This window comes from Ovis aries, chromosome 2, assembly GCF_016772045.2.
Source record: "Ovis aries strain OAR_USU_Benz2616 breed Rambouillet chromosome 2, ARS-UI_Ramb_v3.0, whole genome shotgun sequence".
NCBI lineage: Eukaryota > Metazoa > Chordata > Mammalia > Artiodactyla > Bovidae > Ovis > Ovis aries.
In genome coordinates this window covers 229,691,815-229,835,993 of record NC_056055.1, presented here as the reverse complement: position 1 = coordinate 229,835,993, position 144,179 = coordinate 229,691,815, and the positions used below count along the sequence as shown (strand labels likewise).

Sequence of the window (144,179 nt, the reverse complement as noted above, 5' to 3'; positions counted from 1 at the left end):
CAGGAATTTGCAAATTAAGTGCAAATATCAGATTGAAAAATGAAAAGATTTGCTGAGCTCGACTGAGCTACAGAAAATATTCTCTTTCTTACATTGTGACTCATCACTTTCTTCTCAGTACTTGATCCACCTGAGAAACTCATGCTTGTAGCAAAGGAATGAGGAAACTCATGCAAAAACAATGATGCTGACCACCCCATCTAGGGACAACAGCCTCTGCCACTCTCTGGCTCTTGTCCAAACTGGACCACATGCGATGGAGAAAACATACACTGAAAAGGTCACATGGAACAAGAAGCCACACAGTTCAGTGCAATGAACCTGTTCTGTGTGTTTGTAAGAATGGTCTTCCTACCTCTGATGGAAACACCTACAAGGCCAGGCATCACACTTAGCCTTGGATTATAATTATTTATGTGTACATTCACCCCCGCAAACATTCCAAGGCAGAGTCTGCTCCATCTTTGAACTGGCATCATCTCTTTAGACCTATCTTTATACCTAGGAGCCTTTCCATGAACATTTGTCAACAGAAAGCAAACTCTTCTGAAATATTCAAATCCTTCTAAATACTGTCAAGGTTTGAATTATAAAATATCACTTGCATTTCAACTTGCGTCTTCAAAGTGAATGATGATTATCGAGGATTAACTAAGGTCTAGTTTCCTCTAGGAATGAGAGGGTAGATCTTACCCATATAATGATTTTTCAAGAGGAAAAGACTTCCAACAGTCTGGCAAAGGGACACAGATTAGATGACTGCTCAAAGTCCCAATAGGCTTAAGAGTCTAAGGAATGGAAATAAATACACAAAAGCATAAATTATATCTTAAGCTATTAAGATCTGATATAAATTAGAAAGAAACCCTAAGTCTTAACAATAAACCCCAAATGAGGGTAAATTATTTGGTTGGTCAAAAAGTTTGTTTGTGTTTTTCGTACAATCTTACTTTTTGGGCAACCCAATAACATAAACAGAAAAGCAAGCAGCAGTTACTTCAAAAGAACCAGTGGGGCGTAAGGCTGGTGCAAGAGAACTAACAAAACATAAATACCACATCCACCAATGCCAACTCATTTAGCACAACCTGATGGTACTGATTTTTGTAGTTGTTTGGTTTGTTTTAGTCATTAAGTCATGACCCACTCCTTGCAACTCCATGGACTATAGCCAGCCAGGCTCCTCTGTCCATGGGATTTCCCAGGCAAGAATACTGGAGTGGGCTGCCATTTCCTTCTCCAAGGGATTTATTCCCAACCCAGGGATCGAACCTGTGGCCCTGCAGTGGCAGCCATATTCTTTACCACTGAGCCACCAGGGGACGCTAAACTAATAATAGCAAAATTCTAACTATACACTGCTGCCTGAATTTATATGAGGAAAAAAATGAAAGGGCCTACACTGCAGAGGTGGAACTCTGCCCTCCAAACAAAGAGTAAATGGCCCCAGTGGATGGAAATCTTAATCTATGTAGTCATCCATATTTTGGTAGTAGATGTATTTATGAAAACTTTGTTTAAACTGGTTCTTTGTGAATAGTACAGGACTTTTAATAAACTAGGGAAACATCCATCTGTAAACAAAACTGTTACCTCAAAACTGAATTCAAATTGTGAACAAAGCCACACTTTCAAGTATGTTTGTTCTGCTTGTGTTGAAGCTGGAGTTCAAAGACAGTGGAGACAGAAATACTGTTCTCATGGCCCTTCCTGGCTCCACTGTCTCTGCCCCTCCACCAAGAGACTTTTAAGAGATTGAGATCTTCTAGGAGGTGAAATATGATTAAACCAAAACAAAAGCAAAGAGAAACTTCTACATGATAAATTGAATTATTTTATTAGGAAATTTAGAAAACAGTTGTTGATAAACAGGAATACATGATCGAAAAGGTACAGAGATAAAAGCACATAACTGAGAACTAAATGTGCACCTAAAGGATTTTGGGAATTGTGATCCTATTTGACGGAGCTCAGTGGTGTCGACTCTTCTTTAGGAGTCAGGTTGTACTTGGGCTTTTATTTTGGATGTTTGCTAATTGATTGGGAACTTTTCAGAGAGAGAAACTGAAAATACGCAAAGCAGAAGAGATAGGAATCCAAATCCAGGAGCAAAGTTGCAGCCCAGAAAGGTAAATCCTAGAATCCCAGGGGACGCCAGGTAGGGCAGGTGAACAGGCGAGACAGACATCCAGAACAGATACTGAGCTGGTCACCTAGTGGTAGCATTGCTTCTGGCAGCTGCACTTCTGCTGGCAGCAGCATTTCTGCTGGCAACAGCCCTTCCCACCCCCGCAGCCACACGAGTGGCAGCTGCAGGTGCGGCGGTGGCAGCAGACCACGGGGACGCTGCAGCAGCCCCCACAGCAGCCGCAGCAGCAGGGACAGCAGCTGCTGCAACAGCCGACCCGGTAGCATCTGCAGCTGTTGCAGCTGTTGCAGCTGCCACAGCCACCACCGCAGCCACCGCAGCCACCGCCGCAGCCACCACTGCAGCCACCACAACTTCCACAACCACAGCAGCCCATGGTGTCGGTAGAGGGGACTCTGAGTAGAGGGGAGAGGTGAGGAGGGGGACTCAGGAGGTAAAGAAGGTCTGATGCCTGCCTCCACCAAGGGCCCCTTAAATACCATCTCTGGGGAGAGAAGTGACCTAAGCCTCGAGGTCACTTCCCTGTTGTTGATGCAGATACCCACAGTGGAATCTCCCATGGCCTTGTGCACTTCCTTAGTGGATCCTTCTCACTTAAAAAACTTGCTAAATTTAGCTTTCGCTTATCTTTTTAAAGCCATCTTTAAAAATAGAACAGGAAACAACTATTAACCCCATTTTCTCTTTCAGATCAGTTCAGTTCAGTTCAGTCGCTCAGTTGTGTCCGACTCTTTGCGAGCCCATGAATCGCAGCACGCCAGGCCTCCCTGTCCATCACCAACTCCCGGGGTTCACTCAGACTCGCGTCCCTCGAGTCAGTGATGCCATCCAGCCATCTCATCCTCTGTCGTCCCCTTCTCCTGCCCCCAATCCCGGAGTTGTAAAGGTCTGAACGGACCAGAATTCTCTTGGCTGCTTTTACATCTCTCAGCCCTGTCAGCCCAGGACAGAGATTGTTCATTCCCGATTACCAGGTTGGGAAAACATTGTTTTAGGGGAACATTTTGAACTTGAAAGGGAAATGGGATCCCCGGTCACATTATTTCATCCTGGGACGATTCTTCATCCTCTAACGCAGATTAGGACTCTGATTCAGAAGAGAATGGTCCTGTGTTATCAGGGGTTACTCCAGGGCATGCTTTCAGTTGTGTCAGATGATAGAAGCACATCCTAAGAACATTCCCAAGTCACCTGCCAAATTTAAGGACACTTCTGCTATCATCAGCCTGTTCAAAGAGGACAAGCAGCAACAGAGACGCAGACACAGAACAGACTTGCGGACGGAGCGGGAGAGGGTTGGACAGGTTGAGAGAGTAGCATTGAAACATATGCTTTACCATGTTTGGAACAGATAGCCAGTGGGAATTTGCTGCATGGTGCAGGGGTCTCAACCCAGTACTCTGTGACAGGCTGGAGGGCAGGGAGGTTCAAAATGGAGGGGACATGCTTCAGCCTATTCCCTGGCGGCTCAGATGGTAAAGAATCTGCTGGCAATGTGGGAGACCTGGGTTTAATCCCTGGGTTGGGAAGATCCCTGGAGATGGCATGGCAACCCACTTCAGTATTCTTGCCTGGAGAATCCCATGGACAGAGGAGCCTGGTCCATGGCAAAGAGCCAGACACGACTGACTGAGTAACACACATGGCTGATACATGTTGATGCATGACAGAAGCTAATACAACAATCCTTCAATTTAATTTAATTTAATCCTTCAATTAAAAATAAATAAATAAATGAAAGAAGGACAAATCCAAAAGCAGATTTCTGACATCTCTGTGCTGCTGGGGTGGTCAGAGACCATCCACGTGGAATCCTTACTTGAAATCATTGCTTTCACATGGCTGTCACTGCACAGACCACTCTTTCCTGTTAGAGGCAGTCACTGGGGTCTGCAGATCAGGTTCTATTAGCCATTCTCAGCAGATTAAAACACTCCTATGGGTCACCCTCAGAGAACTCTGCAGTCACGAAGGAAAATACTTTTTGCAGCAAATGAAACTTGAACCCATGGGCTCTTCAGCTGCCTTCACATACACCTAGAAGACTAAGAAGTTTCCTTATCCAGTGGCTGTACCTTTCTGACTCCAAAGAACATGTAGCTACTTCTGTAGCGTTGGGGTTCAATCAGTTACTTGTGTATTGGTATCAGAGTTTACTACAAGATGGCAGAATAGATGGACGCGTGCTCATTTCCTCCTGTGAAAATTCCAAAATTACAACTCACCTGCCACAGGGGCAGAGGCTCTGGGTGCAGAAGACCTGGGTATGGCATAAGCCCTCTTGGAGGAGGTCGCCATTAACCCCACCACAGAGCTGCCAGAACTCACACAGGACTGGGGAAACAGACTCTTGGAGGGCACAAACAAAACCTTGTGTGTACCAGGACCCAGGAGAAAGGAGCAGTGACCCCGCAAGAGACTGACCCAGACTTGCCCCTGAGTGCCCAGGAGCCTCTGGCGGAGGCGGGGGCCAGCGGCGGCCTGCTGCAGGGTTGGCGGCACTGAGTGCAGCACTCTGTGCACAGGACCTTCCGGAGGAGGTCGCCAGTATCTTCATTACCTCCAGCATAGTTTGGCCTCAGGTCAAACAGCTGGGAGGGAACACAGCCCCGCCCATCAACAAAAAAGTTGGATTGAAGATTTACCGAGCATGGCCCTGCCCCACCACTGCTGACCGTACCTCTGCAGGAGACACTCAAACACAGTTCCAACTCAGTCTCTGTGGGGTCTCTGGGTCCTAGCGCCCACAAGGTTTGTTTGAGCCATCTAAGCATCTCTGCCAGATATGGGGTTTGATTCTAAAGGTGATTTCGCCCCTCCTACCATCTTGCTGGGGTTTCTCCTTTCCCCTTGGATATGAGGTATCTTTTTTTGGTGGGATCCAACATTCTCCTGTTGATGGTTGTTCAGCTGCAAGATGTAATTTTGGAGTTCTCACAAGAGGAGATGAGTACTCTACCATCTTGTAGTAAACTCTGATACTACAAGACCCAGACGCAGACTACAAGAACAAGACCTAGTTTCCCCCTCAGTCTCTCCTATCAGAAAGCTTCCATAAGCCTCTCATCCTTATCCATCAGAGGGCAGACAGAATGAAAACTGCAATAACAGAAAACTAACCAAACTGATCACAGGGACCACAGCCTTGTCTAACTCAATAAAACTATGAGCCATGCCATGTAGGTCCACCCAAAATGGACGGGTCATGGTGGAGAGTTCTGATGAAACATGGTCCACTGGAGAAGGGAATGGCAAACCACTTCAGTATTCTTGCCATGAATAGTACGAAAGGCAAAAAGATAGGACACTGGAAGATGAACTCCCCAGGACACTAGGTGCCCAATATGCATACGCTACTGGAGATGGGTAGAGAAATAACTCCAGAAAGAATAAAGAGACAGAGCCAAAGCAAAAACAACACCCAGCTGTGGATGTAACTGGTGATGAAAGTAAAGTCCAAAGCTGTAAAGAGCAATACTGCATAGGAAACTGGAATGTTAGGTCCACGAATCCAGGTGAATTGGAAGTGGTCAAACATGAGATGGCAAGAGTGAACATCAACGTTTTAGGAACCAGTGAACTAAAATGGACTGGAATGGGTGAATTTAACTCAGATGACCATTATATCTACTACTGTGGGCAGGAATCGCTTAGAAGAAAAACAGTAGCCATCAGAGTCAACAAAAAAGTCTGAAGTGCAGTACTTGGATGCAGTCTCAAAAATGACAGAATGATCTCTGTTCATTTCCAAGGCAAACCATTCACTATCGCGGTAATCCAAGCCTATGTCCCAACCAGTAACGCTGAAGAAGCTGAAACTGAACGGTTCTATGAAGACTGATAAGACCTAGAACTAACACCCAAAAAAGATGCCCTTTTCATTATAGGGGACTGGAATGCAAAAGTAGGAAGTTGAGAGATACCTGGAGTAACAGGCAAATTTGGCCTTGGAATACAAAATGAAGCAGGGCAAAGGCTAACAGAGTTTTGCCAAGAGAATACACTGGTCATAGCAAACATCCTCTTCCAACAACACAAGGGAAGACTTTACACATGGACATCACCAGATGGTCAGTATCGAAATCAGATATTATATTCTTGGCAGCAAAAAAGGAGACGTTCTATACAGTCAGCAAAAACAAGACTGGGAGCTGACTGTGGCTCAGATCATGAACTCCTTCTTGCCAAATTCAGACTTAAATTAAAGAAAGTAGAGAAAACCACTAGACCATTCAGGTATGACCTAAATCAAATCCCTTATGATTATACAGTGGAAGTGAGAAATAGATTCAAGGGGTTAGACCTGATAGAGTGCCTGAAGAACTATGGACAGACATTCATGACATTCTACAGGAAGAAGTGATCAAGACCATCCCCAAGAAAAAGAAAGGCAAAAAGGCAAAACAGTTTTCTGAGGAGGCCTTACAAATAACTGAGAAAAGAAGAGAAGCTAAAGGCAAAGGAGAAAAGGAAAGATATACCCATTTGAATGCAGAGTTCCAAAGAATAGCAAGGAGAGATAAGAAAGCCTTCCTCAGTAATCAGTGCAAAGAAATAGAGGAAAACAATAGAATAGGAAAGAATAGAGATTTCTTCAAGAAAATTAGAGATACCAAGGGAACATTTCATTCAAAGATGGGCACAATAAAGGACAGAAATGGTATGGACCTAACAGAGGCAGAAGATATTAAGAAGAGGTGGCAAGAATACACAGAATAACTATACAAAAAAGAACTCCATGACCCAGATAACCAAGATGGTATGATCACTCACCTAGAGCCAGACATCCTGAAATGTGACGTCAAGTGGGCCTTCAGAAGCATCACTACAAACAAAGCTAGTGGAGGTGATGGAATTCCAGTTGAGCTATTTCAAATCCTAAAAGATGATGCTGTGAAGGTGCTGCACTCAATATGCCAGCAAATTTGGGACACTCTTCAGTGGCCACAGGACTGGAAAAGGTGTTTTCATTCCAATCCTAGAGAAAGGCAAAGCCAAAGAATTGCTCAAATTACTGCACAATTGCACTCATCTCACACACTAGTAAAGTAATTCTCAAAATTCTCCAAGCCAGGCTTCAGTAATACGTGAACCGTGAACTTCCAGATGTTCAAGGTGGTTTTAGAAAAGGCAGAGGAACCAGAGATCAAATTGCCAACATCCGCTGGGTCATGGAAAAAGCAAGAGAGTTCCAGAAAAACATCTATTTCTGCTTTATTGACTATACCAAAGTCTTTGACTGTGTGGATCATAATAAATTGTGAAAAATTCTGAAAGAGATGGGAATACCAAACCAACTGACCTGCCTCCTGAGAAATCTTTATGCACATCAAGAAGCAACAGTTAGAACTGGACATGGAACAAACTGGTTCCAAATTGGGAAAGGAGTACGTCAAGGCTGTATATTGTCACCCTGTTTATTTAACTTATATCCAGAGTATATCATGAGAAATGCCAGGCTGGATGAAGCACAAGCTGAAATCAAGATTGTCAGGAGAAATCGGGAGAAATATCAATAACCTTGGATATGCAGATGACACCACCCTTATGGCAGAAAGTGAAGAAGAACTAAAGAGCCTCTTGATGAAAGTGAAAGAGGAGAGTGAAAAAGTTGGCTTAAAGCTCAACATTCAGAAAACTAAGATCATGACATCTAGTCCCATCACTTCATGGCGAATAGATGGGGAAACCATGGAAACAGTGACAGACTTTATTTTTGGCGGGCTCCAAAATCACTGCAGATGTTGACTGCAGCCATGAAATTAAAAGACACTTGCTTCTTGAAAGAAAAGCTATGACCAACCTAAACAGCGTATTAAAAAGCGAAGACATTACTTTGCCAACAAAGGTCCACCTAGTCAAAGTTATGGTTTTTCCAGTAGTCATGCATGGATGTGAGAGTTGGACTATAAAGAAAGCTGAGAGCCAAAGAACTGATGCTTTTGAAGGTTGGTGTTAGAGAAGACTCTTGAGTCGTTGGACTGCAAGGAGATCAAACCAGTCCATGCTAAAGGACATCAGTCCTGAATATTCATTTGAAGGACTGATGCTGAATCTGAAACTCCAATACTTTGGCCACCTGATGTGAATAACTCACTAATTGGAAAACACCCTGATGCCAGGAAAGATTGATGGCAGGAAATGTAATAATTTCCTATGAATGTTTGGTAGGTTTTCTTTCCTGTAACAGAGTAAAGACAGAACTGTAAAATTACTTAAAGAACTATACCAGAAAACACAGGATAAACAAGCATTTCTTTCATGCCTTCAGCTAGTATACAGTTCTTTCCAACTCTCTAATCTTCAGGATTGTTTATTTTTATTAAAAGGGCACATGAACTGCTGCTTTAATGCATCTTAATACTTTCCCATTGTATAAACTGAGAGGAGGGCAATGTAATCAGCTTAATAAATAATTGTTGAGTTACTTCTCATCCAAGGAAGTGGCTCTGCATGGCACTATGAGAACTTGTGGTGGTGGTTTAGTCTGAAAGTCATGTCCAACTCTTGCAACCCTATGGACTGTAGCCCACCAGTCTCCTCTGTCCATGAGATTCTCCAGGCAAGGACACCAGAGTGGGTTGCCATTTTCTTCTTTGAGGGATCTTCCCAACCTAGGGATCAAACTCAGGTCTCCTGCATTGCAGGCAGACTTTTTCCCAACTGAGCCACCAGGAAAGCCCATGAAAACATAACAAGATGAATCCACAAGCTCTTTGTCTTGTACAAAATGCATATAAAGAAATCTCAGTGCAATGGGACAACAACTAGAATAACCTTGTAAATAGGCATCTTAGAGGCATGGAGTTTGTTGGTTGTAAGTGTGTGAGAGAGGAGAACTGGGGCGACTAGGACTGTCACGTGAAAGGCCTGCTATGTCAGAGCTGCGGTAAAGACTGGAGACGGGAAAGTGTGAGCGGTGGTCAGGCAGCAGCTGCTGTAGGTCTATGGGTGGGACCTGCAGGACAGGACTTGGGAGAGGCCCAGAAGGCTAAGAACAGTGAGAACAGAATCTGGAGACAAAGGTACAGTCAAAAGGGAGACATCCTTGGGTATCACATTGAAGACTCATTGGAAGGGTGGAAGTCGGTGAGAATGTTACCAAGGCTGTTGCCCCTCCCCTGAATGGAAATGAGCTGTTCTTATCTGGGTTTCAGGCTCAATGATAAAAGCAGGAAGCTCAAAAAGAAAAAAACAAGAACTGGCTTGAACTAAGCTCAAGATGGTGGAAGACTGGACTTCCAGTGAACCTTGGGACTCATTAAACGCTCCCAGTGACTTCTTAGGTGGTTCAGTGGAAGAGAATTTGCCTGCCAATGCAGAAGACACAGGAGGTGCGGGTTCAGTCCCTGGGTCTGGATAATTCCCTCGAGGAGGAAATGGCAACCTATGCCAGTATTCTTGCCAGGACAATCCCATGGACAGAGGAGCCTAGTGGGCTACAGTCCATGGGGTCACAAAGAGTTGGACACAACTGAGCACCTGAACACACACACGCACACTCACTGTAATGCATTAACAAACTAAATGGCACACCTACTAGTGCCCTGACAGTTGGCAGTTTCCATGGCAACAGTGGGAAAACCCCACCCAAGAACTGAAAAGTAGTTTCGCCTCAGTTCTGGGTCCCAATCACACCCCTGTTCTTGGATAAGTCATGAATATTCCTCCCTCTCTTTACTCAATTCCCTCCCTTTTACCTCAACCTTCCTATTTATACAGTGCCTGTGCCTGGATGGAGTTGAGAAGTCAATATGTGTACTGTGTCCCCACTTTTCCATTCTTTGGCCATTGAATAAATTTTCCCATCTCAGCTTCAGTTTCACTGTCAGCTATGCAAATCTGAGCAGAAAAAGAACCTCTCCAACTAAAACAAGGGATCCCAGCCTGGCTCAGGACCCCGGCACAGGCCCAGGCAACCAATTTAATAACAGAAAACGTGATTCATGTTTCAAGAAAATGACTAACAGCAAAACCAGGACTTGGGAAGATGAAACTGAACATGGGAGTGAGTTAAAGGATGTTTGCAACAGTCCGGGCCAGACAGAGTGTGGCGTCCAGAGGGCAGAAGCTGGGGAAGTGAGGGAAGGAAAGAGTGGTAAATTGGGGATGGAACGTTTCCCAGGGGAGCATCATCACAGGAGAGAAAACAGGGTCACAGTAAGAGTTGCAAACAGCGTTTTACTAGACCTGCTATTAGTCACTTAGTAGGTGGCCAATAAACACGTGTTGAACGTGTTGATCAATTGGTTGATGAATTAAATGAATCCACCTTTATACTCCATGAGTGTCTTCTCACCCTCTTCAAAGTCCTCCTGCTTCAACAACCGTTAATCCAGGTGTCCATGTGCTCGGGAGCATAACACACTCAGCTGTCCTGTGGACTGGCTCTTTCCTTTGCTTCATTTTCTACCCTGCACAGTCTCCCAGGCCAGCAGTGATACAACTCTGAGGCCTTTCAGCAGGAAACACCATGAAAGTATGGAGTGGATGTGACCTCCTGCAGGTACCAGACAAAGGTCCTAAACTGGAGCCTGCCAGTGTCACCAGCTACCAGGCTGTGTTGTATGTGCTGCCACGGCAACATTCCCGGCCACATCTGTGGCATGTCACCCTGCCCTGATGTCACTCTGCCACCATGGAAAGAATGTCCTGCCCCCACTTTTTGCCACATTTTGGTATGTGGTCCCAAAATGCGGACTCCCCGTGACTCACAGGGAATTGTTCTCACTGCCCTTTCTCTGCATCGTCAGGTTCAAGTCCATAGCGGGATACCACTGTTATAGTTCCACGACTTGGACTATTCAAAAGATCTCCAGTAACTAGGGCATTGTCATTAAATCAAGCTTCATTGTTGTTTAGTCACTAAGCGGTGTCCGACTCTCTGCAACCCCATGGACTACAGCACACCAGGCTCCTCTGTCCTTTACTATCTCCCAGAGTTTTCTTAAATTCATGTCCATTGAGTCAGTGATGCCATCCAACCATCTCACCCTCCACTGCTTACTTCTCCTTTTGCCTTCAGTCTTTCCCAGCCTCGGGGTCTTTTCTAATGAGTTGGATCTTCACATCAGGTGGCCAAAGTATTAAAGCTTCAGCTTCAGCATCAATCCTTTATGAATATTCAGGACTGATTTCCTTTAGGGTTGACTGGTTTGATCTCCTTGCAGTCCAAGGGACTCTCAAGAATCTTCTCTAGCATCACAATTCAAAAACATTAGTTTTCCAGCACTCAGCCTTCTTCATGGTCCAACTCTCACATCTGTACGTGACTATTGACTGGAAAAACCATTGCTTTGACTAGATGGACCTTTGTCGACAAAGTGATATCTCTGCTTTTTAATACGCTGTCTGGTTGTTATAGCTTTCAAGCTTCACTGTCTGACTCCTTTCCTTTAAAATAACTTTATTTGCTTTTCTGACACAGTGGGGGAGGGGATGGTGGGATGAATTGGGAGATTAGGATTGATATATACACACTACCCTGTGTAACATAGCTAGCTAGTGGAAGCTGCTAAAAGCACAGGAAGCCCAGCTCAGTGCTCTGTGATGCCTGGCGGGTGTGATGGGGGTGGAGATGGGGGAGAGGCTGAAGAGGGAGGGGATATGTGTATATGTATAATTGATTCACATTGTTGTACAGCAGAACTGATACAACACTATAAACCAATTATATTCCAATTAAAAAAATAAAATAACTCTACTTGCTTTTGTTTTTGTTTAAACACTCCTCAGTCTTCATCTCAAGGGGCCCCTGGCAATCTCCCTTCACCATTTCCCTAAACCTCACCAGACACATCAGCACCTCCAGACCAGTGAAGCTGAAGTTCAAGCTGGACAGTCACTGGTGTCAGTGACATCATGGAAGTAGAACTGATAAAAATCTGTGGTTATTCAAGAGACTTTCCATTTTGTGCATATAAAGAGGGTATGCACACTGTCCTAGAGGAAAGAGCAGAAGCTGAGGGATGTGGCAAAAAGGTGTGTCAGGGACACTTCACAGAGTCAAAGAGGTGATGGAAGGAGTACACATTGAGAAAAGGCAGATAGAGGCTAGAGAAATAAGGACCCAGAGTACACCAAGGTCACCCATGGATCCTGGACCATCATTTTTAATCCTAACAACACCTTGCATTGCAAAAGAATGCAGGAGTCCCTATAATTACCTGAAGACTAAATTAGACTTCCAAACAGATGCCATATAATGGATTCTTTGCTTTTCTTCAATTTTTTAAACCAAACTCAGAAAAAATAACCTTGGGCAATAATCAAAACACATTCAATTCACCTACATACAGAGCCATCAGCTTGGCCCCACTTTGTGGGGACAGACAACAATCCCAAACCCCATTCAGCCAACTTGTAAGACAAAGGTCATTGAAAACCACAGGGCTTTCAAATGTGGGACCCGTTAATCAGTAGCACAAATGCCTACATAAAGCATGGATCACAATATATAAACATACCAGTTAAAAATAACCAGGTGCTGCTGACCTAAATATAGGTAATTGTGTAGCACATCTATCAATTAACTTCCTGCTTATAATAAACATTTTAGGGACTTCCCTGGAGGTCGAGGGGCTAAGTCTCTGCCTTCCAATACAGGGGGCACAGTTTCTTTCAATCCCTGTTCAGAACACTGAGATCCCACATGCCTTGAAATGTGGCCAATAATAATAATAATAATAAACTTCAAAGTCTTTTTTTTTTTTTAAGAAAAAGATAAACACTTGAGCAAAAGCAAACCAAATCAACAAATATTTGTGGAACCTCTGTTATGTGCCAGGCTACATAGGTGATACATAGGAATGTGCTTCTAGTAATAAGCAATTCCAAACTACTTTTTGCAACTTTTTGCAACCCCATGGACTGAAGCAAGTCAGGCCTTCCTGTCCATCAACAATTCCTGGAGCTTACTCAAACTGATGTCCATTGAGTCAGTGATGCCATCCAACCATCTCATCCTCTGTTGTCCCCTTCTCCTCCTGCCCTATCTTTCCCAGCATCAGGGTCTTTTCAAGAGTCAGCTCTTCACATCAGGTGGCCAAGTATTGCAGTTTCAGCTTCAGTATCAGTCCTTCCAATGAATATTCAGGACTGATTTCCTTTAGGCTGGACTGGTTGGATCTCCTTGTAGTCCAAAGGACTCTCAAGAGTCTTCTCCAACAATCAATTCTTCTGTGCTCAGCTTTCTTTACAGTCCAGCTCTCACATCCATACATGACTACTGGAAAAACCATAGCTTTGACTAGACGGACCTTTGTTGGCAAAGTAATATCTCTGCCTTTTTAATATGCTGTCTAGGTTGGTCATAGCTTTTCTTCCAAAGAGCAAGCGTCATTTAATTTCATGGCTGCAGTCACCATCTGCAGTGATTTTGGACTCCCCCCAAAATAAAGTCTCTCACTGTTTCCATTGTTTCCCCATCTATTTACCAGGAAGTGATGGGACCAGATGCCATCATGTTAGTTTTCTGAATGCTGAGCTTTAAGCCAACTTTTTCACTCTCTTTTTTCACTTTCATCAAGAGGCTCTTCTTTAGTTCTTCTTTGCTTTCTGCCATAAGGGTGGTGTCACCTGCATATCCAAGGTTATTGATATTTCTCCTGGCAATTTTGACTTCAGCTTGGGCTTCATCCAGCCCGGCATTTCTCATGATGTACTCTGCATATAAGTTAAATAAGCAGGGTGACAATATACAGCCTTGACATACTACTTTCCCTATTTGGAACCAGTCTGTTGTTCCATATACAGTTCTAACTGTTGCTTCCTGACCTGCATACAGATTTCTCAAGAGGCAGGTCAGGTGGTCTGTATTCCCATCTCTTCAAGAATTTTCCAGTTTGTGGTAATCCACATAGTCAAAGCTTTGACATAGTTAATAAAGCAGAAATAGATGTTTTCCTCTTGCTTTTTTGATGATCCAATGGATGTTGGCAATTTGATCTCTGTTTCCTCTGCCTTTTCTAAAACCAGCTTGAACACCTGGAAGTTCATTGTTCATGAATTGTTGAAGCCTGGCTCGGAGAATTTTGAGCATTACTTTGCTATTATGTGAGATGAGTGCAATTGTGCAGTAGTTTGAACATTCTTTGGCATTGCCTTTCTTTGGGACTGGAATGAAAACTGACCTTTCCCAGTCCTGCGGCCGCTGCTGAGTTTTCCAAATTTGCTGGCCCAGTGAGTTTACTGTACAAAATCGACAGAAGCAGAGAAAGAATACACTGCTGTGGTAGGCAAGGCCAAGGACATCAGCTAGAGCAAGATCCTTGCAGAACCGATCTCAGCACTCAAGCTGGCCACCCTGGCCAGGAATTCCCAGGCTCTTCAGAAACCACTGGGCTCCGCAGGGTAGGGGGCTGTGTGAGTTCTGCCTTCCTTTGGGGCCCATCTTTCATCTCCTAGATTTTACAAAAGAAACCAAGACCCACCACCACCACCACCACCACCACCACCACCACCACCACCAGTTCCCACCCTGGAAAAGCCTTGGGCGAGTCTGAGCACCAAGAGACCCCAGGAAAAGAGTCATTAGGGGGCAGCATCAGAGTGGGCTGGGCTGATAAACACACATAATCGGCTGATAAACGGCTCTGCAAGCGGGAGCAGGAGACGCCACACCAGCGAAGGAACTGATGACACATATGACGAGTGAACAGTCTTCCTTGGGCATTGAGTCATTTTATTAGACAGTGTAAAACAGCAAGTGTACACACACAGCAGTGGAAAAGAACCCACACAGGCAGGAAACGCCAAAATGACCCAAATTTGGGCCTGAATGGGTTGAAAGATTAAACAACACAATCAAATATCCTAGGGTTTATTTGTAAATGAGGGTTCTCTGTAAACTTGGGCTTCGCCCAGCTATCTTGTCATCAGTTCTTTGCAGTATATTTGTTTCCTGCCGTGATGTGTGGTTTGTGAGCAAAGGAAGATCTCAGAAGAACAAGGCATGGAGCACAGGAAGGAGAAGAAAAGCTGGTGATGGAGACTTTAGGGGAAATAAATGGACCGAAGAGTGTGAAGTAGCCTCACCAGCAGGAGAGGGCGTGTCCTCCGCAGCTCCTGCGTGGAGCCGGGTGGTCACCTAGTGGCAGCATTGCTTCTGGCAGCAGCTTTTCTGCTGGCAACAACCCTTCCCACCGCCACAGCCACACGAGTGGCAGCTGCAGGTGCGGCGGTGGCAGCAGACCACGGGGACACTGCAGCAGCCCCCACAGCAGCCGCAGCAGCAGGGGCAGCAGCTGCTGCAGCAGCCCACCCGGTAGCATCTGCAGCTGTTGCAGCTGTTGCAGCTGTTGCAGCTGCCACAGCCACCACCACAGCCACCACCGCAGCCGCCACCGCAGCTGCTGCCACAGCCACCACCGCAGCCACCACAACTTCCACAACCACAGCAGCCCATGGTGTCAGTAGAGAGGACTCAGGAGAGGTGAGGAGGGAGACTCAGGAGGGCAGGGAGGTCAGATGTCACCTTCTGCCCGAGGGGACCCTTATATACCAGTCCTGGGACAGGAGAAGGCAGATACATGACCACTTCCTTGGAATTGTTTGTTTCCTTTTCTCTAGGAAAACCTCTTGCTCCTCCTGCTCATTTTCCTTCTAGACACCGTCTGTCTCATTAAGTCACATCTCTTCAGTTTAGTTAAATTTAACTTTGTTTCACCCAATGGGAGCATTTAGCAAAGGACCTGTCCCTGTTTTCAAATACAGCCAGTGTTAGCAAAGGTGAACTGGGAATACCTTCCTACTCACTAGCGTTTTCCTAAGTCACTAATATTTTCCCAGGGGAACCATGTATTTCCTGTCACCTCTCCAAAGAAAACTCCTAGGGGTCTTTTCAGCAGGAGAAAGAGAGTACAGAACCTTAAATAAAGAAGGTAACTTTCAACACGGCTGTTGCCATCATCAGTCTGAAAGCCATAGATTCACACATATATAAACTAGCGGATATGTCTGTTTCTCTAACCTGGGATAGAAGCTCTGATTGCAAAGGGTGAACACGCTCAGCAAATTATAAAAATCACCCTCTCTGCGGGGAAGCCCAGATCCATCTACAGGACCTCCTAACCCTCACATTTCTGTCTTGTAATTAATACTTCTTGCATGAGTCACATATGTAGGTCCAGTCTTAATCATTGAGCAGGTGACAAGACAACCATGAGATGAGAGTTCACAAGCCCTAGGAAACTCCTCTGTCCCCCAAAAGACCTCCTCCTCTGATGGCTGACTTCAGCAGTGTCAGCTCAGGACTCACATTAGATCCTTGGCTAGAGAAGGGCTATACTCAATGTTGAAATAAGAAAGTGAAAGTGTTAGTCGCTCAGTTCTGTCTGTCTCTTTGTGACCCTGTGGACTGTGGCCTGCCAGGCTCCTCTGTCCATGGGATTCTCCAGTCAAGAATACTGGAGTGGGTTGCCATTTCCTTCTCCATGGGATCTTCCTGACACCGGGATCCACCCTATGTCTCCTTCATTGCAGAATTTGCAGGCAGATTCTTTACGGTCTGAGACACCAGGGAAGATCCTATACTCTACACTGGATTTCCCAAAATGTGTCTGGTAGAACACTAGTTCCACAGGATGTTAAAACTTACAACAACACAAAAAAAGATTCAGTTATGTTTGAAAAGTAATCCTTTTAAATAAAGCTAACCAGAGTCAGGCGTGTAAACCAGCCGGAGCGGCGGCGGCGGCGGCGGCGGCGGCAGCAGCAGCGGCAGCGGCAGCACCGCCGTGGCGCCGGGAGCAGCGACCCGGAGGGAGCGTGAGGCGACGCTGGCTGCGGGCACCCGGTGACAGCGCGAGAGGTACTAGCTTTTACAAGTTTGCACCATGCGTGAGTATAAGCTAGTCGTTCTTGGCTCGGGAGGCGTTGGAAAATCTGCTCTGACTGTACAGTTTGTTCAAGGAATTTTTGTTGAAAAATATGATCCTACGATAGAAGATTCTTATAGGAAGCAAGTTGAAGTAGATGCACAGCAGTGTATGCTTGAAATCTTGGATACTGCAGGAACGGAACAATTCACAGCAATGAGGGATTTGTACATGAAAAATGGACAAGGCTTTGCATTAGTTTATTCCATCACAGCACAGTCCACATTTAATGATTTACAAGATCTGAGAGAACAGATTCTTCGAGTTAAAGACACGGATGATGTTCCAATGATTCTGGTTGGTAATAAGTGTGACTTGGAAGATGAAAGAGTTGTAGGAAAGGAACAAGGTCAAAATCTAGCACGACAGTGGAACAACTGTGCATTCTTAGAATCCTCTGCAAAATCAAAAATAAATGTTAATGAGATCTTTTATGACCTAGTGCGACAAATTAACAGAAAAACTCCAGTGCCTGGGAAGGCCCGCAAAAAGTCGTCATGTCAGCTGCTTTAATATACTAAATGCATTGTAGCTCTGAGCCAGGTCTGAAGAACTGTTGCCCAATTCAACAGTGCCAGCATTCCAACTTTGTTAAACCTACCAACATCTTAAATGGACTTTCTGTGGTGGTACCCTGTAAGAGGCGGATGAAACCTACTACATCAGTTTGCACATTCTAATCACTTTCCAGTATCACAGAGAGATTTTTACTTATATAATAGTCCTAGAGTATGCAGCTGGTAAAACCAGAGGCTACAATCCAGTATTACTGCTAAGAGACATTTTTCATCCACCAATGTTGTACATGTATGAAAATGGTGTACTGTATACTTTAACACACCCCATACTTTGTATTGGAGAGTACAATAATGTAAATCCTAAAAGCACCACTATTTTAGCATAATAAAAGAAAGTCCAAAGAGCTCCTATATAGACTACTCCAGATAACTTTGCTTCTTTGATACTTGTAGCTTATTGTAATTTTTTTTAAGAAATTCAAGGTCATTATCATTGTATTGTACAAATAAGCGCTTTGATTAACACAGCTATATAGTTTTTTTAATTTTTAAAAAACCTGTGGAGACAGTGATCTTGTCTTTAAAATATGATAGTCCTTTCGGTATAATGTCTTAGATTAAAGACGTTGCCTTTAATATCTGTTGGGAAGGAAATGTCCAGACTTTTCAAATCTTTTATTATATGTTTCCTTTTTTGTTTACATAGGGAACAATGTTTATAGTTGTGTGTACAGTGGGGGTCTACAACAAGAAGTGTATATTTTCAAACAATTTTTTAATGATTTAACAATTTTTGTAAATCATTTTCAGGCTTCTGCAGCTGTAGATTCTCACTGTGAATCCCCTGCTTGCTCATGCATAAGTGTATTTGCAATACCAAATATACAGGTTTAGTATTTTTGCCTGTTAGTGATTGTTTCCCATGTGTAACGTTTTGGTTGAGATGTTAAATGGTGGAAGAGTACTGTGGATGTGAATGTGGGAAGTAATTTTAATCATGTGTAATTGGTCACAAGGCCTAAGTTGCAGTAACTATTGCTGTTTTATTTAACAATGCCTTGTTGCTTTGTATGCATTAACGTTTGGGTGTAAAGATTGTGTGTCTATCCAACAGGGAGCCACAGTATTTAAATTGACCAACCTAATGTTACAACTACTTCTGAGGTGGCCAAATGTAAACTAAAAGCCTTAATTAAAGTGGTGCAATTTTGTATAACTTAGCATCAGTAGTTCAATAAATTTGGATTGCCATGCAAGGGCTTGCATTATAATTACTTGCCACTTGAATGTGTTTTGTGTAATGTTTAACAGTGCTAGTTAAATAAATATGGGTTTAACTTCTTTTAAAAATAAAAAAAATAAATAAATAAAGCTAACCTATGTTTTGACTGTAGATCTTCTCAGAGCTCCAATGGGTCCTGTGACTCTCAGCAGAGCAAACCTACTAGGCCACAGAGCCTTCTCTTAGCTAGAAAGCTCTGCTTTCCTTCATTCCTCAGGTGAGAGAGCTCCCAGGACAGGCCCAAGTTCAGATTCTTATGGTGAATTTAGAAAAACGCTGACCACAGGGAATGGAAAGGGTACAACAGCGGTTCTCAAACTTTTTGGTCTTGGGACCCATTATGCTCTTAAAAGTACTTATGACCTCAAAGAGCTCTTGTTGTATGACTGGTATCTATTGCTACTTACTATATTAGAAATTAATACTAAGACATTGTTAATAATTATGAATTCATTTTAAAATAACAATACAATCCCATTACTTGCTCACATAAAATAACACATTTTGGGGACAAAAACACTTTCCAAACAAAGAAAAGTATTTGTTGAGCACAGTGGCATTTGTTTTACATTTTGCTGATCTCTTTTATGTCTGGCTTAAAAGATGGCTTAGAGTTGGCTGGGGGTCACATCTACTTCTGTGTTGACTCCATCGTACTATGTTGTTCTTGTTGAAGCAAATAAAGAAAACTCAGTCTTACACAGACAGGCAGTTGAAAAGGAAGATAAGCCAAGGATCCTAGAATCACACTTTGAGGACTGCTAGAGCAAAGATTCAGAAACTTAGTTCCCTATGGAAACAACCTATGTAAAAATGTTCCCAACATTTCGCTTCATCAAGGATACATCTTTATGCCACTTTATGGAATTTTAATGCTTGTATATTAAAATAGTTACCACATGCTGCCATATTTTCTAACAGCATTTCTAATGGTACTTTCTAATGCATTTCCCACTCAATAATCCTGTGATTGTCTTTGTCTTTAAAATAAAGCTGAAACTCACCAGCAGAGCATTCAATGCCCTCAACAATCTGGTTTCAATTGACCCTTACAGCCTAATCCTCTGTCCAGAGTTCCAGGGGCACCCAAGACTATCAAAAAGAGAGGCTGAAAATTAATACCATTACTAACAGGCTTCCTTGGTAACTCAGTTGGTAAAGAATCTGCCTGCAATGCAGGAGACCCTGGTTCAATTCCTAGGTTGGGAAGACCCGCTGGAGAAGGGATAGGCTACCCACTCCAGTATTCTTGGGCTTCCCTTGTAGCTCAGCTGGTAAAGAATCCACCACAATGCGAGAAACCTGGGTTTGCTCCCTGGGTTGGGAAGATCCCCTGGAAAGGGAAAGGCTACCCACTCCAGTATTCTAGCCTGGAGAATTCCATGGAGTACATGGGGTCACAAAGAGTCAGACAAGACTAAGTGACTTTCATTCACTCACTCCCTGGAGTAATAGTTAATCTTCATGGTACAAGCACTAGGTACTGAGAACAGTACTAAGCACTTATAAATGTAACTGAGCAGGTTCTTAAGGCTTCCTGGAACAGACCCCCACCCCATGTCCTCCACCTGTCTCTTGTATATAGAAAGCTGTAGTCTCCCAGGCCTTCCGATGCAGGATACAGCATGCTTGGGGCTGATGCATGGGGATGACCCAGAGGGATGTTGTGGGGAGGGAGGTGGGAGGGGGTTCATGTTTGGGATCGCATGTACACCCGTGGTGGATTCATGTCAATGTATGGCAAAACCAATACAGTATTGTAAAGTAAAATAAAGTAAAAATAAAAAGTTAAAAAAAAAAGAGTTAATGGGTCAGGAGAACTGGTGACAATTTAAACAGCAGATCAGCCATATCACAGAGTCACAGAATCTTTAGTTCCTACCTGAAGGACGTACATAAGAGGGTCTGATGCACATACCTGAGTTCTGCAGACACTAAAACTACCACCAGAGGGAAAAGGCTAACTTCACGATGCCCAGACTGTAGCCATGACATAAGCTGCTCCATCTTGAGCAGTACAGAATCTGAGGCTTGCACAGTTCCAAGAACTGGCCTCAAGGAAACGGACACAGACCAACCTCGGAGTTAAAGATCAACTGCACTTAAAACAAGCAAGATGACGCTGACCATCACGTGAGTTTCAGGATGACTGTTGGCGCTGACCATGCTGTTCTGCATGTAGCCCCTCCCCAGACTCCCCTGAAACTTCCTGATTTTCTCTTTTCCCCCTAATGGGGAATTTGAAGATGGTTTGGAGAACACTAGTGTGCTAGTCGGACACGACTGAGTGACTGAACTGAGTGCAACATCTCTCCAGGGTTGCCTACTTCCTAAATAAAGCATCTCTCTTTTCCATCAACCCTTGCCTCTTGAACATTGAGTTTGGAGCAGAGCAGCCAAGCTTGAGTTTGATTCCAGCTGCAGCCAGTGACGGAAATGAAACAGAGACAAAAGCAATGAAGCAGGCAGGACTCAGGCAGTAACACACATGAAGGAATAGTGTCAACAGAGCAAAGACGGCGAAGGCAGGGCAACACTAGATCACGCCTGTGACGCAGACCTTTCTTCTCCCATGAAAGAAACACCCCAGCCACATGGTCACACCTTGAACTTTTATACTCCTGTACCTCCCTTGTGGCTGTGCTTTTAGCTGAAAATGCCTTCCTCCACCATCAAAATTCTACTCATATTTAAAGATGCCCACTAAGATGGCGGAGGAATAGGACGGGAAGACCACTTTCTCCCTCACAAATTCCTCAAAAGAACATTTCAACGCTGAGTAAACTCCACAAAACAACTTCTGTAGGCTGGCAGAGGACATCAGGCAACCAGAAAAGCAGACCATTGTCTTCAAAAAACAGTGAACCTCTCTGGGTGTCCCTCAATGTGGAGAAACTTTTCATCTTTAACCTAGATGTTTTATCATTAGTGCTGTATAGATGGAGAAGTCTAGAGGCTACTGTAAAAATAAAACTGAAAACCAGAAGCAGGAGGCTTAAGTCCAAAGCCTGAAAACATCAGAGAACTCCTGAATTCAGGGAACATTAAGCAATAGGAACTCATCAAATGCCTCCATACCTACACTGAAACCAAGCTCCACCCAAAGGGCCAACAAGTTCCAGAACAAGACATACCATGCAAATTCTCCAGCAACACAGGAACACACCCCTGAGCTTCAATATACAGGCAGCTCAAAGTTACTCCAAAACCTTTGATGCCTCATAACCCATTACTGGTCACTCCACTGCACTCCAGAGAGAAGAAACCCAGCTCCACCCACCAGAACTCCAACACAAGCCTCCCTAAACAGGAAACCTTGACAAGCCACGGATACAACCCCACCCAAAGTGAGGAAGCTCCATAATAAAGAGAACTCCACAAATTACCAGAATATAAAAGGCCACCCCAAACGCAGCAATATAACAAAGATGAAGAGACAGAGGAATACTCAGCAGGTAAAGGAACAGGAGAGTTGCCCACCAAACCAAACAAAAGAGGAAGAGGTAGGGAATCTACCTGACAAAGAATTCCGAATATTGATAGTGAAAATGATCCAAAATCTTGAAATCAAAATGGAATCACAGATAAATAGCCTAGAGACAAGGATTGAGAAGATGCAAGAAAGGTTTAACAAGGACCTAGAAGAAATAAAAAAGAGTCAATATATAATGAATAACGCAATAAATGAGATCAGAAACACTCTGGAGGCAACAAATAGTAGAATAATGGAGGCAGAAGATAGGATTAGTGAATAGGAGATAGAATGGTAGAAATAAATGAATCAGAGAGGAAAAAAGAAAAGCGAATTAAAAGAAATGAGGACAATCTCAGAGACCTCCAGGACAATATGAAATGCTCCAACATTCGAATTATAGGAGTCCCAGAAGAAGAAGACACAAAGAAAGACCATGAGAAAATCCTTGAGGAGATAATAGTTGAAAACTTCCCTAAGATGGGGAAGGAAATAATCACCCAAGTCCAAGAAACCCAGAGAGTTCCAAATAGGATAAACCCAAGGCAAAACACCCCAAGACACATATTAATCAAATTAACAAAGATCAAACACAAAGAACAAATATTAAAAGCAGCAAGGGAAAAACAACAAATAACACACAAGGGGATTCCCATAAGGATAACAGCTGATCTGTCAATAGAAACTCTTCAGGCCAGGAGGGAATGGCAAGACATACTTAAAGTGATGAAAGATAATAACCTACAGCCCAGATTACTGTACCCAGCAAGGATCTCATTCAAATATGAAGGAGAAATCAAAAGCTTTACAGACAAGCAAAAGCTGAGAGAATTCAGCACCACCAAACCAGCTCTCCAACAAATTCTAAAGGATATTCTCTAGACAGGAAACACAAAAGGGTGTATAAACCCGAACCCAAAACAATAAAGTAAATGGCAACGGGATCATACTTATCAATAAATACCTTAAACGTAAATGGGTTGAATGCCCCAACCAAAAGACAAAGACTGGCAGAATGGATACAAAAACAACACCCCTCTATATGCTGCTTACAAGAGACCCACCTCAAAACAAGGGACACATACAGACTGAAAGTGAAGGGCTGGAAAAAGATATACCACGCAAATAGAGATCAAAAGAAAGCAGGAGTGGCAATACTCATATCCGATAAAATAGACTTTAAAACAAAGGCTGTGAAAAGAGACAAAGAAGGCCACTACATAATGATCAAAGGAACAATCCAAGAAGAAGATATAACAATTATAAATATATATGCACCCAATATAGGAGCGCCACAATATGTAAGACAAATGCTAACAAGTATGAAAGGGGAAATTACCAATAACACAATAATAGTGGGAGACTTTAATACCCCACTCACACCTATGGACAGATCAACTAAACAGAAAATTAACAAAGAAACGCAAACTTTAAATGATACATTAGACCAGTTAGACCTAATTGATATCTATAGGACATTTCACCCCAAAACAATGAATTTCACCTTTTTCTCAAGTGCTCATGGAACCTTCTCCAGGATAGATCACATCCTGGGCCATAAATCTAAACTTGATAAATTCAAAAAATCGAAATCATTCCAAGCATCTTTTCTGACCATAATGCATTAAGATTAGATCTCAATTACAGGAGAAAAACTATTAAAAATTCCAACATATGGAGGTTGAACAACACACTTCTGAATAACCAACAAATCACAGAAGAAATCAAAAAAGAAATCAAAATATGCATAAAAACTAATGAAAATGAAAACACAACAACCCAAAACCTGTGGGACACTATAAAAGCAGTGCTAAGAGGAAAGTTCATAGCAATACAGGCATACCTCGAGAAACAAGAAAAAAGTCAAATAAGTAACCTAACTCTACACCTAAAGCAACTAGAAAAGGAAGAATTGGAGAACCCCAGAGTTAGTAGAAGGAAAGAAATCTTAAAAATTAGGGCAGAAATAAATGCAAAAGAAACAAAAGAGACCATAGCAAAAATCAACAAAGCCAAAAGCTGGTTCTTTGAAAGGATAAATAAAATTGACAAACCATCAGCCAGACTCATCAAGAAGCAAAGAGAGAAAAATCAAATCAATAAAATTAGAAATGAAAATGGAGAGATCACAACAGACAACACAGAAATACAAAGGATCATAAGAGACTACTATCAGCAGTTGTATGCCAATAAAATGGACAACATGGAAGAAATGGACAAATTCTTAGAAAAGTACAATTTTCCAAAACTGAACCAGGAAGAAATAGAAAATCTTAACAGACCCATCACAAGCACAGAAATTGAAACTGTAATCAGAAATCTCCCAGCAAACGAAAGCCCAGGTCCAGATGGCTTCACAGCTGAATTCTACCAAAAATTTCGAGAAGAGCTAACACCCATTCTAGTCAAACTCTTCCAGAAAATTGCAGAGGAAGGTAAACCTCCAAACTCATTCTATGAGGCCACCATCACCCTAATACCAAAACCTGACAAAGATACTACAAAAAAAGAAAACTACAGGCCAATATCACTGATGAACATAGATGCAAAAATCCTCAACAAAATTCTAGCAATCAGAATCCAACAACACATTAAAAAGATCATACACCATGACCAAGTGGGCTTTATCCCAGGGATGCAAGGATTCTTCAATATCCACAAATCAATCAATGTAATTCACCACATTAACAAATTGAAAATAAAAGCCATATGATTATCTCAATAGATGCAGAGAAGGCCTTTGACAAAATTCAATATCCATTTATGATAAAAACTCTCCAGAAAGCAGGACTAGAAGGAACATACCTCAACATAATCAAAGCTATATATGACAAACCCACAGCAAACATTATCCTCAATGGTGAAAAATTGAAAGCATTTCCCCTAAAGTCAGGAACAAGACAAGGGTGCCCACTTTCACCGCTACTATTCAACATAGTTCTGGAAGTTTTGGCCACAGCAATCAGAGCAGAAAAAGAAATAAAAGGAATCCAAATTGGAAAAGAAGAAGTAAAACTCTCACTGTTTGCAGATGACATGATCCTCTACATGGAAAACCCTAAAGACTCCACCAGAAAATTACTAGAGCTAATCAATGAATATAGTAAAGTTGCAGGATATAAAATCAACACACAGAAATCCCTTGCATTCCTATACACGAATAATGAGAAAGTAGAAAAAGAAATTAAGGAAACAATTCCATTCACCATTGCAACGAAAAGAATAAAATACTTAGGAATATATCTACCTAAAGAAACTAAAGACCTATATATAGAAAACTATAAAACACTGATGAAAGAAATCAAAGAGGACACTAATAGATGGAGAAATATACCATGTTCATGGATCGGAAGAATCAATATAGTGAAAATGAGTATACTACCCAAAGCAATTTACAAATTCAATGCAATCCCTATCAAGCTACCAGCCATATTTTTCACAGAACTAGAACAAATAATTTCAAGATTTGTATAGAAATACAAAAAACCTCGAATAGCCAAAGCAATCTTGAGAAAGAAGAATGGAACTGCAGGAATCAACTTGCCTGACTTCAGGCTCTACTACAAAGCCACAGTCATCAAGACAGTATGGTACTGGCACAATGACAGACATATAGATCAATGGAACAAAATAGAAAGCCCAGAGATAAATCCACACACATATGGACACCTTATCTTTGACAAAGGAGGCAAGAATATACAATGGAGTAAAGACAATCTCTTTAACAAGTGGTGCTGGGAAAACTGGTCAACCACTTGTAAAAGAATGAAACTAGATCACTTTCTAACACTGCACACAAAAATAAACTCAAAATGGATTAAAGATCTAAATGTAAGACCAGAAACTATAAAACTCCTAGAGGAGAACATAGGCAAAACACTCTCTGACATAAATCACAGCAGGATCCTCTATGATCCACCTCCCAGAATTCTGGAAATAAAAGCAAAAATGAACAAATGGGATCTAATTAAAATTAAAAGCTTCTGCACAACAAAGGAAAATATAAGCAAGGTGAAAAGACAGCCTTCTGAATGGGAGAAAATAATAGCAAATGAAGCAACTGACCAACAACTAATCTCAAAAATATACAAGCAACTTATGCAGCTCAATTCCAGAAAAATAAATGACCCAATCAAAAAATGGGCCAAAGAACTAAACAGACATTTCTCCAAAGAAGACATACAGATGGCTAACAAACACATGAAAAGATGCTCAACATCACTCATTATTAGAGAAATGCAAATCAAAACCACAATGAGGTACCACTTCACACCAGTCAGAATGTCTGCAATCCAAAAATCTGCAAGCAATAAATGCTGGAGAGGGTGTGGAGAAAAGGGAACCCTCCTACACTGTTGGTGGGAATGCAAACTAGTACAGCCACTATGGAGAACAGTGTGGAGATTCCTTAAAAAATTGCAAATAGAACTGCCTTATGACCCAGCAATCCCACTGCTGGGCATATACACCGAGGAAACCAGAATTGAAAGACACATGTACCCCAGTGTTCATCGCAGCACTGTTTATAATAGCCAGGACATGGAAACAACCTAGATGTCCATCAGCAGATGAATGGATAAGAAAGCTGTGGTACATATACACAATGGAGTATTACTCAGCCATTAAAAAGAATACATTTGAATCAGTTCTGATGAGATGGATGAAACTGGAGCCGATTATACAGAGTGAAGTAAGCCAGAAAGAAAAACACCAATACAGTATACTAACACATATAAATGGAATTTAGAAAGATGGCAATGATGACCCTGTATGCAAGACAACAAAAAAGACACAGATGTGTATAACGGATTTTTGGACTCAGAGGGAGAGGGAGAGAGTGGGATGATTTGGGAGAATGGCATTGAAACATGTATACTATCATGTAAGAATCAAATTGCCAGTCTATGTCCGACGCAGGATACAGCATGCTTGGGGCTGGTGCACAGTGATGACCCAGAGAGATGTTATGGGGAGGGGAGTGGGAGGGGGGTTCATGTTTGGGAATGCATGTACACCTGTGGTGGATTCAAGACAATGTATGGCAAAACCAATACAGTATTGTAAAGTAAAATAAAGTAAATAAATAAATAAAGATTCCCTTTTTGTCCCACCTGTTTTGGTTGTACCTCCATTATATTCCAATAAAGGAAGGGAAGAATGAGAGCAGGGAAAATAGGAGGAAATGCTGTTGCCACAGGAGATGAAGGAGAGACAGGAGTTAAGGCTATTAGTACCACTGTCACCATGAATGGCATTCTCAATACACACACACACAAGGTAACTATGCAAGGTGATGGATGTATTAATTAACTTAATTATGGTAATCATTCCATAATATATGCATATAGTAAATCATCACATCATATACCTTAACTATAAATGACAACTGATTTTTTAATTATACCTCAATAAAGCTAGAAAAAATATTTGTTCCAAGGAGATAGATATGTTAGGGAAAGATTTGAGTATAATGCAACTTTTACATTTATGTGAGATTCTGTGCCTGAAAAACACCAGGTAAATGCAAAAAGCTGCACTCAGCTAACACGTGTGCAAACACACACTTCAAACAACCACCAGCTACCTGTGTGTCCTATGGGTTAAGGGCATCACTCATCCACACCTACAAATACAACTTTCCCTCCCATTTAGGATACATCCTCTTGCACCACTTGACAACAACACAAGCTGCAACCTTTCTCAGGGCCATTTTCAAAAGCAAACTTTAGGTCTTTTTCAAGGTAAAGTATCATATTTATTGTGCTTTCCTCATGGCTCAGCAGTAAAGAATCTGCCTGCAATTCAGGAGATGTGGGCTTGATCCCTGAGTCGGGAAGATCCCCTGAAGAAGCAAATAGCAACCTACTCCAGTAGTCTTGCCTGGAGAATCCTATGGAAAGAGAAGCCTGGTGGGCTGCAATTCATGGGGTCACAAAAAGAGTCGGACATGACTTACTAAACAGACAAAAGACCTGTTTATTACAGGATTTATACTTTTTAAACATATAATGTGTACAACTGTGCACAATTTTTATTGTTTCAACTCTGAACAAGTCACTGATGAAGTTTTTGTGTGCTCTTCCCCAATCCCATAGCCCTGTGGTTTTTACTGCATGATCTTGTAGAGTGCCATGTTGTGTAAGAACACCTATGTTGTGTTATAGCTGAACTGTGAGTACCAAAAACCATCTCAACAGTGAGCACACCTAGCACCTAGATCTTGGATTCTAAATACCAATCTCCAATAAAAGAGACAGACTTTTTGGAGAAATGACTGATTTCAGATCTGAGGCTGGGAAGGGATGAAACAAACTTTGAACATCTTGTGCCGGACCCTAAGTCAGTGCTCAAAAACTAGCAGAGATATTTTTAAAAGCTACAAGGGCCAGCTTGCAGATATGGCCAGATATGCAGATGACACCACCCTTATGGGAGAAAGTGAAGAAGAACTAAAGAGCCTCTTGATGAAAGTGAAAGAGGAGAGTGAAAAAGTTGGCTTAAAGCTCGACATTCAGAAAGCTAAGATCATGGCATCTGGTCCGATCACTTCAGGGCAAATAGATGGGGAAACGGTGGAAACAGTGACAGACTTTATTTTGGGGGGCTCCAAAATCACTTCAGATGGTGACCACAGCAATGAAATTAACAGACGCTTGCTCCTTGAAAGAAAAGTTATGACCAACCTAGACAGCATATTAAAAAGCAGAGACATTACTTTGTCAACAAAAGTCTGTCTAGTGAAGGCTATGGTTTTTCCAGTGGTCATGTACGGATGTGAGTTCAACTATAAAGAAAGCTGAGCGCCAAAGAATTGATGCTTTTGAACTGTGGTGTTGGAGAAGACTCTTGAGAGTCCCTTGGACTGCAAGGAGATCCAACCAGTACATCCTAAAGGAGATCAGTCCTGGGTGTTCATTGGAAGCACTGATGCTAAAGCTGAAACTCCAATACTTTGGCCACCTGATACAAACTGACTCAGTGGAAAAGACCCTGATGCTGGGAAAGATTGAAGATGGGAGGAGAAGGGGATGACAGAGAATGAGATGGTTGGATGGCATCACCGACATGATGGACATGAGTCTGAGTAAACTCTGGGAGTTGGTGATGGACAGGGGGGCTTGGCGTGCTGCATTCCACGGTTTTGCAAAGAGTCAGACATGACTGAGCGACTGAATTGAATTGAACTGAATGGAGATGAGCTTCTATGTCAAGTTTTGTTCTCTGTAACCCATTAATTTATAGCCTCCTTGCACTTTATCTATACATCTGTTGACCTACCACTTCCCCTAAAATATCTGTATCTATATTTGTCTTTTCATCTCTCTCTGCACTTGTATACACACACATATACGCGCGCGCGCGCACACACACACACACACACACACACACACACACACACATTATGAGGATGTGTGCATGCTCAGTCACTTAGTCATGTCTCACTCTGCAACGCCATGAGTCGTAGCCTGCCAGGCTCCTTTGTATAGGGGATTCTCCAGGCAAGAATACTGGAGTGGGCTGCCATTTCCTCCAGGGGATCTTCCCAACCTAGGGACCCAATCCACGCCTCCTGCATTGGCAGGTGGATTCTTTACCACTGAGCCACTGAGAAGCCCTAACCATGAGGATGGATCTTCTTTATTCAGTCTACTGATTCAAATACAATTCTTTTCTAGAAATTCCCTCACAAATATAGCTAGAAACAATGTTCTACCAGATATACGGGCATCCCTTAGACTGGGCAAGATGGTTAAAATGTCTTTTATCTATTGAGACTTTCCATTCATAAGCCTATTTTTCTCTTCATTTAATTTTTTGTGTGCTTCAACGTTTAATAAATTCCTCCATAAAGACCTTGTATATCATTAGATTTATTCACTGTTATATTACAATTTTTGTTGCTCTTTGGAAGGTGTTCATTTTTAAACTACATTTCTATTCTATGAGTAAGAAATTTCTTTATTGCTGAATACTAATATTTTTAAGGGCTTTTTTCCCTCCAGGATTTCTTATTACTTCTGGGATGCTTTGTCAATCTCCCAAATGGAGACATAATATATAGCATTTCCTAGGCTTATTTGACTAAAAACTCCATTTTAACTGACTCTATATATCTAATTTACTGTTTGTTAAGGGTGAGTAGATGACATAATGTCCATAAAATGTATCTAAGTACAACAGACTAAAAATGGATCAGATTAGAACCGATTTCTTTCCTCTGTAAGGCTCTTACCATTTTGTGCAAGCAAAGGGAAAGCTTGGCTGGCCTTGACTTAGACTGTCTAACACTCAGCAGGAGAGCTGCATGCTCAGGCAGTCATACTGGGAAAACAGTGTCTTATTAAATATTTCAGTTCTGATTCCATTTGTGAAGTAGAAGTGAATTTTGCTAAAACTGGAAAACAATCAAGTTCCATGTATCCACAGAGGTATTAACAGGAAATAAGCATCTGCCATAAAAACTGGTCAAAAGAACAAGGAAGTGACTGCATACCATGTGCCAAGCCCCCAGATGGACTATTTAATGGCCCCTTAGCAGAGCCAAGCATGAGACCTCCCTCTTCTCTCGAGTCTTCTCTACTGATATCTGTGGTTGTAGAAGTTGTGGCCGGGATAGTGGCTGCAATGGTGAGAAGGGCTGTTGCCAGCAGAAGCCAGAAGCAATACTGCTGCTAGGGGGACCAGCCCGGCTGCTGGTAGCACTTGCTGGAACTGGGCTTGTCTGTTGGTAAGTCTTTTCTACAACCCTCCTTGTCTCTCTGTGACCTAGAAGTCACTGATGTGCACTCAAGGGCTGTAACTGGGTATTTTCCTTTCTGTCACATCACAAACTGTTTAATTTCATAAGACCCTATGGCCGAGGTGAAAGAAAGAACTGAGCCAACAAGACACCCCAGCCACTGCAGACAATCCACATATTGAACAAGCTTGAAAACTGAATCATGGTCACAAACGCTTCTGCGTTTCCGAAATTCTTTGACATAACTTCAGGGCCTGCCCCTGTTCTTTTTGTGCTCATACATGACATGCCATTTCTTCTGAATTCTTCTGCCCACCAGTGCTGTACTGCTGAAAATGAAACCATAAATAGAATAAGGCATTATATATTGATGTTTAAATATTTTTTTTAACTTTTATTAATTGTCTTGCTATGAAAGGACCTTCTCTAGTCTATAAATTCGGGCAAGCCAAATAAAGAAAGCCTTGTTGGGAAGAATTTCCCAGTTGTCTGATTCATTTCTTTTACAATCACAGTTGCCCTGAGATGCACTATGGCAGAATCACAAGCAGGTCTCAGAGCAGCCTGACTTGTCCACATTCCGTCTCCTGATACTATCGTGACACCTCATTTCTTTGAAGTCAGTAAAAGTGAACGTGGCAGTCACTAAGTCATGTCTGACCCTCTGTGACCCCACAGACCATAGCCCGCCAGGCTCCTCTGTCCATAGAATTCTCCAGGAAAGGATACTGGAGTGGGTAGCCTCTCCCTTCTCCAGGGGACCCTCCCAACCCAGAGGTAGAACCCGGGTCTCCTGCTTTGCAGGCGGATTCTTTACCATCTGAGCCACCAGGGAACCCAGTGAAGTCCTTGGGGATGTTACTCTTCTTTCCAAGAATGCCTCCCTCTCACCTTGGTTTGAAGAAACATGAACCCACCTTGAGTTGCTGCAACTCCAGAAAAACAGATGTTTTACCTAAATCAGCCAACCCCATCCCTGAGGACATTCTTAAGACAAATGTCTTATGTTTCCAAATCTGCCTTAAGTCTTTCCTTTTCAAATCTCAATTGGAAGTATATGGCTTTTGACATAAGAGGCTATCACAGAGAGTTGTTTTTGGAAGAGGTACTGAACAGCTCAGGCAGATAGCCAGGCATCTGGCTCTTAGGTGGCAATGGCCTGATGACAGGGTGTGTTGAGATGGATTAGGAGCAGGTGTTTTCAGGTGCTTTCAAAGCTCACTGACCCCAGGTTAGGCCTCCCCCTGAAGATTTAGGTCCTACTCTGTTTTCATTCTGGTACTATTCTTGGGAATGGTGAACATGTTTTCACTTTGTATTTGACAGTTTCTGAAAGCGATTCTTCACCCCATTCTTATGAGAGGATAAATACAGTCAGTGGGCCAGAAAGAACCAAGATGTTGATCAAGGACCCACTCTCCTACTCTATTTATGCACATTAATGTGCAAAAGGATGAAGATTTTTCAAGTCTCTGTGTGATACAGGTGCAAAAAGTCCCTGCATGAGTCTTTGCCAAGCCACACCAGGAACATACCATGTGTACCTGACTGGCAAGACCCAGGAAAATTCTCCTTGTGTGTAACTAAGGGAATGCAGGTCTAACAGAGAGAGAAAATGTCTATAAAATCAAAGGATTCAATGACTATACTTAGGTTTAGAAATGGGGGAGAATTCATCTACACTGACTTTGTGCCAAATCCTAAATTTTTAGAAACTTAATCATCTACCTTGAAACAGGAAACTTTCAATTCAGAGCGAAGAATGTCCTTCGGCCTTTAGAAGGACCCTCAGTATAGAAAACCCACGCTCTCCACTGTTGGCTTATCCCACTGTAGCATCACCCTGGTTGTTCATGTCTCCCACATGTACAACTGGAATCTTCACTGCTTTCTCTGCTTTTGTGTTTCTCCTTGTCCACTGTAGACCTAAAAGTAACATTCAGGAGTCTGCTCATCAAAACCCTTAATAGATCAGAGGACAGTCTTCAGGCTTTGTTTTTTTTTTTTTTTTTTTGCAATAACCAACGACCTCAATTTTCTTAGTCTTCAGTAGAGTTACAATACACTGGTCTAGTTCAAGGTGTAACTCCTGAGTCAGCAGCATTGGAATCACATGAGAACTTGTTACAAGTTCAAATTCTCAAGACAATCAGAGGGTGAAGCCAGTGATCTGTGTTCTAACAAATCCTCCAGGAGATCCTGGTGCAGGCATGAATTTGAGATCTTTGGACTGTATCAGTATAGGGGAAGGCGATTTTTTCCACCTAGATTTGGAGAACTATCTCATATTAATAGGAATCTAGTCAACTATTTCTATCTCATTTTTCCAGTGAATATGTTTTTAATGGAGAAGAAAATCTTTGGAAACCAAGGCTTGATGAAGAGTTCTTAGACTGGACACAAAAAACAAGAACAGTAAAATTTTAAAAATTCAGTTCAGTTCAGTCGCTCAGTTGTGTCCGACTCTTTGTGACTCCATGAATCGCAGCACACCAGGCCTCCCTGTCCATCACCAACTCCCAGGGTTCACCTAAACTCATGTGCATCGAGTCAGTGATGCCATCCAGCCATCTCATCCTCTGTCCCCTTCTCCTCCTTCCCCCAATCCCTCCCAGCATCAGAGTCTTTTCCAATGAGTCAACTCTTCGCATGAGGTGGCCAAAGTATTGGAGTTTCAGCTTTAGCATCATTCCTTCCAATGAACACCTAGGACTGATCTCCTTCAGAATGGACTGGTTGGATCTCCTTGCAGTCCAAGGGACTTGCAAGAGTCTTCTCCAGCACCACAGTTCAAAAGCATGAATTCTTTGGCACTCAGCTTTCTCCACAGTTCGATTTTCACATTCATACATGACCACTGGAAAAACCATAGCCTTGAATAGACAGATCTTTGTTGGCAAAGTAATATCTTTTCTTTTCAATATGCTATCTAGGTTGGTCATAAATTTCCTTCCAAGGAGTAAGTGTCTTTTAATTTCATGACTGCAGTCACCATCTGCAGTGATTTTGGAGCCCCCAAAAATAAAGTCTGACACTGTTTCCCCATCTATTTCCCATGAAGTGATGGGACCAGATGCCATGATCTTCATTTTCTGAATGGTGAGCTTTAAGACAACTTTTTCACTCTCCTCTTTCACTTTCAAGAGGCTTTTAGCTCCTCTTCACTTTCTGCCATAAGGGTGGTATCATCTGCATATCTGAGGTTATTGATATTTCTCCTGGCAATCTTGATTCCAGCTTGTGCTTCTTCCAGCCCAGCGTTTCTCATGATGTACTCTGCATAGAAGTTAAATAAGCAGGGTGACAATATACAGCCTTGATGTACTCCTTTTCCTATTTGGAACTAGTCTGTTGTTCCACGTCCAGTTCTAACTGTTACTTCCTGACCTGCATAGGTTTCTCAAGAGGCAGGTGAGGTGGTCTGGTATTCCCATCTCTTTCAGAATTTTCCACAGTTTATTGTGATCCACACAGTCAAAGGCTTTGGCATAGTCAATAAAGTAGAAATAGATATTTTTCTGGAACTCTCTTAGAGAAGTTCAAATCAAAACTGCAATGAGATATACTTACCAGAATGACCAAAATAAAGAATAGTGACAACCCCAAAGCTGGCAAGGAAACCAGTTCAAAGCAGAGAAACCAAGTCATTGGTAGCAATTATATAAAATAGTATAGGTATTTTGGTAAAGTATATGTTACAAAACCAAATATATGTTTACAATACAATTCAGCAATTGCACTCTCAGACATGTAGTACAGAAAAATGAAAACTTAAGGCTCACCAAAAAAAAAAACCAACAACAAATCTATACATAAACATTTATGGTAGCTTTATTCATAATAACCCAAAACTGAAAACAGCTCAAAAGTCTTTCAACAAGTGAAGGGTTAAACAAGCTATGGTAACAATACATCCATCCCCAGAATAGCACTCAGCCATAAAGGAGATTGATACATGTAAAACTTGGATGATGTCAGTGGAATAATGCTGTATGCAAAAGCCTAGCTCAAAAGGATATATACTGTATAATTCCATTTATATAACATCCTTTTTATTGGTGTATAATTGCTCTACAATGTTGTGTTAGTTTCTGCTGTATAACAAAGTGTTTCAGCTATATACATATATCCCTTCCCTTTTGTACCTCCCTCCTACACCCCATTCCACCCAACAAGGTCATTATAGAGCACTAAGCTGGCTAGCAGGAACCTGCTACATAACATTCTTGAGATAAGAAAAGTACAGCGATGGAGAACAGATTAGTGGTTACTAGGAGTCAGAGCGGAGAAGGCAATGGCAACCCACTCCAGTACTCTTGCTTGGAGAATCCCAGGGACAGGGGAGCCTGGTAGGCTACTGTCTATGGGGTCACACAGAGTTGGACACGACTGAAGTGACTTAGCAGCAGCAGCAGGAGTCAGAGAGGAAGAGTGGGAAGGGAGTGTGACTGTTAAAGGGTGATGTGAGGGGTCCTGGTGACAGGATTGTCGTGTCTTCACTGCTGTGGTCATACACATCTACCCATGCAACAACAAAGCATAGAAATAAGTGCATGCAAATAAGTGCCCGTAAAACTGGTGAAACCCAAACACAGCCAATGTCATGTTAGTTTCTCAGATGTGATTCTGTACTATGTAGCTATGCAAGATGTTCCTATTGGGGAAAACTGGGTGAAGGCTGCTAGGACCTCTCCGCATTACTTCTTAAAACTGTGTGTGAACCTACAACTTTCTCCAAAAAAAAGCTTAAAAAATAAATATCACTCAGTTGTGTCCAACTCTTTGCAACCCTGTGGACTGCAGCACACCAAGCTTCCTTGCCCTTCACTATCTCCCAGACTTTGCTCAAATTCATGTTCATGAGTCAGTAATGCCATCCAACCATCTCATCCTCCGTCATCCCCTTCTCCTCCTGCTCTTGATCTTTCCCAGCATCAGGGTCTTTTCCAGTGAATTAGTTCTTCACATGAGGTGGCCAAAGTATTGGAGCTTCAGCTTCAGCATCAGTCTTTTCAATGAATGTTCAGGACTGACTTCCTTTAGGTTAGACCGGTTGGATCTCCTTGCAGTCCAAGGGACTCGCAAGAGTCTTCTCCAACACCAGTTTGGAAACATCAGTTCTTTGGTGCTCAGCTTTCTTTATGGTCCAACTCTCACATCCATACACGACTACTGGAAAAACCATAGCTTTAACTATATGGACCTTTGTCGGCAAAGCAAAATGAAGCTGCAAAGGACATGTCTAGATCAAAACGGCACCTGGTTTGAGACCCCCAAAGCTCTCCTTTCCAGCTTCTCCCTGTCAACTCCATTTGCTCATCCTCAGCCAGACTAGGAAGATTATGATCTTTCCATACTCCCCCCTGCACCTGGATTGTCCTGTTTTCACCTTGTATACTTGGTGAATTCTTTCCTCTGTCAACAACATCCAATTCTTTCTCCAGCACTATCAACCTTGGGACTAGCCACCGTCTCTTTTCTGAACTACTGGTGTAAACTCCCTATTACTCTCCAAGTTTCACCCTTATCACCAGTAAATTCTGTTTTGCACGCTACATCTAGGGTTTGAACCACATCATGCCAGAGCTGACAATCCACCAATGGCTCCCTTCATGCTCTGAATTTGTTTTAATCCCTTACCCCGGCCCACAGGCTCTGCCTGATTGACCCCTAATCCACTTTCGTTAGCCTCACCCACTTGCCACACTCGCTTTCTTTCTATTTGTCAAACACATAAAGCATATGCCAGTTTGCACACTTTTGTCCTAGCTGTTTTCTATGCCTGGAGAAAAGTCTTCCAAATCTTTGCATGATTGATTCCTGCTTAACTTTCAGGCCTAAAATTAAATCTCACCTCCACAGAGTGACCTTCTCTGATCACTCAACCTGAAGTAACCCTTAGGGTATGGTTTATAAACAAGGGAATTTGCTTCTCTGTTGGCACTTACTTATTGTTTTTCTCTCTCCCCCCACGACAGCTGAGTCCTATCTGCCTATCTACTCACACAGTGCTGTGTGCCTGGTGCCCGCAAAAATGCCAGGCACAACCTCAGTAAACACCCACTTACAGAAACAAAGCTTTGGAGGCTTTTTATGCCTTCCTCTGATCATTCACGGAGTCAATTACTCCCTCATCTGTGCGAGCAGCTGCCTTTTACAGGATCCCACTGGAACATCGACACAATCACACACATGCCTGTTTACAAGACCTTGAAGTTCTATGAAGGCAGGAACCACGCGTTTTGAAGTCCCAGGTCCTTTCACAGTATAAGTCCTCAGTTAATATGTGATGAGCAAATGACCTCACCCTCTTTTCAGGGGATGACAGCAGGTGGTCACATCCCCAAGAATGCATTCAAAGCCATTTACGAGGCCAGTGATGATGGGTATTGCACAGTGTCTCACACGAGGCATGAGGGTCAAACCCAGACCGACACTTTCCTTCTCACTAAGTATGCAGCTCAGCCGTGCCCTTAAGCTTCTGGCCAAAGACATTCTTCACAGCAAGCTCACAAAATAAAGCAGCAAAGCTGAAAACCGAAAGCACAAATGCATTTTCTAGAAAGATTTTGGGCTTCCCCGATAGCTCAGTTGGTAAAGAATCCACCTGCAATGCAGGAGACCGCAGTTCGATTCCTGGGTTGGGAAGATCTGCTGGAGAAGGGATAGGCTACCCACTCCTGTATTCTGGCCTCGGGAATTCCATGGAATGTATAATCCACGGGGTTGCAAAGAGTCAGACACGACTGAGAGACTTTCGCTTTTTTCAGAAAGATTTTAAATTGGAACGCTTTTTTAAAAAGCAAATTATCTAAACACCAGGGAAAGGAAAACTCCATAATGACAATACAACACAATTAAATCACTGATTTTCATAAGGGATGCCCCAGTGACCTTGCTTCTGGGGGGTCAGCAGAGAAGATGCTGGAAACTCAGAGGTTAAAGTCAACTTGGAAGCAAGTATTCCTTTTTTAATTCACGCTAATATAAGATCATGCTGAAGTCCTTTTTGTTGCCTGTACAAAGAAGTGTAGTAATTAGATACAAGCAAAACTGACCAACCAACAAAAAATATATAGGCCCCATAGCTGGACAAGCAAAAACCTTTCTTTGGAATGAGGTACCTAAAGTGTCCAGTCTAGGTGGATACTTCATAACATCCACCATCTAAGTGTCTCAGTGGGTTTCCAACAGGCCAGAAACACAGCTTCCCTAGGGAAGACTTACCCTGGATGCCTCCCACTTGAGGACCATGCTGCACCCAGCTCCCCTCGCCCTAGCCCCCGGGGGTAGGGCCTTTGTTCAGTTTAATCACCAGCCTCTTAAGGTGGCTCAGATGGTAAAGAATCCGCTTGCAATGAAGGAGACCCAGGGTTGATCCCTGGGTTGGGAAGATCCCCTTGAGAAAGGAATGGCTGCCCACTCCAGTATTCTTGCCTGGAGAATTCTATGGAGAGGAGACTGGTGAGCTACAGTCCACGGGGTCACAAAGAGTTGGACATGACCGAACAACTAACATTTTCACAATCTTGGAGTAAATCAAGGCAAGAACAGAGATAAGCCTAATTCCCTGGGACCCACGATCTTCAAAATGGTCATTTTGACTGTTTATCAAGAAGGGTGTTCATGGATATTCCTTTCCCTATGAGCTATTCTGACAGAAAAAAGAATTAGAAACTAAGAGCCACTGAGGGGAACATAAGAGGTGTCCGGAACACATCATTCACCCACCAGGAGCCAGCTGTTCTTGTTGTTCAGTCACTAAGTCACGTCTGACTCTTTGCGACCACGTGGACTGCAGCACATCAGGCTTCCCTGTCCACTATCTCCCGGAGTTTGCTCAAACTCACGTCCATTCAGTCGGTGACGCCATCCAACCATCTCATGCTCTGCCGCCCCCTTCTCCTGCTCTGTCTTTTCCAATGAGTCAGCTCTTCACATCAGGTGGCCAAAGTATTGGAGCAGGAGGTAGGACTAAAATCTTCACCAAACACTTCTCAATGAAAGCCACAGAAATACGGGACTATTTTCACCCAGGAAATAATTTCACCCAGCTCTGTAATTGTTCATAAAACTCTGGGAATACAACGTGGGAGGCTGTTAATTACCACTGATGGCTCTGTGATGCCTTTTAAACTTGAGGTCAGAATACAGCCTGAGTGCTGTAAGATTGATGGGCTAGGATGGGTTGGGAGGCTATGAAAGATGGAAGATGTATATTGATTGAACTTGGTGAGCTCAAACAGGTAACTGAAGGAATACTAGGTAAGACCTGAAGGGCAAGTGGCCAGCATCACTATTCATCTTTTTCTTAAAACAGGAATTGGTATCTTGGAATGAGCGTTGACTGGGAAGGATGGGCAGTGCTATCTGGTTTTGTCCACATCACAAGGCAGCTGTTTGCCTGTCTACATAAGTAAGTCACTAAACCTCTCTAAACAAGTTTTTTCCCTCTTGTAATCACTGAGCTCAGACCCTCCCAAGGGTCCTTCCAGCTCTTAATTCATCAATGAGTTTAATAAAACAGAATGATCCATTAAAACTAAAAGGTATTCTGTAACTATATGCTCACAAAGGGAATTATTGATTTATCTAAAGAGGGCAGAAGTGATTTTTATTTGATGTGGATTCAAAGTTTCATTTTTTAAACTTGTATACAACTAATTGTGAGATTTCAGTCAAATTTACACGATGAGAGGTTAAACAGATAATGCTAGAACTGTGATTTAAATTAATACAAGCATATAAGCCCACATTTTCTTAAAAATTAAGCCTCACCTAAAAGAAATTTAGACTCTGAACAAATAAAAACCAGAAAACAAAACCCATGATGCTAACAAAGAAGATACAATAATTGTCACCACTTACAGAGGGCATACAGCCATCAGTCTAACTTAATTCTGGTGGTAATCCTGGAAGGTCAATACCTTGAACCACATTTTCAAAGGGAAAAGTTAATGTTTCTCAGAAAGCTGCCCAAGGTGCAAGTCTTTCTAAGATGTAGAGCTGGAATCTGAATCCAGATTTGAGAGCTTCAACAGGTGGCTGCTAGACAAACTAGGGCAAATCATGACCAGATGCTTTCATGTATTTTAGCAGTAACTGCCAGCAATGTTCATTCTTTCTGGACAATTTATTGGGACAACTAAATTCTTTCTTGATGTGAGCTGTGCCAAATGCCCTGTCACATTAAAAGCAGCAGAGAAAACTAAATATCAGGTTCTTTCCAAGCTGAGGACAGGATGATTTTCCCTTTGTACCTTGGCCAGTCCACCCCTTGCTTTTCTCACCCACTCACAGCTTCGCTTTCACCTCCCATGCTGCCTTAACCCACAAGGGGCCTGGTAAAAGTCATCAGATATTTCATCACAGACACAATCCACCTCGTCTTCATCCATGTTACCATAGAATCCTTTAAGAAATCTGAGAATACTCGTCAATAAAGTGTGGAAACAATTATGACCAGACTGCTCATCACATCACTTGAGTAAGTGGATGATATTTGCTAAGTGGTTGATGGCAAAAATCATTCCAGGAAGGGAAGCAGTGGAACCATCAGACACATCAGCAGCAGGAAATGAGACAGAGAGACACATTTCATCACTCCTAGGACATGAGTCAAAAGAATTCAATTTAGGATGACATACGTACTTAGTTCACTTGTCAAATTGCTCCACAAAAAAAAAAAAAAAAACACCCACAAAATCCTACCACTTGCTAGCACTGGTGGTTTGGTGCAAGAGATTCAGAGGAAGTCCCCATAGTCCAAGTAGGAGAGAGTAAATTTTTTAATAACTCATGCATACAGTCCTTTTATTCTCGCATTTTCAATTGTGATGTCATTCACAGAAATTATGCATTTTTCCTTCTGTAATTCAATAATTGTTGGTATATTCACAAAATTCTCTATTGTAGAACATTTTTTCACACCCCAAAGAAACCCTATGCCCATTAGCGGTCACTTATTCTTCCTCCATCCCAAGCCCTGGGAAGCACTCTTCTGTCTCAGTGGATTTGCCTGTTTTGAACACTTCATATAAATGGAATCATACATATATGGTCTTTCATATCTGGCTTATTTCATTTAGCATGTTTGCAAGGTTCATCCATGTTACAGCATGCATCAGTACTTCCCTCCCTTTTAATGGCTGAAAATTGCTCCTTTGTATGGTTATACCACATTCAATTCATCCACCTATCAGTTGACGGACATTTGGGTTGTTTCCACTTTTCGTCTATTATGGAAATGCTGAAACGAACATTTATGTACAAGTTTTTGTGTAGACATGTTTTTATTTCTCTTGGGTATACAATGAGCAGGAAAATCGCTGAGTCATATGGTAACTCTATGTTGAACTTTTTAAGGAACTGCCAAAGTTTTCCAAAGCAACTGCATCGTTTTAAATTCACAGCAGCAACGTATGAGGGTTCCAGCTACATCCTCACTAACACTTGTTATTGTTTGTCTTTTTTCTATAGCCATCCCAGTAGGTGTAAAGTGATATCCACTGCCTTTTTGATTTGTTTATCCTTAATGACTAATGATGCTGAACATTTTTCATTTGTTTATTGGTCATTTGTAAACTTTTTAGCAGAAAAATGTCTACTCAGATCTTTTGCACACTTTCTGGTTGGGTCATTTGTCTTTTTATTACTTAGGTAAGAGTTGCTTCAAATAGTTAAAACTACGAAAAGGAATGTATTACACTCGTTATACCAAATTTGAAATACATGTTTAAACAAATTCATATGTAGTCATATTTTGCTTGCAATTTAAGTAATTTTTATGAATATTTAGAAAATTAAGTTCTATTGTTATAATAAAAGGAAAATTAAGAAGTACCAAAAGCTCTACCAACTCTTAAACAGACAGTAACAAAAAGTACCAAGTAAATTTAGATTTTATTATAGGAAAATAATTTCAATACTTGATATATTATTATTAAGTCATATATTAAGCTCTTCTTTTGTAGACTGGCCACATAATTTTTTCCAATGACAAGAAAAATTACCAATAGTTGCCAGATGTCCATCAATAATTGTCTTCATGTAATCTGAACCACAGACTTGTTCAAAGTCAAATTTAGTAACACTTTGTTATGTCAAGATTCAAAGAGAAATGTCATGTGCATTTATTATATTTACCATTAAAATGTCTCATCAGGAATATGACAATTCCTAAAAAGACAGAAAATCTTCCTTGCATATAATTTTCAACCTTTTAATATTTCAGAGATTGTCCTATCTTGGAATCTTAGCAGAAATCATTTCAAGGTTTTAAGATGGTACTTCTTTCTCAAGTACCTCAAGTACTTCTTTCTCAAGTACCTCAAATAGTATTTTTAAATGTTTTATTCTATAGATAATTCCTAATTCCCCATTATGGTTGAGTTTTATGCATCATATCCACTACCCAGGTCCTGGTTTCCAAGTGAGTCCAGACAAAATATAAGGCAGAGGCTACCCACTGGGTGAACACAGCAATTCTTTTCAGGGTCCAGTCAGATGGGACAAGAATTTGCTCCAAGAGTCCTTGGAGATGCACTAAACCAAAGACAACACATCTGGGAGGAAGCCAAGATCAAAGCCAAAACAGAACGCACGGTGTGCCCAACTAAAAGCGTCAGGTGAAGATGGAAAGTGGATGGAAAGCTTCACTCTCACTAGCATAAATTCCACGAACACAGGGGTCTTACTTTTCATCTACCTCCACACATAGTATCATGTAGGCACGCTGCAAATAATCTACTATTTGCTAAACTTATGAATGAAAGTAAAGTTTGGAGCTTTATGTTCAGGGGCTGAAAGAACACTGAGTTCTCCCCTGGGGGAGGGCCCTGGGGAGGAGTGGCCAAGAGTCCAGTCCACATGTGCTGAGATCAGTACAAGCAAGAACACCAAATGAGTGGAGAATAAACAATTCATCAATGAACACGAAGCTATGTCTGAAAGAACTGCCAGTCTTCCTCTGGTTGACAGGCTGTCGACATTTCCCAAGCACAGGTCAAATTTTCGTACTTCTTTATGTATATCAGGGGTTGGCAAGCTATGAGCTGCTGGTCAGATCTGGGAGGTAGTCTGTTTAATCAAGTTGTATAGGAATATAACTGTGTACAGTTTGCATACTATCTATGGCTGTTTTCATAATAAAAGGGCTGCCCTCATCAGCCTTGCACATACATAATTCAATCAGATATATAATTATTTGTGAGTTGGTCACACAGGAATTATTAAAAATGGAAGTTCTTTCCTACATTTACTTCTAAATGCTATGAATGTTCAGACTCAAGGCTGTATCTCCAGCTGAGACCTTTCACTTGAGTCTCTGAAACAACCTATAGGTTTTATCTGCATATTGGACTCTCAGTTTTTATAAACTGACCTCAACAACTTTTCATCCAACTACTTCAGCAAATGTCACTCCCATTCATCCAACTGTCTGAGCCAGAACAATCATCTGGGTTGTTCTCTTACCCCTAGAATTTACACCATCTCCCCATTATGCTGGCTCAGGTCACCATCACTTGTCACATAAATTACTAAAAACCTTTTGATTGTCTCCCTGCTTCTACTTCCACCTCTTCAATAAATTCATTCTTCACACTGCAGGCTAAGCAATATTTCTAAGCAAGTCTGATCACATCAATCATTTCCTTAAATCTCTTAACATCTAAACACTCTTGTCCTCAACTTCTAAAGTCAAAACCCCTAAGATGGCATGTTAGGTGTGTGCATACTCAGTTGTGACCCCATGGACTGTAGCCCGCCAGGCTCTTCTCTCCATAGGATTTTCCAGGCAAGAATGCTGGAGTGGACTGGCATTTGCTCCTCCAGGGGATCTTCCCGACCCAGGGACCCAACCATTTCTTGTGCCTCCTGCATTAGAAGGCAGATTCATTACCACTGAATCACCAGGGAAGCCCATCTAAAACGGCAGAAGCAGCTCTTCAAGACCTGGCTTCTGTCTTTGCCATCTGAGCTCTCATCATTTTGACTCGTCTCTGTACTCCCTTTGAGATTCTCTAGCATTTCCCAAGATTTTTTGCACTAGATTATCTCAGTGCCTGCATTTCTCTAGGCAATAAGCTAGATGATTCTTCAAGTCTCAGTGGGTTACTTTCATAGAAAACCTTCCTCAGTGCTCTAGTTTGTTAGGTGTTTCTCCTATAACCACAGCACCTGACTCTACCCTACTTATTTTATTGAGCATTTGTGTCTACATCCCCCACTGCACTGTAACTTTTATTACACTGTAATTCTAAGTTTCCCTCTAAGCTTCAGGACAAACACTGTTCCTTCCTGTTTAATTCCAGTATCTTACTTGGTTCCTGGTTCACAGTCCATACTTTATACATCCTCAAAAGGTATGGAGCAGAATTTTTTTTAAGGATTATTATCTTACCCGTGCCAACTCTTATCTTCTCAGAAGTTGATCCAAGAAACCCTCATTCATCCAAGCAACATTTATTGAATGCTTAGCAGGTGCCCAGCCCAGCAGTGGTTATAGTTATTCAGAGGTAACTGAGACAGAGCTATTGCTAGCGAACAGTTCACTGCCTAGTAGGGACGCAAGTGAATAAAGGAGTGATAAACATCATGCTAAAGCAGAAGCGCACGTTAGATACAGGAGAAACCTTGCTGATGGTAACAGAGACATCAGGCATCAGCTTTTGGAGGATGGTTTCCAAATAGCTAAAAAGTTACATTTACTAACCAATTAAGAAAACAGGCTAAGGACACGTCTAGGCAACCTCCTCCCAGCACGACCCCTCCCTCCTGGCTGCAATGCCAAAACACTAAGTAGACCAAGTAAGTAACTCCTGGGAAAAAGAACCTGCTTCCACGGCAAGTTAACTATTTACAATGCAGAAAAAGAGATACTGTCTTTTTGCTTATAATAATAATGCCTAAGACTTCTCACAATCCCATATCAGTAAGGATCACGCAAAATAAACATTTACATCCTGATGATGGGAGGATGAACTTAGTAAAATTTCTTCAGAAGGCAATTTGGCAATGTAAATACTTAGAAAAGACCAATCCCCAAAAACCTACTCCTGGAAATTAAACTTTCAAATAGTAACATTATATAATATACAGATATATGGATAAGAATTTTAAAAATATTATTTATCGTAATGCCAATGGAGTGTTGGGGCATTACTTCAGCCTACAGTACACCAGGCTTCCCTGTCCTTCCCGATCTCCCGGAGTTTGCTCAAATTCATGTCCTTTGAGTCAGGCAAGGGTGTAAGAAAACAATTTTAAACACGAGTTCTTTAAAATCACCATACTTTATCCCTCTTCAGTCAGCTTCCTGCAACCTGGGCCATAACTCAGCCAGCAGGGGATGTAACATGCATGCATCTTCGTCCTCTGAGCCACTATCCTGAGTCACACACTCAATCCAAAGTGGACTGGCATAGTACAATTACTGGCACCAAGAGATACTCTGATGTCCCTGGGTGTCCCTGTTCTGTCTATAGAGCTGCCTCCTCTTCTCCAGTGATTGGTTTCATGGTGACAGTGAAACCTGTGCTCTTCAAATTCATCCTTCATCTTATAGCATCAACCAACGACTTTATGTGCTATGAGATCAATACTGGTATGTTTCTTTACTAATCCTTCTTAATGAATAGCTTCCACACTGACTCCTAACTCCTAAAAACATTTAACCTGAACATTCTTAAGAAGGAACTTAATTCAGAAGTGCTTCTACATAATTTCTTTTGATGAGCTTTTAGTGTACCTTTTAAGATTCTTTAGAGCAATTTTTCCAAAACAGATGGACTTTCATAAAACTTAAGAAGCTAAAACAAAAATAACTTATCTAACATAGCGTGCTGTGGTTCATGGGGTTGAAAGAGTTGGACACGACTGAGCGACTGGTCTGAACTGAACACAGTACCTAAACCAGTGCTTCTCGATCTTGAATATGCTTACAATTCACCTGAGATTCATTAAAATGCAGATTGTGATTACTATCCTGGGATGAGAATTGACATGGCTAACAAGAGTCCAGGCAATGTCCAGGCTGTAGCTCCTCAGACCAAACTTTGAGTAGCAAGTGATCATAATCATCTTTAACGGAAAAAAAGGTGAAATATATATGTTTCAGAGGATTCCAAACTAATACCATTTTACAATAACTTTAATAACAGTTACTGTTATTGACTCCTACTCTGCTTTCCATGTTCTTTCTGCCCTAGGAACCTGGAAGTATTTGCAACAAGTATTCTTACACACAAACACACACAATATTCTTTATTCAAATATTGATGACAAACCTGTACAAAATACTGCAAATAGCTGCTTCTCCAATATGGAGTCCCCACAACACATGCTTATGAATTGTGGTGCTGGAGAAGACTCCTGAAAGTCCCTTGGACAGCAAGGAGAACAAACCAGTCAATCCTAAAGGAAATTAACCCTGAATATTGACTGGAAGACTGATGCTGAAGCTCCAATACTTTGGCCACCTGATGCAAAGAGCCGACTCACTGGAAAAGATCCAGATGCAAGGAAAGATTGAGGGCAGGAGAAGGGGGTGAGAGAGGATGAGATGGTTGGATGGCATCACCGACTTGACAGACGTGAGTTTGTGCAAACTCCAGGAGATAGTAAAGGACAGGGAAGACCGGCGTGCTGCAGTGCATGGGGTTGCAAAGAGTCAGACATGACTGACTGACTGATCATTCAGGTATAACCTAAATCAAATCCCTTATGATTACAGAATGGAAGTGACCAACAGATTCAAAGGATTAGATCTGATCTGATAGAGTGCCTGAAAAACTATGGACAGGCGTTTGTACCACTGTATAGGAGGCAGTAACCAAAACCATTAGAAAGAAAAAGAAATGCAAGAAGGCAAAATGGTTGTCTGAGGAGGCCTTACAAATGGCTAAGAAAAGGAGACATGAAAAGCAAAGAAAGAACAGAAAGATAGACCCAACTGAATGTAAAGTTCCAGAGAATAGCAAAGAGAGATAAGAAATCCTTAAGTGAACAATGCAAAGAAATATTAGAGGAAAACAACAGAATGGGAAAGACTAGAGATCTCATGAAGAAAATCAGAGATACCAAGGGAACATTTCATGCAAAGATGGGCACAATAAAGGACAGAAACAGTAAAAGGACCTAACAGAAGCAGAAGAAATTAAGAGGTGGCAAGAATACAACGAAGTGTACAAAAAATGTCTAAATGGCCCGGATAATCATGATGGTGTGGTCACTCACCTAGAGTCAGACATCTGGAGTGTGAAGTCAAGTGGGCCTTAGGAAGCATTACTACAAACAAAGCTAGTGGAGCTGATGGAATTCCAGTTGAGCTATTTCAGTCCTAAAAGATGATGCTGTGAAAGTGCTGCACTCAATATGCCAGCAAATTAGGAACACTCAGCAGTGGTCACAGGACTGGAAAAGGTCAGTTTTCACACCAATCCTAAAGGAAAGCGATGCCAAAGATGTTCAAGCTACCATAAAATTGTGCCCATTTAACATGCTACCAAGGTAATGCTCAAAATTCTTCAAGCCAGGCTTCAATAGTATGTAAATTGAGAACATTTAGATGTTCAAGCTTGACTTAGAAAGGGCAGAGGAACCAGGGATCAAATTACCAACATCCACTGGATCACAGAACAAGCAAGAGAATTTCAGAAAAACATCTACTCCTGCTTTATTGACTACGCTAAAGCCTTTGACTGTGTGGATCACAAAAAAACTGGAAAATTCTGAGAGAGATGGGCATACCAGACCACCTTACCTGCCTCGTTAGAAACCTGTATGAAGGTCAAGAAGCAACAGTTAAAACTGGACAAAGAATAATGGACCGGTGTAAAATTGGGAAAGGAGAAAGTCAAGGCTGCATACTGACACTTTGCTTACTTAACTTATAACTTGGCCACCTGATGTGAAGAGCCTACTCACTGGAAAAGACCCTGATGCTGGCAAAGACTGAGGGCAAGAGGAGAAGGGGGCGACAGAGGATGAGATAGTTGGGTGGCATCACCAACTCAATGGATGTGAGTTTGAGCAAACTCCGGAAGATAGTGAAGGACAGGAAAGCCTGGTGTTCTGCAGTCCACGGGGTTGCAAAGAGTCGGATAAAACTTAGCGACTAAACAACAACACATAAAAGCAGGTCAGACAGCACAGTGGTAAAGAATCCGCCCGCCAATCAAGAGACAAGGTCCAATCCTTGGGTCAGGAAGATCCCCTGGAGAAGGAAATGGCAACCCACTCCAGTATTCTTGCCTGGAAAATTTCACGGACAGAGACTGGTGGGCTATGGCCCATGGGGTCACAAAGAATCAACACCACTAAGCTTCTGAATAAACGTAAACTCCTCTCCCTCCTGTTTCAGTTCAGGTTTAGTCCTCAGTCTTACATTTTATTCCTTCAAGGCTGACACTCCTTTATCAGTCTGTTGTACACAGGACTGAGATCTCTCCTAGTCTCCAGAGCCCTTTTCTCTGCCCGCGATTTGCAGATTATCACCCTTCCCCCATCAAGTTGCTCCAAGGAACCAGGGTGGAGTGGTTCTGAATGTCACTTTGACAGCTGAGTTTAAAGCTCAGTCCTGCTGCTTAAATTCCTTCAGCCAAGTAAACCACCACCTAGTCTGTTTCATCTGGTAAAATAAAGTCATTTCTACATATAAGGTTATGAGAATAACAGGAAATGTTTACAAAATATTCAGCAATGTGGCACCAAATACAGATTAAGTGGAAGATACTACGACACTGATATACAGCATTCAGCACAATTTCCTTCACCTGAGAAATCCTCGACCATTACTTAAAAAGTCAAAATTTTCTGCATTTAAAAAGATAGCTCTGAATAAGAGAAACTGAAAATAGTGGCCATAATATGAAACTATATGGTGGTGGTGTTACCTGTACTTTCAATCTAGAAAATATGATAGTTTATGCTCAACCTAACAGCTATTCTTATGAAATGTCTAATTCCAGTTTCCAAAGCTAATTATTCTCTAAACATATATTCCAAATGGCTGATGGGAATCATGTTTTACCATTTGGAAGAGATTTCTCTTTAAAGCTGGGGAACTGGCATCTAAATTACCTGCTCATTGAATGCCGGTTAACACAGAATTTAAAACTGAAACATAGGACACTGGACTCTGGGTCAGTACCTTTCAATCCTCAAGTTCAGTTTTAATTTTTAAAATGTTAGCATATGACAAAAAAAAAAAAAAAAAAGAATTTGAATCTTTCTTTGCCTAATAAGACTAAACTTTAGTCTCCCTCTAGATGGAGGGGAGGGGTGGAGAGAGTAGTGGTAGCTGCTGATTCAGAGGAAAATAAATTTTCTTCTGGGTTTTGATGATTAATGAAAGTTAATTTAAACAACAAAAATGCACAGAATTGGGACACAAAAAATAATGGTATACTACCAGGAAATAAAATTAGATGTATGAAGAACCAAAGATAGTTTACTATGTGCCTTTTAAATTTCAATAGGTAGTAGAGAAATTAAAATCTAATTGCAAAAACCATTATCTTAAAAATCAAGCTAGAACAATATGAATTTCAAGAAAAAATGTCATCCTCTGGGGATGGGGAATCAGTACTGGAAACTCAGTAATAAATAAGTGCTTTTAAAAAACAGATGCTTTGTAATTTAAAAAGCAAAGAGAAAGTGACAAAAGTTGCTCTTAATATACAACTAATGGAACAAAGAAATTAAGGTTGGAAGTAGATGCATCATGTGCTTGGCAGGAACAAACATGCATGACAAAAGGGAAAAAAATGTTATTCTTCAGTGTTCCAGATGTCTTGTTATGTTCTGTGATCAAAGGAAAAAGGCTACTACTTTCAAATGGTACATAAATTCAGGAGTCTTTATTTTTAAAAATTTATTCCAACAAGGTTTCACAATGAACAGCAAATCAAATATATCTACCATATATTTGAAAGGAAAATTGAAATCAACCTGTTTTTGTCTAATACCTAAGACCACCTCTTGCAATTAAGACTGGTCTTCATAAATCTTGTCATATCAAAACATCTTCCAAAATATGCCCTGCTGACTAAAAGGGCCTCATTCTTTCTTTCAGATTTCTCAGTTATCTCATTCCCTATTCTTAAGCCTTAAGTGCTGATATCATTTCTCATGAACGATTCCAGAAACAAAGACTTGTCCTTGACTAATGATAAACACAAATAAAGAAATTCTCAACTCTATAATCTAGTGAGGAATGAGAACTGGAACTTTCAGTTATTACCCAAGTCTTTTCTAAGGCAAAGGGAGTTAATTTTGGAGAAGTAATAAATAAAACATGTGGTTGTGCCAAAAGATTTTGCCAAATTAAATTCTATGTTCTCATCTCAAAAATAAGGTATATTCTAAGCTAATGTAGATAAGGAAAGGCACAATACCAACAAGTAGTAATAGAAAATAGTTCCAAACCTTGAATGTTTAGAAACGTCAAGGGTCATGGAAAAATTAAAATTAAGGTGCTAAATAGATGTGAACTTGCACAATCTTCAATGAACCAACTGAAGGCCTTCACAGTTCAATTAAAAAGTATGAGATTTTTCAAACATCTTATTTTAAGACAGTCATACTGAATCTGCAGGTGAGATTCAAAATTGAATGATGTCTATTTTATTGAGTTTAGAGTCAGGCAGATTCATGACTAACCTTCATATATGCATAAGGATATTCTCATTTTAACAATGTTTTTAAGTAGAAAAACTCTATAAACAAATATTCTTCAAAAGGGGCATCCATATAATGAAATCTTGGAGCTCCAAAGAGATAATGAATTAGAGTTGGATGTAGTAATATGGAAAAATAACCAAGTTAAACAAAGAGAATCAAGTTATAAAACCATACATTTAAAACAACAGAGGACAGCAAGAGGCATATATATAGAGAGAGAAAGAAGTATATAAAATAAATGATAACATTTCTGAAAGACTATACAAAAACACAAGTAACTGTATTTCTCTGGGATGTGGGAATAGAGTCACAGGAAGGAGACACACTTTTCCACTTTATACCTCTTTATATATTGCATAATTTTTAAACATCATAAACATGTATTATATTTTGGTAACATATAAAAAACCTTTAAAGTCTTTAAAAAACCTGATTGCACCCACAGCATTCTATGAAACACTGGGTAACATTAATTCACAATCCTTTCCTGCCTTTTACTTAATGATTATTTAGTCAAAATTAGAAGGCTTCTGGGTTGTTTGCTTTCTCTGTCCCTCAAGATTAAGGAAAAAAGGTGAGAATTCAAGTTTTAAGTCTCACTGGTTAAACTATAATTTGGATAATATCTATTTAAGATTCCAGAGAACCAATTAAGAAATTAACCAATGAACATCTGAATCACCAATTAAAATATTTTATCTAGGATCACTTTTCCTGGTTACAAAAGCCTGAATCTTTAAACTCCATAGCCCTGTGAGTTTAACGACCCTAGATTTCAAAAATACAGTTAAGTATGTTGAATTTTCCTCCATTAGCATAAAATAAGCAAAATACATAGAGGCTATCGAGTTTGAAAGGAAATACATTTTTGGCAAGAGTCTTCACCAAAAAATAGCATCATAAATTCAAATCCTACAGAACTGACTCCAAAATCAGAACAGTTAAGAGCTGGCATAAGAGGATCCCTTTTATGTCTACTCAGAATTTGCCAATTCAAAGGCCTTAAAACATTTTTGAACGTTTGAGGCCCAGAAAATTTATAGTAGTAGGCTAGTGGCCACCTTGCTGAGTACGAACACCCTTCAAACTACACAAAATTCAAGTTTTTAAAACACTGTGATGGTCAAACAAAACACAACTGCAGAGAAAATTCAGAGTAAATGCCATAAATGTGCAACCTCTACATTAGAACAATAATTGGACTTTTTAAACCAGGGTTTTCACAACACTTGGGGGTCTTTCCAGATTAAATACTTCAGTGCCCAATAGACTTCTAAGTAATTACTATGTTTAGTCATTCAGTCATGTCCAATTCTTTGTGACGCCATGGACTGTGGATGGCCAGACTCCTCTATCCACGGGATTCTCTAGGCAAGAATGCTGGAATGGGTTGCCATGCCTTTCTCCAGGGATCTTCCCAACCCAGGGATCAAACCCAGGTCTCCCACGTTGCGGGCAGATTCTTCACTGTCTGAGCTACCAGGAAAGCCCTAAGTAAACCAGTGTTCAAATGCTTACTGAATTAACAACACAAAAGGCTCTTCAAATACTACATACAATCACCTAATAGCCAATAAATTTAATGAACTGGGTTGTGGAATTACCCATCTGTGCCCTGCTGGAGCTGGCCGGCAAAGTGAGACTGGTGTGTCTAACTCCAAGTTTAATTTAATTAACATCAGACTAATAGCTGAAATCAGCCATGGTGAGAGTATTAATATCACATATATCAGTCAGTACTACAGAACAGGACACTTTTTCATGAGAGAAAAGCATTCACCAGCACAGCATATGACCAGCACATCTTGGTCGTATATTCATTTGTTCATATATACCACATAAAATTTTTAATGAATGACATGTTTTAAAATATACAAGGAAAAAGTTAACTAATAAATATAAACTCAATACAATAACACATTTTAGTAACAGCACCCTTTCAAAAGTAATTTTACTACTGTTTAGGGCACACACTTAATAGTTGGAATGTTTCACAAAATAGGAGTTATTGTGATACTTCACATGTCTCTTTATTTTAAAACCTGACCCACTATTTACCCTCATGAATTTACCTGTAAAGTTTAAATAAAACCCTAGAGAATAAACTACTAATTTCAGCAAATTATGAATGGTATCCAAATTAAAAATGATTTTTATTAGGTATACAGGATATAGAAAGAGATTCTCTTAGAATTTCATGATTTTTAAAAAATCTGCTTACACATAAATGTGAGAGCATCTTAATCCAACAATAAAATACCTGCTCCCCAGAGCAAAAGCCCTGTCATTAGCCGAATGCCTTGCTTCTTTCATCCTTAGTATGAGCCCACTTTAAGGACCATATGAGATAATACATGAAAAGCATTTAGCAAGTCTCTGATACACTAAAAGAGCTTAATAAACCACACTCTGTAATACCGTCACCATTATTACTTTCAAGTCATATCTTTAAAGAAATACATCTTTATAGGGTCCCGCAGAGATTAACTTTCTGATATGAACCTGAGACTGCAAGTGGAGGCCAAAGATGAGGTGAGTCATTCTGAATGTGAGTTTGGAGCAGGAGCACAAACATACGAACAAAGAGGCCCAAGAAGCAAGGCACAGGCCGGCCTGAGGACAGCAGCACGTTTTACTGTATGCCAAGCGCAGCAGGAGAGGTGAATGACTATGTATCATAAACTACCTTTTACAAAGTCACAATGTCTTCAAAAGAATTTTAAAACATTCTGTTTAAATGAGAAACAACAAGTGTTCGCTCTAAAAATGGACAAGGTATAAAAAACCACTGGGGGGAAAACCCAGAGCAAATTTCTTTCTTAAGAAGTAAACACACTCCTTTAACTGTAGCTGATGTCTTGGAAGGTTAGAGAAATCTTATTTTCATTCCCCCAATATATATATGCACATACATACACAAAGTTAAAATTCTTTGTTTAACTATAAACACAGGAGAGATAAGAAATTATTCTTCATTTTTGAACTTTCTTTAGCAAGGTGTAATTTTAAAATAGCTATCTGACACTCTCCCAAAAGAATACCACAATTTCAAAGTGGTCAAAAGAGTAAATGATTCTAAAACAATTACTAATATACAAGAGCCAGAACTTGGAATATTCCTTTTAAAAATGAGATATTCACCAATTTCATCATTACTGAAACACATTCACATAAAAATCAAAGGAAGAAAATCCAGAAAACAACATTTAAAAAGTTTGCCATTTCAACTGAAATTTAAATTTTTCTCATCAAGCCAACAAAAACACTCAGAAGTTCAGGGAGCAGTATATTTACACTACAACTAAACATCGTTGTCAGAGAAAAATACAAATTTAAAGTGTTGTGCAGTGGTTCTCAAACCACTGTAGTCTGAGAAACCCCGAGGGTCCCCCCCAAACCCAAAGTCAAAACTATTTTCAGCATACTAAAATGCTGTCTGTTTCACTCGTGGTTTCACAAGTGCATGGTAGAGTTTTCCAGTGCCTACACACTATGTCACTTAAAAGAACTGCAATGTGAAAGTAGTATGAGAATCCCACTGATTCTATTGGGCCAGATTTTCTAAGAGATGTGCAAAATGTAAAACAATGGTCTTCTGTTTGTAGAAAACAGTTATTTGCCATCAAAAATGGTATTTATGTTAATGTGTAGTGAGTTTATTATTGTTACGTTTAAATGAATAAATGTTTTAAAACTATCTCAGTACTAATTTCTAATACAGCAAATACTGATCAATACAAGCTACATAAACAAAAGCTTTTTGGAGATCTTCAATAACTAAAAAGAGTTAATAGTCCTGAGGCCAAAATGTTTGGAAAGCAGCCAGTTAAGTTATTCTCTTCATTTTACCAATTTACAGGAACTGTACCAACCAGGATGTATGTTGGGAGCTGGGGCAACTCAAAAGTAAAGCAAGCACTGATGTGCTTCTTCAAATTTACAGAAAGAATTATTCTGCGGAAGCAAGTGACTACTTGATCTCTATCTTCACAAAAGTAAGAGTAAAGTACACTTTTAAAGTAATCAATAAAGCTTGTCACCCTAAAAGAAAATTTTCTTTCCTGAGCAAACACAAAAGGAGAGAAGATGACTCAACCAGTAAGTCAGGAAACTGCGTCTTCATGTTGCTACCACTGAGTATTTTCTCCTCTTCACTGTTCAACACAGTTCTGATAGTCCATGTAAAACCAGAAGCAAATCTGAATATGAAAGTGTGAGGATTCAAATCCACATTAAAGTTGGATCACTTCTTACACTAAGCATTTTGATTTTATAGCATTCAAAGTCAACAAGAGTTTCCACTTAATTACAAACCTCAAGGTTTACCCAGAAAAAAATAGTCTTTAAAATTATTTTAATAACAACTGTTTAATTTACTTATTTCTTAGATGGAAAGCCTGGTAGGTTAACTGGGTAGTGGCTTTCAATATAGCATAACTTGGTACAAGAGTTGATTGGGACCCAATACAATCTAAAACATAGGAATTCAAAGACATCTCTTAAGTATTCCCTCCATGAGGGGGCTGGAAGGTGACTCCAAAAATTTGGAGAAATTTCAAGTATACACCAACACACACCCAGACCTTTGCAGCATTCATTTAATTCTAAGAGAAGAGGCATACTGCTCAGAAAGGGGGCAGAGACTTCCCAGTCTGATCAAAGTAGTTCAGACAACTATACATTCAGCTAGATATGCACTGGACAGCAATGCTTCAAGAAGTTTAAAACTCAACACAGATTTTAATATACTATGAAAACAACTCCTGTAGTCACCATTTGAAAAGGTATTCAGCACGAATAATGTTTGAGGAAACTGATGTTCACCTCTTTTAATACCAAAGCTTTAAAAACAATTTTAAGTATTGTAAGAAAACTTTTCAAACATGTATTACATATTTACATATGTAATTTCACCTTTTCTTGATGACACAGAGTCACAGTAATAGGCAATTTTCAGAAGATGGTGTATATAGTGATGCCCTCTCAACTGGGCTGGCTGTCCCTACACTAACTAGTCTTCGACAGTGTATGCTTGTCATACATTATATCTCCTTCATTTCAAGCCATAACTTCTGAACTGTTAATATGCCACGGTCTGGGAAATCTAATAATCAGAATTTCACATAAAAACATGAACTCTAACATATGGACTTTGTGACTTCTGTGGGGTGCTCAAAGGCATTAAAAAAAAAACAACTATTACAAATTTTTCAGTTGTGTTGTTTTGATGAGATTGCCAGATTATCACTGGATGAATCAGGCATTATATAAATATTTAATTAAGTTCACTTGAATATTAACATAAAGATATAACTAAACATTAGTATCATTGCCTTTTTAAACAAAGTATTCTATAACTTTAAGGTAACACTGGGTTCCAGTTTCTTTCCCCTAGAAATGAACATAAACAAATGTCCTATTAATATCAGTTTGTTCAAAGAAAAAAAACTGAGGTGCAATCATGTCACAGTTAATGCATGTCTGCTTCCAATACATTCAAAAGACAATATTAAAAAAAAAAATCAATAGTTAAAATAAGCCTTTTGCAGTCTGAGAATTCAAGATACTTAAAAAAATTTGTAAATACACATACATGCAAATTCTTCATATATACAAATTTTCACAAAATTAAGAAGTTGCAAAGAAATTAGAAGGATTACAGTGAATCTAACAAGCTACATTAAATGCTTTACCACTGACATATTCCTAAACATAGCAGTCATAGTAGTTTTAATAAATTTTCTACATGGCCTTTTTATAAAATTTGCTTTTAGACATAAAAGTTAGTCACTAGAAGTCTTCTGAAACTCTAATTTAAGAATTCAAGATGTTCTCAATTCACTACTGATATTTAAGGCCACTTTGGTAAAGGCATTGCAGCAAGAACACAAAACAATAGCATATTTTCTAGTATTTATTTTTTTCACCTGCAAACTGTTGCAAAACATGATCAGCTTTATTATGCAGACAGGTATCCCTCTACATTTTTAAAGAATTTAGGCATGTATAAACAGAAGAGCTCTTCAGAAAGGAAAAATTCAAGAATGACTAAAACCTTCCAATTTTGACTTTAACTTTCCAGTAGCAATGGTTAAAGTAATTTTAGGTCATTCATTTCCAGATATAAGACAGCACCTTAAAAGTGGCTGATCTATTTCCCCAGTAACATTTCTCACATAACAATGTGTTAAAGTTACAAATACTGATATGCACAAATAGCTAATTTCTAAGAAAAATATGTACAGTACTGCAGCATAATGAATGTGGCATCTGCAATAACTTAATATTAGCCAATTTTTAATATACATGATACCGCTACTTTTTTTTTTTTGCCAATTCACAGGTTAAAAGTTGTTACTGGAGCCCTCTGTTTCGCACATATTACCTGGTGTTTAATACACAATGCAGGCTTTTTAAAGACTTCTCTTGTGTTTAAAGCTAAGATCAGTGAAACAAGACAACAGTGCAAGAGGCGGAGAGATGTAATGTGACCATGTAAAAGTTCGTTCCAGTAAAGTGTCTATATAAGGCTATAAGAAAGGATTGGTTGATGAGCTTCCTGTTGGAAATTGTCCTGTTGGTGCACCAGTCTAAAGGAAAACATAAGACAAAATAAACAGACAGACAAGAGTGTGTGGGAAAATAAGAAAATAATATTTTTTAATTAATAGTATTTAGATTAAGTATTATTAAGTGAAGTCACTCAGTCATGTCTGACTCTTTGCAACCCCATGGACTGTAACCTACCAGGCTCCTCCATCCATGGGATTTTCCAGGCAAGAGTAGTGGAGTGGGTCGCCACTGCCTTCTCCAATTTAGATTAGAGTTTTATAATTACTGGCAACCATATTTATTCATTCCTATTATTAAGGCAGGAGAAGGAGGCAACAAATGATGGGATGGTTGGATGGCATCACCGACTCAATGGACAGGAGTTTGAGCAAACTCTGAGAGACCATGAAGGTCAGGAAGCCTGACACGCTGCAGTCAGTGGGGTCACAAAGTTAGAACATGACTTACTGACTGAACAACAATTACTATTATTAGCAACATACTATAACACAACTATAGGTTTCCAGGCACTGTGTTGTATCTTTTATATCCATTACTTCACATAATTCTGTTAACAGATTCCAAGAAGGGATTAGTCCTAAAACATACATTTACAACTCAAACCAAATGACTCCAGGATTCCCTTTGCACATTGATCACTGAATCGGCAGCCTCTCATAAAGCAGAATTTTGATAAGAAAGCATACCAGTTTCATGTCTACAATAGTTTACTGTCAGTGTTTTGCTTTCGAGCTGATTAATGTGTTTTCTTAAATCAACAAACGATTGTGCACAATGGCTGCCTCAATTTGTACAATCTTGCATCTGGGAAGAATCACATCCTGCTTTTCCCACTCTGAAAACAATGCAATGACTTACAAAGTGCTTAAAACTGCATCTCACTTACCATAAAAGGATTACTAGACACTCCAGCAGCTGCAACTTGACCAAAAGGGGTTACCACTGGCTTTGTTTGTCCAAATGCTGCAAAACCTGCACCTTGTTTAAAAAAAAAAAAAAAAAATTATAACCTATACCTTTGAGCAACAATCAAGGAGTTTCAGAAAAATCCCCACCAGAGCAACAATAATTTAAAAAATCAATGTTAACTTGTTGAGTCTCATGTTCTTCAAAGTAAGTTAAAAATTTCAGTGGCACGTCTTAAAGAGTTTACGTCGACTCCCCAGAAATGGTTAATTCCAGTCTGTCCCAGCTATGTAAGTTGCTGACAAAGAATTTAATCAAAAGATGAGTTTGTTGACTATTTAAGAGGGGATGTGATCCAGGGATCTCAAACTTCAGCAAATGAACGGCCAAAAAACAAGCAAAATCCACCCAAAACAAAAAAGACTACAACAAAAACAGAAACAAAACTGAAAACTTTCTCTAGTGAATCTTCCTGAAAACAAGTAACAAACTCGAACGACAATACAGTTACCTTTAGTCTATGCCATCACCACCACCAACAAACAACAAAATATATACAATAAATGGAACAAAATCAACAGTTCTCAAATGCAAAGCAAACACTCCAAGTCTATAAAGTTTCCTTTTAGAATCAAGAAGCATATTATAACACAGAACATACAAGAAAGATACTGGAGATCCTGAGAAAGAAGAGGTGCTCTTTAGTCTCAGATTACTCCCAAACCTGTAATCTGATCATAAAAACTTACTAAATCACTCTATTTTCTGTGGCCTAACTCAACAAAGGCTTCTACATCTATGTAATAAACACTCACTAGATAACACTAGAGCATTCTTTAGATAAATCTTTTTGTCCAAACATTCAAATTATGATAAATAAAGGATACATACGATGAACTTGGCACCAGCCAAATGTTAGCTCTTACCATTGGGCTGTTGAGAAAAAGCTGTCTGTTGAGGAAAAGCTGCTTGCGCTGGGAAGGCTGGCTGCTGGAAGCTGCCACTAAAGCTGGTGGGAAGACTATAGGGAGCGGGAGTCCCGAAGCCCGCAGGCATGCTCATGGATGCAGTGCCAAAGGTCGCCGCTGGCGGGAGAAGGAAAGGCTGATCACTTAACGAACAAAAAAGGAGGTTGTCTATACTCATACTCAGCAATGTAAAATGGACATCATTTACCTTAAAAACAGAAAGATGTATTTTAAATCCCCAAACCCCAACAAACTTAATAGCAAGTTTTAGTACCATATAGTTTAATGTAAGCTATAAAGCTAGCATTTGAAATAAGTAAACCTCTCAAAGTAATTATATAAATTTGAGTCTAAATAGCAGTCTACTTTTAAAGTCCATCATCATGCAATTCACATGTATACTAGTATATACATTTTAAGTTTTGCTTTGTTATACAGGGCAAAATAGTGAAACATTTATATCTAGTGAACTGTCTGCTATAATGTAGTACATGTATTCCTGGAAAAACCTCTGCAAAATAGTTCACTTAAAAATAAAACTTAAAAGAGAAATAGGGTCTGCGGCAGGCCACTCAAAACCTATGCAGCTTTGTAACCATAGTCAAAAAATGGATGGGGGATAATCCTAATAAAAACATTAACACAATTAAACTATATGGACTCCCATTCCTTTTCTGAAAAGTATAAATAAACAAAGACTTCTTTGCATAAGAGGTATAAGGAAGATAATATTAGGACCAAAGAGTTATAGAAACTGGGGCAAAGTACACAAAAACTGAACAGAAAGTGAAATAGGCATTCTTAAAAGAGGCAAAGAATGTAGGGATTAATGACACTGTACCCAATAACTACCATGGCCTGCCATATCTAGTCACTATAACTTCATGGAATGAAGCATTCATTCACAGGTTGGGGAAATCTGTGTGTGAACTACAGCTATATATATATATACATATATACACATACACACACACACACACACACACACACACACATGGTATGTTGCCATCACCCCCCACTTACAATGAGTTATGAATTCACATTATTATATTACTCATATAAAAACACACATAGTAACAGAACAATATAGTACTTTTTGCTAATGATTCAAAATAGAACCTTTCAACTATATGTTCTAGGAAAGAAGAGCCAACAATGTTGCTTTTAATACAGAACACTAGCAATTACATAGTGAAGCATTTTCAGCATTATGTTATCAAACAACATAATTCATTGCATTTTCTGATTTTAAGAAAAAAAAATTACCAACTTGAATGCTGACTTAAGGCACTGAAATTAACACTACACGTGCTCTATAGAATTATCTTTAATTAAAAAATTAAAAATCTGTTATGGATGTTGCTAAAGTAATTCTCATAATCCTAATATTTGTAACAGTGCAATTCTCCTCAGTGAACCTAATTAGATCATAAAATTTTAAATATTACTTTTTATTATTCATAAGAAAAAGGAAATTAAGCCACTGGGAAGCAAGTGAATTAAAGAATAATAAGCACACTGCAAGGGAAACAGAAGGGTTTCAGAACAGACAACAATACACTGACACAACTTTGACAGCTCACTTTTTAAGAAAGCAGTATAAAGCAAAAGTTGGCTACAGTTAAGCAAAGCCAAACTCCATGGAATAATGTGGTAAAATGGTTTGGTACATAGAAAAGGTGTGTCACTCAAAGTATTATGAATTCAAACTTAAGGAAAATAATCAAAAAAGCTATTAACATTCTAATGTGACCATGGAGGTAAGCAATATGCTTTTCAATATTAAAACAAATTACCACAGGAGATTTTCATGTAACTTTAACATATAAGTTATTCCCAATGCCACACATCCATGCCCACTCCATTTTAAAACATGGAAAAAACTTAACTTCACATGCAGGGATCCAGAACACTAGCAGAAGCTTCCACAAGCAGGTAGACAAATTGCCACACAAACCTAGATATTAGCTGTGGCCACCTACCAAAATGAGCGTGAGGAAACACTTGAGAATGCATTGCTCCAGAAAGGCCTTATGGAAAGCCATAAAGAGACCAATGTCAATTAACTATTGTCAAAATAAAAGTAAATTTGTTTCATTTAAAAATTCTAAAATTAGAATACACTTACAAAGGAGATAGCATAAGAATACATAATAAAAATGCACCCACAGTCTTTACTTCAACTATAATTCATGATACTAGTATTTACAGTATTTGAAACAAAGAGATTAGAATAATACCAGAAAAACAAATATCAAAGAAACATTTAGAAAATACAGCTTTTAAGTAAACACTAACACTTTTTTTTTTCACATGAAGATGCAACAATATACATAAAATGATTTTCTAGGCCTCAGTAGTTACACCCTAAAATGCTATTCATAGAATCATCTAAAATGATCTAGTATCTACATTTTAGCATTTAAAAAGTCAAATCTCAGAAAAAGCACCTGAATAATGTTTGTTTTATTTTCAACTCCATATATTAACTAGAAACTAGTAAAGATAACTCAAGGGAACAAATTATTCAGGGAAAATTAGTCAGTGGACTCCATTAGAAAGGTGAGCAGCACTTTCAGTTTAAAATATGATGGCTAAAAAGAGAGAGAAAAGAGAAATTCATCCCGTGCAGATCTTAACCTGCATGACTGAGGTCAGACAGGTTACATGTAAAGAAAAGTACTCAACAGAGATCAAATTTAGGTTAAGTACTAGAACCACTGTTTGAACTATCCGGAGTAGGACTGTTTCTAAAAATACATGTCCATACATTTTAAATAAGCATACTTAACTAACTAAATTTGGGGGAAAACAACTGAGATGTGAAAGTGGTTCTGAGTCTTGGTTCTGTTGTTTTCTAATTACAGGACACCACAACTTCTTTAAGCCTCAGTTTCCTCCTTTGAAAACAACGGATGGAGAGGCAGATACAGCAATACCTAATTTACAAAGCTGCTATGATTAAAAGTACTACAGGGTAAATATTCAATGAATCTGTTCTTTTTTCTTGCTAACTTAAAAGATACTGTTTATAGCTTCTTATAAATTCAACAAAAGGTTGACTGAGATAGAAGGGTTCTGTGATAAACAAGCTTGGTCACTTTATGTTTGGCTCCTTTCTTAGAGCATGTTACAAGCGCTGAGAAATCGTGCATTAATAATACTGGTTCAATTTTGTGTTATTAACTCAGCACTTCCCATATGCTTTTGGGCACAGAACCCCTTCCCACGAAGCACTGTGTTAACATCACCTCAGGAGACATGTTCTACATAATACGCTTTGGTAAAACCTGACTTTTAGTCAACAATGATTGTTAACTAGTATTAACTACAATACTCAATCTGTAACATTGATGCCTAGTCCTGGGCTGCTATCAAAATATTTTAGACTTGTTTTTAACAAGCTTTTTGAGATATAATTCATATATCATACAATTTGTCAACGTAAAGGGTAAAATTCAGTGTTTTGTTTTTAAAAAACACATTCACCAGGTGTACAATCATCATTACAATTTAATTTTAGAACATTTTCACATCCCCCTCACTAAAAGAAATTCCCCACCTATCAGCTCTCCATTTTGCCCCATCTCTTTTCTGTCTCTATAGGTTTGTCCATTCTGGACAGGTTATAAATAGAATCACACATTATATGACATTTTGTGACTAGTATCCTTTATTTTCCCTGCTGTTTTCTAGATTCATCCATGCTGTACCATGTATCAGTACATATCATTACTTTTCACTTTTTATTATCAAAAAAAACTCCACTGTACAGCTATACACATTTGCTTTATCCATTCATCAGTGGATGGTCACCTGGGATGTTTCCGTGTTCAGTTGTGTCCAACTCTTTTGAGACCCCCATGAACTGGAGCCTGCTAGGCTTCTCTGTCCATGGGATTTCCCAGACAAGAATACTGGAGTGGGTTGCCATTTCCAACTCCAGGGGATCTTCCTGACCCAGGGATCAAATCCTCGTCTCCTGCACTGCAGGCGGATTACCACTGAGCCACCTCAGCTGAGCCAAGACTGTTTCCACCTTTGACTACCAGGAATAATGCTGCTGTAAATACTTGTATACAAGTTCTTGTGTAGACATATATTTCATTTACTTTCCTATAAGTGAAATGAGTGGAACCAGTGGAAATAGTGCTGATTTAGAACCACTCTGGGACTAATGCTGCTGCTGCTGCTAAGTCGCTTCAATCGTGTCCAGCTCTGTGCGACCCCATAGACGGCAGCCCACCAGGTTCCCATGTCCCTGGGATTCTCCAGGCAAGAACACTGGAGTGGGTTGCCATTTCCTTCTCCAGTGCATGAAAGTGAAACTGAAGTCGCTCAGTCGTGTCTGACTCTTGGCGACCCCATGGACTGCAGCCCACCAGGCTCCTCTGTCTGTGGGGTTTTCCAGGCCAAGAGTACTAGAGTGGGGTGCCACTGACTAATACTAGTCATTGGTTAATCAGGTAAATCCATCTAATTGGGCTCCATCTAAGTAATAAAATGATGATGCTTGGCTAGATATCACCATGATTCTTTTGGTTCTACATTTATATAAGTTTATTTCTTGGCTGGGGGAGGTTGGGGGTGTGGGGGGGTGGCGCGGGGAGACACGGGACACTTAAAATCATTCATTCATTCATTCAATGAATATCAGAAAATAAAGGGTACTCATTCAGGGGCAAAGGACAGATTTAAGAGTTTTAAGAGAATATCCTAATAACTGAAAACCATAAAATTATATTAACTTCATTAATTAAAGGGTTCAAGGGCTCTAGAAAAATAGAATACTAAATATTATAGAATCTTAAAAAAAAAAAGTCTTAGGCCACACTGGCCAGTCATTTTGAAGGTTTCTATTTAATGTGGTAAAACAAGGCCCCAAAGCTATTAAATGCAGGAAAAAAAAATTATTATTAAAATGTGTATTTTAAGAATGAAATGTATCAGCAAAACTTTATAAATAGTTTGCATAGAACTATTATTTAATACCTCTTTCAAAAGCTACCTCAAATGGATTTAACAATACTAACATGAACTAATATTAAGTTTGATGATATAAAACACGGTTGTTTATATTTCAGCTTCAACAGAAACATATTACTAAGGTAACATTTACTTTGACTCAGTCAATTCAATAAGATGATCAATGTGATAAATCAAAATGGTTTACAACAGAAAAGATATTTTACCTTGAAATAAAAATTTGGGGACATACTAGATTCACCTTTCAATAAATTTTGCTTAGACTAATATTAAAACTACTTTATATTATCTGAACAAGCTTTTTGAGATATAATTTGTACACTTTACATTATTTCACATCTTATATAGAACCTTAACTTTAAGGACTTTTGTACTCTAAATAACAGTGGGGGTGATAATCCTTAACTCTAATAACAGAACCAGTCTGGAGGTACAATCACCAAAAAATAAATAAATAAATAAATAATAGGAATGATTTACCAAGCATATGGGCTTCCCAAGTGGCACTAGTGGTAAAGAACCTGCCTGCCAATGCAAGAGATGTAAGAAATGCGGCTTCAATTCCTGGGTTGGGAAGATCCCTTGGAAGAGGCCATGACAACTATAGTATTCTTGCCTGGAGAATTCCATTGACAGAGGAGCCTGGCAGGCTACAGTCCATAGGGTCGAAAAGAGTCAGACACAATTGAACGACTAAACACACAAACACACCCCAACTCTATACAACAATGCAAAGACGATACAAGGTGATCTGCATCATCTAATTTTCACAATATCCCTGACAGAGAATACTGTTCACATTCTACAGAAAAAGATAATAAAGCTCAGAGGAGTTAGATCAACATGATCTTGGTCAAGGTATAATGTTTCCATCCTTCAGTTTCAATGGGGTTAAATAGCTTTAAACATCTCAACAGTTATTATTATTACTGCAAATAATGTATTTTCCTCACTTTTTCTCCATTCATTAAAAAAATAATATACAGAAAGCATTTTTAGGATTAGCTAGTAAGTAAATACTAAACCAGAATTTGAACACAAATCTGGCTGTATCCAAAACATATGCACTTAACTTCCCTGAGCCTCAGTCATCTCAGCTGTTAAGACTGATTAAAACATCTGATGAGAGTTAAGAGGACTAAATGAGACAATGTACAAAATACCACGTCATGAGACATTTTAAAAATTCATTCCATGAAGTCAAAATTCTATGCTCAGAAACAGAAATATTATATACATCATCAGTGATGAATAGTATATTTTGTCCAAAACACAACAGAAATCTGAAATAATCACTGATTATGTTTAAGCATAGTGTATTTATGTTTTTGAATGAAAATAAATCATTAAAAATTATGTGCAAAATTCAAATACTTATACAACATGTATTCTGTGAGATAGCAACAGATTATGAATGAAGACATTATATGAAAATGGAAGTTATGGTTCAAACTTTCAGTATTACAGTTCTCAACCTTGCCAATGACAAAACAATATGCTAGTAATTAGTAGTTCTTAATGGCGCAAATTTATTGTGATATTATAAGCACCTTACTCTCTCAAAATATCACATCAACATATGCTCTAAGTCAAGTTTAAGGCTTTAGTTCTAAAGTTATCTAAATCTAAAAACCGACAAATTCAGCTTAATGGGTACTGGGTCATACCACATGCACCTGCCAACACTCCAAGGTACTGGCAAATATCTCTGGTGTTCAGGGCAATAAGACAAAAATCAAAGAGGCAAAATATAAGAAATATGTGGCTAGCTTACAATATGAATCAAAAAGAAAAAAGAGGGGGAGGGATAAAGAGGATTTTTTTAAAAAATTATAAAAAGAGAAAATATTCGAATTATTATATCCCAAATTAAACCAGTTTCAACAACCCCTCAAAAAATGTTAACAACCCTAAAAGAGATACACATTGGAAAAATACCTCATTATCAAGATCTCATGTATCAATAATAAAATCCATCCATTCCTTGCAATCTCAAGCAAAGGAAAAAACATGACACATATTTTCAATTGAGTTATAATCAATAATTGTGAAACCTGATCAACAAATAAGTCAGAATTATAATGTTCAAGTACCACCTCTGTCATGAATGGGCAGTGGGGAGTTAAGGCTTTAACTCTCATCTCTATGCTTGATTCCACACCCAAAAAATGAAACCTTTCAGTGGTGAGTGCTAGGTAACTTCCATGGTCCATTTTCAACTATTAGGTTCCAGGATTCTATAAACTTTCAGCTAGCATATGTTTTCATAGACGAAACTAATCCACTTCACAGTCAATTCAGTAAGAAAGGAACCTTATTTTCTAATGTTCTTCATATAGTGTCTTTGTGGTATATACCTTTCCCAAAGTTTACTGTTCTGTAATTTACATTTCTTACCTGTTGCTCCTCTGGCATTGGTCTGAAATGGATTTGTAGAAGATGCCACAGAAGGACCAGCAGCAGCAACAAATGGATTTGTGGAAGGTGTAGCTTTAAAAAATTATAAGATACACTATAAAATCCTAATGCATTTGTATTCAATTACTTAAAATATTTGTTCATATATTTATGAAGATAGAAAATTAGAGCTTTCTAACAATAAACTGGTGCTTTGATTGTCTTCTGGTATCCCTAAGAAAATGCAATACAATATATACATATATTTGGACTCCATATAAAAACCAATACATATACCAGAAACACATACCTCCAAATGGAGCAGGCACACTTGAAGACGCAGGCTGTGTCTGTGCAGAAGCACCCACTGGCACTGTTCCAAAAACATTACTGAAAACAAGTATTGAAAGAATTCATATTTTGAGAGGGGGAAAAGAGCAAAGGTAATCTAACAACAGGGTTGCCATAAAATATGGAAAAAATAATACTGAACATATCATGCATCACATCAGCTTTCAAACTTTTAAGTCTTAGAATTCATTTACATTCTAAAAAAAACAAGAACCCCAAAGAGCTTCGATACTATATCTACCAATATATAGTACATCAATTAAAACAGAAATTTAAGAATTTTTAATTCATTTGAAAATAACAATATTATCTGATACTTTTAACAAGTCTCTTTAATGGCTGGCTTAATAGATGATCAATTTGTTGTGATATGTTGTTTAGCTTGGTGCATATGAAGAAAAAACTGGCCTCAGGTGGCATCACAGTTGAACAAAACAGAATTTTAACACCTTTTCCAGATAACTATGTATATCTTGCTTGATATCATTCCAGAAACAACAGTTACAATTTCCTAAAGGTTAGCTGCAATATGGCCCAACTCTCATATCTGTATAGGAGGAGAAGGGAAGGACAGAGGATGAGATGGTTGGATAGTATCATCAACGCAATGGACATGAGTTTGAGCAAACTCCTGGAGACGGTGAAGGACACGGAAGCCTGGAATGCTGCAGTTCATGCGGTTTCAAAGGTGGACACAACTTTGCGACTCAGCAACAGCTGTGATATGGAATCTGAAACCCTATCAATGAACTCTGATGCACTCTTAAAGTAACATCCAGTAGTCTATCTTACACTTTAAATGAATCTTTTACTACTTTCGTATCATTTGGAAAATACTTGACGCCAATCTTCAAAATGTCAATATATTTCCTTACGCAAAATAAAAAAACAACCATTAATATCACCATCCATGTCATCAGAAAAGCAGTAGGAAGCTTAATATTAAGCTCATGGTGGTTAATAAATTTTCCGAAATTCTACTTAGCTGCTTGAGACTGTGTATTTTAGCCATTGTTTTCCCTAAAGTGACAGACTTAAAATTTCATTTTTGAGAAAATGTCTAACAAATATCCAAATCTCAATAACCATGGTTTGTTTAGCAATCATACTTCCAAGAAAAAAATGGTGTTCCATAAAACAAGTAGCTGGTTCATTCCACAACTCAAAAAACCATATAAGTTGATTTTCCTCAAGACAGCTTTATACTTCAGTATACGGCAGAACTACTCGATGCATACCATACTTCAATACAGAGAAAATTAAGACATGTTTCAGGGTCTAGACTTAATAAAGTCAAATTCCTTTACACTGCTTCATCAAGCATATTCATAATAAAAACTGAATCAAAAATATTCCTAAGTAAAACTGAATGTGTGGTAGCAAGGAATGACTATTAGATGACTGCTGGTACAGCCTGGCACTGGAGCCATAATTCAATGCTAAGTCACCATCAAGTCTTAACCTATTAAAGAGTTTCTATACCATGAATACAAATGTCAATTAATGAAAACACAAACAACCACTCAGAATTATTATGAATTTAGTTTTAACCTCACAAACCTTAGGAATGGGTCTTAGGTACTTCAAATATTCCATGTGTTATACTCTGGGGAGCACTTATTATGAGTATAATGTAATATCAATAAACCATTTCATTACATATACCTGTGTTTCCAGACTTTATGGCCACCTTGCTATAGTTCACTATTTTATATGTCTAATGTAGTCAATATTAGTAAAGCAAAAATACAGAAATACTCTGAATTTTATTCTTTGGATTCAATCTTTCCCATCTGCCATACAGAAAATGTGTTACTGGAGAATAAGCCCAACTAACTAGTGTCGCAATCCTATCATTTTTTTCTGGAAAAGGTGCTAAAAGGGAAAAAAAGTTACTCGGATAAAAGAGACAATCTATAGGAATGGAAAATCAAGGGTAAGACATTGTACAGATAAGTCACCTATACTTCTGGGCCTGCTTCCTTGACCCAAAAAGAAGTCAAAAATCTAGAAGAGTTTTTAAAGATCAAATGTTTTTAAAATGTGGTAGACTCTCTTCTGCCAAGAATTCCTTACACCATACATACACAAACACTGAAACAGATACATCTATTTATAAATACCAGTGTGACAGAAAAGATACAGGACTAATCTTGGGTTCTGGTGCAAATCTTTCTAAAACTTTACTTACAACTCAGGCTACAACATGTTACTTTCAGTGTTTAATCTTCATGACTAAAAACTGTACCTTAAAAGTAAGTAATTCTGTAAACAGATTCTCTGAGTATAATTAAATTTGTATTTAACAATTTAACACATCCATTTCAAGATGAGTATATACTCTAAATTATATTTCAGCATTCAAGGAGAAAAAGTACTTTTGATTAAATAAAAAATATAAAACGATGGTAAATCCCCTATGGTAATTACTCAAGGAGTATATTTTAACTAAAAAACGTAAACTCGTAACTTTCTTCAAACTTAGGAAAATATTCAAGAATCTTTTAAATTAAGCCCCAAATAGTGATTACTTAACAACATAATTATTCAAAGTTGAAAAAAAGCTTAAATATGAAACACAAGACAATGACAAGCTACCTGCTAGCATTACTTGTGGAAGTATACGCGTTACTGGAGGTGGCAGCAGAGCTGAAAACACTGTCCAGTTCTGCCAGGGCTGCATACTTGTCTGAAGATGCACTTGACTGACTGGGAACTGAAACCACAGAACCAACAGGAGCTTTACCTGTGGTCCCAAACCCACTACCCTGATCACCACCTATGAACAAACAAAAACAAATTAAATCAAAGATTTTAACTTACGCTTATCCTTTCAACTTATCTTGGCACTTATTTGCCATGATGTGTGAATTTAAAACTGATTTGGAGCTTAGCAAATAAATGGACATGATTCTAGAGTCTTACCTAATAAATAAATACTCCAGAAAATACTGGACAAGTTTGGTGCTATACATTCCACTCTGATAAAAATAAAATACTCTGTCTGAAATAAAAACTAAGACCTGGTACCAATGACATGTCTAGGTTACATATAAGAAGAAAATTCTCAAACTGCTACATTAAATCTGCAAGATGGGGACAACTCAATCAAGCACACATATACACTCATCTAAGCTGGACCTATGTGAACTCAATCTATTAATAATATCATCTTCCCAGGGTTGTTTACAAAAAAATTAAGTGACAGTAATAAGATAAGTAAGAGTAACAAGATAAGTAATAAGTAACACTTACTATGCGCCAGATGCTGTTCTAAATACCTCTCACGCAGTAACACATACAACACAACTTTTTAAGTTGAATGCTATTTCTATTGCTCTTGGTGGGGAGATGAGAAATCATGCTCAGAGATCAGAATCCAGTCTGAAAGCAGACCCCAGCTGTTCTCCTTACTACACTATGCACTTTGAGAGGCAAAAATACTAGCCTTACGACCATAACTGGGTATAAAAATACACTGCAAATAGGCTTTATTTCTTTTTAAATAAATACTAAAATAGTCATAGAAAATAGCTCAAAATTAATACATCATAGAAACCACCAAATAATCCTCTAGTCATCTCTTGGCCCTTTTGGCCTTTAGAACAATAAAGCATGCTAAGACAAAATTAAATTTTTGTCAATTATTTTCTTTTAAATCTAGAAGTTTACAAACTAGTTTCTAGGCTTTCTACCGTGTGGTTATTTCAGATCCAAAATGGGCTGAATAGTCACGAAAATTTAGTGTAGATAAAACCTATACACAATGAAGAAAAGTATCCTCAGAATTTAATAAATAGAACCAAATGTAGAAGACTGCTTAATACACAAATTTGTATTCTTTTCTTTAAAGCTTGATACCTTGCCCAGCACTGAAGATATTGTCTAAATTAGCAAGTGCCGCATATTTGTCTGTTGTCTGTAGACCAGCTTTGTTCGCTGAAACTTTACTAACAGCTGAAGCTGTTTGATGACTCTGGGATGTATTGAAGGTTCCAAAATCAGCACTGGAGGATTTGGGGAAGTTATCAAAATGAGCAAAATTAGCATTTACTGATCCAGCACTTCCACCTGTAATGGAATAGACAGAAAACTTGAAACTGCTAGACTTTCCCAATATCCTTTGATAGATTATATGATCATTTCTTCTTAAACTAAGTTTCCTATAAGCAATCCTAAAATCTTAAAAGTAAGAATTGGCAAATGGCATTCAACTTGAATCATCTACACATGACCATTCACAGTCTACAAAACTAGATTTTCAAAGGTCCTGACAACATATAGGGCAACAAGTTCCTATGGCGTAATTGTGTAATTACCTATCCTGGAATGAACAAAATAATTCACCGGAGAGTCTCCATGCTACTCAGTCTTATTGTACTTGAAGAGCTACTACTCAATTCCACATAATTTAATGTACACACAACACTACAATGTCTTCAGTAAAATTATGCTAACATATTTCAAGGAAAAAATAAGAGCACTTAATAAATAAATAATATAAATAAAACATCAATTTTATTCTACTAAGATTTTAAAGACTGTTCTATATTCTAGAATCTTCCCTAACATACTACCAAAATATTAAAAACCAGTATATATTCATTCTATGCTTCTGATGCAATACTTTTGATGTTTGTTCTTTATACCTACACATTAGTTTCAGCAATCAAGATAGTAGATATAGATACATGTATATACAGTTATAGATTAAACTGAGAGCAACACGCACTTAAAGGTATTTCAGAAAGAGACATTACACCCTATTTAAAAAAAAAAAAAACACTTTCCATCAATCAGTTTTTTATACATTCTAAAACAAATACATGTCTTACAGAAATTAAACTCTGTTTTTGATTAAAACTAAATGTTTGTATTTAAAAGACTGTGATCTGTTACAAGGAACTGGTGAACAAAGCACATACTAAGTTTTTAAAATCTGTATGAAGAAAGTTATTTCAAATTAATAAAAACAATTATTAAGGCAACTGTTACTGTACACTATTGTGTTCTCCGAGTTTAGCAATAGTGAGGAGAGTAGAAGTGCGAATTTATGGAGAATTATCGTGAAAGGATGATTAAAATTCTATAACTGAAAAACCTATAAAATATACCATTAAACATACAAATTAGTAAAAGATGCCTACTTGACAACAGAACTTACTGTTGGAAGCCTGGAGAGGAAAAGCTGAAGTAAATTCACCAAAACTGCAGCTAGATGAAAGCATTCTAAATGCTGGACAGCCAGAAATTATGTAAATGATGAAATTTAAAGAAAAAAAAAGAAAGTTGAAGGAAAAGGCTTTAAGACAATACAGAGTTAAAAGTTGAAAGAAAAGCAATCAGCCAAAGATCTAAACAAAGGTTCAATGAGTTTCTGAAAATGATACAGTTTACGGGTAAGTATTCAATGTTTAAAGACCAATTCCTGCACAGAAAACTATATGAAGTTTATCAAAGTGATTATTAAATAATCTACTCAACCAATTATTTTCTGAAGCTTGCTGCCCTGAAAAGTACTTACATTTTTAGTTCTATGGAAATAATTAACTAGCTTCTTTTATTTAGAGCCTAAATTAAATCAAAACGTATTTTGTGAACCTAAAAAACTATTACTTCTTCAATGTCTCCGTGCGTAAGAAATTTAAGAAAGATTCATGTGCAGGAAAAGGAAAACAGATATGAATTAGACAAAACACTAGTGTCCAGAAAAACAAATAAAGAAAAATATAAAGATTTCAGGTTTCCCCAGAGCTTTGTAAAACAGAACTATTTTAAAACCAGATAATCACAGAATTTAAGTTTAGAATAATTTTCCAAAACTATATCTACAGAGTTGTATTCTATTTTTTAAAGTAAACATTTAATCATAATGCTGGAGAGGCTCTACCTGTGGTTTGGGGCTGAAAAGAAGAGTGACTTGCTGTGGGGAAACCTCCAAAATTACTCGAACCACTAGACTGTCCAAATGCATCAAAGTCTGCAAAATCTGCATTTGCAGAATTCTGAGCTGTAAATGGTAAGGAATAATACATGTTAATGAATATGAAAACTATAAATAAAAAATATGATAAATGAGTTTAAGAATTTTATGAAAGTTTCCATGTTTCATAACTTAAAGAAAATTCATTTAGAAATCAGATTTTAAGTTCTACAAATGTTTATTTCACCCAACCGCAAGCAATTCATCAAAGGGCATCCAGTACGATGATAAATTTGTACACAAATAGCCTTTGAGTGGCATCACGAATAGTACTATAAAGTGACTCTATTAAAGGAATCTCTGAATTAACAGCACTAAACACAAGTTTCAGTAAAGCAGAGAGATATGGGATACAGGATACATTTGGAAAATTGAGATTTAAAATGGTGATTCACCAGTTACATGAATCATATGAAAACGGCTTGATTACATTAAAAATTTTTGTTGTTTTTAAGCTTGCAACTATGTTACATCATAGCAGACTTTAAAAAAAGCAAAAAGTTGGACATGGATCATCAAATAAACTGAAGAAACTCATATTTTATTAGGAGGCTTATCATATTAAAACACATATTAACTTAAGAAACAATAAAAACTAGTAAAAATTATACCATAAATACACCTCAAACCTACTGAAAAAGACCAACTGGCATTTCCCAACTGGTAACCAATCTAACAGCAAAGTCCTAGGCTTCTATAAAGTTAATATGTAAGGTAAAACAAAAGATTTTTTAAAAGGCCAAAACAGATGCTGGATAAGATTTTTACAGAGGATAAGATAAGAATAAGAAGTGGTTGATATGCAGGAAAGTGAATGCTAAATGGTAAGAGTGAAAAGGATGTCCAACAAAGTGAGTGAGCCACTTTAAATTCCTTGGCAGGCAATTCTATTTCTAGACAGTTTTTGTAAGACTACTACAAATGAGCATACAGCTAATTCTAATAGCTAAACAATGTATTTTTTATAATAATGAAAAATCAGAAACTCAAATGGCCAGTAATTAGGGATTACTTAATTAAAGAACATTACATGATGAATATAATATAGCCATTAAGAAATATATCATGTAAAGAATATTTAGCTTTATACAAAAATACTTATAGCAAAGTAAACAAGATAAATAGGTTAATAAATTCCAGATATATCTTCATGTGGTAACTTCGTTAAACATGATATCATGTGCATACAAAATCTGCATTTTAGTTAAATGGAAGTAGTGAGATTTCAGGTAGGTATCATGTCCTGAGCTTGCCTTTTTCAGTGAGTCTGTACTCTACTTGGGCTTCCCTGGTGGCTCAGAGGTAACAAGCCAAAAGAAGTCACTAAGCAAAAAAAATTGTCTGTTAAAGTAAAACATTATTCTAGGAAGAAAATCAGCAAAACTTACAGCATTTCCTGTAACTGCTCTTTTTTTTTTTTTAGTCTAACTGGGTATGATAACGAGCAGGGGGACATGTACATAAAGAAGATCAGACCCCCTTTTCCTACACATCTGTGCCAACCTACCACTTCTGACATGTGGAGTGCTATCCCACTTTGCTCTTGAAAACCTTTATAAAACCAATTGTCTTGGCCCTCAAATACCACACAGAAGTACCTAAATTAAAAGGCTGCTTACTGCTTAACATAAATTCTGTATTTTCTTGACTCCCTACATTATGTCTGTTTTTATTTAATAAGATAAAATTCAACTTTACAGGCTGAAATTTTACTTTCCCCAAAATACATATAATAGAAGAAATACTAATAGATTAAAAAATGTTTTAATTAATTTCTCAAAAAATATTTTGAAACAAGTATCTATACCAGTTTAAATTATATATAAGGTTAAACAGTTTACTGGCACATTGCTGACAAGACCATAAGTGCAGTTTAATGAAAAGGGAATCTAAGATAAGAGTCAGACAACTCCATCTTAACATGAGAAACTGTAAACCCTTGGATTAGTCCCTCATTGTTCTGGCTCTACCAGTATTCTTACTAATATGAGAAGATTCATTAGATGGCCTCTACTAATAAAACCAACACTATGATTCTACAACTTATAAAAAAATAGGAATAATTTCTTATCAGCTTTAAAATGCTAATCCAAAGAAAATTCTAAAAGACAAAGTAAGTTTCTTAAGGCGAAAACAGATAATACAACTGTAAACCAAATGAAAAGAGAACATGATATATGAAGTTCTCAAATTCAGAGTAGATTATATTTCAAAAGGCAAGTTTCCAAGTTTTTGGAACCCTTAGCTGTATGGTTGAGAACAACAAATGAAATACATCTGTCCCTTGTATAAACAGGAATGGGTCCCTAAGCTAGTCTGTGGCTTATAACCTGAAATATATATGACTATGTAGTCTATAATAATATATACTGAACATTTAACTTATATTTAGAACATCATATGGGAAAAACTTACATTTAACATGTTTTAAACATAAGGAAAAAAAATTAGTTCAATGTAATCCATTTTGCTTATCAAGTCTGTTTTATCATATCTATAATTTTCCAACCAGAGCACCAAACAAACTAATCAAATACCTATTCATTACAACAAAACAGGATTTTGTAATACTTCTATCAGTTCTTATTTATAGATACTGAATCCACTCACTGTTTTCAACAACTTTTTACAGTACATTTTGAAAATTATAAGCGCTATGGAATGAAACTCTGATAAACACAACTTTGGAATTAAACACTAATACATTTTTAAAAACCTACTATCTAGAACCTCAAGCAACTTCTACACAAAGAAATCCAGACTAAAAAGAATGTGACAAAATAGTAAAGAATGCTTTTTATATAATCTTATTCAAAAAGTACAAAAGAGTCAACTCAGTTTAGAATTTAAGGTACTAAGTCAATGGGCCTGAATCTTGCCCAGAGCTGTTTTTACACTTCAGTGAGCAATTGATACTCATGTAAAAGGAAAAAAAAATAAAAATGTAGAGACCAGAGGATAGCAGCCAGCAACTCTCATCAAATCCAGATAACAGACTTCATTTCATCTATACAATATTTTAGATTATTTTCATCAATTCCTAACATTTAAAGCGAGCATTTCAACAAGATTTCTTGCCTCTCTTAAAAGAATCAATATATTAGGAACCCTGAGCCCGCATTTCCATGTGGCAACAGGAGATTACAGAACATCTGCCTCTGAAAGGGGCACTGTGGTCCCTTCCACAGTGCATTACACCACTCATCTGTGTTAACTGGGTGGCAAGGCGACTGAGTTTGACATCCCTCATATAAGATGTGACAATAATCAATGACAGTTTACAGTTTTTATGATATGTTTATTACCAGGTAAGGTAACTATTACATTCCATAGTAAATTATGTTTCTAACTGCCATGTATATTTCTATAGAAGATGACTTTTCCTGAACATAATACTGACCCCATCATCGACACACATCCACACACACTAACTCAGCCAGAATGTTCAAACAAAGAAGGGTAAAGACTTCTGGTTTTTAAGCCATTAAATTTTCTGTAAAAGAACAGGTTTTCCTATAAAATAATGCTAGCCAGATTGGCTTATCTGAATAATTACTGTCTGCCATTAAAGGTTCCATTTGTCACATCAATCTGTTGAGGAGAAAGTTTTCACCCATTACTTTCTTTTGACATGAGAATTTCAGGGCAAGAATTCAGCTATCAATGACTTTAAATCTGTGAACCATGTATGAAAAAGTATAAATTCAGAGTGCTTACAAAGGTTCTGGGAAAAGACATTTCAGATGGAACCAAGACAATGGCTTACACTTAAAAACTACGTAAGGTAAAAAGTAAAAGATGGCATCAACTATACTAGAAGGGAAAATAAATAAGTAATTTTATTAGCTTTTTCTTGCAATATCCATATATATTTTTTATGCTCCTGGAATCAAATGAGGTAAGAAAAGAGTAATCTGAGTAGTCCTTTGTAAAAACAAAAGAACTTTAGGCTAAAAAATTATTACTCTCAGGCAACCTGACTTATTAAACTACTTCCTCACAGACATATCTGTCCTCTACTACATTTCTGTCATATGTGGAAAAGAGACAACAATATTTAATATCTTCAGTCAATCTGATAAAATCATACATCGCTATTTTTTAACATTTATATGTCACAATTAAATAATCACAATTATTTTCAAAAAGCATTTTAAGGGAGTTATTGAAAATATAAAGGTAATCATGGTACAAATCAGTCTGTGGAGTACATTGACTTGTCTATTTTTTGCTAATATGGCTACATAGAAAAGTGTAACATTAATCCCCTGACCTGCAAATTATTCACAAATTGCATTCAGAGACCAAACACACACACATGAAACATGAAATAAGCTGAAAATTTATAAGAGTTTGGCAGCTATTTATCTATCATTTCAAATTATATCTCAATAAGCCTAAAATTGAGATAAGCAGAATATTCATAAATTACAGAAGCTTCACTCTCTATTCATTGATTCTTCCATCAACTCTTTTGACCATCATTCAAAAAGCAAGAGGTGAGAACAGAGAGCTGGAGCTCCTGTCTGCTCAGAGAAGAAACAACTGGCTTCCCGCCTGGAGGATGAAGGGGAAAGATTTTTTTCAGTCTCCTGGACTTCTGCTACTTGGCTAATGTAAGAAATGGAAAACCTACCACAGTCCCAACAACTTATGCTTCCTGATTTCTTACCCTTCTCCGTATAATCTCTTGAAAGAAATCTTCACCCTAGGATCTCTTTTTAAACACATACAGACACAAACATACATAAATCATACCACAAATTCCTTCTGTAGCATAGTCTTAGAAAATGTTTTTATTGATATTCAAAACAAAAATTCCTTTAATACTTGATAGAAATGTGGCTGAAGGTTTTCTATAATTTTCCAAATTATCTCAAACAACATATTTTTTGATACATATACATTAAATAATTTGTACCATTATTATCCAACTATAAGCCAGGACATGAAACTGAAAGGAAAAAAAGGGCAGAGAGCATCACAATTTCACAGGTGAGTAAAAGAAGGTAAAATAAGTCCCAAAATAAAACAGGAAACCAATTCAGTAAGTACTGGCTTTTGTCATATTTATAAAACAGTAAAATACATACATGCAAAAAATGTCTCAAATTATCATATAAAACTGCTTCAAAATGACCAAATGAATTCTTAATTTAGTGCTCCACATTTAATTTGATGATTATTCAAACACTGGCAAAAGCTGCTAGGAAAAAACACTTACCTGCATGACTGTTGAAATGTGCAAAATTAGCAAAATTGGCTGTAGCTGTTGACTGAGGTGCTGGAGCAGCAAAGATGTCTGAGCCAAGATCACTTAAAAGGTCAAACTGCTTCTTTTCCTGCTGCTGCCCTTGGGAGCGACCTACAACAGGGGACTATAATCCACATATTAACTACAAAGAGCTTCCAGTTAGATTTGCTAAACATTTATAAAACTTCTTCCAATTCACCAAGCTTAAAACAGTTTAAAGATTATATAATCTACTTGTAGAGTTTTGAATAAACAAAGGTAAAGTGAAGTAGCTCAGCTGTGTCTGACTCTTTGTGATCCCATGGACTGTAGCCTACCAGGCTCCTTCGTCCATGGGATTTTCCAGGCAAGAGTACTGGAGTGGGTTGCCATTTCCTTCTCCAGGTGATCTTCCCAACTCAGGGATCGAAGGGTCTGCCACATTGCAGGCAGACGCTTTTACCATCTGAGCCATGTTTTCTGAAAAGCACAAATTTTCAACATCTATGCCCATAATTATCTTTTAAGTACAGAGTCAAAAGCAATGAAGTATAATTACAGCAGGTGTTATACCTCAAGACACAAAACAGACTTATTGCTAAGAGTATGATGTTAAGGCTTTCACAGAACAAATCTTTTATCCAAGGGGAAGAGTTACAATATACTGACTTTACCCTTCTCTTCATTTTTTATTCAAAGCTTTCGTGAAAATGGAGCAATTTATCTAGTTGCCCTAGTATATGCATTTTTTTAAGGGTGGAATCCTAGGTATATGCACTTTTTAAAAGGGTGGAATTTAATTCAAATAATAACATGCTTCAGAATCATTCTTATGTAAGACAGACATAATGCCACACAGTAACAGATTTGTCATAACTCATCTGACTGTCATGAAGTATAGAAGCATAAACTCTAGACACCAACTGCTGAAAAGACTTCAGTCTACTCAGTTTTTTAGAATACGTTATGTAATGCAAAGCTACCTGCGTTTCAATGATAAACATGTTTCACCATCAGGATGGGGAAAAAATTCTGTGCTTGAGAAATCCTTTCCTGTAAAAGTGTATCACAAAGGCTATACTGTTCTAAATAACTCTGATGGTCACCACAGATTCATGTTTTACCACTACATGTTACATCTATGACATTGCTCCTGAATACCTTTACAAACTCATATTCGCAATAGCAAAAACCACAAAAACAGACACACTGCAACCACTTAACCAAGTATCTTTCAAGGTATTATAAACCATTAGGACATAGTGCTACTGGTATACAAGTAGCATTATGCAACTGTCTTAATTCCCAAATTCATTGTACTCAATCCTCCTTACGTAGAAGCTTCTAAAAAGACTTAAAAATGACTCACCTGACTAGGCGTGCCCTTATTTAAGTGCAGTGCTGGTGCTGAATCTCCTAAAAGAGATTTCAGTGGTTTGACCTCAGGTGTGCTGCTCGTGCTACTGGCAGAGGACCCTGAAATAGATGCATGGACTGACGCCACCACTTTGGCTTGTTCTGGTGGGACATACCTAAAACATATGAAAAGTTGAAGAGGCAGTTAACTAAGGAAGCGGTAGGGAATACTAAGCTCAAAAAGCTTAACTCTATAATTCTGTACAAGACTGCTTTGATATTAATCTTATTTCAAGAATTGATACCATAAGAGTACACTTAATTAAAATATTCAGAGAAAAGGTAATAAAACAGCAACCACAAAACTTGCTTCAATTATTTACTTAGTTTTTCTAAGATAACAGTATTAACTGCTTTTTTTAAAAAAAAAAGAAGACTTGTAGTTTATCAAGTACTGTAAGATCATAACATTTGAAAACTGGGCAAAAGGAAGGAAAAATATTTATGTTACAGTTAGTAGCCCAAAATATAAAGGTCTATTACAAATCTGTAAGATTAACTATTCAATTTTTAAATGGACAGAAGCAATTCACTGAGAGAGACACAGAAATGAAAACATTTTTATGTAAATTATAATAACATACATTTGGTCTGAGTATAAACTTTACAAATTTTGTTACTCTCTATTAAAATACTGTGCCCCAGAAGTACCATTTCCAATAATCTATCCTTAGGCAATAATTGGGTTAAGTGTAAATAAATGTATGTTACCACAGTACTCTTTTAGATTTCAAAAAAAAACAACAATAAACCAAAATCCATCAGGAGAAAAATGATTGAAAGGGTTATGCTAGTATCTATATTAATACACAGCTGCTCTGTCTTGACATGGAAAGATGTTCATAAGACTTTACAGGTCTTTTAGGTTTAACTCCAGTCATGTAAGAATTCATGGGGTGAAAGGAATAAAGAAAACAGAGAGGAGAAGTGAGAACACAGTGCCCATATATTGGCAGTGCTATCTCCAGGGCTGGCATTCTTTGAGAGCTCTTGCTCACAGAATTTCTGGGTTTGGTTCTAACTACCCTCCTTCCCCACATCACACAGATGGGAGAAGCAGAAAAGCAGAGTTTTTCTACTGTGTTCCACATGTGTGTGCCATGTGTGCTCAGCTGTGTCTGACTCTTTGTGACCCCATGGACTATAGCCTGCCAGGGTCCTGTCTATGCTCCAAAATCAGAGTTCTAATCCTAGCTCCATCACTCAACAGATGTGAAACCCAGGGCAAACAACTTCAGCACTTTGTGCCTCCGAATTTTCTTCTAAAACACTATGGTTACTATGAGGTATAAACAAATTAACATTTACAAAGTACTTATACACAAGCATTGGCTATTATCAAATTATATAATAATCACAAACAACAAAACTGGTTTTTTCAGTATATGGAAGAGATGAAAACAGGAAGTTACATTTTCCCAGTTTGGCTTATCAGTAGTGATGCCAACTTCTGAAAATAGCCAAGCCTTTTTAAAGCATAAAATCAGGTAAGAATCTTTGGCTCAAAGGCTTATGTAGCTACAAGTAAAAAAGCTAACTAAACATGTACATCATAGGAAATGAGTTCAAAGCTTGTTAAAAGAATAATTTCAGAAACCCTTCAGATGACAGCACCAGCCTCAATGTCTTAAGTGTAGCTGCCCACATTGAGGGTTTTTAGAGAGACTGCATTTGGATAATGCTTATGTTGCAGAGAAGGAAATGGCAATCCACTCCAGTACTCTTGCCCGGAAAATACCATGGAGCCTAGTAGGCTCCTCCGTCCATGGGGTCACAGAGAGTTGGACACGACTGAGCGACTTCACTTTCACTTATGTCACATTACAAACCCACTGCACCACCCACTATGTACATGTCAGGCGTGCAGGAGCATGAGTTTAAAATGGAAAAGTCCCAGCCTACCTAAATGCTAGTCACTCCCTCTCCCCTACCCACCAATTGAAGTTTGTATTTGTCTTACTCTTATTAATATTCTGTTTCCTCAGGACAAAAAAGATAACACAAATTATAATTATTTGAGGTTTACAATTATTTGGTTATGGTTTGAATAAATAATTTTTATTATTTTATTTTGTGGCTATTATCACTAATGCAGGGAGAAGGGACTTCCGGTTTTAATTCTATCATCTCTTATTCACACATGCTTTCCTCTTATCAGCTGAAGCTAAAGCATTTGAAAACCCAGTTCTATTTAAACTAACTCTGAGCTGGTAAAAGCGAAACTTCGGAAAATGAAAAATTAGGCCAAGGCTATCAAGGAGAAAGGTCTTAACTACAGGATAAAGGCCTGGGAAATTTAGAACTAAAATGATAAAAAGATAATTATATACTTCATTTTAAGAGAATTATTTATGGCAGCATGTTTTTGCTATCACCTCATCTTGTAAAGTTTTTTTTTTTTTCTTTCCTGAACTAAAATCTTGCTGTTATTTTTTCTTCTATATTCATACCTAATGTTTCCAGTAATGCTGAATATGGCCCTGGCAAAAATTAGTCTCCTCCAGAGAACAGTAAGAATACAAAGTTCACAGAACATACAAATTAGAGCCACTTCTTTCTACTATGCTCACCCAGTGGGAAGTGGAGATATCTCACTCATAACCACAGCAAGTATTCCCTCAACTAGAAGAGTTTTTTGAAGATATTCTCTGGGTTAAAATACAGTTCCTCTGGCAAACAAGAGGCCATTTACTTCATTATCCCTCTATTTATGATTCTCTCTCATCTTTTTAACCTCTCAAGAAGGAAAATACACACTACTGAAACTAAAATACACACACTAAAGAAATAACCAAGAATTCATCACTAATGACTCTTAGTAAGCTAATTTAAATTGTTCTCATACAGCTAAAATGAAGAGCTCAAAGTAGCTGAATATTAGTTCTACGAATATACCCTTGCTAAGTTACTTCAGTTGTGTCCAACTCTGCGTGACCCCATAGATGGCAGCCCACCAGGCTCCCCCATCCCTGGGATTCTCCAGGCAAGAACACTGGAGTGGGCTGCCATTTCCTTCTCCAATGTATGAAAGTGAAAAGTGAAAGTGAAGTCGCTCAGTCGTGTCCGACTCTTGGCGACCCCATGACTGCAGCCTACCAGGCTCCTCTGTCCACGGGATTTTCCAGGCAAGAGTACTGGAGTGGGATGCCATCGCCTTCTCCACAAATATACCTTTGCTCTGCTTTAGAACACTTCACTAGCCACACGTACATCTGTTTTAACTCCTTTTCAAAAATTAACATCTGACAGGTTTAACTTTAAAAGTATGAACACTTCCTTCTTAACAAGGTAGAAAAATGACTTCTTGGGTGAGCAGTTTGAGCAAAGAGGGGTATTTTGAGCAAAAAATTATTGCAACCTGCAATTAAGTGAATAGACTGCTTCATGAGTGCTTTAGCGCAGTGCTTACTATATAAAAGAAACTAAAGAAACACTTGCTAAACAAAGAAAGATTTTTAAGAAAGGAGGTTTTACATGACTACAATGTCTAGAGAAGCTAACAGGGATAGTAAAGGTCTACAAGGAAGAATCCCCAACTTCCCAAAAAAGGGTAAGAGGCCTGGTGGTGACAAAAAGGCTACTGCCAGGCACAGATAAGTTAGGACAAAGCAGAAGTAAAGATTTTTGGAAATCAAATCCAATAAAAGCCAAAGTATAACAAGTTATCTACCTATTTCCTTATTTCCTGTCTACCTACTTATTTCTTACCCATAATTAATGCAATCTGGGGAGCCTTTGCTCTAAATAGAAACTATTCACTCACCATCTTTTCTTTTCATATTTTTCTTGTAGGAACTCTTTCACTTTTTGTGGATCCCTGAAGTCTGGAATTGCTGAAGATCTATCATCAAATAATCCTAGCCAAATCTGTTTACAGACCTTTGGAAAGAATTACAAAAACAAAAGTGTTAAATTCAACATTTTAATGAAATTTTAAGATAATTAAGATTCATTTAGAAAGCTAACCTACTTTAATTTTAATAAGATTGCTTTCAATAGGATATTAATCACAATGAGCAATGAAGAAGCAACAAATGAAGGAACTACATTTATTTTAATGTTATAGCATGCAGTAAAGTCTTATCAACAGCATCACAAAGACCAGCTCCTCAAAGGGAAATAAGTAGTGAAACGGGATCTAAGAGGACCTCAGATTGTTTGATCTTAGAATAATCATAAACTGTAAACCATTAGCAAAGTCATGTAACCTTTATGAATCTCAATTCCTTCACCCCATAAAACAAAGGAATTTGATCAGCAATCTCTTAATCCTTGACAGGTTTAAAAATCAACCAAAAAGAACAAATAAAAAGTACTAGAATCTACACAATTTGTTTTTAAAGTATAATATAAGAAAAATACAAGGCAGCTATGACTCTAGCTTTATAACTGCCTCCTATACTTTTTGCCCCCTAATGGCTAAAAAATGAGAGAGATTATCTAACTTTTTAGTAAAAATCAAAGAAACAAAATGATGCAGTACTCAAATAGGATACAAAGTATAAAAAGAACTGTACAGAAAAAGTTGATAAGGTGTGCTTCATCAAAATTTAAAACTGCTTCTCTTCAGATAAGGCAAGCCACCAACTGATAAAAGGAAGTTACAATATGTTGAAGAGTGGATAGAAAATTTGAACAAACACTTCATCAGAGAAGATACACAGATGGCAAATAAGCAGCCCAAGATCACAGTCCACGTAGAAAACGTAAATTAAAACAATATTGGGCCCCACTACACAGACACCCATACAAACCACCAGAATGGCCAAACAAAAAGACTAAAGCAAGGCAAAGCGAGGCTTTTTTCATGAACTATATCAATCAGAAATGTAATGGAGCATAAGTTCCTGCATTTGGGACCCGCACCAAAAAAGTAGTAATGGAGAAAATGCTTTATGAAGCTTCCCCTAGAAGAATTTTCCTTTTCTCCTCTACAGACCATTGTTTAACTCTCTTGTGCCAGTAAGTTTTTTGATATAGAAGAGTTATTTCTAGACGTTCTTATAAATAAGTGTATTATTATTGAAATAGTTGGTGTTTTGACAAGTATTTATTATAATAATCCAGAAATAACTACTCTACCCACCTCAAGCTACACAGAATGCTTATTTCTGAAATAACAAGGGTTCTAGCCCCACACACACACACACACACACGCACACGACTGGCCATATCATATGCTGGTGAGAATGTGGAACTAGAACGCTCAAGAATGTAAAAATGGTACAATCAGTTTGGGAGATAGTTGGCAGTTTCTTAAAAGTTAAACATATACCTACCATGTAACCCAACCATCCCATTTCTAAGTAAGTACTTAACTTAAGAAACATAAAGGTACATGTCCATGCTCAGATTTATACATAAATGTTCACAGAAGCTTCATTAACCCCAAACAGAAAACAACCCCAATATCCATTAACAGGTAAGTGAATTAATAATTTTGGAATATTTGAGTTAGATACTATTTGGCAAATAAAAATGAACAAATTATTGACACAAGATACTATGTGAATAAACCCTCAGTTATGCTGATTGAGAGACATCAGAACCCACCCCCCCAACAAAGTATACATAGTTAGTATGTATACATGCATAGTATACATATTATGTAATTCCATTCATTTAAAATTTGAGGAAATGTAAACTTATCTATGGTGATGGAATGCAGATCAGGGGATGCACTACAAAGGAGCACAACAATATTCTTGGGGATGATGAAAATGTATGTTATCATGTTACTATAATGATGGTTCACATATGTCGAAGCTCATTAAATTGTACATTTTAAATATATACAATTATAATTACTTATTCCTCAGTAAAACTCTAAAGAACAAGTCCACAAGTTTCCAAAATTATATTACTTTAAAGAACAACACTGTAAAAAGAACACAGTATATAACTTCCAAAGCTTGACAAAATTTTGAGAAATCGGAGATGGAAAAGCAGTATCCTTCTCTAGCTTACCTGCATGCTCACTGAAGTAGATGCAGGAGAAATAAGACAGGAAAAAAGGAGTCACCCTTCTCCTCTCCTCCCATGTACCCCAAGCATGTTTCAGAATAGCATTTCTTGTGGTTCCTTACTACTCTGGTCTCAATACAAATACTATAAAGTCATTAATTAAGGCAGTACATAACAAACACAAAGGTAGTCTTATTATAAAAACATTTCAGTGGAAAAGCCCAAGAAGTGCAAGCACCCAGGAATGGTAATGCAACTTATAGCACAAGTACTATATAAACCCTGTTAGAGGACCAGCTTCTCTAATAAATACTTAGCTACTAAAAAAAAAAAAAAAAAACACACACACAACAAAAACATGATCCAAAAGGATACCTGCACCCCAACGTTCACTGCAGCAGTGTTTACAATAGCGAAGACATGGAACAACCTCCATGTCCATCAACAGAGGAATGGATGAAGAAGATGTGGTGCATATGTATAAAATGGGACACTATTCAGCCACACAAAGAATGAAATAATGCCGTCTGCAGCAGTATCAATGGACCTAGAAATTATCATACTAAGTGAGGTAAGTCAGAGAAAGACAAATATCATATGATATCACTCATATGTACAATCTAATTTTTTTAAAAAAGACATAAATGAACTTTTTCACAAAATAGAAACAGACTTACAGATACTGAAAACAAATTTATGGTTACCAAAGGGGAAATTGTAGGGGAAGGAGGAAAAAATCAGGAGCTTGGGATGAAGACACACACTACTATATACACGATAACCAACAAGGATCTACTGTATAGCACAGGGAACTCTACACAATATTCTGTGACAACCTATGTGAGAAAATAAATGTGAGAATCTAAGAAAAGAAAAATACATGTGTTTGTGTGTATAGAACTGAATCATTTTACCGTACACATGAAACTAACACTGTTGTAAGCCAAGTATACACCAAAAAAAGTTAATATTTTTTTTTAAAGTCCACACAAGACTCTTCTCAACCAGAAACCTATAATTCTCCGAAAATGTAATTTTAAAAGATTCTATGGCTTTAAAATTATATTTATAAAGAAATAACTGGTAGCTCCTAATTCTTTTATTTAAAAAATTTCAAGTGAGAAAACAAGACATTTGCTCAAAGACTTTTATTAAAGTGTAATTGAAAGCATTAGCTTAGGATAATTTATGACATTTAGTCTTTGTATTCCAAAACACCTATTAACTAATGTATACAGTTTTTTAAACTAAAAACAATTAATGAATAGCAAATAATAAAAATACAAACAAAAAGGAGACAGGTTACAGACAGATCATATAGTTACTGTCTTGGCACTCATCATGGTAATACAGAGCAAAGATGGGAGTGCCTAGTTCTATAGATACCTAAATTACCAGCCTGTCACTCAGGGCTTCCCAGGTGGCAATAGTGGTAAAGAATCAGCCTGCCAATGCAGGAGACATAAGAGATGAGAGGTTTGATCCTGGGCCAGGAAGATCCCCTGAGGAGGGTATGGCAACCCACTCCAGTATTGCTGCCTGGGGAAACCCATGGACAGAGGAGCCTGGCGGGCTGTAATCCATAGGGTCGCAAAGAGTCAGACTCAACTAAAGTGACTTAGCACACACGCATGCACAAGTTACTCAAAATTTCATACTAACTGCTGGAGGGTCTGTTCTTTCTCCCTGACAGGTCAAACTGGTAGGCAAAATCATGAAAACTCACTGCCTCGGTCCACCACAAACTCATGCTATCTTACTATCAAAGCTCCATGGTGGTGCTGTGTGTAATCACTCAGTCGTGTCCGACTCCTTGCAGTTCGGACAGGCTCCTCCGTCCACGGGATTTTCCAGGCAAGAAAATGGGAGTGGGTTGCCATTTCCTTTTCCAGGGGATCTTCCGGACCCAGGGAATGAACTTGGGCCTCCCGCATTACAGGCAGACTCTTAACCGTCTGAGCCACCAGGGAATCCCTTGACACTGATGATGTTGTTAGTCAGCTCTTATTTCTGACTCTGCTTCCCTGCAAAGGCTATTTCCTGTATTGCTCAAAATTCTAGCTATACCTGCCACTCATGGCAGTTGATTTCTTATTCAAGTGAAGTGACTCTCAAAATGGGATCCCCCAATCTCTTGGACTTGGCAGCAACAGCATCACCTAAAAACTTGTAAATGCAAATTTTTAGGAGCCACCCAAGACCTGTGAAATCAGAACCTCTGGAGGTGGTATGCAGCAATCTGTGTCTTAGCAAGCCCTTCCAGCGATTGTGAAATAGGCCAAAGTTTGAAAAACAACTCTTTAGCAAAATCTAGGCCAGCAGATGGAAACTTCCTTCCATACGAATACTATATATAGTTTTCAGCATTTCTCAAATTTACTTAGCCATTACATCTTTTCTTGGACAAGATTCATGAAAAAAAAGACAGTATTCCAGAGATACAACTGGGAAAATGTCACAGTCCTATCTCCTTTTGATCCATTCACATTTTAATCCCTGAAAAAGTGGCTTCTGCTCCTATCGTTCTCCTGGAAACTGCTATTTCAGGTTTGCAGATCTTCTAATCATGAACCTACTGTTAAGTTGCTCAGTAGTGTCCGACTCCTTGTGACCCCATGGACTGTAGCCCACCAGGCTCCTCCATCCATGGAATTTTCTAGGCCAGAGTACTGGAGTGGGTTGCCATTTCCTTCTCCAGAGGATCTTCCCTACCCAGGGATCGAACCCAGGTCTCCCGCATTGCAGGCAGACACTTTACCGTCTGAGCCACCAAGGAATCAAAACCCTGCACACAAAGTTCTCTTTTCTCCATGTTTGTTTTGGCTTTTTTTTTTTTTTTAAAGAGTAAAATAATAAACACCATCAACTGAAAAGAGAGGGTTTCTGAGTTGAAGGAAAAATGAGAGAGTGAATAAACTAAAACTATCAGACGGTTAAGAGCACTAAGGTTTTAAGGTACGGGTATTTAAAGTGAAATTAGTCAAAACAGTTTTATGTTTTCCTCCAGGCTCATTTGGCTGTTTAGGTACAAAGTAGGTAGAGTGCTGGCTTTAACCAGGTAAAATACAACAGGTGTTAAGTGAGTGGTTATAACAACAGACCTATAGAGCATGGAATCAAAGCTAGATTAAGAAAAATGGAAACGGTAAGAATGATGCACAACAAAGAAATTTAGCATCAGTGGATTGGAGGTCTTAATGGTTATCCCAGAACTGTTGGAGTCAGAAATTAGAGGGCATGAGATGGGAATAGAGGAGCAGTGGTGGTCAGAAAACAGGGCACTTACACTTGAAATCTAAGGATACAGTTACTGATATCTAAACTAGAACAAAGGATTCCTGGACATAAATAGCCAAAGAATTCAGGAGGCTAAGGTATCTTATGTGGACACTGGGACTGCCAGAAACAATTAATAGAAAAAAAATATTCCTCAGGTGAAGTGGTAAAACATATCACTGAATTAGAGGGGCTGACTGGTATGACAGAGCATGTGATATGACAATAACATGGGGCCGGGGGCCTTGAAACATCACTGAGGACAAGGAGGACACGTGAAAGCCATCATTTAAAAGGCTTCATGATGAAATTCGTTTTGATGATCTCTTTGGGGAGATGGATCATTAGTTTTAATTACAGAATAATATGGTAGGTGTGGCAGTTACAAGCCTAGTTGAGGAAACCAGATTGCCTTAATGTGAATTCCAACTCAGTTGGGTAAGAGAACCTGCTTCATTGAGATGCTGGAAGAGTTAAATGAGTTAATATGTTTTCCACTCAGAACAGGCATATACAAGTGGATTTTAAATGGCATTAGCTATTACTACTTTGGTGCCTAGTCTCTTATGTGGTTTGCAGTGGAGTGTTATGGGGTGACAAAGTAAGCAAGGATTGGAAAGGAGAGGTCTTACCAGAAACGCAGCAAACTGTGGGTCTCTCATTCCTGCTGCAGACAGAATCAAAGCGGTCTTAATGGAACAATCACCCTCTCTGAACTTCTAGAACACTTTATACCTCTCACATGAAACTTGCAACAAACTGCCCTATATTAGGATTATTATGTGTCTCATCTACTTTTGAATTCCCCATTATGCTGAAACAATGGGTTGTGCCATACTAAGGGTTCAGTAGCCAGGTTGATAATCCTTAAAACCAGACCTTATGGAGGAATTAAAAATAAAATCACACATCAACCAACAGAATAAATTCGTGAAATTGTCAGAATAATTTTCCCCCTTATTCTACTGCTAATCCACTTTAGAATTGCAATCACAATAACCACTGAAAGAATCTAGAATATTTCAACGTATATTTATCAGTCAGGGTAGGCCTTACTAAACAGATGACACACTCAATTTGGGTAATCTGAGAACTGCAACAGAGACTGTTTAAAGCCGAGGTAGGCTGTAAGGAAATCACCAGTGACAATATAGTGTCTCAGGGTTATTAGCAATAGCAGGGCCTGCCTATCACCACCTACTGGCAGCAAAGCGAGGAGGAGAGGAAGTGGTCACAACCTTAACTTGATGGGAGCTTTGACCTTCAATGAAAGGAGGCAGCCAGGCTACAGAAATCCCACATTAAATAAGTTAAGAAAGTAAATATCCTAACCTTTCCCTTCTTCCTTTCTTTTATCTGCTAACAATGTTCTCCATCAGTTAAACCCTTCCAGGAGGCCAGAAAACTCATTGGTGTACCCCGACAAACCAGGTGCCTGGAGACATAAAAGGGTGAAAAACTAAGGCTAGTAGGGCAAATGAAAGATATGCAGCACTGCATGTAAATCACTTAATACATACATGCAGTGCAAGCAATTTAACAAACAATTCTGAAAATCAAAAATAGGGACCATCTATACTAATTCTCAATTACTCACATAAAAGAGTTAAGAAAACAGTGTTGCATCAGGCAAATAGATATGACATGTTATAGTTTTATAATCCCCTCAAGGACAACAAAACAGAGAAACCTGCTGCAATGGACACTGACCTTTATTCAGACAACCACAATATTTTCATAAAATAGATACAAAGAATAAACAATGTGACATGACTCTACCTGTAACCTCTAGGTCCAAAGATACAAAATAAGGAAAATACAGGAAGATGTTCTGGAATTACAGAAACTTTTGTCATTAAGCCAATCTACACTTATCAACTAGAGTTCAGATTTTTTTTTTTTTTTTTACCTTTCTCTCCTCAGTAAAGAGAGGATTACTGCCTCCTTCTGTTAAGATTGGGCTTCCCTGGTGGCTCAGACAGAAAAGCATCTGTCTGCAATGCAGGAGACCCGGGTTCGATCCCTGGGTCGGGAAGATCCCCTGGAGAAGGAAATGCCAGCCCACTCCAGTACTCTTGCCTGGAAAATCCCATGGATGGAGGAGCCTGGTAGGCTACAGTCCATGGGGTCACAAAGAGTCGAACACAACTGAGCTAAGGGGGTGTCTGTTAAGATACAATTACAGCAATTAACAATATTGCCTATAAAATACAGGAACAAATAACAGGAGACAAAGATTTGAAAAATTCATGAGCGTAATATCCACTACTTTTGAGGAGCAGAAAGAAAAGATTAACAGAAAAAATTATGAACAGGAAACATTAGAAACTCTCTAGTGAGTTATCATGGATCTACACAAATTCTGTCAGCAACATTATCATTTTGCCCTAAAAAGGACAGACAATAAGGGTTTGGGGGGCCTTAGTTTGTCCTAAAAACTCACAATCAGAAAAAATATACTTCAAATATGTGTCATGACTTAAGATAAATACTGGGGGGAAAAAAGTACAGTATTAAAACTTCCTATACTCACCCATACTAAATGAGCATGACTATGCTAATATTTCTAGGCCATCGGCTAACAGGTATTTCTCAGTGATGGCCTATCTATAAAGGATTTATACAAACTAATAATGCTTAAAGAAATAATAACACTATCCATATGCCTTATGCAAAGATACAGATAGTCCTGCATTTATATACATCCTTTTAGGATCATGTGGTATATTCCATCTTAAAATTTGGTTTTAAAAAATCTTTTAGCAAGAATTAGAACATATATAGCTGAGTCACTGAAAACAGGCACACACAAGCTCTATGTGCAGACCACCAGGACACGAGACTTCTGAACCAGATATCCAAATGGGTAGATCGAAGGAGTATCAGATTAAAGACATCAAATCCAATTTATTTAATCCCAGTTTGTTGCTGTTTTTTAATTTAAGCAAAAACTACCTTATAATGGCTTCCTTAGCGTAGGAATCAAATTCATTACCACCTATTTACGTCCCAAAGGATCTAACCCCTGATTAACCCTCTAAACTCATCTTACATCATCACTCTCTCCAGCCATAAAGTCTTTCCTGACCACGAAAGAGGCAAATTCCCCACACCAAAACACATATAATAGTATCACAATGTATTATTTATTTCATACCCTTTATCTAACTTTTAAATGTAAATTTCACGTGGCAGGTGCCTTCTCTCCAATTCATCACTATTTGTTTGTACTATAAGTGCCTGCCAAACACAGAGTAGCCACTGAATATCTGGTGCATGAATGAAAGCAACCTCCTAAGAGCCATGAAATATATGTACAGCAGAATTCTTTTTCCCTTTGTTCCATCTGAAATACACATGCTGACCTAGAACATTTAGCTTACCAACATATGAATAAGTAATAAATTCACCAAACCAAATTCTCAAATCAAATTTAGGCCAAATGTTAACAAATTATACCTCTCTGGCTAAATCTGGCCTATAGTCTGCATTTACAACTGAAGTTTCATTGGAACACAGACATGTCTGCTTGTTTATCTATTGTCTAGGGCTGTTTTGCTCGGTAGTTGCAACAGGCACTGCATGATCCAAAAGCCTAACATTTACTATCTGGCTCTTTAAAGAAAATGTCTGCTGATCCCTGAACTACTTGCAAGACTCCTGGACTTACTTTGATACTACCCCCAGTATCCAAGAATAATAAAGATTTAAATAAGACAATAAATAAAAGCCCGTTTTTGAGGTATGAGTTAATGTACATGGGGAATAACAGAGATGAAAATAAAGAAGTCTTTCCCTGGAGGAAGCACTTTCCAAGAGTGAGGACTATCTAAGGGCCAATTTATTATATACACCCATTCACTTGAGAATAACAGAGAGATTAATGGGTATTTCACACTTATTCTCAAAATAACTGAAAATCACAAAGAAATAGAAAAAAGAAGCAAATACTAGGACACTAGAGAGAAATCAGATGAAGTAGAAAGACCAATAAAACTTAATTCCAAGTGTCTGTGGGTTGTGAAGGAGACCAAGAGCTCTCATTCAGACACCTACAGTGGAGACTAAGTAAGTAAGTCAGTGTACAAACCTCAGAGCACAGTCCATGCCCTGTTTCATTTAATGTTTCAAATGTCAGAACCGCATTCCAGGTAGGCTGTGAAGAACCAAAACTCATCCACATTTGATCAGATAAAACAAGTTTACTCAAAGTGAACAGTAGCTCTTAAAAACTGTATGGGAGCCTGGGCTGCAAACAGGAAGTTATCTGGGGCCTAGGCAGTCTGATTACCTGTTTCCTAAGGAAAGTGAAAAAACATTGGCTTAAAACTCAACATTCAGGAAACTAAGATCATGGCATCCGGTCTCATCACTTCATGGCAAACAGATGGGGAAACAGTGGAAACAGTGTCAGATTTTATTTTGGGGGGCTCCAAAATCACTGCAGGTGGTGACTGCAGCTATGAAATTAAAAGATGTTTACTCCTGGGAAGGAAAGTTATGACCAACCTAGACAGCATATTAAGAAGCAGACAACAAAGGTCCATCTAGTCAAGTCTATGGTTTTTCCAGTAGTCATGTATGGATGTGAGAGTTGGACTGCAAAGAAAGCTGAGCACCGAAGAATTGATGCTTTTGAACTATAGTGTTGGAGAAGACTCTTGAGAATCCCTGGGCTGCAAGGTGAGATCCACCCAGTCCATCCTAAAGGAGATCAGTCCTGAGTGTTCACTGGAAGGACTGATGTTGAAGCTGAAACTCCAATACTTTGGCCACCTGATGTGAAGAGTTGACTCATTTGAAAAGACCCGGATGCTGGGAAAGATTAAGGGCAGTGGGGAAGGGGACGACACAGGATGAGATGATTGGATGGCATCACCAACTCAATGGACATGGGTTTGGATGGACTCCGGGAGTTGGTGATGGACAGGGAGGCCTGGCGTGCTGCAGTCCATGGGGTTGCAAAGAGTCGGACACGACTGAGTAACTAAACTGAACTGAAGCCCTTCTCCACTCTCCCACTCCCTGCAAACACATAGTTTACACACACATCTCTCTTCCCTGCTCCTGTTTAATCTCAGTACAATTTTTTTTTTCCTGTTTACTTGTTAAGATTGCACATGGCCCAAATACATACTGCCTTTTTGGTTAAGTGACTTATCTTTTCAGTCCAGCCTCTGTGAACCTTAATTCAATTTCATGAGAGGATCTGATTAGTCCCTAGTCCCTAGTCCCTAGGCTTAGGCATCCAACCAGTTGTGTGTTTTGTGGCTTTCCCAGCAGAGGGAGCCTTCCCCCATTTCTTCCTTCAGTAAGGGTAGTATGAGCTTGGTAAGCAGGCCCTACCTTCTAAACCCAAGTTTATTCATAAATGTAATTTGTAAACTATAAACAGCTTTATAAATGTAAGATTCACTATATTAGCCAAGGACAGTAGTCTGGAGAAAGATTATCAACTGCCCTGTTTTATCAAACTAAGATGACATATGTAACTTATCCTGTATGTGTAACAAACATTCACCTGTCTTTTTTTATATGTGTTTATATGTGTTTAATAAGTTTCCATTTGTTTTAGCTAGTTAAATTTATCAACTTTACTTTTATTTCTTCCATTGCTTTTAGTCTATAAATTCCTCATACATTTAAATGTTAAAATATGTAGTCAGTTATTTTTTATTAACTTTACAGTAATAACTGCTTTTGTTTTTTGATGTTACCTACAAGTGTATACATCCTTAAACACTATCATTTAGTTTATTAGTTATGAAATAATCTGTTCTACAGAGAAGTGGCAATTGTGGTAGAAAGAAATCCCATACATGCTATTTACCCACAGTCTAACATCTGCTTTATCATTCCTCTCTCCAAAAAAAATTTTGGAGCCAATTAAATTATAGATGTAAACCTTTTACCTCGAAATGTGTATCTCCTTAAAAAAAAAAAAAAAAAAAAAGGACATTCTTTTATATACCCATAACACAATTATCAAAATCAGGAAACCAACACTTCGTAATATTATCTAATCCACGGACTAACCAATTACCATGAAAGAGGAGAGCGAAAAAGTTGGCTTGAAGCTCAACATTCAGAAAACGAAGATCATGGCATCCAGTCCCATCACTTCATGGGACATAGATGGGGAAACAGTGGAAACAGTGTCAGATTTTATTTTTGGGGGCTCCAAAATCACTGCAGATGGTGACTGCAGCCAGGAAATTAAAAGATGCTTACTCCTTGGAAGAAAAGTTATGACCAACCTAGATAGTATATTCAAAAGCAGAGACATTACTTTGCTGACTAAGGTCTGTCTGTCAAGGCTATGGTTAAGCTGAGCGCCGAAGAACTGATGCTTCTGAACTGCGGTGTTGGAGAAGACTCTTGAGAGTCCCTTGGACTGCAAGGAGATCCAACCAGTCCATTCTGAAGGAGATCAGCCCTGGGATTTCTTTGGAGGGAATGATGCTGAAGCCAGTACTTTGGCCACCTCATGCGAAGAGTTGACTCATTGGAAAAGACTCTGATGCTGAGAGGGATTGGGGGCAGGAGGAAAAGGGGACGACAGATGGCTGGATGGCATCACGGACTCGATGGACATGAGTCTGAGTGAACTCTGGGAGATGGTGATGGACAGGGAGGCCTGGTGTGCTGCGATTCATGGGGTTGCAAAGAGTCGGACACGACTGAGCGACTGAACTGAACTGAACTGAACTGAACTGATTCTTAATAGCAAATGGGAAAAGTTCTCCTAGTACAGTATCCGTAACTGTCTTGTTTTATTAGTCTCCTTTAATCAGGAACAGTTTCTTAGCCTGTTTTTGTCTTTAATGACCTTGACATCTGTGAACAGTATAAGCCAGTTATTTTATGTTTCATGTTATGCATTTTTGGAAGGAATACCACATCAGTGATGTTGGTTCCTTCCCAGTGCATCATATCAGGAAACATGTGATTTGTCCCATTCCTGGTGACGCTAACTTTAACCATTTGCTTGAAATGATGCAGGCCATGGGACTTCCCTGGCAGTCCAGTGACTAAAAGTGCACTCCCACTGCAGGGAATGTAGAGTCGATCTCTGCTCAGGGAACTAAGACTCCACGTGCCACGCGGTATGGCCGAAGAACAACTGCAAGACAGGAACAAAAAAAAAATATAGCCTAGATTTTTCCACAGTAAAGTCACTAGTTTTCCCTTTAGTAAGTATCTTGTAGGGAAATACTCTGAGACTACTATTTGTATTTTTATGGCTTGCTTTATGGCTTAACTAAAATTTTTCTGGAATTTATTTTGGCATACCATGTCAGTTAACATTTTAACTGACTCTGCATTAACTGAATAACCAACTCCTTTCACACAAGACTGAATTTTGTAACTTCATATACATATTTACTATATATTAAGACTATAGTATATCTCAGGATCTGTTTTTACAGGTCTAGTCTACTACGCCTTGCATTAGTTTCAGATTGCTGTAATTAATGATTTCAAGTTTTATATTGCAAATTACTTCCTATAAACCGAGCTATATCTAGTATCTACCAGAGCCAATCCTATTTACTCTTCACTTCATAAATTCTTTCCTGCTAGTTTTACTTTTTTGACATTTTGAATAAATTTTAGAATCAGTTTCTTAAAAAGGTAAAAAAAAAAAAAAAAATTCCCACCAATGTTTTGGTTCCATTTGTTCTAAACTTAATTCTGAAGGCTCTTACAGCAAAGCATTCTTATTCCCTAAGACAGTATGAATCTGATAAGCAAGCTTGCCAAGAAGGAAAAATTACCAAAGGTTTATGTTTCTCTCTCTACAGAGCAAGTTTTACATTTTTTACATTCCTAAAATATAACAAGAACACAGAGGTAAGCAAGGGAGTAGAATGGGCAAGATGATCTGATATTTCATTTAAAACTGAATATTAAAAAGTTTTATTCACTTGTCCTATGAAGTAAGAACTGTTACAGCACCAGCACCAGAGGGCTACCTCCAGCATGAACACGACTCACCCATTGTTCAGCTTCATCTAAGGCTCAATGATAGCGATTAATTTAGATGGACACTCTATTGTCTGGTTGTCCTGGTGACTGAAGGCATGCATTTGCCAGGCAGCTGACTAAGGTTGGGAATGTAGCCGTTGGCAAAGGAACAGAGAGATGAACTGGGCCAAATGCAGAACAAGTCTCTGAAGTAAGCTTGATCTGTACCATATTCTACATAAATCAATCATTAGAAGAAGAAATATTTAGTTTTCTTGGAATATTTGCAAATAGATGGTTCACAGGTTAATATAAAAAGAGGTAAAGGAATATTTAGACAAAGTCCTTCTAAGTAAAAATGGGATCTGCAGAAGTGGTCTAAGTTATAAGTAGGTTTCCAAGAAGATTACCTAACTGTCCAAAGGGGACAACTGAACACCAAGAATAATTGCTACTGAGCAAAATTAATAATTTCATAGTGATACACACACACAAACACCAGCTACTTATTGTTACAGATGTTATAGAACTAACTCATTTTGAAAACAGTTAAATATTGAGGGGGCTTCCCAGGTAGCGCAGTGGTAAAGAATTTGCCTGCCAATGCAGGAGACATAGGAGTCAGGGGTTCAATCCCTGGGTAAGAAAGATCCCCTGAAGTAAGAAATGGCAATGAACTCCACTATTCTTGCCTGGAAAATTCCATGGACAGAGGAGTCTGGTGGGCTATAATCCATGGAGTAGCAAAAAGTCAGACATGACTGAGCGACTAAGCACAAGTAAGCAAATACTGAGGACCACAAATGGCTTTATTTATGTGCACTGTATCTACTGATATTTCTAAGAAATAGTTTTAATGTATTTATTTTGACTCCTCAAAAGCTTTACTGAGATACCATATAATTCACCTATTTGCACCATTTAATGTTTTTAGTATATTCACAGGAGTTGTGACACTATCACAACCAAATTTTAGAACATTTACTATCACCGGAAGAAACCCCACACCCATTAGCAGTTGTGCGATACTAATCCCATGTCTTAGGCAATATTATTTTTCACTCAGTTGTGTCTGACTCCGTGACCATGGACAGCAGCATGTCAAGTTTTCCAGTGCTTCACCACCTCCCAGAGCTTGCTCAAACTCATGTCCACTGAGTCAGTGATGCCATCCAACCATCTTGTCCTCTGTCGCAATATTAATATACTTTTAATAACAATAAAACTACTGTATGCTGATGTAACCAACTTGTAATTGTAAAAATAGCTATATTTTCTAAAAAATAAGAGTGGCACTGCTATACATTTTTACAAATTTCATTAGTACCTGGTTAAACAGAAGAAAGTTGATTTCTCATCAGCTGCTGCATTTTCATGTTATGCAGCTTCTGGAAAACTCCACTGCATATTCAGACTGGGAGTAAACACCACAAATCAAGTCTGAGAATTATTATTTAAAAAATCTTGACCTTACAGAAACCCTGTAAAGGTCTCACGGATTCCCCTCTCACAGGATCCTAGACTAAGTTATCACCATTTTACCATTCCTACTAAATGGATATAGACAGAGTATTAGTCACCCCACCCCAACATAAACACAAGCACAAAAATGTCTCTACAAAATAACACAACACCCAACCTATGAGACACCGAGTCTTCTCCCTTCCCTCATTAAATGTAAATCTTAGGAATCTACTAGATCTGACTATCAATTTACAGGTAACTGAGATGACAGAGGAACACTGACACTTCATGGGTGGAATTAGCAAAATCCTGACAGTGGGAAACTACTGAACAAACTACTGAGCTGACAGGGGAGGAGGAAGGCGGAGAGAAGAACAGGAGTGGAAAACAGAAACCGATAGAATGGGGAAACCTACAGAATGAAGAAGACTTGAAAGACAAGCAGAGCCGATTCCACTTCCAATAATGTCAGAGTAGCTCATATGAAAAAAAAAAAAACCTCCCAGAAATTAACAACTATAAATTCAGCAAACATTATACAATTTATCAGAAAACATTAGAAAACAACCACAAGTAAACAGAATCTGGAGAGGAGTCAACACCTGGAAGAAACAGCTCAAGGTATTTGCCTTTTTTAAGGATCATCATTTGAAAACAGGCCTCTGCCAAGCAGAGCTGTCAAAACTCAAGGAGAAATCCCCAAACCTTAAAGCTTAAAGACAGAGTTCACAACCACAGCATCCAGAAAGTGGGGGTATGTCCAAAAAGACAAGAGCTACCAAGATTTGCATAACGACGTTGCCCGAAAACTCTGGCTCACCCTTGACCTTGGCATCCTCAAGAATGATTCAAAGCAGTTCAATTAAGGACTGAAAGAACTGGGCAGAGATTTCAACTGGCTCCCACCAGGAGAGGTAGAGTTTGCTAAAGCAAAATGCGAACAAAACTAACAAACCAATACTTTCTGAACAAACAAAACAGAATCCAGAGACTCTACAACCAACATTTCCAGTGGTCTACATATAATCCAAAACCACTACATATCCCAAAAGAAACAAGAGTGTGATCCATATTCAAAATACAAGGCAATAAGTAGGTCTTTGTTGATTATCTATTTTAAATACTATAACGTATACATGTAAATCTCAAATTCTTAATTTGTCCCTCCCCACCACCTTTCCCCTTTGGTAACCATAAATTTGTTTTCCAAGGCCGTGAGTCTGGTTCTGCTTTGTAAAAAGTTCATTTGTATCATTTTTTTTTTTTTTTAGATTCTACGTGTAAGTGATATCCCATGATAAACCTTTCCGATTTATTTCACTTGGCACAATAATCTCTAGGTCCATCCATGTTGCTACAAATGGTGTTATTTCCTTCTTTTTCATGGTGGAGTAGTATTCCACTGTGTATATGTACCAAATCTTCTTCATCCATTCATCTACCAATTGATACCTAGGCTGTTTCCATGTCTTCACTATTGTGAATAGTGCTGCTATGAGCAGAGGAGAGCTGTATCTTTTTGAATTATAGTTTTGTCAGAATATGTGTCTAGGAGAGGAATTGCTGGATCATATGGCAACTCTACTTATAGCTTTTTGAGGACCTCCTACAGATTTCCAAAGTGATTGCACCAATTTACATTTCTACCAACAGTGTAGGAGGGTTCCCTTTTCTCCATACCCTTTTCAGTATTTGTTACTTGTAGAACAAAAAAAGCACATTCTAATTTTATTACATGAGTATGAACAAAAATCAAAACAGTGGTTGCCTCTGGAAAGGGGAGGGACTGAATAGGAAGAGATATCAGGAGAATTTTGGAGATAATGGTCATGTTCATATCTTCACAGGACTCTGGGTCACCAAACTGGATACTCTTTCAAAGTGACATGTAAGACTTTCACATTCACTGTAAGTAAATTATACCTCAAAAAAACCTTACTGAATTTTAATTAACGATACACAAAAGATTTTAAGAGTGATATGAACTAATTTTGCAACCTACTGTGAAATGCAAGAAAAATGTTAAGACAGGTGGACAAATGGAGACACAGATATATTTGCTAGTGCAAATATGGCAGTGTTCAATGTACCTGCACAATTTTAAGTTTTATGAATTTCTCATAATAAAACATTGGGAGGTGTGGGGCAGAAGACAGGCAAACACTGCCACTGTGCTATGGCTTGAAGCAGCCTCTGCTAGGGAAAAGACCTTGCTATGACCACCCATGAGAGAGGGTTCTAAAGACAATGTAGCAGATAGGCAAGCAGTCCCCTACCAAACAGAGCAGTTGCTGCCCTCACACTGCCAGAAGACTTAGCTCACCCTCAGTAAGACTTAAAAGCTGCATTATGCGGCACAATGCAGGTCAAGTTCTGCCAGAGACGACGGCTCAGAGCCACCGCCACACTTGGAAAAATCCTAGCATCACAGGACAGTATGAGGTCATCCTTAGGGAACTGGTGAAGTCCATGGTCCAAGAGAACACTGATGAAAGATATTACCCTAAAGCTCCATTAAATTCCTACTGGGCATGACCTCTGGCTTCTTCTACAAAAGCTGATCTTGCCTGTCACAGGATGGCTTGAATTTCATAAAACAGAACCAAAAAATCTTCAATGTCATCACCAATTCCTCAAAAATCTATGGCCCCAGAGTTTAAGATCCTTCTTATCAGCTTATAAGGCACCCCATATCCAGATGGCATCCTCTGTTGCCAAGATGAATGCCTAGCAACCAACTAGCATCCCTGCTCTGTAGCAAGAACTCAACATCAATTTTCAGGAGTCTGGTTAGCAGGTGATGCTGGAGCAATGTAAGATTCACATGAAAGACAACAAGTCAATGTGAACTAAGGGAATGTATACTGCAAGCCTGACTGCAAGGCTTAGAACTCACCTCAACTGCTATGTTTCCCAGGGACTTGAGCTGGCAGGGCCCCTGGTTACAGGGTATCCGGCCCCAGAGTAACCACCTGGCCTGAGGTTCCCACTGTCCTGGCACAAACCTGGCTCTATCCCACAGAGAGAGGCTGGATGGCATCACGGACTCAATGGACATGAGTCTGAATGAACTCCGGGAGATGGTGATGGACAGGGAGGCCTGGCGTGCTGCGACTCATGGGGTCGCAAAGAGTCGGACACAACTGAGCGACTGAACTGAACTGAACTGATCCCAGAGACCAAGTGGTACAGGTCCCAGGAAGCTGCCTGGTTCCAGCCAGAACTATGCAAGCCCAACTCTGACCCATCTAGCCTCCAATACTTTGTCAAAGTTTCAAAACCCATATTAACCACTTATTAACATGTGAGCGTTACTTGAACCTCTATTTAAACATACGTTTAAGGGAAGAGAAAAAATGAAAATTATGAAATAAAAGGAAATATGCACACTGGCTAGATAAGTGAAAGTTGCTCAATAGTGTCTGACTCTTTGTAACCCCATGGACTATACAGTACGTGGAATTCTCCAGGCCAGAATACTGGAGTGGGTAACCCTTCCCTTCTCCAGGGGATCTTCCCAACCCAGGGACCGAACCCAGGTCTCCCATGTTGCAGTCGGATTCTTTACCAGCTGAGCCACAAAGGAAGCCTAGATAATCAGATTACCATTAATTTTTATGGATGTGAAAACGGTAAGGAGTTATATATTTTTTAAAGTCTTTCTTCAAAGATAACATCTAGTTCATGAATTTAGAGAGGAAATTGTACGTCTCAGACCTATTTCACATAAGAAAAAAGGAACAGGAGTTTGTTGTATTATTTTGTCTACTTGTGTAGCTATATGGGAATCTCCCTAACAAAAGTTTTTTTAAAAAAAGGAATAATGTATATTTTTAATTGGATTCAAACAAATCTGTTTTCTTTTTTTAAGTAACATATTTATGGCAAAAAAGAAATTAACAAGAAAAGCTGGGAGACAGATGACAGGAAGAGAGAATGACTGAAACACTCAGAAGCAAATAAATAATATGACCTGGGATACCAAGGCAATAAAGAGCGAAATAAACAGTCAGAGTAGTTACATAAACTATCAATCTCCTTCTACAGTACCCTTTGGGTTTTCAATAATCATTCAAAAAGATCCACATGTTACAGTACGTACAAATATAACATTTCCTACATTCTCTTTGTTAATTAGCATTAGATATTTCTCTGAAAGCCAACAATTAATACCAAAGAATGCACTGTGACTATTTAAAGATTACTATGTCACTACCAATTTGATTCAGAATTTTAAGAAACTCTTAACACCTCGCCTTTCTTTGAAAATAAAAGCTAGATTTAAAATGTTTCTTCACAAATATGTAGAAACTGAAAAAAATAGCCTATTAAATCATAGCATGTGTTTCAATATTTTAGCTGGATGGTTTTAAACCTCAAGTATCTCACTAGAAAGCCATTCTCCCAAATAATTCCATTTTTAGTCTAAAATTGTTTGAAATGTTACTATTATTACTGACTTAGCTTTCCATACTGATCAATACCATCATATTGACTACAGTTCTGCAAAAATCTGCCTACACTAAACTAACTGAATTCAGTCCAAAGCACATCATTTTTCTACATGGTACCCCCCACCACCTCACCCTGAGCTTAGAAATCAATGAGAAAGTGTATTTGCACTTAAACAGACATCTTTTATCTACATAGTACATTGGTTTTCAAAATGTTTTCACATATACTACCTTCAAATCAACCTCATGAAATAGGCAGCACAGGTACTTCTCATGGAGTACAAAGGAAAATGAAAGTCAGGGAAAAGCAGTTCCCAGTACTCTTGCCTGGAAAATCCCATGGACAGAGGAGCCTGGTGGGCTGTAGTCCATGGGTCGCTAAGAGTCGGACACGACTAAGAGACTTCACTTTCACTTTTCACTTTCATGCATTGGAGAAGGAAATGGCAACCCACTCCAGTGTTCTTGCCTGGAGGATCCCAGGGACAGGGAGCCTGGTGGGCTGCCGTCTATGGGGTAGCACAGAGTCGGACACGACTGAAGCGACTTAGCAGTAGCAGCAAGGTAACAAGGCTTATCAATTGGTGGTGCTGAAACTTGACTACAGATTATTTTGAGTCTAAACTCAATGGAGCCTTCAGTTATTATACTGGTTCTCTCAAAAGATGGTCTACAGCATCAACAACAGGATTACATGGGGCTTCCGGCTGAAAAAGCAGACACTCCTATATCCCACACTCAGGGTCAGAATCTCCAATGGAGTAAAGCCCAGGAATTTTTATAAAAATTACATAATACATATACACACACACACACATAAAATACACACACACACATACTCACGGCTCTAGATGTAATGATACAGTATTTAAGATTATGCCATGGAATTATCTTATGTTTTGAGGGTAGTAAGATCAATATAGAAGAAACTATGAGAGCAATAAAAAAAAAAAAAACCTGTGTAAAATCTTACAGTCAAATATATTTTTAAAAAAGTTTAAAATATGAGGGGGTAGTTTGGTCCCTGTGTGCTAAAATACTCCTGAAAGACTTGATGGAAGGGTAAAAACCAGCAGGTCTTGGAACAAAGATGAATGACAAATGAACAACTTGAGCAAAATGTCAAGAAAACTGGGATATAAACAGCATATATAAGAAACAAACCAGAAATCACTGGGGTTTAAACATTTCTATTGATAACGAAGAAAGTTAACTAGGAAAAGAAGCAAGGTTATAGAAGGATTTACAATGAGGACTGGAATTTCATAGATCAGGAGTCTTGAATCAACCACCTGCAGATCAAATTGGGCCACTGGCCTATTTTTGTACTGCCCCTGATCATTTGGTTTATGTATGTTTAAAGGGCAACATTTTTTTTTTCCTAAGGACTACATTTTTTTTTTAAGTTTTTTTCCAAATAAGAATATACTATAAGCAGTTGACCTATAAAACCTACAATATTTACTATCTGTGCCAACCTCTGCACAGGCAGTTAGGTAACTGTAAACCCTGGAGTAATGAGGATGTAACTAAACTCTGCCACTCAATAAAGACATTCAATATGTCATTATTAAAATAACTACCAAATTTTACTAATATTATTTAGGCTCAGCATATAGTTAAAATACTCCAAGACTTTAAATACTCAACCTAAATATTAATGTAACTGATGAAAAGACTCTGATGCTGGGAGGGATTGGGGGCAGGAGGAGAAGGGGACAACAGAGGATGAGATGGCTGGATGGCATCACCAACTCGATGGACATGAATTTGAGTGAACTCCAGGAGTTGGTGATGGACAGGGAGGCCTGGCATGCTGCAATTCACGAGGTCGCAAAGAGTTGGACACAACTGAGCAACTGAATTGAACTGATATACTACCATATTCTAAGAAAACTGAAAAATTCTCCAAAAAAACCACTTTGAGCAAGAAATGAAAAAAAAATAGTTAATCTCCCTGTAACTTCTACTACCTCAAGTTCTGATTCAATAGACATTTGAATATCATTCTACAAGAAGTATGCTGGGAAATTTCATGGTTGCTTGAGCTCAAAGCATTCCACCCTTTCTATAGTAAGATACTGTCACTATTTTACACTTGTAGAAATTGAGGCTCAGAGGTAACCTGACCAATGTTCTCAACCCTCCAACTTCAAAACCAACCCTTTCTGCACAAGACCACTGAACTTCAAGTAACATTTAACAAATCTAGTCCAAATTTTATCAATTTCTGTACAGAGTTTCAGTTTGGGATAGATTGTCTGGTTTTTAATCACACTTAATGTAACACTTTGAAGCTACATAATAGTTCCATGCCCTGGTTCAGGATTCATTCAAAAGTTCACTGTCTTTACTCTGACAATGGCCTACAGGTTCTTTCAGATACTGGCCTTCTACTTTACAGAGTCCACTATTTTGTACTGAGAGTGACCATCTCTTATTACAGTTTATAAGACAACATGATTTAGGAAATAACCACTAGTGTCCTGTTTAACATTATAATAGATTGAGTCTAATACTATAAAATGATACCTGAATATTCCAGCAAAATTGTCACAGCATGTGAATTTGAAATTTAAAATGTTTTTAAGATATCAGAATACTTTTCTTTGCGGCAGTGCTTATTTCTGATTATAAAATAGCTCCAATCTTTCCCAAAGATGCAATTCAACTACCCAAAAGGCCTGAAGTGCTGTCTCATAAAATAAGGCCTATTTAAGCCACAAGTATAACATCTTAAAAAAAATACTGTCTCCATAATCCCAAGCATCTACAATTCCAAACTGAAGCCCTTTCTCACTCTTACCCAAAAATAGAACTGGGGGGGAATAAAAAGATTTTTATTGTCTCTCTCTCTCCCCCACAAGACTGAAAACTTTACAGGAGGGCAGGAATCATAGGCAGTACCCCTAGTACCCAAAGACAATCCCGGACACAACAATAGGTGATTAATAAATCTCTGCTTCAGGAATGAAGAATGAGATGATCATGAATATTGACTAGGGAAAAGCACAACTTACCTTGTGGGCCTACCACTTTAGAAGGATTTTTTTCAAAAGCTTTGGTTTCTGGTTTGAGGGTTATATTTTGAATCTAGCATAAAGATAACCAAATACTGTCAATCAACGCATGATTTTATTTCTACATGTAGAGTGCATGCCTGTGAAGCATCAGCAGTAACCCTTTTACTCAGTCCTGAAATCTAATTAGGAGGGTTAATTTATTACTAGGGAAAAAAAAAAAAAACTGTATGGCTCAAAATAAAATTATTCCTACATTTTTCTTTTACTGAGTTAGCTATATAGCACTGGTACCCAGTCTTCTTTCCATTAAGTCTGATAATCAGAAGTTAACCCAATAGTGAAATTCCTTTGATTGACCCACAACACCATAAAAGAGGGCATATGAAGTAAATCACTAAAGACTTTTTTTTTAAATAACATATGATACAAAAGAAAGCATTATGTGATGTGCCAAAAACAGTGGACAATTCTTAAGTTCTGAATGAAAAGTAAAATCTTTCCCAGATATACAAATGCGTTAAGTCACTGCACTGATTGTGTCAATGAATGGCTTCCTCTGTCCAAGCCCTCTGCCCTATAACTTGTGGTCCTCTCCCACACTTGATTCTAGACTTGGCAGCATGACTTTCTCTGACAATAAGTTGTTCACAACTATAATGAAAGCATGTAAAACAGATTTAAGTTCTACATGCAGACTGACTGTAAAAAGGTTTCTCCCACATATAAATGTCTGGAGGAAAATTCAAAGCATGTGGAATACAAGATGATTTAAAAATCAACACCTTGTGAGTCATCCACCATGGTGCTTGCCTGATGCAAATAATGACAACCAACAAGCCCCTCAGAACGTTAAAACTCTCTCATGGGGGTAGAAGACCCACAACTTCTGCCAGTTAATATACATTTTGATCTTTATGTTCAGACATGAACCACTCATTCACTAGACATATGACAATACCTTCTTTTAACCCAACATTTACATGACTGAGTATGTTCCTTTCCAGACAATGGAGAGATTTAATGCACTGTTCAAATATGGCAACATCATTTGAAATAAAAAATAAACATCTGCAAATTTTCTCTATGCATGTTATACTTAAGATTTAAGTGTATAAGATAAACTGATAATTAGGCACTTGCACTTGAAGTCTATACAATTTTTTACCAAGCTGTATCAATCTTCCTGCATTTCATAGTATCAATCCTCACCTTCTACACACCTCATAAAACTTTTAAGAATGGAAATTCTGCTAATAGTGTAAGGAACTAAATATACCTACTCCAATATTTTGGTTATAAGATGTTTTTAGGGACACAAAAAAGTAAGTTTGTCTCCCTTAACAAGTAATTAGGTAGTTGGTAAACTTTCTAGCAGTAAGAACAGTTGGAAATTTCTCTGTGTGCACTGTTTACTCTACCTCTAGAATCTTTTCCTGTTAGCCTAAGTCCTGCTGCTGCTGCTGCTAAGTTGCTTCAGTCGTGTCCGACTCTGTGCAATCCATAGACGGTGGTATTCACCCTCAAAAGCCAGCAAATGCCTCCTCTATTCTGAAAATTCTTATTCTTATCATTAATTACTAAGTGTTACAATTATTTGTTATGTATCCATCTCCTACCTAGACCATGAGCTCTAAGTCTATTGTACCCAAGTACTAGCGCAATGACTGTAACAGTGAGGGCTTTAAATGGACTATTAATTTGCATGACTCTTTTTAGAATTTAAAATTCATAAATCCATTCCAGTCATCTCTATTGCTTATATTCTGTTTCCATTATCTGATATAAAGAGTTGTCTAAGATTTCCTTTCATATATTCTAAATTTATCTTGATATTACAGTCATAAAAACTATTCCTTCAGAAATCCTATCATACGCAACATGGATGAACCTTGTGAACATTACGCCAAGTGAAATAAGCCAGTCACAGACCAGCAAATACTGTATGATTCCCCTTAAGATGAGATACTTCAAACACTCGAGCCCACCGAAGCAGAAAATATAATGGTGGCTGCTACAAAGTTCAGTTATGCAAGAAGAGTAAGTCCTAACACTTTGCCTATAGCTAACAATACCACATTTTACATTTTAAAATATTTTAAGAGAGTAAATCTCATGTTAAGTGTCCTCACCACAATTTCAGGAAAAATGTTTTTAAAAAGGGTCCTTCAACTGTATTATTTTGGGACCAATTTCCATTGAATCTTATCTACTGACAGGTTTGAATGTTTTTTACTTACTTCTCCAATGGATTGTTACTTTTACAGTTCTACTACTATAATTTTATCTACAGTTATTAGATTTTTAACATAAGAATAGATGATATTCTTTCATTTCTGACTCCATTCTGATGTCCAAAATTTCCAAAATTCTAAGAAAATAATTTAAACCTGCACTGGTAGGCTAATCTCAAACTTTACACAAACTGTTCAAATTGTCTTTTAATCGAAATACGTTTCTACACTTACTGTCATTACACACCTCTGCCTTTTCATCCTGCTTCAGATTTCCCTGTAATATAGAACCTGATTACTCAAGATAATTTTTTATTGGCAAACTTTGGAAACTTAAAAATGTGTGCTTACTTCTCTAAATCATGTATTTTAAAAATTTCATCATCTTTACTACTTTAGAACCAAATACACACATGCATCAAAAGTTGGAAAGCAAGTTTAAGCCATTACTATAGAAGTGTTAGGGAAAAAAAGAAGCCCTGTACAAAATGCTTGCATACATCTTCTGAGGTGAAAAAGAAGACTGAACTAATAAAATTTGAAGCCTTCTTTTCTATTATCAAAAACGTGCAAAAAAAAAAAATGCAATCACTGTAGTACAACTAAAGTAATACTTCCTTTCTAGGAAGTGATTAAACTGTCTTATTAAATAATGGCAATTACTAACCAATTGGGTTGACTGGTTCATCTATGCCCCAAGATTATAAAACATGCTGGCTTTCTGTTAATTTTACAGTTTTTTGTATTTGTTTTAAATAGCAGACCACCACTCTTAATAATAGCAAAATATGGAACTAAAACAAGAAAGCAAGCCAAGAGAACAGAATTCCTGGAAGCCCATTGAAGCAGAGTAGAAAGAAAAGGTTCCCCTACAAATCTTGACTCTGTTGGGTTCCTCATGCTGCTAAGCTGCCCACTCAGAACTACTAATCATCTCCTCCCTACTGAGCACCTACTTAACACTGTTGTGCTGTGTGCTTATTCACTCAGTCGTGTCCAACTCTTTGCGACCCCATGGACTGTAGCCCGCCAGGCTCCTCTGTCCACAAGGATTCTCCAGGTAACACTGGAGTAGGTTGCCATACCCTCCTCCAGAGGATCTTCCCAACCCAGGGATTGAACTGGGGTCTCCTGCATTGCAGGCTGAGGTACCAGGAAAGCAGCTCAACATTAAGCATCACATATACATCTAAAGTTAAAAATGTAAAAAGGAAGGAGGGGACCGTCAAATGAAAGCTGATCATACAATAGCCTAACAAAGTTTACTACACTATCACAATGATAATTCTCTTTCTCCCTCTTTTTGTCATTTAAAGCCAAAACTAAGTTACTCCAATACTGCTGCTGCTGCTGCTAAGTCGCTTCAATCATGTCCGACTCTACGCGACCCCATAGACGGCAGCCCACCAGGCTCCCCTGTCCCTGGGATTCTCCAGGCAAGAACACTGGAGTGGGTTGCCATTTCCTTCTCCAACGCATGAAAGTGAAAAGTGAAAGTGAAGTCGCTCAGTCATGTCCGACTCTTAGCGACCCCATGGAATGCAGCCTACCAGGCTTCTCTGGCCATGGGATTTTCCAGGCAAAAGCACTGGAGTGGGGTGTCATTGCCTTCTCCAATACTAGATGTCCTCTAAAAATGCCTTTTACATTCAATACTGACAAAGCCTAAATACAGGTTTCATCCCAAGTTTAAGGGAAAATATTTATGTAGCAGACATTAATTCCAAATACTTTGCTAGATGAGTACATTCTGAAACACCTAAATACAGAATACAAAAATACCTTCGTTAGACAGTGAAAATTTTTTATCATTCTAAACAACTCAAAATTTTTAAAAGGACTAAAACACTTACTTCATTTCCATGTTTTTGAAGGAATTCAATTTCCTGTTGTGTGAATGTTGTCATGGAGATGGATTTCACCCTGTGTGGTGGATTTAACCCTCGCCTAAAAGATAAAAGAAAATACCATTACAAACTATAGTATTTCAAAAATTATGTCAATGAAAAACATTTTAATTAGCACATTTAAACTTAGAACTGTTTTTTATGCTATAAGCTAAATTAAAAAATATTTTAAACTATAAACCCCCACAATAGATATATCAAGGTGAATTTGTTCAGACCAACACTAATTTATTTAAAGATAAATTTATCTAAACAGTTAGTTAGAAATACACAGTACCTGTAATACATTAGTTTATTGGGAATACAAATACTGCTTTAGTGTAAGTCTGATGGAAAGGGGATTCATTTATATATATATGATAGGCTCAATGGTAAAGAAAGTTATTACTTAAATATTTTCATATTTTCTAAGAAAGTGATTATGATAAGTCAGGTATGGAAACATACAAATACTCAAATAGCTACCATCTTTAAGACTGACTTAGGAAACTGAAAACTAATCTAAGGAACCTTGAAGGTATTGATGGATAAGAAAAAAGTTCCATCTCTCCATCAATTCAAATAAGTGTTGATAATGAAGAACATCTTCAACCACCTCTGGAGGCCCTAAGTATTCAAGAAGAAATTAAAGGGACATGACAGGATTCAAGAAATACCTGCATATATATGAATACTTTTAAGATCCTTCACCACTTTGAATCTTTTCTGTTTCTTTATATTTTTTCATGCACGTGAAAAACTGAACAGAGATGCGCTCAGAGAGAGTAAGAACTGCTGAGTTCTGTCCAGCTACCACTCAGTGGCCTACTCGACCACAAGAATGAGGAGTTAAATAATCTATGCAAAGTCACAAGTTATCTATGCATTTTCATCAAATCAGTTTGCAGTCATATCCTCTGACAAAGACTTCATCTGAAATACAGGTTCTAGGACAGATCAATAGTTTTATAGAATTTGCCATACTCATTTTGCAATCAACCATGATAATTAAATAAGAGTTAACAATGACTCAAAGTAACAAAAAAAATTTTTCAAAAATATTCTAAAAACATTTCTGAATAATTAAATATGGTATGCAATGTTCTAGAAATATAAAATATTTTAACATAATAATTTAGAATTAACAGAAGCTCAATTGTTATACACTCCTGCTTCTTTCTCTACCTTCTGTCAGACACAGACGGCACATATTTCAGCTCACACTTTGAATTAAATCAAGTTGCACTTTATCTGCTTCACATTTCCAGGTGGAGAAACAATAAATCGATTTTGTTGTTTTGCTTTAAGTTTTAAACTAATAAGTTATTTTTCTTTCAGCTCTTGGTAAGTCATGAAATACAGAAATGAAAATTGCACAGTAGGACAAATTGAAACACAGCCATTTCATCCTAGTAAAGCTTTGAAACTTAACTATGAAGAAACAACCACCGTAAGAATTACTTCAAGTATCTTTACAACTGGTGATCACAAATTAAATTATGCTTTAAAGATGTCTAAATTCCCAAAAATGAAAATTTAGAAAAGTCATTATTACTCCTTTAAAGCAGGACATTTTATTTTTCAATTCACCTGTATTATGAAAATAAGACTAACTTCATCATTTTCACAGCTTATTCATTTATATTTATTTGTATTCTATCCTGTTCCAAACAATTTTGAAAGGAATTAACTTATTATTGTTCTCAAATTTCCCCCAGCTCTCCCCCTCACACTTAGCAACTCTGTCTCTCCTTATCCCCTAATACTTCCTCCTTGTTCCAGACAACCCTCTCCATTCCCACCTCCCTTATAGTAAGGTAAGGTAAGGTGAAGTCGTTCAGTCGTGTCCGACTCTTTGCCACCCCGTGGAGTGTAACCTACTAGGCTTCTCCATCCATGGGATTCTCCAGGGAAGAATACTGGAGTGGACTGCCATTTCCTTCTCCAGGGGATCTTCCCGACCCAGGGATCGAACCCGGGTCTCCCGCATTGGAGGTAGACGCTTTAACCTCTGAGCCTCCCTTATAGTACACTATCTTAAAAAAAAAAAGCAAAGGCATAACTTCCTAACAAGGAAATGTCACAGCACTGCTACAAGGGTGTGTATATTTTAGATAAGAAATTAGGGAGTAGTGAATTACATCCCTATACTCTCGAATCATCAAATAAGGGAAGCCCCTGACTCTTTTAAAGTTATGTTATACAGATGCAATCTCATGAAAGCACCGTACTGTATAGCTTATTCCATCAACGCTCTACCACATCATAGCCAATTTTTGCATAAAGAAGGTATTCATATTAATTAACTTAAAGTGAACAAAAATTTGCACTTACGAAACAAAACCATAATATTCAGTTCAGTTCAGTTCAGTTCAGTCCCTCAGTCATGACTGACTTTACAACCCCATGAACCACAGCACGCCAGGCCTCCCTGTCCATCACCAACGCCCGGAGTTCACCAAAACCCATGTCCATTGAGTCGGTGATGCCATCCAACCATCTCATCTCTGTCGTCCCCTTCTCCTCCTGCCCTCAATCATTCCCAGCATCAGGGTCTTTTCCAATGAGTCAACTCTTCGCATCAGGTGGCCAAAGTATTGGAGTTTCAGTTTCAGAATCAGTTCTTCCAATGAATATTCAGGACTGATTTCCTTTAGGATGGACTGGTTGGATCTCCTTGCAGTCCAAGGGACTCTCAAGAGTCTTCTCCAACACCACAGTTCTAGATGGACCTTTGTTGGCAAAGTGATGCTTTCTAAGGCCCACTTGACTTCACCTTCATCTTCCAGGATGTCTGGCTCTAAATGAGTGATCACACCATCATGACTATCTGGGTCGTGAAGATCTTTTTTTGTACAGTTCTTCTGTGTATTCTTGCCACCTCTTCTTAATATCTTCTGCTTCTGTTAGGTCCATACCATTTCTGTCCTTTATCGAGCCCATCTTTGCATGAAATGTTCCGTTGTATCTCTAATTTTTCTTGAAGAGATCTCTAGTCTTTCCCATTCTGTTCTTTTCCTCTATTTCTTTGCACTGATCACTGAGGAAGGCTTTCTTATCTCTTCTTGCTATTCTTTGTAACTCTGCATTCAGATGTTTGTATCTTTCCTTTTCTCCTTTGCTTTTTGCTTCTCTTCTTTTCACAGCTATTTGTAAGGCCTCCCCAGACAGCCGTTTTGCTCTTTTGCATTTCCTTTCCATGGGGATGGTCTTGATCTTGAATGAGGTTCGGGGCCATGCTCAGTAAATCTTTAATCCAATTTTCTGTTGATGGGCAGACCTGTGTTCCCACCCTGTTGTTTGGCCTGAGGCCAAACGATGGTTAGGGTAAAGCAGTCCGTGGGGTCTCAAAGAGTTGGATAGGACTGAGCAACTGAACTGAAATGAAAGAAGGTAATGGCGACCTCTTTCAAAAGGACTTGTGCATGTACTGTTATATTCAGAGCCCCTGATCATGCAGCAGGCCACTGTCGACCCATGCCTCTGTCGGACACTCCTGGACACTCACAAGCAAGTCTGGCTCAGTCTCTTGTGGGGACACTGCTGCTCCTTTCTCCTGACTCTTCGAGTGCACAAGGTTTTGTCTGTGTCCTCCAAGAGTCTGTTTCCCAGTCCTGTGCAAGTTCTGTCATCAAATCCCACTGGCCTCCAAAGTCAAATTCCCCAAGGGTCCTCAATCTCTTTGATGAATCCCCAGGTTGGGAAATCTGTTGTGAGTTCCAGAACCTTCTTAACAGTGTGAGAATTTCTTTGGTATAATTGTTCTGCAGTTTGTGGGTCATCTACTCAGCGGCTCTGTGGTGGGGCTAATAGCACCTTCCTCCAAGAGGGCTTAATGTCACATGCTGCGTGACCCAGGTCTGTTGCAGCCAGAGCCCCAGTCCCCAAGGCAGGCCACTGCTGACCCGTGCCTCCACAGGAGACACTCAAACACTCATAGGCAGGTCTGGTTCAGTCTGTGTAGGGTCTGGGTCCTGGTGCACACAAGGTTTTGTTTGTGCCCTCCGAACGTCTCTGGTGGGTATGGGGTTTGGTTCTAAATGTGATTTCACCCCTCCTACCATCTTGTTGGGGCTTCTCCTTTGCCGTTGGATGTGGGGTATCTTTTTTTGGTGCAATCCAACATTCTCCTGTCAACGGTTATTCAGCAGCGAGTTGCAATTTTGGAGTTCTCGCAAGAGAAGATGAGCCCGTGTCCTTTTACTCCACCATCTTGTTAGGATATAAGCAGCTTAGTATCACCAAAACAAACAACCCAATCAAAAAAGCGCAGAAGTAAATAGACATTTCTCCAAAGAGAACACACAGATGACCAAGACACACATGAAAAGATGTTGACACTGCTAATTATTAGAGAAATACAAATCAAAACTACAATGAGATATCACCTCACACCAGTCAAAATGGTTATCATCAAAGAAATCTGGAAATGACAAATGCTGGAGATGTTGTAGACAGAAAGGAACCCTCCTACACTACTGGTGGGAATGTAAACTGGTACAGCTACCGTGGAGAACAGTATGGAGGATCCTTAAAAATCTAAATACAGAACTACCATATAACCCTATGATCCCACTCCTGGGCATCTATCAGGAAAGAAAAATATGGTCTGAAAGGATACATGCACCCCAATGTTCACTGCAGCACTGTTTACAACAGCCAAGACCTGGAAGCTACCTACATGCCCATCAACTGAGGAATGGATGAAGATGATGTGGCATACACAAGACAACACTTTACTCAGCCACTGAAAAGAATAATGTCATTTGCAGCAACATGGATGGATCTAGAGATTGTCATTCTGGGTGAAGAAAGTCAGAGGAAGATCATATGGTTATCATGCATATATGGAATCTATACAGAATCTAAACAGAAATGATACAAATGAACCTATTTACAAAACAGAATCAGACTCACAAATTTAGAGAAGAACCTATGCTGACCAAGGGGAAGGGTGGGTGGGAGGGAGAGTCAGGGAGTTTGGGACTAACATGTACACACTGCTGCATTTAAAATGGATAACCAGTTATGGGGAGGGAGGTGGGAGGGGGTTCATGTTTGGGAACGCATGTAAGAATTAAAGATTTTAAATTTTAAAAAATAAACAACTAAAAAAAAAAATTTAAGCAGAAAAAAAAAATAAATAAAATAAAATAAAATGGATAACCAACATAGTCCTACTGTATACTGCAGGAAACTCTGCTCATTATTATGTAACAACCTAAATGGGAAGCTCTTGAACTGTGGTGTTGGAGAAGACTCTTGAGACTCCCTTGGACTGTAAGGAGATCCAACCAGTCCATTCTAAAGGAGATCAGTCCTGGGTGTTCACTGGAAGGACTGATGTTGAAGCTGAAACACCAATACTTTGGCCACCTGATGTGAAGAGCTGACTCATTGGAAAAGACCCTGATGCTGGGAATGACTGAGGGCAGGAGGGGAAGGGGACGACAGAGATGAGATGGTTGGATGGCATCACCGACTCGATGGACATGGGTTTGGGTGAACTCCAGGAGTTGGTGATGGACAGGGAGGCCTGGCGTGCTGCAGTTCATGGGTCGAAAAGAGTTGCACACTGAACTGAACTGAAATGGGAAGAGAATTTGAAAAAGAATAGATACATGCATATGTATAACTGAATCACTTGCTGTATACCAGAAACTATCACATTATTAATTTACTTCAATATAAAATAAAGTTAAAAAAACACTTCATTATCAAAGGGGAAACGGTTAAGTGACAGTGTTGTTATTGTTTAGTTGCTAAGCTGTAGCTGACTCTTTTTGATACTATGGATTGTAGCCCAACAGGCTCCTCTCTCCATGGGATTTCCCAGGCAAGAATACTGGAGTGGGTTGCCATTTCTTACTCCAGGGGATCCTCTGGACCCAGGGACAGAACTTGCATCTCCTGCATTGGCAGGGGGACTCTTTACTGCTGAACCACCAGGGAAGTCCTAAGTGGCAATAAAACTGTAGAACTATACAGTATTCTCAAAACTATATTAAAAATATCTACAAAGAAAACAAACTACTCTAAAATATTAATATTATTTGTTTATAGATTATGGAATTGAATGGGGTTTTTTCCCTATATATAATTTTCAATTCTCTCCAAGTTTTCCACAATGAATCTGTATTATTCTGTACTAGGGAAAAAAAAAAAAAAAAACAGCAGAAAATAGTAAACAATTCAATTAACTAGTAGTAATCAAAATATTTGTACTTTTAGTATTGACTTTATGGATGTCAATGTCTGTGCTGAAGAATTACCAAAAAAAAAAAAAAAAAAAAACAAAACAAGAACAGTTTTCCCTCTTAAAGCAATCTTTCAGTTTTTCTAAAATACCTGGAAAACTCTCCTCCCAAATACAGCTACCAGCATCAACAATTTATGTTCACCTCACTTCTCTGAAGCTGGCGTGAGCTGTAAAGTACCTACTTGCCTGCCAGTGCAGGAAATAAAAGAAATGTGGGTTTGATTCTTGGGTCAGGAAGATCCTCTGGAAAAAGGAATGGCAACCCACTCCAGTGGTCTTGTTTATGGACAGGGAAGCCTGGTGGGCTCAGTCCATGGGGGTCACAAAAGAGTTGAACATGACTGAAGCGACTGAGCCTGCACTTCTCTAAATCAGGCACTACTGACATTTCAGGCCAGAGAACCATCACGAGGCACATAAGGCACATCACCCTGTGCCCTACAGGATGTAGGGCAGTATCCCTGGCCTCTACCCACTATAGGCCAGTAGGACCCCCAACCCAGTAAGAATAATGAAAAATGTTTCAGGATACTGCTAAATGTCCCCTGAGGGTGCAAGGGGTGGAACTGCAGAGTACTACTCAAGAACCACTACTCTAAATACACTAAATGTGCTAATCACCAAGTGAAGAAAGAAGTAGAGTTTCTTTGGATCACTACTGATATATAAATTATACCTAGGTTCAATCGTCTACAAAACATTCTACACATTCACCATTCATGTTGTTGCTGTTGTTTTAGTCACTGAGTCATGCCCAACTCCTCTGTAACACCACAGACTGTAGCCTGCCACGCTCCTCTGTCTATGGAATTTTCCAGGCAAGAATATTGGAGTGGGTTGCCATTTCCTTCTTCAGTCACCTCATATACAACAATAATTTTAATTTTCACATAAATTTACTATTTCCAGCATAACAAAAACTAGAAATCCTTAAAAGATTAAGCGAAGTATCCACAAAAAAATATATATATTAAGTACATTTATACAAATTAAGAGGTGAAAAAAACTTAATAAAACAGAAGGAAATTAATATCTATAACGTTCCTAGACTGGCATGCACTTTGCATGTCTAATCTCATTAATTTCTATTTATAACAGTATGGCAGACATTTATGAAAAGGTTCCTCTGCTAAAACATAACTTTATACACTACTAAAAAAAAATAGAAGAAAACCCCTAATTGCTAATATTTCTAGAAAAATCCTAATTGTTAACACTTTTAATAAATCTCAAGTACTCCCGCTTTACAAAAGAAAAAAACAAAGATAAAAAGTGAACTGAAACTAGAAGAGTGGCCTATGTTATACAAAAAATTCCGTATTGCTCAGAAGGCAAATATAACAATAGCTAAGACAATGTACTTTGGCCACCTCATGCGAAGAGTTGACTCACTGGAAAAGACTCTGATGCTGGGAGGGATTGGGGGCAGGAGGAAAAGGGGATGACAGAGGATGAGATGGCATCACTGACTCGATGGATGTGAGTCTGAGTGAACTCCGGGAGTTGGTGATGGACAGGGAGGCCTGGCGTGCTGCGATTCATGGGGTCGCAAAGAGTTGACACAACTGAGCGACTGAACTGAACTGAAGACAATGTGAGAGGTAATCCTGAGCTATTCCTATTAAACCCAGGACTTTGGATGAAGAATTAAGCAGCTTCAGGGTGGCAATATCCCTAGATCCAAGCAGTAGAATATGCAAATCCTCAAGAAAAATGCATTTATAATTTACAAATTATGCTATGAGGATTTAGAAATATTAAGTTCAATAAAAGATGAGACTACAATAAAAATCATTACATAAGAGCAAATCATTACTGAGCTTGAGACAGTAGAACACAGATTTATGCCATCTCTTCCCATGACTTTAGCTACTGGATTTATCAAATAAAAAATATAAAGTAAACATAGCATATAGGAAATGTTAAGTGGTGGAATAAAAATGAACAGGAAATATGAAATTATCAAAATAAACTGGTAAATCTAAAAGTCAGAGCTTTTAGAAATGAAAATTTATAAATGTGGAAATCAAAAACTTAAGAAACTAGTTATTAAAGAGCAAATTAAACATACCAGAAGAGAGATTTGGGGAATGAGAAAACAGAAGAAATAGCCCAGAAGGCAGCACAGATGCGTAAGGAGATAGAAAAGACAAGGATTAAAAAAAAAAAAAACAGGGTGGGGGACACTATTAAAAGGTGTCATCAGTATTCCTGCTTTTGCAAGAAAGAATTCAAAGAATGACGGACAAGCAATATTAAAGAGCTAATAGCTGAGGCTTTTACAATCCAATGAAAGTCATGCATCTACAAATATAGGAAGCACAGTTTATGAAAATCAGCACAAATAAAATTCATACTTAGAAACATCTGGGTAAAACTTCAAAGATAAAGATAACATCTTAAAATCAATCAGAAAGAAAAGACAAAGGAAATGAAATCTGACTGAAAAGACTTCTCACTGAAAACCAGAAAATAGTGGAATATTGTCTTTAGGAAGTTTTTTAAAAACTAAAAATTAACAGTTGTGAATCCAGCAAAAATATCTTTGAGGTGTAAGACAAAATAACAATTTCAGATTAAAAAACTGAAGTTTACCCCCAGGAGATCTTCACTAAAGAAACATATAGTTGGCCTTCTGTGGCCCTGGGTTCTACAACCAGGTACTCAACCAACTGCAGATCAAAAATATGGGAAAAAAAGATTCCACGAAGTTCCAAAAAGCAAAATTGGAATTTGCAATGTGCCCAGCAACTATTTGGGTGGTGCTAGTGGTAAGAATCTGCCTCCCAATGCAGGAGACCTAAGAGACATAGGTTTGATTCCTGAGTCAGGAAAATCCCCTGGAAGAGGGTATGGCAGCCCACTCTAGTATCCTTTCCTGGAGAATCCCACAGACAGAGGAATCTGGTGGGCTACAGTCCACAGAGTCACAACTGGGCATGCACACACCATTCCATGTTCTGCTTGTGGTAGCAGTCACATGCATCTATACAGATGTTAAGACTCCCAGAACTACACAACAAAAAAGTTGCTTTTAATGTATGCCAACTTAAGATGCCATGTTACTATTTACAGTAACCACAATTTTCACACAAACTAAAATTTTTCACTGGCAGACCACCTTTCCTTCTCCATCTACCAAATCTGATTATTTATTTAAATGAATGAAATCCTCAAGTAACCAAAACTGAATTATTCATTTATCTAGTTATTTTCAGGATACACTCCTGAAAGCTGGTGCCATTTCCCCATTTTTTGCTAAGCCAAGTCTAGCTATCATGTGAATCCAGTGTTTATAAAACACTTTACTGTAATGACATTAGTCATAACTATTGGATCAAAGTGTTACGCAAATAAACCACATCATTTTTACAGTGCCAATACTGAAGTACTACCCATCTGGATTCTAAAATACACATTTTTAAGTCTCCAGTTTAGTGCCCCCCCCCAAAAAAAGATTAAATAGTGACTCATTTAATAATAGCAGTATTGATATTTTGAAAGCATGTTTGCCACTTAACTGGCTTCAAGAAGTTTCAAAGTCATCTTCTGGTGGAGCCCAATATGTTTTTGCAGCATAATTAAGTCATATGCAGATCCCCAGGAGTTTCAGTTTTAAGGACCACCACCCAGGTATGACTGCAACCAGATGGTGTGACTCATTCCATATGTCCACCAGTATGTTACTCTTAACTATGCCTCAAACAATCTTGCAAATAGCCATTTGTTCAACTCAAAAAACAATGTGTGCTGGCTGAATAAGTAAGAAAGCTTATTTAGCTAGTTTTATTCACTGCTTTTCTCCTGCTGGAGGAAAAGCTGGTTCAAATATTTCACTAGGCTGTGGAAATTTAAGTGGTTTGCTAATGTTGGCATTAAGTAAGAACGCCAATTTGACATTTAAATCTATCCCAATCTTATGGAGTAAAAATATTGTATATAAATGTTCTGTATTATGTAAATTATCCATTTAAAATCTACAACAAATAGAAGATGCCTTTAACAGGTTACCAAAAATCTACAGACTTCTGATACCAAGATCTGTATATATTAGATAGTCCAGATATTAGTTTATCCAGAACTCAACTTTCAAACACTGAAAATACATACACACACACACCCATGGTGTGAACCATAATTTCTATTTGGGGTTTTTATTTTTAAAAGCCACACTACACTGAAAGGTCCTTGTAACATTTAGGGCAAGAACCTAAAAAAATAGTACTCGGGTAACAATTTAAACCTAATTAATGCATTCCTGTTAAAAGTGGACAAAACCCAAGAATGTCTTTACTACCTCTCTAAACCCTAATGAAAAGACAGCAAAGGAATAAAAAGTCATTAATCCACAAAGAGAGGAATAGAGAACAAGGAGGGAACCCAAAGGCATAGCAAAAATATAGAAAATACAACACCAGCAGTAATCGACTATGCAGAGTAAAGAAAGCTAAAATGAAGCTCCTGTAGAGGTGGGAGAAGCCAACCAGAAGATGACTCCCACCACAGAACCCTAAAAGAGTCACAAAAGCAATCAAGCCACAAGTTGGGGGATTTATGCAGGCTCAAAATTAGATTTCCAATTTCCCTACTTCGAAAAGACTACTCCCCAGTGGCTCAGCAGGTAAGAATCTGCCTGCAATGCAGGAGATCCAGGTTTGATGCCTGGGTCAGGAAGATCCCCTGGAGAAGGGAATGGCAACCCACTCCAGGATACTTGCCTGGAGAACCCCATGGACAGAGGAGCCTGGCAAGCTACAGTCTATAAGGTCTCAAAGAGACAGACACGACTGAAGCAACTGAGCACACACATGTACCAAATCCTAGGTAGGAAAATTTAATCTGCAATGGTGGTTGTTGTAGTTCAGTCGTTAAATTGTTTGACTCTTTGCGACCCCGTAGTCTGCAGCAGTAACCAGTAACGCTGAAGAAGCTGAAGTTGAACAGTTCTGTGAAGACTTACAAGACCTTTTAGAACTAACACCCAAAAAAGATGTCCTTTTCATTATAGGGGACTGGAATGCAAAAGTAGGAAGTCAAGAAACACCTGGAGTAACAGGCAAATTTGGCCTTGGAATGCGGAATGAAGCAGGGCAAAGACTAATAGAGTTTTGCCAAGAAAATGCACTGGTCATAGCAACACACCCTCTTCCAACAACACAAAAGAAGACTCTACACATGGACATCACCATGGCCTGCTATATTCTTTGCAAAGATGGAGAACCACTCTAGATACAGTCAACTCATCAAAGAAGACCAGGAGGCTGACTCTGGCTCAGATCATGTGGGGCCTCTGCAGACTAGGCAGGGAAAGCCTTGGACCGAAAACAATAGACCACCTCAGGCAAATTTGGCCTTGGAATGCGGAATGAAGCAGGGCAAAGACTAATAGAGTTTTGCCAAGAAAATGCACTGGTCATAGCAAAACACCGAAATCAGACTGGTTATATTCTTTGCAAAGATGGAGAAGCTCTATACAGTCAACAAAAACAAGACCAGGAGCTGACTGTGGCTCAGATCATGAACTCCTTATTACCAAATTCAGACTTAAATTGAAGAAAGGAGGGAAAACCGCTAGACCATTCAGGTATGACCTAAATCAAATCCCTTATGATTATACAGTGGAAATGAGAAATAGATTTAACGACCTAGATCTGACAGATAGAGTGCCTGATGAACTATGGAATGAGGTTCGTGACATTGTACAGGAGATAGGGATCAAGACCATCCCCATGGAAAAGAAATACAGAAAAGCAAAGTGGCTGTCTGGGGAGGCCTTACAAATAGCTGTGAAAAGAAGAGAGGCGAAAAACAAAGGAGAAAAGGAAAGATATAAGCATCTGAATGCAGAGTTCCAAAGAATAGCAAGAAGAGATAAGAAAGCCTTCTTCAGCGATCAATGCAAAGAAATAGAGGGAAAGAACAGAATGGGAAAGACTAGAGATCTCTTCAAGAAAATCAGAGATACCAAGGGAACATTTCATGCAAAGATGGGCACAATAAAGGACAGAAATGGTATGGACCTAACAGAAGCAGAAGGTATTAAGTAGAGGTGGCAAGAATACACAGAAGAACTGTACGAAAAAGATCTTCATGATCCAGATAATCACGATGGTGTGATCACTCATCTAGAGTCAGACATTCTGGAAGGTGAAGGTGAAGTCAAGTGGGCCTTAGAAAGCATCACTACGAACAAAGCTAGTGGAGGTGATGGAATTCCAGCTGAGCTATTTCAAATCCTGAAAGATGACGTGGTGAAAGTGCTGCACTCAAGACGCCAGCAAATTTGGGAAATTCAGCAGCGGCCACAGGACTGGAAAAGGTCAGTTTTCATTCCAATCCCAAAGAAAGGCAATGCCAAAGAATGCTCAAACTACCGCACAATTGCACTCATCTCACACGGTAGTAAAGTAATGCTCAAAATTCTCCCAAGCCAGGCTTCAGCAATACGTGAACGGTGAACTTCCTGATGTTCAAGCTCGTTTTAGAAAAGGCAGAGGAACCAGAGATCAAATTGCCAACATCTGCTGGATCATGGAAAAAGCAAGAGAGTTCCAGAAAAACATCTATATCTGCTTTCTTGACTATGCCAAAGCCTTTGACTGTGTGGATCACAATAAACTGTGGAAAATTCTGAAAGAGATGGGAATACCAGACCACCTGACCTGCCTCTTGAGAAATCTGTACGCAGGTGAGGTAGCAACAGTTAGAAATGGACATGGAACAACAGACTGGTTCCAAATAGGAAAAGGAGTACGTCAAGGCTGTATATTGTCACCCTGCTTATTTAACTTATATGCAGAGTACATCATGAGAAACGCTGGACTGGAACAAACATTTACAAGCTGAAAACAAGATTGCTGGGAGAAATATCAATAACCTCAGATATGCAGATGATACCACCCTTATGGCAAAAAGTGAAGAGAAACTAAAAAGCCTCTTGATGAAAGTGAATGTGGAGAGTGAAAAAGTTGGCTTAAAGCTCAACATTCAGAAAACAAAGATCATGGCATCTGGTCCCATCACTTCATGGGAAAACAAGGAAACAGTGTCAGACTATTTTTTGGGGTTCCAAAATCACTGCAGATGGTGACTGCAGCCATGAAATTAAAAGATGCTTACTCCTTGGAAGAAAAGTTATGACCAACCTAGATAGCATATTGAAAAGCAGAGACATTACTTTGCCAACTAAGGTCCGTCTAGTCAAGGCTATGGTTTTTCCTGTGGTCATGTATGGATGTGAGAGTTGGACTGTGAAGAAGGCTGAGCGCCGAAGAATTGATGCTTTTGAACTGTGGTGTTGGAGAAGACTCTTGAGAGTCCCTTGGACTGCAAGGAGATCCAACCAGTGCAATCTGAAGGAGATCAGCCCTGGGATTTCTTTGGAAGGACTGATGCTAAAGCTGAAACTCCAGTACTTTGGCCACCTCACGTGAAGAGTTGACTCATTGGAAAAGACTCTGATGCTGGGAGGTATTGGGGGCAGGAGGAGAAGGGGACGACAGAGGATGAGATGGCTGGATGGCATCACCGACTCTATGGACGTGAGTCTGAGTGAACTCCAGGAGTTGGTGATGGACAGGGAGGCCTGGGGTGCTGCGATTCATGGGGTCGCAAAGAGTCGGACACGACTGAGCGACTGAACTGAACTGAGTCTGCAGCACACCAGGTTCCTCCATCCTCCCCTACCTCTCGGAGTTTGCTCAAATTTCATGTCCATTGAGTCAGTAATGCTTTCTAACTGCTTATTTAATCTGGAGAGCCTATACCAAATACACTCTGGCACAGCTGAGGACTGCCACTTGGTATTATGCCAAAACTTGGAGGCTTATCTGAGACTCTACACACTAAACAATAATAGATTCTATGTCTCCATCCCTTCCCTCAACCTGGCACTTAGAATGACAGTCAGACTTTTTTATTCCCCAAAAATACTGGAGGAAAAAAAAAAAAAATCTATGAACTAAAAAAAAGCATGGATAGAAAGATCATATATACTCCCAAAGAGGGAGTGGAAAATGGGGCACAGAGAATGACTAGTAAGAATAGCATCAAACTTCTCAACAGCAATACTGAAGGTTTAAAGACAATGAAGCAATGTCTTAAAAACTCCAAGGGTATTTTCACCTTTATGAATGTACACAAAGTGTTAATTTTAACATGAGGGCAGATCAGCAACGCAGATCTCAAAAATTATCTCCCATTAACCTTTAATCAAGAGGTTAATGGAAATGTGGGTATGCTGGAAAAAGAGGTTTCAATACAGGTTAGGCATGATGGGAATTTCCAGAACTAAGGTAGAAGAAGAAAGTCCAAACACAACAGCTGCACAGCAGGCCTAGAGCGCATTATCTCCAGACCAAAATGACAGAAGCACCCAGCATCTGACACATCTGATCATCCTATAAAAAGGTGCATACGTAGCCAGAGATAATTTCATGTGGGGAAATATTAATGAAATCCACATGGAAAACAAAGCAAATGAAGAAACCTAGACAATTATAAACTTCAGGGAGTAAAGTTTATAAAAGAAAGAAAATGTAGTAGTAACATATTATAGGACTTAGCTGAGACAGTATGTAGGAGAAGGCAATGGCACCCCACTCCAGTACTCTTGCCTGGAGAATCCCATGGATGGAGGAGCCTGGTGCGCTGCAGTCCATGGGGTCGCTAAGGTCGGACACAACTAAGCGACTTCACTTTCATTCACTGGAGAAGGAAATGGCAACCCACTCCAGTGTTCTTGCCTAGAGTATCCCAGGGACGGCGGAGCCTGGTGGGCTGCCATCTATGGGGTCGCAAAGAGTCAGACATGACTGAAGTGACTTAGCAGCAGCAGCAGAGACAGTATGTACATAATAGTAACATACTGTAGGACTTAGCTGAGACAGTATGTATGTAATAGTAACAAACTGTATGACTTAGTTGAGACAGTATACACATAATGCAATAAGATAAATACTTAGTGATTTAGCCAAAACTGTGATAGTCTATTGAAGGAGTAGCTGCAGAGTACACATGGAAAGTGAGAGGAATGTTAAGAGGGCCAAAGCCTTATCTTCACTCTTGCAGAGAGAAGCCAAATTTGAAAAAAAAAGCGATATGCATGTTAGTTAGAAATACAAAGGTAAAAAAGAGAAGGGAACAGACTGTCCATGATAAACAGAAATGGGGAAAGGGAAGAGGTGACTGCTGTTGCTCATTATAAGCCTTTTTAAACTATGTGCAAGTATTTTTTAAATTAAAATTAAATTTAAAAATAAACATAAAATATGGAAAATAAACGGTTCTTTCCCTTCAAAATGAAATTTGACACATACAAACGCTGTATTCTTTAACTGCTGTCTTCTTTAACTGAAGAAAAAACATTTCTAGAAAATATGAGGAATTTTTTAAAATTTCAAATTTCTCATATTTCAAAAATATCAAGACTCTACTACACATCAGCAATTTCTTTTATAGAAGTACCTCTGAACACAAATGTTCCAAGTCAGAGCCACCAAGATTCATTAAGAGATAAAGACCTGAAGAGAGAAATGAGGAAGTTTCCCATCTTCCCACATTATTAGTTCTGCTGACTTTCTTACTTTCCCCATCAAAGATGTTGCAAAATTTAACACAGAAATGGGTCAAGAATAAGAATTTCTAGAACCTAACACTACAAGAAAAATCCCTCTTCTTTTCCTAAACATGTATGTTTCACTATGACTTCCATACCTGGTCTTGTATCTCCCTCTACAGAACCTAGACAGCATATTAAAAAGCAGAGACATTACTTTGGCAACAAAGGTCTGTCTAGTCAAGGCTATGGTTTTCCCAGTAGTCACGTATGGATGTGAGAGTTGGACTATAAGGAAAGCTGAGCACCGAAGAATTGATGCTTTGTGGTGTTGGAGATGACTCTTGAGACTCCCTTAGACTGCAAGGAGATCCAACCAGTCCATCCTAAAGGAAATCAGTCCTGGGTGTTCACTGGAAGGACTGATGCTGAAGCTGAAACTCCAATACTTTGACCACGTGATGTGAAGAGCTGACTCATTTGAAAAGCTCCTGATGCTGGGAAAGATTGAGGGCAGGAGGAGAAGGGGACGACAGAGGATGAGATGGTTGGATGGCATCACCGACTCAAGGGACATGAGTTTGAGTTGAGTAAACTCCAGGAGTTGGTGATGGACAGGGAGGCCTGGCATGCTGTGGTTCATGGGGTCGCAAAGAGTCGGACACAACTGAATGACTGAACTGAACTGAACTACAGAATAAAACCTATTACCTTTTCTGCACAAAAAGTGAAAGTGGCTCAGCCCTGTTCAACTCTTTGCAACCCCATGGACGGTATAGTCCATGAATTCTCCAAGTCAGGATACTAGAGTGCGTAGCTTTTCCCTTCTCCAGGGGATCCTTCCAACCCAGGGATTGAACCCAGGTGTCCAGCATTGCAGGATTCTTTATCAGCTGAGTCACAACAGAAGCCCAAGAATATTGGAGTGGGTAGCCTATCCCTTCTCCAGCAGATATTCCCAACCCAGGAATCGAACCGGGGTCTCCTGCATTGCAAGCAGATTCTTTACCAACTGAGGTATCAGGGAAGCTCTTCTGCATAAAGGTCTTAAATTACTCAAAGATAGTGACCTCATGTACAGCTCCATACCCCCACTGCCTAGTTTTTTCTTCTTTAAGCTAATATACTTCTGGTCCCTGGAGATATTCCACTCATTCAGAATTTCAAATCTCCTTATCATCCTAACCAATTTTCTTACACCATGCTCCAATTTGTTAATGCATCTCTTAAGCTAAGTAACTAGAATAAAAGCAAAGAGTAATTATGACTTCCTTCCCTGTAAAAGACAGTTATGATACCAATCAAAAGGAGACCATGTCTTACGCAGGATTCTTTGGAAAAACACATTCTAACTTAAAAACAAACAAAAAAACAAACAAACAAAAAATTCATTCCCCATATATAGAACAATTCAAATAAGGTCCCACCCCTCCTCTAAGTTAATAAATTTCATTCTCGTCATGTCCAAGCAGGTGTTTTTAGGGCAACAGCTCTCATAAGTGAGGCTGAAAAGGATGTCTGGAAGAACCTATTCAACAAAGTACCCAAAGTTCTGAACGATTTATCTTTTTTATATACAGTAGAGGAATCCAAGGTGTGTATTCCTAGACAACCATCGATTTGATCAGGTGGACTTGGGAAATGCATTACTGAGTGGGGAAAAAAACAAAATAATGGCACCTAGTACTGAATAGCTCCACAGAAGCTTCTTAAGAATGTAAGCATTATACATGTTGTACAGAAAAGACAGAAAATTATCACTTTCAGTATTTGCTTATTTTCCAAAGAGTGTACTGAAACTAGATATACAAGTTTCTAAAGAGGCAAAATATTTAAATTGAGGTCCAGAAGTCTGCAAGTTCCTTAAAAGAATGCTTTAACTCTTTTTATTTGTAATACAACTCACTAATAATATTTAAAATTTTAATATAAATTTACTTAGATAAATGATACAATCACTACTTCAAAACTGATTAAAGGTCAAAGTGCTTACAAGCACACTGAACCAAATTCACAGACTAATGAAAGAAGAACATAGACAAACAATATAAAAATGCTGTGGTAGCAAGTTAAGGTCAAATGATGTCACCATCCCTTGGGTGCCAAAGGACACCAAGACAGGAGGTGCTCACAACACTTAAGAAGAGCCTCTCTCAATCAGTTTGCTGAATGAATCCACGTTTATCTTTCCTGCTAAAAAAACCTACAGCAAACGTCTATTCCACAATGAACATTCATGGTAGAAGGTCCTATCTCTTGCTCCTTTCAACTGAGTCTTATGCTTATCTAGAGTTGTTTCATATACTACTAAACTATATTTACTTGGTATAGTATTTGGCAGGTTTTTGTTGTTATTCAGTTGCTAAGTCATCTCCAACTCTGAGAACCCATGGACCTTCCGTCCAGGCTCTTCTGCCAGGCTCCTTCTCTGCACTGATTTCTCAGGCAAGAATATATGGAGTGGGTTGCCATTTCCTTCTCCAAGAGATCTTCCCACCCAGGGAAAGACTCTGAATCTCCTGCATTGGCAGGTGGTTGGTCCAACAGGGAAGCTCTATTTGATAGATATACAGTTTAATTAAATATTATATAAAACAATCACACTTGAGTAAGAACTGTTTCCATGAAAATGAAGTATTTTAAAAACTCCACCAAATAGTCACTATGAAAAGCTGTTACTCAACTGTAGACAAGAAATGTAAAACATCTAAACTGAAAAGAGATCTAGAGCAATTCAGCACTCAAACTGCTTTAAAAGTAGCTCAAAATTCTAAAAATCTTTTATAACACAAAGTGAGTCTAAGTTATATCAAAGGGACAAAAATCTCATCAGTGAAACCATATTCAAGGAAAAGCCCTAGGTGTTACATAATGCTCTGGCAAATTAACAATTACATGCTAAAATTCAAAAACCTAAATTTTACCTGTGTGTATGTTTTTTAATGATTGTCTTTTTTGATAAACCTAAAGACTATCACTGTCTTTTTTCACTGCCTTTTTGGATAAAGCTAACCACTATCAATCCTGAACACATGGGATGAGGGGTTTTAATTACAGTTCAAACACAGAAAATAGCAGAATAATTAATTCCTGACAGGACAGACGTGCCAAATTCAAAAGAATCAATCTCAGAACCAATCACACCAGAACTCATCACACTCACAACACATAACAATAGTTTCTGAAGAAATTCAAAGAGCAGACATTTGAAGCTAGCTAAAACTACTAAAGAAAAGCATGACATAAGTCTAAAACACAAAAATACACAATACATTAATAAACTACCTGTCCTGCCCTTTAATATCCAATGAAGTAAAATCCATCATTTAAATCCCCCAAATACAGAATTCACAACAATTTATAATAAGCATTAGAGTATAAGCTAACTTTACAATTTAAAGTTGTTAAGGATTATACTACTTTTCTTTATGACTGTTACTAGAATAACGCCTGACACAAGAGTACTTAGTAATTCTAGCTAGTAATTATTATCGTATTTTTCATTTATATACTTTAATTTTTGCATACTCTGGATACATGTACTAGTGCCTGGACTTAATATTTACTTAAAAAAAACCTCTGCCCTTCACAATTGAAAAAGTTATCAAAATAGCTTTCCCACTTAAACTGAAATTGTACTACACTGTCAAAATATTTCACTGAATGTACCCATGCTGCTGCTGCTGCTGCTGCTGCTAAGTCGCTTCAGTCATGTCCGACTCTGTGCGACCCCATAGACGGCAGCCCACCAGGCTCCCCCGTCCAGGCAAGAACACTGGAGTGGGTTGCCATTTCCTTTTCCAATGCATGCAAGTAAAAAGTGAAAGTGAAGTCGCTCAGCCGTGTCCGACTCTTAGCGACCCCATGGACTGCAGCCTACCAGGCTCCTCCATCCATGGGATTTTCCAGGCAAGAAAATGGTACACATTTTGCTAGTGTACCAAAAAACATGAAAAGGGAATTAGGGATGTAAACTGCCACTTGTGACATCCATGAGGTTCTGAATATTATACATAGAGGTCCAAAAGGGTATTTGAGTCAATCTACTCAAATGCTAGTAAATATATAAAAACAAATGCCTGTTTTCAATTGCCCAACTTTAATTTTAAAGTAAAAACTCTTATTAATAAAGATTTATCATAAGACTCAAAATGCACACAAAATTGAGTATAAGTTACTATCCGTTTACATTTATCCACCTGTGAAATTCCAAGTTTAAATGCACTGTCTACATAAATGGGCTGGTATTAAGCAGCTGGCCTAGATGTTTCTCAAATGTTGTTTGTTATTTTTATCTAAACTCTCTCTGCAAACTAAATGAATCATTTTTTAAGTACAGAACAATTCTTATATTATTTACCAATTAATTAATGCTAACAATCTCAGCAAAATAAATAATTTGGTCTAAACCTAGTCTTTTCATCAACTATAAGTTCATTAACATGAAGGCAATATTTTATGTTGGCTACAATGGAATGTCATTTATAAGTCTGAATAGTTCCATAGATAGAAGCAGCAAGAATGACAAATCAATCTGTTAGAACACTCCCTTTCTACCTCAGTGACAGTTTAACATACCTAAATCTGAAGTCTATTTTAAAGTTTCACAATCGTAATTCAGTTACATATTTTAAATAAGCATCATACTAGCACAGAGTGCAATCATCTGGAAAAAAAAACAGGAAATAAAAGATCAACTCTGAGTCTAGTAATACTAACAAGATACTCGTTCAATTTATTTAACAAAGATACTGCTAAATAATAAAAAGGCATGTGACTATCTTAAAATTCATAATAGCAGATACCGTTTATTGTGTATCAGCATTTTCTAGGCACATCAAGGTTCCTAAAAGGCAGCTAACATGACTCAACTCATGTATGTATATTCCCTGCTTAGCCCCATGCTCAAAAATAATATATACTCAGTTAATATTCAGTGAATTGTACCATTTAATCCTCTGAACAAACAATCTATATCTTATCAGCCTCTTCTCACAAATAAAGAAGCCGAGAGGATGGATCCAGGCCAACCCACACATAGTGGTCTTGCTCAATACTTTGCCTTTGCTTAATACTTTGCCCTAAGTCACAAAGCTGGGCTTTCCTAATAGCTCAGTTGGTAAAGAATCCACCTGCAATGCAGGAGACCCCAGTTCAATTCTTGGGTCAGGAAGATCCCCTGGAGAAGGGATAGGCTACCCACTCCAGTATTCTTGGGCTTCCCTTGTGGCTCAGCTGGTAAAGAATCCACCTGCAATGCAGGACACCTGGGTTCAATCCCTGGGTTGGGAAGACCCCCTGGAGAAGGGAAAGGCTACCCACTCCAATATTCTGGCCTGGAGAATTCCATGGACTGTATAGTCAGTCCATGGGGTCGCAAAAGAGTTGGACACAACTGAGCAACTTTCACTTTCAAGTCACAAAGCTAGTGGTAGAGTCAAAATCTGACTTCATAATTCATATTCTTTCAATTACAGCACATCATCTAAGTATCAAAGACATAATTATCATTAAACTCAATAGCTATTATTCCTCAAGTATTTTCCTATGTTATTGCTTTTCAAAGAAAAAAATCCTCAGGAATTATTATTTCAGAATTTCTGAGTAGACATTTGATCTGGGATCCAGTCTTTCCTCTACAAGGATCCCACATTTCTGATTTGGGAATTCTATTTGGGATCTTTGTTATTGCAATGATATCATCGTACAACATATCCAATGAAGGTACTGGTTCTATGCAATCCTATGACCTAACCTAATCCAGAATGAGTTGTAGAATTTCTCGAAGAGTTGTAATAATAATATAAACTAAGGCAGCTGGGAGCAGCCATCTTTGAATGAGGGAAATCTAGGCAACACCATTAAATCAGAGCATAAAGTCTCATTTTAAGACAAACAATACATTCCCCTCATATTTTTAAACCAACTTCAGTCACACTGAGTTAAATCTAAAGAATCCAAATTGATTAAAGGTGCTTCTCATTTTATCATCTTTCATATATTGTTCCCTACTCATGGAATGTCCTGTTCCCTTTGTTAATAATGTCTCTCACCTACTGGGCAGCTATTATTAATATATATCCCAGGAGTCATGTGAGATGTCAGACACACAATATCTCTAATATTGAAAATTAACCTACATCCAAAATGCATAAGGTAAACCTCATCCTTGCCTTTCAAACGTGAGAAAATTCACACTCATAGAGGCTGAGTGATATTCTCAACACTACACAGCTAATAAGTGGAGCCAGGATTCAAAACCAAGTTTATCCAGTTCATAAGCATTAGTATTTGTTCTTTCACTACTTGGGGCCACTGCCATGTGGCTCTTATCTTTAAAGGTCTTCGATCAGCCATTAAGTCTTCTGTCAAGCTTTCCCTATTCATTTACATATTTCGTGGATAGCTCATTCAAAGAAATGAAGTATTACAATATATTGTAACTGTTTCCATACTGAGAATGCAAGCACCTGAAATACAGTGGGATCCCAACAGGACCAGTGCCTCCCATAGTACACGAAACAGGCCAAGCAATAAATATTTGAAGATTTACAACTGAACAGAGATGGAGTCCTATCTGTTACACATTAGATTTCATTAAAGTGAACAATCGGCATGTATAGTGAGATAGCCTCTCATATACAGTGTTTCTGAAATGCCAACACTCTAGGAAGAAACTTGTAAATAATTCTTCATATTACACATTTGCAGCAATAAATTCATACTTATAAACAGATACACAGAAAAGTCAGATATCCAGAAGAGTAAATATATATACATTGTTGTTGTTCAGTCCCTAAGTCATGTCTGACTCTGTGATCCTGTGGACTGCAGCACACCAGGCTTCCCTGTTCTTCACTATCTCCTGGAGTTTGCTCAAACTCATGTTCACTGAGGTGATGGCGCCATCCAACCTCACATTCTCTGTTGCCCCCTTCTCCTGCAGCCCTCAATCTTTCCCAGCATCAGGGTCTTTTCCAATGAGTTGGCTCTTTGCATCAGGCGACCAAAGTTATTAGGGCTTCAGCAACAGTCCTTCCAATGAATATTCAGGGTTGATATCCTTTAGGGTGGACTAGTTTGATCTCCCTGCTGTCCAAGGGGCTCTCAAGAGTCTATTCCAGCACCACAATTTGAAAGCATCAAGTCTTCATCAATGCTTCATAAAGCATCCATTCTTTATGGCCCAACTCTCACATGCCAATGACTACTGGGAAAACCATAGCTTTGACTATACGGACCTTGGTCTGCAAAGAGATGTCTCTGCTTTTTTATACGCTGTCTAGGTTTGTCACAGCTTTTCTTCCAAGGAGCAAACATCTTTTAATTTTATGGCTGCAGTCACTTGTCCGCAGTGATTTTGGAGTCCAAGAAAATAAAATCTGCCACTGTTTCCTGTTTTTCCCCATTTATTTGCCATGAAGTGATGAGACTGGACATTTTTTCAAATCAAATACTTTAAATGTATTAAAGGACCTTGTGTTAAGTAAAAACACAGCATACTTACTATGCAAAAAGTCACATACTACCCTCAAAACAAACTGGACTATATAGCCTTCGTTGTTTTAAAACCAAAGTTGCCCACAAAGTTTTTATTTGTAAATGAAAAGAATGAACCAGACTATCTCCTAAACACTACCCAGCTCTAGATTCTGTTGTAATTCAGTAACATCGCTAATTATCAACTTCTCAGAGTGCTTTCTTGATCCTACAATCTAAAAGTGACTTCTCAGAGAAGGTCTCTCCTCCTTACTATTTCAGTGCACTCTTGCCCCTGACATTTTTCTCATTTGATTACTTACTATGTTACCATCTCCCCAACAAGAATGTAAGCACCAAGAGAACAAAAGACCTTGCTGGATTCATCAGCACTCCCCAAGGCTTTACAGAGAACCTAGTAGGCACCCAATAAACATGTTAAAGAAATAATCATCATGGGAGACTAATGATGCATCTTAGCCCAACTTAGGAAGATGAAAAATCGTACATTACTGGGCATGTCCTACATTTTCAAAAAGAAAAAAAAAAACCTCAAGTTTTCTCACATATTATACACTTTGCCTCAAGATTAATGTTACAAAGTTTCTGAAGAAATGGGGAAATCAAGTAATTGATTTCAAACAATGGAACAAAAAAAAAGAACTTATGTAGATGTTTGATACAACAAAGGTTTTAAGACCATTTAGTAATTACCTCTTCGTTGGTAACTTACTAGATAATTTAGTGTATAAAAACAACTTAGTTCCAAAATCAACTGCAAACTCTCAAAAAAAAAAAAAAAAAAACCTTCAATCTCAACAACTAACATCTTAATAGAAAAAAGCAGCTTAATGAAGAAAAGGGGAACCAATACAAACCATCCCAGTAATTCAAGACGGCAGTCTCCCTTTTCCTGAAACAATACTGTCTTTCCAGCTCTTCTCGTTTCTGTGTACAGCCAGGACACTTGGGTATTGACTGAGAAATCTTACAGATAACACCACCACCATATGGACAATGACACAGCTCCTAGTCAGCCCTTACTTCCATTTAAAACTTTACCCCAACTCTTCAAGACTCTCTTTGGGTCATAAAGCTGAAGTCCCACAATCTCACTCCTGCTTTCTCTGCCTCCCTCTCCCGCAAGTAAACGCGGACCCCCTCCCCTTCACTCAACTTTTCCCCTGGGATTCCCATCTCTGCCATCAAAACATTTTAACCCCGTTACTATTTCTAACTGCTGGCTTTCTCAGTGTCCTAGGAACTCCGGAACCGAGAGAAGGAAAAAAAAAGGCTAAGCGTCCAAAAAACAGACTAAGCGTCCCTGCTCTCTCTCCCACCCCAGCCTTACCCACCACCCCTCTACCGGGGGCCCAGCAGGTGCCTCGCTAGGGACCGCCGCGCCCCGGTAGAGAGGCGGGGCACACAAAGGACCCGCGAGGCCCTCCCAGCCTCCTCGCGTCCTCCCACTGCAGCTCCATCGGGTCAGCGCGCCCGGGCTAGCGGAGGCCCGAGGGAGGCTGGCAGGCGCCGGCTCCGCGGGGACCAGAGATGCTCACCCCGGGCGCCCTTCTCCCAACCCCGACCCCGCCCACGCCCCAGCCACCAACGCTACCCACCCCGCCCCGCAACGCCGGGCCTGGACCCTCGCCCGGCGAAAACCGAAAGCGCATCCCCGGCCCCGCGGGCCCAGCGCATCCCGGCCCATGGCCCCGAGTCCCGTGAGGGCCCCCGCCCGGCCAACCGCCCCCCGCGCCCGAGGACGGGCCGGCCGCCCGCCCGGCCGCCCCGCACTCACAGGCTGCCGGAGCAGGAGGTACAGACGAAGGAGCCGACCGTCATGTTCACGTAGGTGGGGCCGCGCTGGTCGCAGTCGAAGCACTTTCGGTTGTGCGGGAGGCTGGTCATGTCCCGCAGCATCTTCAGGTGCTTCTCCTCCTGCTTCCGCTTCGCGCTGGCCGCCATGGCCGCGGCGCCGAGCGAGGAGGCCGGCAGGGCCGGGAGCCGGGCGGCGCTGCGCCGGGGACCCCGCGGTCCCACCGGCCGCCCTGGCCGCGGCCGCCGCCCTCCGTCAGCGCGCGCCGCCCGCGCCGGACCCGGGCCGCTGCGGCTCGACTCGACCGGGCTGAGCGCGAGAACACGCTGCGGAGCGCGGGCTGACGGGCCACGCGAACCGGCCCGACAGTCGTGGGACAACCGCCGCCGCCGCCTTCCCGACTTCTCCTGAGGGGAAAAGACGAGGAAGGGGGGACGGCAAGAAGAGGCCCGCCCCGGGCGGCCTGAGGCCAAGTGTCGGCTGGCGCCCTCTGCTGGCCGGGAGGAGTTACTGCGGCCCCACTTGCAGGCGAAGCGCATTACTTGGGTTGCCTTCCTCCCCTTGCCTGAAGGGGTTCAAGGGTTGCCCACTGCTTTGGGGATAATTCAGAGTTCATCACCCTGTGTCCTAAACAGCTCTCCATCCGTCTAGCCCAGGCTACCTCTCTCACTTCATCCTAATCTACTCGGCCACACGGGATTTCCATTTGGATCCCAAACACAGTAAGCTCCCTCTTGAGTCAGGAACCCTTGCCGGGACTGTACAATCTATAGCAGGGGTTCTCCGCTATGCCTCCGTTGGCATTTTGGACTAGATGATTTCTTGGTGTGGAGGCTCTCCTGTGCCGTGTAGGATATTGAACATCATCTCTAGCCTTGACCCACTGGATGCCAGAATGACCTCCCCACCCCATGCCGTGTTGTTGTGGCAAGCGAAAATTCCCTGACGTTGCTCAATGTGGAGTCATGGTAGAGAGAGGTGCAATCCACCTGGCTAAGAACCACTGCTACACGTGGGAGGCCATGTCATCCCTGCACCCACTGCAGGCAACTTCTCTAAGCCCAATCAACCTACTTAATATTGCAGCCCGGAGGATCTGCAACATCTCCACGTGAATATTCCACGTTCAGGAAAGTCACCCTCAGTGAAATGGCTGTGCTGTGTTTTCTTCATAGTTCTGGCTATTTGCAATCCTGTTCCTGCTACTCTAGAAGAGATTAAGGGAGTTCAAGCCCTGCTCACTCCCTTAATCTTATCGGAGACCCCCACCTTTGACCCACTGTTATAAAGTAAATAAAATCCAATTCCTTCTTTAGTGTTTTCTGTGTTTTCCCTGGTATCTCCCTTTAGGCTCCAAACGACCTGGACCCCAGTGTTTTCTTCTCTGCTCCACCCCCTGCCCCTCCCAGACCTGCAGGCTGGATGCTCAGTGTTTATGGAATGAGTGCATTTGTATCTCACTTAATCTTCACAAGATCCCTTAAGGGTAAGCCTTATGGTTCTTACAGTCGGGAAGCCAACACTCTGGAGGATTAAGTAAATTTACCCTTGGATATACATGGGTTGGCCCAGACGGTCAGACTGCAGAACTCAAATCTCTTAATCACTGCAGGAATCCACAGCCAGAAAGATGTTAAAAATCGTTCTTGCCCCTCGTTTCCCCAAGGAGTATCCAGGGAGACCCAGAGAGTCCAGAGTCCCTCAGCCAGCGAATAGGAAAGTAAGATTAGAATCCAGGTTTCCTATTGCCGAGGCTAGCCTCCAGACCTCCAGTCAAAGTGACTGGACACGTCGGCCAAATGAGACTTCATATTACTTGTAAGAATAACGTGCTTAATAGTAAGAGAAAAGGATTGACAGATTTTGGCTTGGCCAATGAATGTTTAACTTGGGCTCCCCTCTTGACTCAGACAGTGAAGAATCCACTTGCAGGGCAGGAGACCCAGGTTCGATCCATGGGTGGGGAAGATCCCCTGGAGAAGGGAATGGTTACCCACTCGAGTATGCTTGCCTGGAGAATCCCATGGACAGAGGAGCCTGGCGGGCTACAGTCCATGGGCTTGAAAAAACCATTAGCACATGTAAAAAATTAATAATTCCTTAAAATCCTCATATATCCCATCAGAGTTCAGTGTTCCAATTGCCAATGTTTAAAAAAGTTTTTTATAGTTTATTTGAATACCCACCTTGCAATTGAGTAATGTGTCTCATATTGTAAAATCTCTTTTAGTCTATGGTTACCCTTCTATCTCCTCTTTTTTTTTTTTAATTTTATGTTATTTTGTTGGCTGCACCATGCAGAATCCTACTTTCCTGACCTTTGATTGGACCCTTGACCCCTGCAGTGGAGGCTTAGAGTCTTAACCACTGGACCACAAAGAAGTCCCCACCGTCTCCTTTTTTCCTTTCAATTAATTTCTTTTAGGAACTGGGCCTTTGGTCATGTCATTTACCATTGTCTACATCATTTTACATTTTTCTCTATCCTCTGTTTCCTAAAAAATGCATTATTGGGTCTAATTCACTTGTATCCAGTTCCTTTTTTTTTTTTAATTTTGGCCAAATTTTATCTTTGTGTTCTTCCATATAATGGGTGGGGGAGGAGGAGGGGAATATCTTTCTGTCTTTTTATGAAATTGATAGCCCTTGATGATTAGTGTCTAGATTTATTAATCCATTACAGTTTACAAAATGGTGACAGTCTAACTCTGTTCTTCCTTCTTCACGTATCGGCTGGAAGAAAATGTTTTTTATAAAGAAAAACTTGCCCTCAGCCACTGTTTAGCACAGTTCATGTCAGCAGAGTGACTATTTGACTCCTTCTGTTTATTCACAAACTTTCAAAATAATATATTGGTTTCCTAACACCTTGCAACGGTGAGCAAGGTTTTTTTCCACGTCATTACAAACTCAAGAATTTTTAAATGTATTTGATATATTTCACATCCTCCTTGGAGCTCACATTGTCTCTTCATGAGTGAGTGGGAGCCTTAGAAAGTTGACTTCCGAGTCTTTTTGACAAGACCATTGACTTAACATCAGCAGGAACACCAAGGCAACTGGATCCTTGGCTGTTTAGGAGAGGAGAGTACTGAAATGTCCACTCCTGGACTGACCAAGACAGAAGGCTTCACAACCCCACTGTGACCAAGTGTGACACCCAGCCATCTCTTACTCATCACTAACAAATGCATTCAACCCACAGCCAATGGCTTCCTCATTTGTTTCTATGTTTGTAATGCTCACTTGTTTGTGTGTTTTCTGATTGTTCATCTCTCCACGGTCTAGCATCTAATAAATGCCAAAATCAGAAGGCATGACTGCAGCCCCTTGTACAAACAGTTTAATAAGTGGTTGTTAAAAAAAATAGATAAATAAGTGGTTGTTGTGTTGTTGTTGTTTAAAGAATCAGGAGTCGGTATTTCTAGACTGTCATTCTATAGGAAGGTGAAGTTCAGGTGACGTCCAAAGTGTTTTCTCCAAATGAAGCTGAAAGTCCGTATGACCTGCTGAATTCTAGCTTTTTTAATCTCCCATATAATATCAAAGTAGGTTTCTACTCTCTCAGATCCCATGGAGAATTTGTGGTGTGTCAGGCAAGGCTACTTATTTACTTGTCTTGACCCTCACAACAAAAAGAGGTATTTTTGTCCCTATTTCATATATGAGGAAGCTTAAGCTATGAAGTGCCGGCGTATCCAAGGCCAGAAATGAAGCATGAAGCTGAATTCAAACCCAGATCCAGAGGTAAGGTGCCAGCTTCTACTTCTAGTGACTGAATACTGATCCTGCTTATTGGATTTGCACAGAAGTTACCTTCAGAAAAGTTAGCTCTGCAGCCAGTGATCTTTCCCAATGCAAAAATGATTCTGGCATTCTCAGTCTCCTCTCCCTGCCTTTCAGAGACTTCCCATTGCTAGGAAGATAAAGACCCTAAGAAACCCAGAAGCCCTGCAGTCCAACCCGAGTTTGCCGGGAGCCAGTGTGAGGAATCCCGCCCGTGACAAGGTCATGAGGAAGGAAGCTGACAGACGCAAGGCGTGCTCAGACTTCAGGGACCCCTCTGGAAATTCCTAAGCATGTACCCCAACAAAAATCTGACGGCTTTTGTGCTCTGCTTTTCCACTCTTCTGACATTTTCTGGAAAAAGTCAATTCAGGGCTTTAGTCTTCTGCATTTGAAAGAGTGTTTCAATCCAAAAAACCCTCTGGCTTTCTAGCCTGCCTGCAGGACTCGTAGTACAGCTGCGCATGTGATTGTTTGAGGCCTCCTGACCGCAGGAGGCACAGGAAGCTTAAAACATCCTAGGAATGTAGGAGCTTCCGAGGAGTCAAAATCTTTAAAATAGGACTGATTAAAAGTTTCATTTGTTGAATCAATGCTTGCTGCCAAATTTTCACATCCTTTATTTTTAGGTATAGTTGGTATATAGAAAAACAAGTAGTAGACCTGGTATTAGCAACATTAGATCTTTGAGTTAAGTACCTTCTTTGTTATATCCCACTGCACCTTTGTTCTATAGAGATGTAACTTTAATGCTTTAAGGAGATGCAGATTAAAGAAAAACACTTCAGGGGAAACAAAATTAACATTCATTAAGGAAGAGAGCCAAAAGTGTTAACAAGCCTCTTGGCCAGAAGATAATGTAAATCACCTGAGACCTTTTGTATACAAAATGATATACAGAAAGTCTGGGCTGCGAACACTACATAATTTTGTGTTACCCATTGATCTCCATGTTTTATCAAAAGTATAAAAGGCCTTCTGAACAATAAAGGATGGGGCCAGCTTCTCGGACCAGTCTCTCGGCCTGGTTTCTTGGGACTCTGGCTCCCCCGTGTCTTTCTCTCTCTCTCTTCTTCTCTCCCTTTCCCTCTCTCTGCTCTTTACTTTAACTTCAGGCTAAATCTCCACCTGGGGCGCAGAGGCTCGCCAGGTCTACTTACTTACCCTGGCTGTTAAGACCCACACGAAAGGGAGCTTAAGGCGAGGCACCCTTTTCAAGCACGCGCCGGTGGCCCAACGTAGATGGTGCAAATTCCTTGTCTGGAATTTTATTGGCCTTCCGCGTAAACCAAGCTATTCAGCCCTCTTCCTCCACTTAATCTTCTTATTACACTATAGTTTCTTAATCTAATCTTACATTAATAAATAAACAAGTCTTTCCACGCCAACGCCGTCCACTCTTCGAATTCCCTGGATCCACCGGGGCTGGACCCCGGAACAGTTCCTTCGCCCAACACACAGTGAGGCCAAACAAACTGAAAAGTCAGAGTTTGGAGCAGAGAAAGGTTCATTCTGGGGCTTCCCTAGTGGTTCAACGGTAAAGAATCCGCCTGCAGTACAAGAGATGCAGGAGATGCTGGTTCGATCCCTGGGTCAGGAAGATCCCCTGGAGGAGGGCATGGCAACCCACTCCAGTATTCTTACCTGGTGAATCCTCACAGAAAGAGGAGCCTGGCGGGCCATAGTTGCAAAGAGTCAGACACGACTGAAGCAACTGAGCACACACAAGTGCAAGGTTTATTGCAAGGGCCACGCAGGTCCATAAGGTCACAAAGAGCTGGACGCAACTGAAGCAACTTAGCACATACGTACGCATGCACCTCTCCTTTAGAGCATTTGCCACTGCAGTGGCTTTATGGTTTTCAGATCAGGTTCTTAGCCCCACTATCCCCCCCAACCCTCCCCACTACATGGTGGGCTCCATCAGGACCAGGTCTGTGTTTGCTCACCGCTGTTTCAGCGGCCCTGAGCATGGGGCACAGCCCTTTGAAGGGGCTCAATAAATATTGGTTGAAAAAATGCAATCAAAGAATAAAGCTTCCCTCTGGGTTCCGCCTTCTATTTATTGTTGTCTCTGCTGCTTTGGCTCCCAGAATGACTACAGTTCTGTCAAAGCTGCAAAAGGTTTGTTAAGGAACTTGCAAATTCTGAAATCAAACCTCCGAGGGTACGAATCTAAAACCTGACTTGCTTAGAGGCTCCTGCCTGTGCTTATCACCAGGGGTGACTCAGAGAAAATGTCCAGAACAAACCCTGGTGTTTGGAGAGGCCCCATGGAGCCAGCAACCAGGCTGCCAACTCATCCTTGGCCACCCCACCCTCCGGGCCTGTAGGCGGGGCCTGGAGAGGAGGCCCCTCTGTGTCTTCTTGGGAGCAAAGCAGGACAAACAGTAACAAATGTTAACTGCCTTGGTTTGATCGCTCGAAGTACTTGAGTGAAGGGAGGAGAGTCCCCCCTGAATTTTATGTGAAGGACTCAGATTTAGACTATTGACAGGGGCCTCTCTGGCAGTCCCGTGGTTAAGAGTCCGCCTTCCAATGCAGGAGACACGGGTTCAACCCCTAGTTAGGGAACTAACATGCCACGCTCCATGGGGCAACGAAGCCAGCGTACTTCAACTAGCGAGCCTGAATGTTTTAGAGCCTGTGTTCGGCGACAAGAGAATATTGACAGTATCCATCACTGAGGTGCCCACAGTGTCAACGAGATCTGCTGACAGAATAGAAAGAAGATGTTGCCAGAGACACACACGGCCCGTGTGCATCTTTGCCACCTACAGCACTCTCTGAATTCCTACTTTTAATGAGTCCTAGATTTAGCCTGTGAATAACACAGTTGGCTTGTTTGCTTGTATATTAAAAGGGCTAATCTGTTGAGTGTAAGTATTTAAAAATACACCGCAATGGCCCTGTTTTGACATCTGTTTTCATATACTGGAAACCTTGAAAAATTTGAAATGGCCATGACCCCCCTCTGAAAAGAATCTCTTTCTCTCTCCAAGCCCCCAGACCCTTGACTGCCCCCTGCCCAGTCCCAAACCTTGAGGCACAGAGCCTCTCAGAAAATCTCCCAATCTTCCCTCAAGGCACCTCCATGGTAGGCTAGTGAGTTGGGGTTATTGGGGACCCCATTTCTCATGTTTGGGGTCTTCAGATCTTCCTTCTGCTCAGGACCCCTTGACGCCTGGAGCTGATTTTGCTTGTGGAGAGGAGTTAACCTGACAAGTTAGGAGCCTTTCCAAGGTAGGAAACTGGAGCTGTGGGTTTTCTCTTTTTATTAACATTCTTCCTTCCCTAGAGCGTGGCTTTTTCCAGTTTGTGACCAGAGAGCCAATGTTAACCTTTATGGCCCATTTAAGTAATGGCAGAGGCAAGTCACATGGGCCCATTAACTCCCCCAGGCCCCCGAAGTAACCACAGAATGAACAATCTCAAGGCCTGGATGTGAAACACTATGGAATAATACTCAGCTTGGTTTTTTTGTGTGTGTGTGTTTTTTTTTCCCTTTTCTGCTTTTGCTAGATCTTTCCCTTAGCTGTGGTTTGATTATTTTTAACATTGCTTCCTGACTTGCTTTTTAATTTGCAAGAAACAGTGAGATAGAAAGGGAAGAGGGAAAGAACCTACAGAGAACAAGCAGTTGGTGTGTACTTCCTGGAAACATCAGCGTGGTTTCTGGGTACACTCTGCACAAGAGCTCCAGGAAACCACACACCTGAAGGGCCGATGCTGTGGGGCTAACAGGCACTCGGTCACCTGGCCTCCTGCTCCCCGCAGACCTGCCCCCAAGCAGTCCCCACCACCGTCAAAGCTGTACTTCTCTACCTGGATTCATCTTACTGTGTCCTTTGTGAGTTTTGTCTCAAGGCACCCAGCTGAATGGTGTCTGCTTGGAGAGCAGGGACCAGCTCCTAAACTTGGTGTCCCTAGGTTGCCAGACCACAGAAGGACCATGCCAGTCCATTGACTGATCTAACCTCAGGTCATGCTGGAAGCCCAGAATAATTGCAGCTAGATTCTAATTATCCATTTGTCAGAAAGGCACTTTCTGGCTGTTAGAGGGAAACCAGAAGTGGCTTTCAGCCTGCATTCATCCATCTGTTCGTTCATTCAATGAGCATTTTTTGAGCACTTACTGTGTGCCAGGCACTGTGCTGGAAGCTGGGGACTCAGCAATAAATAAGACAGAGTCTCTACTCTCCTAGAACATGTGTTCCCATGCGACAGAGACCAGACTGTATCCAGGATAATGGAAATGGACCAGGTGATGCTAAGTGTTCTAAATCAAAATGAAGCAAGGTAAAGGGATATAGTGTAAAGAGGATGCTGCTGGATGTTTGGGCAGGCCCGGAGGTCAATGAGGCAGGGAAAGCTCTAGGATGTGGACCTGTCAGGAACCACAGGACAAATATCATATGATACTGCTTATAGGTAGAATCCAAAACTACGGTACAAATGAACTTATTTACAACAGAAATAGAGTCACAGATGTAGAAAACAAACCTATGGTTACCAAGGGGGAAAGGGAAGGGAATAAATTGGGAGATTGGGATGATATATCCACACTACTATATATAAAGTAGATAACTAATAAGGACCTACTATATAGCACATGAAACTCTGCTCGATATTTTGTGATGATTTAATGGGAAAAGAATCTATGACAGAGTATATGTGTATGTATAACTGATTCACTCTGCTATACAGTAGCAACTAACACATTGTAAAGCAACTAGACGCCAATAAAAATTAATTTTAAAAAAATCACAGGTCAAACGGCCTGGTATAGAGACCCTGCGACCAAGCAGCCCCCCTCCCTTCGTCAGTTTTTACTGGAATCAGGGCCCCTGGGCTGCCTAAAGAGAACGTGAGTCATCGTCTTTGGAAGCCAAGGGACAGAGGAAAGGGCCCCGCGTCTATAGCAGGGAGAGCGTCCTGGGTAAGAAACGTTCCATTCACGTCGTCAATGGAACGTTGTTCTTGCCTGATGCTGAAAAGAGAAAGGGGACCTTCCCTTCTGGTTCGGGGGGAAGAATGGGGCTCCTGTGGGGAGAGAAACCTGCTCTGGTTTCAGAAAAGAAACCCCAGCATGGCTTGTAGGGCTGCCCAAAAGGAGTATGGGCCCTACCAGCAGCCATCTGTTCGGATGGGCTCAGATGCAGATAGTACACACAGGGGTCTCCAAAACACTCATCTCCCCCACCTCCTTTTCTTTTTTTTCACCAAATGCCTGCAGAACAGGTGATGGTTCAACACAGGGTGAACTGAGCACAAGGAAGCTCTCTTGAGCCCAGCTAACTGAAGTGGCCATCACAACTCAGCCCCTGAAAAATGAAGCGATCACACAGAATTCCACTGTTGATGCCCAGGAATAATGACAAACATTTTCTGGGACTAAGCATGAGGCGCTAGGCAAAGCATGCTCTGTGGAGTGACTCCATGAATTCTCACACCAGCCTTCAGCGGTAGGCTACAGACATGTCC

General features: G+C 39.3%; 4 protein-coding genes across 8 annotated transcripts; 1 reads left to right on the top strand and 3 right to left on the bottom strand.

The window, feature by feature from the left end:
- Window positions 1–1,814: 1,814 nt before the first annotated feature.
- LOC114113161 (small cysteine and glycine repeat-containing protein 9-like) lies at window positions 1,815–2,670 on the bottom strand. The gene has a single exon (XM_027964860.2). It carries the CDS (start codon window positions 2,523–2,525, stop codon window positions 2,214–2,216), a length of 312 nt encoding a protein of 103 aa, XP_027820661.1. The 5' UTR covers window positions 2,526–2,670; the 3' UTR covers window positions 1,815–2,213.
- A 12,566-nt stretch (window positions 2,671–15,236) lies between these two features.
- Window positions 15,237–15,554, bottom strand: LOC132659134 (small cysteine and glycine repeat-containing protein 7-like). Its single transcript, XM_060408832.1, has one exon. The coding sequence runs from the start codon at window positions 15,552–15,554 to the stop codon at window positions 15,237–15,239; it is 318 nt and encodes a 105-aa protein (XP_060264815.1).
- Window positions 15,555–16,805: 1,251 nt separating this feature from the next.
- LOC114113232 (ras-related protein Rap-1b) lies at window positions 16,806–18,914 on the top strand. Its single transcript, XM_027965268.3, has one exon. It carries the CDS (start codon window positions 16,984–16,986, stop codon window positions 17,536–17,538), a length of 555 nt encoding a protein of 184 aa, XP_027821069.1. The 5' UTR covers window positions 16,806–16,983; the 3' UTR covers window positions 17,539–18,914.
- Window positions 18,915–49,868: 30,954 nt separating this feature from the next.
- Window positions 49,869–135,331, bottom strand: AGFG1 (ArfGAP with FG repeats 1). 5 transcript variants are annotated; one of them, XM_027965263.3, is made up of 14 exons: window positions 134,892–135,331; window positions 109,767–109,860; window positions 83,297–83,412; window positions 79,487–79,649; window positions 78,109–78,262; window positions 72,792–72,911; window positions 70,763–70,972; window positions 69,500–69,680; window positions 66,861–66,940; window positions 66,551–66,643; window positions 61,150–61,197; window positions 59,126–59,284; window positions 58,180–58,271; window positions 49,869–57,310 (listed from the first exon to the last, which is right to left on the bottom strand). In XM_027965263.3, the coding sequence occupies exons 1-14, from the start codon at window positions 135,056–135,058 to the stop codon at window positions 57,251–57,253; spliced, it is 1,737 nt and encodes a 578-aa protein (XP_027821064.1). In that variant the 5' UTR covers window positions 135,059–135,331; the 3' UTR covers window positions 49,869–57,250. The 5 variants fall into 5 exon arrangements, with proteins under 5 accessions (XP_027821064.1, XP_027821066.1, XP_027821065.1 ...); XM_027965265.3 differs by having other exon boundaries at window positions 69,500–69,617; XM_027965264.3 differs by lacking the exon at window positions 61,150–61,197.
- Between the last annotated feature and the right edge of the window lie 8,848 nt (window positions 135,332–144,179).

Excerpts from the sequence above, each read along its gene's own strand:
- LOC114113232 (XM_027965268.3), top strand. The coding sequence starts at position 16,984 with ATGCGTGAGTATAAGCTAGTCGTTCTTGGCTCGGGAGGCGTTGGAAAA.
- AGFG1 (XM_027965263.3), bottom strand. The coding sequence starts at position 135,058 with ATGGCGGCCAGCGCGAAGCGGAAGCAGGAGGAGAAGCACCTGAAGATG. Across the intron at positions 83,413-109,766 it reads TTCAAAAACATGGAAATGAA|GTCTGTAAACAGATTTGGCT; the intron begins GTAAGTGTTTTA and ends TTCTTTCCAAAG. Across the intron at positions 58,272-59,125 it reads TTTTTCTCAACAGCCCAATG|GTGCAGGTTTTGCAGCATTT; the intron begins GTAAGAGCTAAC and ends TTTTTAAACAAG.
- LOC114113161 (XM_027964860.2), bottom strand. The coding sequence starts at position 2,525 with ATGGGCTGCTGTGGTTGTGGAAGTTGTGGTGGCTGCAGTGGTGGCTGC.
- LOC132659134 (XM_060408832.1), bottom strand. The coding sequence starts at position 15,554 with ATGGGCTGCTGTGGTTGTGGAAGTTGTGGTGGCTGCGGTGGTGGCTGT.